The sequence below is a fragment of the Mixophyes fleayi genome, chromosome 10, assembly GCF_038048845.1.
Source record: "Mixophyes fleayi isolate aMixFle1 chromosome 10, aMixFle1.hap1, whole genome shotgun sequence".
Classification (NCBI taxonomy): Eukaryota; Metazoa; Chordata; class Amphibia; order Anura; family Limnodynastidae; genus Mixophyes; species Mixophyes fleayi.
The window spans coordinates 16241598-16385776 of NC_134411.1; the positions used below are offsets into that span (position 1 = coordinate 16241598).

The following is a 144179-nucleotide window of genomic DNA, read 5'->3' on the forward strand; positions in this document are numbered from 1 at the left end:
GCCTCTGTGTCAGTAAGTATCTTGGTAGAGCAATGTCACAGTGTCTCTGTGTCAGTAAGTATCTTGGTAGAGCAATGTCACAGTGTCTCTGTGTCAGTAAGTATCTTGGTAGAACAATGTCACAGTGTCTCAGTGTCAGTAAGTATCTTGGTAGAACAATGTCACAGTGTCTCTGTGTCAGTAAGTATCTTGGTAGAGCAATGTCACAGTGTCTCTGTGTCAGTAAGTATCTTGGTAGAGCAATGTCACAGTGTCTCTGTGTCAGTAAGTATCTTGGTAGAGCAATGTTACAGTGTCTCTGTGTCAGTAAGTATCTTGGTAGAACAATGTTACAGTGTCTCTGTGTCAGTAAGTATCTTGGTAGAGCAATGTCACAGTGTCTCTGTGTCAGTAAGTATCTTGGTAGAGCAATGTTACAGTGTCTCTGTGTCAGTAACTATCTTGGTAGAGCAATGTCACAGTGTCTCAGTGTCAGTAAGTATCTTGGTAGAGCAATGTCACAGTGTCTCTGTGTCAGTAAGTATCTTGGTAGAACAATGTCACAGTGTCTCTGTGTCAGTAAGTATCTTGGTAGAGCAATGTCACAGTGTCTCAGTGTCAGTAAGTATCTTGGTAGAGCAATGTTACAGTGTCTCTGTGTCAGTAAGTATCTTGGTAGAGCAATGTTACAGTGTCTCTGTGTCAGTAACTATCTTGGTAGAGCAATGTCACAGTGTCTCTGTGTCAGTAAGTATCTTGGTAGAGCAATGTCACAGTGTCTCAGTGTCAGTAAGTATCTTGGTAGAGCAATGTTACAGTGTCTCTGTGTCAGTAAGTATCTTGGTAGAGCAATGTTACAGTGTCTCTGTGTCAGTAACTATCTTGGTAGAGCAATGTCACAGTGTCTCAGTGTCAGTAAGTATCTTGGTAGAGCAATATCACAGTGCCTCTGTGTCAGTAAGTATCTTGGTAGAGCAATGTTACAGTGTCTCTGTGTCAGTAAGTATCTTGGTAGAGCAATGTTACAGTGTCTCTGTGTCAGTAACTATCTTGGTAGAGCAATGTCACAGTGTCTCAGTGTCAGTAAGTATCTTGGTAGAGCAATGTCACAGTGCCTCTGTGTCAGTAAGTATCTTGGTAGAGCAATGTCACAGTGTCTCTGTGTCAGTAAGTATCTTGGTAGAGCAATGTCACAGTGTCTCTGTGTCAGTAAGTATCTTGGTAGAACAATGTCACAGTGTCTCAGTGTCAGTAAGTATCTTGGTAGAACAATGTCACAGTGTCTCTGTGTCAGTAAGTATCTTGGTAGAGCAATGTCTCAGTGTCTCAGTGTCAGTAAGTATCTTGGTAGAGCAATATCACAGTGCCTCTGTGTCAGTAAGTATCTTGGTAGAGCAATGTCACAGTGTCTCTGTGTCAGTAAGTATCTTGGTAGAGCAATGTCACAGTGCCTAGGTGTCAGTAAGTATCTTGGTAGAGCAATGTCACAGTGCCTATGTGTCAGTAAGTATCTTGGTAGAGCAATGTCACAGTGCCTATGTGTCAGTAACTATCTTGGTAGAGCAATGTCACAGTGTCTCAGTGTCAGTAAGTATCTTGGTAGAGCAATGTCACAGTGTCTCTGTGTCAGTAAGTATCTTGGTAGAGCAATGTCACAGTGTCTCTGTGTCAGTAAGTATCTTGGTAGAGCAATGTCACAGTGTCTCTGTGTCAGTAAGTATCTTGGTAGAGCAATGTCACAGTGTCTCAGTGTCAGTAACTATCTTGGTAGAGCAATGTCACAGTGTCTCTGTGTCAGTAAGTATCTTGGTAGAGCAATGTCACAGTGTCTCAGTGTCAGTAAGTATCTTGGTAGAGCAATGTCACAGTGTCTCAGTGTCAGTAAGTATCTTGGTTCAGTGTAGTGTCTGCGCCTAGTTATAATTTAGTGTCTGATATTAATGCAATATCTGAGTGTAACTCAGTGTATTTTAGTGTCTGGGTGTAGTGGATGAGTATAGCATAGTATCTGCATGTAATGCAGTGCTGAGTTTCTGCGCATGTCTGTAGACTCTTGCTGCAGAGTCAGTGTTTCTCTGAGTCAGAGGGTCTGTGTCTATATACTTTACCTCTGTGCTGTCAGCGTTGGCGGCTTCTTCCTCCCATTATAAATTCTCCCTTCTTTTCCAGAAGTTAGAAGGAGTATGCAGGACACCCTCATCCAAAATGGGATCATGCTGTGTACTCGAACCATTCCCAAATCCAATGACCAATAGTGAGTGGGATCTCCCTACGCTGTCTCTCCTCTCTTTCGCTTCTCTTGTCGCTGTCACTTTTACTGCCAAAGTTTTTAAAAATAATGCTTCCTTTTCCTTTGCCCTTCTTTATCCAGCTCTCTTAATGCATTTCTTCTTTTCTCTCAAGCTGTATTTACTACCCCTTCCTAGTCCTCTAATTGTCTGTGTCCCCACTCTGTCACTCTCTCACCCGCCTTGTCTCCCTGCTATCTCTAATTTGCTGCTTGTTTTCCTCCTGTCTCCTGCTCTTTATCCTAACTTATTTATCTGTGTCCTTAGCAGCATGCCATCCCAGGCTATCACCTTCTAAAACAATCCATCCTCCCTGGTTAGCTCTCTTTCCTTTGACTCACTTTCTCCCTCTCTGCTCTACTGATGAATTTGATGGGATAGGAGCCCCTCACATTATAGTAAGAAGGAAGTGGCCCCACAGTGACATCTGGGAACGGATAGAAAGCTTTGCCAGATGCAGATCTTTCTATCCGCTCCCAGATGTCACACTCTCTGATGTGCCAAGATTGCGTGTGTCTCTATCTGTTCTGTGCGACTGTGTGCTTGTAACCAGTGTTAGCTAGGCGCTTGCATGTGTGTGACTATGTAGATCTGCACACAAAGCTACAGTACTTGTGCTGTAAACTTTCTGCTACAAAACAGAGTTGATGTAAACAAGTAACGTGTAACGCTCTAACTTTATGAATTTTCTTCACACAAAAGAAAAATCACCAAAATGAAGCAGTAACACTAAAGCAGCGAAAACTCCTGACTGAGAAGCTTACACTCTAATTGCTACATGAGCAGACTTATTTAAAAGGCTAAGGTGAGTTTAAGGTCAGCTGTTGTGCGTAAAAGAAAAAAAAAATAACTGAGTGAGCTGAGGTCATCCGGATCTACTTCAATCTTTAATTTATTTGGTCCCTGAGGTTTATTGCAGCTCAGAATGCAGATAGAAAATGAATTGCTGTATTGGTTTTATTGGTCACCCACTATCACATAGTGCACTGATGTTTTACAATGTCTCAGGGGTAGGGCCACTATCTGCACTTGGCTGTAAGGTTTGTTATAGTAAAGAGAAAAGTCATACCCTCCCCCGTAGCTCAGACATCTCTCTGCACTGACTTCCATAATCACTTTTTACTATTTGTTTGCTTGGGAACACATCTGGAAGGAATCAGCAGTCCGTTGCTTTAGGCACTATCCTTTGTACTTGTTGCAGACCCCATAACTTCCACACTGAACTGGTAAATGAACTCCAGCCCAGTCCTTGCTCTCAGTGTGTGGATCACGCAGTGTCCACACAAGAGGCTTTTAACTAAACCTATTTTCAGGTTTCCGGGATTGTACCCCCCTTCCCCTCCACTCTATTCACATACAATACAAGACCCCATTTGTTTTGTAGTATCCATATAGAGAGATAAAATTTGGTGTTATTCGTCTGTGGAACTATGCTGAGAATTTTTTACAGATGACTTTAGGATCAAGCACTAAATAGGCATCATTATCTAAGACTGAGAAAGAAACACTAAAGCTATATAAACAGAAACAGAAGAGTCTGTTATATATTTGGGGATTATTACTAATAAACACATCAGTAATAATTTTACAGATTTGCCATGAAATTCTGGAAACATATGCAATGCACATGATGCCTGGCTTCAGTGTAATTAGTTCACATGCATGCTGCATGCCTGCAAATAAGCAGCAATAAATATCGATCCATATTGCCAGATCATCATCATCATCATCATTTATTTATATAGCGCCACCAATTCCGCAGATAATGGTGCCTATTGGTATAAGAGTCAATAGAAAGCAGTTCAGCATTCAGAGACAAATATATTTTAGAGGGAGGGGCTAATCCAGGATAGCATGGACCTTATCTGGGTCCATCTGTAAGCCGGAGCCCGACACGATGAATCCCAAGAAGGTTATCTGAGCAGTCTCAAAAGAGCATTTCTCGAGCTTGCAAAACAGTTGGTTTCTTTGTAAACGGATAAGTACCTCAGCTACCTGGTGTTGGTGAGTAGTTAGATCTTGAGAAAAAAATCAAAATATTGTTCAGGTACACTACTACACAAGAATAAAGTAAATCTCTAAAGATCTCGTTCACAAAGCTCTGAAATACTATTGGGGCGTTCCACAGCCGTAAGGGCATCACTAAGCACTTGTAGTGGCCGTCCCTTGTATTAAAAGCGGTCTTCCATTCGCCCCCCTCACGAATGCAAATTAAATTGTAGACTCCTCAGAGATCTAGCCTCATGAAAATCTGTGCCCCTTTTATGTGGTTGAAGAGTTCGGTCACGAGTGGAATAGGGTACCGATTCTTGACCGTGATAGCATTTAAGCCTCTATAATCAATGCAAAGATGCAGGGTCCCGTCCTTCTTTTTCACAAAGTAAAATCCTGCGCTGGGGAAGTTGAGGGTCGGATGAAGCCGTGCTAGAGGTTTTCTCTAATGTACTCGGCCATGGCTTGGGTCTCTGGTAAATATAACGGGTACACCCGACCTCTGGGAGGTGTTTTACCCAGTTGGAGATCAATAGGACAATCCCAAGCACAATGAGGAGGTAGGGTCTCGGAACGAACTTTACCGAAGACATCGGAGAAGGGTTTAAGATGAGGAGGCAGGAGCGCCTCAGAAACGGCAGGATGAGCAGATGAGGCTAATAAGGGTTTGACTTGGACAAGACAGCGGGAATGGCAAGAGGCTCCCCAAGCCAAGATCTGAGAGGAAGACTATCTATACGAGGAGAGTGTCGTTGGAGTCAGGGAAGGCCCAGAATAATTGGACTAGTGACCTGAGAGAGAAAAAGGAAAGAGATTGTCTCAAAATGTAAGGCTCCTACTTGGAGAGCATTATGCTTGATCTGACGGAGAATGGTTCCGTTAGCAATTTGGTAGACCATTACTGCTATTGATGGCAGAGGCAAAAGTTCAGTGGGTAGCGAAAGATCTTTTACAGTGATGAAATTCCCTGCTGCCCCTGAATACAAAAGAGCACAGGAATTGAATGCGGCAGAGGGCCCACGGATGGTCAAAGGAATGAAACGCACAGAAGCCTTATGGAAAATTAGAGAAGATTTTGATGTCCCTAGCCTGACCTCCCCCGAGATGGTTAGGGCCTGGCATTTCCCTGTAGTTTAGGACATGAGGCTATGAGATTATTATTATTTTTTAATTTTTATTTATAGGGCGCAACTAGGTGTCTGTCGCGCCGTACAGGGACAAACGAAAGATGACCAGACTCGCCACAGTAGATACAGAGATTATTGGAGATTCTTCTCTGTCTCTCTTCTGGAGAAAGTCTGGAGCGGCCCAATTGCATAGGCTCCTAAAGAGGACTGAGTGGCTGGAGCCAGGGAGTTTGATTGCAGACGTTCAAGTGGTGTCTTTCTCAAAGGATCTCTCTCGAAAGCGGGTGTCCACTCGGTGACAGAGAGAAATTAGGGTATCAAGAGAGGTAGGTAATTCTTGGAAAGTGAGGACATCCTTTATACGATCAGAAAGACCCTGCCAGAAGGCAGCGATCAGGGCTTCATTGTTTCATTGAAGTTCCGAAGAAAGAATATGGAACTGTATTACATACTGAGAGACAGAATGAGAACTGTGGCAAAGTCTGAGGATGCTTGAGGCTGCTGAAGAAACTCGGCTAGACTCAACAAAGATTTTCCGGAAGGTCGAGATAAAGGCTTTGCTATCCCGAATAATGGGGTCATCTTTTACCCAGAGAGGAGAGGCCCAAGCCAATGCCTGTCCAGACAGCAGGGAAATTATATAAGTCACTTTTGCGCGTTTTGAGGGAAAATTTTGTGGATGTAGCTCAATGTGGATGGAACACTGATTGAGGAACCCTCGACAATTCTTCAGATCGCCATCAAACTTTTGAAGGGCCGGCAGTCTCAAGGAAGAAGCGGGTGCTGCCGCTGGAACGGAGGCCGCTTCTTGTGAAGGAGTGGGGAGAGCGGCTTGCAAGTTATCCACACAGGCAAATAAGGCTTGAAGACATTGGAGAAGTTGAATCTGAACGGCATCTTGCTACTCAACTCTTCCCACTAAGTGCTGCAGCATGTTTTTTGCAAATGGTTCTTGGTCGGGATCCATTTAGGGCCAGATCTTACTGTCACATCCACTAGGGTCAGAGGAATGCCCGTATAATCTGCTCAAATTGGTACTACCTCCTAACAGGCGCGGAGTCTAACAGAGAGGGGGTTTTCACCAGAGGCTCCCGCAAGGGACTCTGGACTTCGCAATTCCCAGTCCGCAGATCAAGGTTCTCTTAGGAGGTAATGAGCGAGACTGTGATAAGACCCAAGACTATAACTATGGATATCACGAATAAGTATAATCAGAATGGCTGAAACCCTAGGAGGTTGTTTCATTAGGGACCGTGGAGTAAATACACTGGGTGTAATAGTCTGTAGAGCCGTATGCTGAATACTCAGGTATCGATGATCTGCAGAGCGTTTACCACAAGGATAATGGAGAAGACAGAGAGGCTGTGAGGGTCTGGGGATCAATATGCTGGAGACTCAAGAGACAAATAGCGATCAGGAGCCAGGGTACAGGACGTCTGAACAGGAGGAGAGACCTGAAGATGTGGCAACACAGGTAAGAGGTATGTTTAAATAGTGAACTCAGACATTGAATTGGCTGGAAAGAATGAATGGGGAGACATGCCAGTTAGCACATGCGCAGTTCACCTGACAAGATGCCGCCGCCAAGAGAGCTGCAGCATCTGTCCCGGAGGAGTACAGCCACCGGGAATAAGGTGAGTAACAGCGGGGAGCCCGTCGATCAGCGGGTCTGATGTGTAACAGATAAGAAATTAATTTCCATTGCTATTTATTAAAATTCCTCAGCTGGGACAGTCGTTACAATAAGGGCCTGACCCAGTAATGAAAGTGCTCAGAAAACAATTAGCAAAAGGAAGGAGGGGGGGGGAACAAAGCCTACTGGAGAGGGATCCAAAGAACTCGCTGTCCCATCTAACCAAACTTATCCCCAACCTCCAATCTTTCAAACGCTTCTTCAAAACTCAACTTTTCATGTTGCCTACCTCTTCCTCCTCATGCCCCACCTGCCGATTCCACTCATTTCCCACCACCCCCATTGTTTCCAAGCAGGGCCTGCTCTGCTTTCTTTCTCTTGTAAAGGAATGAAGGAGAGAGTGAAGTCAATGGTCATATACAGGAAGTGGACATGAGGAACAAATGAGATTGTGGTGTTGTCCACTGTGAGAGAGGTCTGGGTAGGTTTGGAGAATGTAGATGACAGAACACTGAAAGGAGTGGTTCAAGTTTGAAAGAAAAGAGTGCTGGGTCAAAAGCATCACGATGACACTGTGTGTGCATGGATTTGGGTGATAAGCTAGACAGGGCTGTAACTAGGGCTGTGCGACAGGGGCGACCGCCCAGAGTGCAACGCTGAAGGGGGGGCGCAATTTAGGAATATTTTAGGCTCATTTGGTTAAATTTGAGGGCTAGGGGGGCGGCATTTGTCTTTCTCACCCCGGGCGCTAGAATTCTAAGTTATGGCTCTGAAGCTAGGTGCAGTAGGTGGTGAGAGACTAAAGAAAAGAAGGTTGTGGTCAGTGAGTGAGAAGGGTGAGTTAGAAATTTGTGATACAGGAGTGGATGAGATCAAGGGAGTAAATATTGCAGTGGGTAGGAGAAGAAGTCCAATGGGAAATGCCAAAGGAAAAAGAGAGGGAGAGAAATTTAGTGGTTGCAGAGTTGATGGTTTCATTAAAACAGATAATGAGATCGCTCCAGATCAGGTGGAGGGGTCTGATGATAAGGCTGATGGGTCAAGCAGCTGAGCACAGAGGCAGTAAACATGCAGAAACTCATGGAGCAGAATGTGGTGCACTGAGCAGTAATAAGGAGATGAGAATGATACAAATTAAAAAGTGGCAGCCATAAAAAAAATTAATGGAAGAGAGCAGAAGTTAGGGGTGTGACATTAAAACATGGGGTAAGTATAAAATAGTCAATAGAACAATAAGTATATGAACAATTAAGCATTACATAGGTAAGGCAGAGTGTGTAGGAATAAAAAAGCAAGCAAGTGAATTCTTTTAATGAGGATTTTTTAGGTTTGCCAAGACCGGGAATGCCAAACGAAGATTCCAAAGATGCCAGCCTTAATCCATGGATTTAGTGTTGAGAAACTGCGGGTTTGAAAAAGTGGTGATGTTGCCTATAGCAACCAATCAGATTCTAGCTATCATTTATTTAGTACTTTCTACAGAATAACAGCTAGAAGCTGATTGGCTGCTATAGGCAACATCTCCAGTTTTTCAAACCCGCAGTTTAGTAAATATATAACCCCTATTGTTATTTGAGTGATTACACTGGAGAGACTGCAGGTGGAGCTGTTCTCAAATGTGTTACTGTGTTGTCATTCTGTGTTAAAGTCATGTTCTTTGTTATACATTGAATGTTCTAGTTTATTGTTCTCATGTTGGACCGAAATGCAAGATATCTTATGTCTGTATGCTGCATAAACTACACAGTTAAATATAAAAGTTATTCCACAAAAAGCTGCCAGTGCCTGCCTATTGACAGAGTGGAATCAGTGGAATCTGCAATAGGTTATGGGCTCAGACACAAGCACCAGAAGCCCAGTTACAATACAAAAAAGGGGACAACAATGGCAAATAGCACAGATTTTAGACTAGCAATAACCAAGCTGTCTAATGATAACTATCAACTGTGGAAATTCAAAGTTGAAATGCTGCTGTCTAAAGATGACCTGTGTATAATCACGGACAGACCAGAGATTAATAATCAAGGATGGGACAAGAAAAACAGAGAGACGTCTACAACCATAAGCTTATTAGTGAAAGATGATCAGTTAATTCATATAAGCAATGAGAACACAACAGAAACTACATGAAAGATCCTGTTTAAACAGCAAATTATTCCTGCAAAAAAAACTGTACCAAATGAGACTTGGCAAAGGAAAGATTTTACACGTTCATATAAATCATACTTGCATACTGTCCCGGAATTTCGGGGAATCCTCCCGGACTACCAAAAGAGTAAGTCACCCTCCCGAAATCTAAAAAACGCAAAGACATCGCCACACCCTCTCCTACCTCTGTCACAAAGTAGGCAATTATGATATAAATAGCCTGCTGGAAATTGTACCACAGCTCAGATCTATACAAGACATAAAATGCAACCACATAGTAGCCATACTCCCGTGCAGTTTACCTGACACACAGAGTGCTCTGATAAATGCTCTGGAAACAAGGCCTAAATTAGAACTGACACTAGATTTTGCGACAACCAGACTCATAGATGAATATCAGCACATAAAAGAAATGACACAAAATAACATGGAAAGTGACACAGAAGGAGCCCTTAAAGTTACAGATATCCAATTGCATAATAGGGAAACAAGAGCATGCTTTAGATGTAAGAAAATTGGACATTTAAAGAAAAACTACTCAATATGAAACCGGAACAGCAGAAACTATTTTCGAAAGGGTCCAAGCAGAGAGTTAAAACTACACTCACAGACATATGCACAAATAAACGGAGTGGAACTTTTAAAATGACAGTAAATCATCTGACCCATAGTTGGTATATAGATTCAGGAGGGACAAGTCACATGACAAGTGACAAATATTTCTTCATTAAACTTGACATGAATCATAAAGAAGCAATCTATATCACTGAGAACTCACTCACATCAGTCCCTGCCCCCATTGAAGCGTACAGTCTAAATTCCCTAACACACACACATAGACCAAGGGAGACTAATGTCAATTTAATATAATCTAATTAGCCTACCATTATGTTACAATCTGCTCATGTGCTCCAATACAAACGTCAGTAATTTACCAATACTGATAAAAGATGTATTGTACAATTGTCTGTAAAGTACATGGCAGCTATACAAGGACTTACTATCAAATTCCAAGATAACATGCATTATCCAGAATGGAAGAAAAACTATTAGCAACAGCCAGAGCAGAAGAACACCTGTATTATCTTGACACTTCAAAATAACAGGTGAGATTAAGCACACACAGACACAATGACTGTATTCACGTGTGGCACAGATAACTAGGACACAGGCAACCAGAACTGCAAATGAGAAACCTGACAAACAGTATCAGACTGTTCAACAAACATGAGGTGTGAATGCTGTATAAAAGCAAAAAAAAAGAATAATCTTTCTAATATTTGCGAAGACAATGAGGAAATTATCCCCTTCAAATTATAGACAGATTAAATCCCTGGGCGCTAGGAAATTAATTCACTATAATTAATGATGCTAATTTGTCATGGATTCAATAAGCAGCTGTCTTCCGAGGTTTGTGCAAAACCTCCCATAAATGTAAAGGCATGTGTTGTGGTTATGAAGAGTGCGCTGGTAATATCTGTGATTGCAAATAGCAACTATAGATAGGGGCTAGATTTACTAAGCTGCGGGTTTGACAAAGTGGGGATGTTGCGCAAAGCAACCAATCAGATTCTAGCTTTCATTTATTTAGTACTTTCTACAAAATGACGCCTAGAATCTGATTGGCTGCTATAGGCAACATCTCCACTTTTTCAAACCCGCAGCTTAGTAAATCTATCCCTAGATGTTATATCAAATAGTAATAATTAGTAATAAATAGTATTTAACATATAATTGCCCCTACTCCTTTGGAAAACAAAAAATACATCAATTTTATTATAAGCAATTTTTGAATAATAATAACAGATAACATACATAAAGTACATGGGCCTGATTCATCAAGGAAAGTAAGGTAATAAAAGGAGTAAGTTTTCTCCTGGACAAACCATGTTACAGTGCAAAGGGTGCAAATTAGTTTATTATTTTGCACATAAGTTAACAACTGGCTGTTTTTTCATGCAGCACACAAATACTTGATAGCTTTATTTTTACAATGAAATTTAAAGTTGATCTAGGACGTGCCCTTCCCCAACTATAAATCTGCCGTCACATTTTTAAAATTTACCATCCCCTCCAATGCAATATGGTGTTGTCAAGGTGCAAAGTTTCTCCCTTTTTTGCTTTATTTTCCTTAATAAATCAGGCCCATGATGACTTTCACTGGTGACTATTCCAGATACACAGTCACTTACCTGATACAAAGCAAACATGAAATACTGGACAATTTACATGATTATGTCATAATGGCTAGAAATATATTTCAAAGAAACCCATTTGCATTTCTTGGCAACAATGAAGGTGAATTCACAGGACACAAAATAAAGCACTTCCTAAGACAACTCAGCATAGAGCGCCACAAGACAGTACCCTACACATCAACGAAAATGGGGTAGCCAAAAGAAAGAACAGAACCCGGACCGAAACGATCAGATACATGTTAACAAAATTGGGACTATCAGAATAACATTGGGGTGAAGTCGTAATAACAGCCACTTGTTTATAGAACAGATTGTTCTCAAGAACAGCGGAGAAATCTCCACATGAACTATGGCATGGCAAGAAACCTAGTATAAAACATATTAGAGTTTTCTGCTGTAAAGCAGTTGTCTACATTCCCGCAGGAAACTGCAGAACCAGGCAGTGGAAGGGATTCTTGTTGGGTACAGAGAATGTTACAATGGATACAAAATCTTAAATCCAGTAAGAGAAAAAGTAACTATAAGCAACAGTGTGACATTTGTTGAGGAACTGAGAAATAAAATGATGACCCCAACAGCTTCAGATAAAGGAGAAAACACTAAACCCAAGGACAAAAGCAATACAGCCACTGAACAAGAGATTAAAAATCAGCGGGAAACCAGATACCAAAGATGAAGACACACGGGAGTGCACAGTAGATGCAATAAGGCGCTCAACCAGAGAAAACAAAGGCAAAGCACCTGTGCGTCTCTCATATAGAGCTAACATAATCAATATATGTGAAACCGCGTCCTGGGAAGAAATAGCTGACCTACCAGGAATGGAAACTGACAAGTACCTGCGGAAGTGGCTGCTGGGAGAAGGGGTGCAGGCTGCGCCCAGACATAGTGTAAGCTCCTGGAGAAGAGCAGTGGAATGTGGGGGGCAATAGGGCAGTAACACAGGTGCATTGATCTGGAGGGGAGACGCAGTAACGCAGTGTGGAAGGAACCACTTTACAGAAATGATGGAATGGAAACTGCTGGTGGTGGAAGCTGGAGGTGTCAGAAAAAATGCCTTAACAATACTACTCATGCAGAATCATTTTGTAAATGAATATGATCCTGCAATAGAGGACTTGAGTATGGATATTTTCACCAAGCCCTTAGCTAAAGAAAGACAACATTGACTATCTAGAAAGATGGAGCAAATGGATTAAGCCTCATCTGTTGAGAAGGGTTGTTGAGATATTGCAACAGATATAGACTTAGGGCTAGATTTACTAAGCTGCGGGTTTGAAAAAGTGGGGATGTTGCCTATAGCAACCAATCAGATTCTAGCTTTCATTTATTTAGTACCTTCTACAAAATGACAGCTAGAATTTGATTGGTTGCTATAGGCAACATCCCCACTTTTTCAAACCTGCAGCTTAGTAAATCTAGCCCTTAATGTTGTTTGAGTGATTACATTGGAGGGACTGCAGGTGGTGCTTCTCAAATGTGCAATTGTGTTGTCACTCTGTTCTATTAATGTAATTTGTTGTACAATGAATGTTCAAGTCCATTGTTCTCATGTTGGACTTAAATGCAAGATGTGTTATGTCTGTATGCTGACACACAGTTTAATATAAAAGTTATTCCTTAAAGATCTTTCCAGTGTGGGGTTATTTACAGAACGAAAGAAGCAACATGGTGTGCTACAGGTCCTGGCATTGCCTAGTGATGGGATTGGCACTTTCAGGGGGCTGCTCACTTTTTTTTAAATGTATTTATTTTTTCCATCTGGAACAAGATGCACTTAAAGTGAAATTTACACTTTAAGCTTATCTTGCTCAAATATTACTCAAATATACGCAATTAAGATACCTGCAACTCTGCATACTACACAAGCTTCATAGTTTTCACAGACGTAATTTAAATTTTTGCCATAAATTGTGTCCAACACTGCATAGGCCCCTTAATGCACGCCATAAAACTCCTTGGTTTTGCACCAGTGCACTTGGGTGGACTGCCGACCACACATCAAAGAGCATACCTACTCTATGTTATTGGAAAATGCCTGTACAAACTAGAAGTGCTTCTATATTTTTGGTTATTTGGAAAACTTGTTACCTCCTACCACTTTAGAACCACCCCTTTCATTAAAATAAACTTTTCCGCTTCACTCCTAAAATATTGCCTTATTTTTGGAACATTTTTTTTTAATTACGTGTTGCCCTTTATATTACATTGCTCAGTATAGGACAAGACCCGAAAGCCACCAGCTCTGTGCTAGTGCAAGAAATTCTTTTACAAAGTAAAAAGGTCTGTGCACCCCTCCAAACAGCAAAAATCCCCCTAAAAATGTGTTCTCTCCAGACCTTTATTTTACTTCAATAATCACTTCCACCTCAACGTGTAAAAATACAGTTGTTTTTTTCCAGGCTAAGAAGGTCATTGCTGTCCATCCTTGACCAGTTTGTCATATGTCTAGAGCATTGACTGGCCACATTCTACTGACTTTGGTGGAAGGAAAAACCAACCATAGATGGAGGGGGGTTGGGAGGGAGGGGTGTAACTCCTGAACAACAGGGTCTTGGGCATTGAATTCATGTTATACATGCTATACGGTTTAATTTGAAAAAAATTATGTGAAAAAAATGTTGTTTTAATATGTTGTGTTTAGTTCCAGTTGTGAGTGCTTGAAATTTCTCTTTAAATATCAACTTGCTGGACTCCCCGAGGACTGCACTGGGTACATTTATCATGTTCTTTAATTAGTGTGTACTTTCAAGCATTGTTCTGATTCTCTGTTTAATGTCCTGTTGCAAATCATAACAAAACATGATCAGGATGCAGTGAGCTCATGATATATTAGGCATGTACTATAAACATGTAAAAAAGGATATTTCTCTCTCCACTCCCTTATCTACATTGTGTCCAGTATCTACTGAATGTTACTATTGGCAGCTAATCCTTCAACAAAGATGAGGTACCAAAGAGGGGACAATGAGCTCAGCTATGAAATGGCAAATTTAAATATATAGGTTACCATGCCAACATGAACTTTACAAAATGATGAGAGCCTATGAAGTTTGTAGTATTAATGTTACAAAGTCCTGAATTAGCGACTAATAACTCCTATAAAATAACAGGCATGGTGTATGGTATTACAACCCCTTAACCTAATCCATACCTGAACTGCACTTTTTAGCCATGTTGTTATCAGGAAGTATCAGTGATGTAACTATAACATCTCCTTGGAAAAGTACTTCAGGGGCTAAAATCCACCTCCACAGGGAACACTCAGGAGTTAAGTGAATTAAGCTACCATTGTTTTTTCTGTTTGCTCCCTATTGTCCATTAGTGAACTCTACAGCCAGCCAGGAGCCTGACCCAGCAGGGGTCACCTGAGGGAAGACACCTGGGAAGGTAGGGAAGGGGGCTGGATAGTGTAAGCAGCACACCAATCGAGACCTTTTGCAACTCCCATGGACAGGCGGGATTAGGAGGTGATAAAAGAGGCTACTCTGGGAGCTGGACAGAGGTGTGACTAACACTTGGCCAAGAGGTGATGCTCTGCCAGGGATGCGCTGTGGAACATATCTCACTGGATTTATTTGAACTGATTTCCTCATTTGTTGGACCTGCTATGGTTACGGGGCCGTGCTGTATTTAATACTGTTCTGCAGAATAAATCATTCTTTTATTTCTACCCTAATACCGTGTCCGAGTGAGTTGGGAACCACGTATCTTCACAACCCATATACAGAACCTATGTTGTGGGATGTTTTTCAATACTAGCAGCCGCCTTTCACAAAGCCACACTGTTCAACGGTACTCGGATGCCCCCTGAATGTGATCCCAGACATGAGTGAGGTAGAGTCAGGGAAACTTGCAGCTATGAAGCAACATGTAGAGAAAACAAAACAGACAAGACACAAAAGAGGATAGTCAACTGGCAAGCTGGGTCAGAGGGCAGGAGAGGTACTCAAGGACAAAAAACAGGCAGAGAATTCAAAGGCAGGCAGAGATCCAGCAGCATGGTCCAGTAAATGTAGCCAAAGTCAAACACACTGAATCCAGCTGCAGAAGATATACCAATCTATATAGGACAAAGCTACAGCAACTAGCCTAGGTAAACCTAACACCAGCAAGGCAAATATGGCAATGAGTGTTTTTATGCAGCTCCCGGCCAATCAGCTGCTGAGTAGAAATCATGTGAGCAGTAAGTGTTGACAGATCCGCTGCTGGGTAGAAATTATGGGAGCAGAAAGTGTTGACTGATCGATCACCTGCTAGAAAGTGAGCAGTGATGAATCTTGCAAGAGCTGATAAATCAGGTGCAATGTAGAATCCCTGTTAGCATCTCAGGAAGCAGGGTGAGTATGGTTGCTTAGCAACTTCCAGCACACAAAAACACAACAACTCTGACATTCAGCAAAATCTGACAACAGAGCAGCAAAAACATAACATTATCAACCGCACCACCCCTTGAGGAGGAGTCCCGAAGCCTCAACAGGATGGCTTAAGTGGATTATTCTTATTGAACAGCTTTTTTAACCTCTCGTTATGGAGATTTTTCAATGGCATAATGGCATCCAGGATCTTTCATTCTGGGCCGTAACCCTTCCAGTGGATAATATATTGGAGCTAGTTTCAAAGTGGGTGTGATTCTAAAATATATTCTATCTGGAATTCAGCATGCCCATCAATACTATCAGCAGGAGGCTTGGGAGTAGGTTTCTTATAAAAAGTTCTGGACCGGAATTCGGGTTTCAGCAATGAGATATGGTAGACTCTGGGGATTCTCATGGAGAGGGGCAAGTCCAGTTTGTATGCTACTGGATTGATCATCCTGACTACAGTAGAAGGGCCAATATATCTAGGACCAAATTTTCTGGATGGCTATCAATGTCGAAAAGATTTTTTATGGCTAGCCAAATTCTGTCTCCTACCTTAAATTACTTGCAATGACGGTCTGCTGCTGTCCTTGCCTTGGTTTGGACTATAGATAAAGTTTCTTGAACCTTATCTCTAACTTTCTGCAACCTGGAGACTTTATTCCCTAAGTTATCTGCCTCGCATGTTGAAGGATGAAGGCCAGTAGTGCAAAAGAAGAAAGACATCTTGTATGCTGAATTCGGGGAATTATTGTAGATGAACTCCGCCAATAGGATGTAGTCAGTCCAATTGTTATGAAATTGGGAAATATATCAGCGGAGGTACTGATCCAATATTTTATTGATCTGTTTAGTCTGGCCATTTGACTCTAGGTTGTATGCTGACAAGAATGAAAGTTTAGCTCCTAAGGTTTTACAGAAGGCTTTCCACAAGGTTAATACAAACTGTGTACTTCTATCCAACACTATATTGAACATAGACCCATGTAGTCTGAAGACATGAGAGATAAATAACTTAGACAATTTTTGACTGAAGGAAGTCCTAGAAAAATAAAATGGTCCATATTACTAAACATGAACAATGGGAGATCAACAATAAAGTATATGGTGATATGAGTCTATGAAATTTTGGGGATAGGTAGGGGTTATAGCAGAACCAGCAGGGCCATCTTTTCCATTGGGCACGATGGGCAGGTGCCTGGGGGCCCCACAGGCAAGGGGGCCCCATAGGCAAGGCTTAAGAATAAATAATCCTGCAAAAAAAAAATCCTGCAAAAGAAAAACTACAAGGGTCACTGACCGAGTACATTTAAAAAAAGCAGTGCATCGGGGCCTATATATATATATATATATATATATATATATATATGAGGATATATATGGTAAAGGGCGGCGCCTTCAGGTGTATACAGTATATATAAACATATAAGCACAGGTGTACACAAAATAGTCCAGAGGAGTTAAACAGAATGGTGTCTGAATAGATGCACCGCAGGTAACTCATAAACACTATAAAGCAGGATAAAGATGATCTACGATTGATCGTGCAGATTAATAGAAGTGGTGTGCGTACCAGATATATAAAATCAAACCGCTTATCTGTATAGTAGCTCCTTAGGAATCCCGGAGTATGATCTGCAACCAATTCTCCTTAACGATGGATAAAATGTATGTTCTAAAACAACCGCGACACCAAACTTATCCGCTCATCATAAAAGGAAGTATATAAAAAGCCATATGGTGTAGTATTTTATATAAACATTTTATTCAAGTATAGCATTTAGAGTGCAAACTCACAATATATATGCTTTAAATAGGCTTATCTGTAAGTGACTGGTCTGCAGTCTCGTCCCTTAAGATGATAGAAGTCTCTCAGCAGGCTCCACACAGAAGCTCAATGCAGGATATTCTAATAGTATGTGTCTACCATATATATCCTCCTATGTTTATCGGACTAACCATCCGCTATTAAGGTTTGGCTACCACACGCACGTTGTGGAGGTGTTACTTTTACTACTATATTTATATAATCAATTATTATATCGGCATATACCTTATTTATTACACACGCAATTTTGCATCTGTGTTACCATCCATATATTGGGTAAGCGCCACCTGTAGATATCTGGTTTGTTTTTTCTACCCATATATATATATATATATATATATATATATATATATTATAGGGGCCCCGATACACTGCTTTGCCCGGGGGCCCGTAATGTTGTTAAGATGGCCCTGAGAACCAGGGGTGCTTTTCTTGGAAACCTCACTTGTGCACAGACTGGACATTACTGGACAAAAGCTTTGAACATCTTTGCAGAGTTGTGGCCACTAAAGGGATTGGGGCACCAATTTAAGGGATTTGCTAGTTCCAGGTTGGCCTGATTTATTTATCTTGAAGAACTTAGGATCTCATGAATTAATTACATAGCAGCCTGACATACTGACCCTGTGTCCTTTAGGTAGCATGACCCAAGTAACTATAAACAGAAATATATATTTAGCATTGTTGACATAAGCAGTACAACTCATGCACAGTACATCATAACATTAACAAGCACAGCAATTACAAATATATGTTATGAGAAGGAAAGTAACATGTGCAAAGTCAAAACATCTATGTCAAGTTTTATATTGCTGTAATATATTACTCCAGATGCAGGCAGGCCTCCCTAGCAGCTATCTTCGCTTCCAGTCAGTCACTCGGGTCTCTAGTGAATTTGCTATCACAGGACTGCTTAAAGTCCTGAGTGGCTCCTAAGCCTTATATTAGAGATGGATAATCCCTGCTGTGATCACATGATCACATCATGTGAGGAAACACAAAATAATATTTTATTTACCTTATCACTTATATATTTTGCTGCTTTTAATTTAGAAGAATTTTAATTGTGACTATTAATAAAGGTTATATTTTATTTCAATTTTGGGCTACATGCAAAACAAAGAGTAACATATTTGAGCAAAGACTGTTTGTGCAACAGATTTAAAATCAGCTTCTTTCTCTTTTCTCTTCTCTGTTGATATTAAAATTGCTGATTGGTAGCATCTTTTTTTGATACCTGTAGAAATATAAATATTAAATTAAATTTAATATTGATTTGGTATTAAAGAGTAAACAGTCTTATCTATTAAACTAGTGCAAAAATACCTCTATTTGTTAATATGCAAATAGCCAAGTTGTCCTACTTTGAAAATGAGTGGCAACAGTCTGCCAATGTAGAGGAATGAGGTATCATTGATATGCCACCATCAGAGTAATTGAGTACAGAATTACAAATACAACCATACATCCGGTAAAATACTTAGGCATTTATATCTATATCTTAGGAAATATATTGGTTATGAAGCCATTTAGAGTATAAATAATACCTGGTAAGATTACCAGAGCAAGCAAAGTGTATGTTAGTCTCCTTCACACTACCTGACTCCAAAAATAAGGGCAGATTAGGTAGAGGTAGGATGGAGAATATATAGGGCCTGATTTATTAAGGAAAGTAAAGAGGAAAAAAAAGGAGTAATTTTGCACCTTGGCAAAACCATGTTGCATCGGAGGGGGAGGTCATGGGGAAGGGCACGTCCTAGATCAACCTTAAATTTCAGTGTACAAATAAAGCTATCAAGTATCTGTGTGCTGCATGAAAATGCAGCCAGTATTTAACTTATGTGCAAAATAATAAACTAATATGCACCCCTTGAATTGTAACATGGTTTTGTCCAAGAGAAAAGTTACTCATTTTTTTGCCTTACTCTCCTTGATGAATCAGGCCCATAGTGTTGAAATGTGCCTATTGCTGAAAACACATTTCCTACCCATTTATCAGAGCCAATAAAAAGTAGATTCCTGATGTCAATCCTACAATGTACAAATGGCCAATTGGGATGATGATACTTCTTGCTCCTGGTGATGGAGTCTTGTCTGGGTGAAGGACTGTGTTATTTAACAGCGTGGGCCCAAGTGTTGCACCCCTGTAGCTTGACTGCTGTGTGTGATGTCAGAAGCATTTGCTATTTGACCAATCCACCTTGAGTTTAGGGAACATTCTCTTTGATACATTCTGATGTACGCTCAGTCTCCAGGCTCTATGGACAGACACAGCTAATCAGATTCCTTTTTTTGAGTTACAAAGACCTGGGAGTGGGAAAACATGACACGTTTGATTAGAGCCTTGCAATAGTCCAGAGACCAATGTATTGGAAATTATGTATCTTATAGGTCTCATTAATATTTCATAAATGTTTAGTCCAGTCTTTCTGTAAGTGAATTATATCATGCTCATTTGGGTAATTTACAATGCACCAGGCCATTTCAACCCTGTTTCTGTACATATCTTAGTAACATTATTTATTTAAAACACCATTTAGTATGTCTGCCTGTCATAAATATTGAGCATAATATGGATAATCATATTACTTGTCCAGTAAAAGGTTTACCCTTATCTGAAATTATCCCTAATGGTATCTTAAATAAAGTCATTGAGGAGAGTAACCTTATTGCTTACTGTGGTGGTGTCTGATTTAGCTCACGTGTGGGCCTCAACACATCCTGACTATATACAGACAATTACCAAAACACATTCCATTACAAAATTTTCACATCTGGATTAAATCAATTTGTAGATTCACAAATGGGCCCTGGGTGGGGTATTGTAGCCGGTTGTGTCTTTTAAGGATTACCAACATAGTAAGTTGACATATTCGTAGTTTGACAATATTGCTGTGCAACAGATGTAAATCCTAAAAAAATAATCCTGATTTTCAACAGAAAAATCTTCCTGATTTTCAGCATAAATCATTCCTCCTTTGCTGATGTGCTCCATCTCATGGTATATGTATGTAAACTGCGGGAGCAAGACCCATGCAGCCACCGGACATCTATCTGGAGACTTCCAAAGATTGCCAGTTTGCAAAACACAGGCAAAGAACCTTAATGTAGACTTTCAGACTCTGGGCTAGATTTACTAAGCTGCGGGTTTGAAAAAGTGGGGATGTTGCCTATAGCAACCAATCAGATTCTAGCTTTCATTTATTTAGTGCTTTCTACAAAATGACAGCTAGAATCTAATCGGTTGCTATAGGCAACATCCCCACTTTTTCAAACCCGCGGCTTAGTAAATCTAGCCCTCTGTCTTGAAGTGCAGCAATATACTCTAAAGTGGCAAGAACTGAGTTCTATTGCAAAGTATGTGTGTTATTTTGAGCAACCTCAGAAAAGGCCTTTGTCCTAGCGCCATTGTCTGCTAATGCATTTCTTGGTGAGATATCATCAGCAAGAGAGATGTGAACTGCAAATTTTGGTGACATCAGAGGGTGTGATAAGATGGCCACTGTGTTCTACTTTACTTACTCAGCACCAGCCTCCTTCTTTGGCACCTGGACTGCTCACACTTCTTGGGTAACATTTAGCTGCTACAGCACCTCTTCCGACTGAATACTTCCTGACAGGTTACTATGTGGGGTAGCTGTAAGAGTGCTGATGCAGGAACAATGGACTCAACACAGGGAAGCCAGGGGATGGATTAAAATGTGTGTGCTTTAAGTTAACCTGTTTGTTACAGGAAGACTGCAGGGCCTTAATAGTAATAGTGTTTATTGAATTCAATAGTTCTTAGAAAAGCTGTTCCATACAGTGCATACATGTACCAGATGAATGTAGTGCTTAGACATTTTACATGGGCCACTAGTCCTTCTTTTATATAGTTTTGAATTTGACTTCAGGAAGTTTAGCAAGATCCCAGGGGCAGAGCCTGGAGTCACCAGCAGCTGAAGCTCACTTGGCTACTCTGCAGTACATATTGCCTCTTGGGACTTCCAAAAGGCAACATCCCTCCTTGGTTCATCACGGGCATTCTACGGCACTCTTCTCCCTGGACTTGGGAACAGGGGTATTGTAGTCTAATATCACTGGATCCTTCGAAGTGGTAAACCAGCTACATAATAACTATTTGTGACTTGTAAACTTCCAAATGTAAGGTAGCCTTATTGTTTCCAGAGCTGTCCATGGTCATAAACAACATCAAAGGCATAGTTAGAATACTTACTTTCTTTTTTTTCCAAGCAACCCTGCACTGAATAGATAGAGGATAAATAATCAAATACTGCATGTTGTAAAAAGATAGAATGTCTTCACATGGTACTAAAAAGAACCAACATACAAAACAAAATTAGAAGTTTGCATTGCTATGTTGTTAAGTTCTATCCTTGGTGCAGTAAGGTGTCATGCGACTTGAATATAACAATACTTTACCTACTCAGTTAAGAGTGAAGATTAAGCACATAGAGATAGACATGAGTAAAAGCTTGTACTCAGTAAGCCACACTGTTGAAGTGTTACATTTTAATTTTGAGAATAAGCTCAAATACAACATGAGTTACAGCTATAATCGCTGATTGCAAATACTGGGATGAACAGGGATTTTATTGTCCAGGTAGTATTGGTTGGATCCCAGCGGCTGGTAGACAGACAAACATGTAGTCTGATGAGGTACAGGGAACCTTGGAGTCTGGTCACAGGCTGAGGATGCAGCACAGTGCTGTGGTGGCTGCAGTGCAAGGCGGGACCTGGGACTTGGGAAACAGGCCACAGGCTGAAGATGCAGCATAGTGCTGTGGTGGCTGCAGTAGACTATGGGAACTGGCCATAAGGCTAAAGGTGGAGAAGAGTACTGCAGAGGCTGCAGAACAGGCAGAGACTGAGAGAACTGTGGTTACAGACTTGAATGTCAGTGCGGTGCTGTGGAAGCTGTAGTGCAGCCTGAGATGCAGTGGACAGCAGAAGCTGGTCACAGGTGGAGGCACAGCGGTGTGCTGCTGTAGCTGTAATGCAGGAGACAGCAGAAGTTGGTTACAGACTTGAGGTGCAGAAGAGTGCTGTGATGGCTCCAGTACAGATAGAGACTGTGTATGGTCTTCACCGCTAACTCTACATAGATTGCGGTCCCATACCAGTGGCGGATCCAGGCGATCGCCCCCCCTAGCAGGGGCTTGCTGCTGACGGCTGCACACTGTGCAGGTCCGTTCAGAGTTGACAGTATGCTGCCCGGCTGCTCTGATTGTGTTTTAAACACAATCAGAGCAGCGGGACAGCACACTGCCAATGCTGAACGGACCTGCACATATTTTGCAGCTGTCAGCAGCTTTAGAAATTAGAAAGGGGGCGTGGCCTAAATCGCCCCCCCCTAAAATCGCCCCGGGTAGAGCAGTTGCCTAGATCCGCCCCTGTCCCATACAAGCACAAGACGTGGCCGACAGGTAAGTATAAGGTACCAAAGAACTGTATAAGTACTGCAGAAGCACTCATTCTCATTATGTATAAGATGGTAGAAGTAGCGGTGAAGAACAAGGACATTGGAGCTAGATCATAGGTAAGTATTCAGTAAGTAATCACTGGAGCTGGAATACTGATAAGTATTCAGGAATCACTGATGCAGGATTGAGATAAGATTACAAGAGTCACTGAAATCCTAAGGTATTGAAATAGCAGTGCTAGATAGACAAGAAGATCTGGCACTATATAGGTGCCCTGAGAAGACTTATATAGTCTACATTAAAGTAGAAGGCGGGGCAGGGCCAGGACTACGTCATGTGTCTAAGCCCTTAAGGCTCGGGAGTACACATCCGCCCCGGTAAAGTAATGCAGGCCGCTTCGGTATCCAGAGCAGGCATTGCCCGGGAGCAGCCTGCCTGGCCTGGTGGCACATGTGAAGCGGCTTCAGACAGCATGCGGAACCCCAGTATGTATACCGTATGGTCTGTCATGTGACAGTGATGAAGATACTTTCTGGCAAAATCCCTTGCCTACTATAACATTTTCTCCATCAGTCTCCTATAAAGATATAAAATAAGTGTTTTCCCTATTGAAACAAAGCAACCAAGTTAACACCAAAAATTGTGCTAGTGATTCCGCAGTGATTCCCGGTGAATCGCTGCGTTTTCGACCTAATTCTGCCCACTTCCGGGCAGATCAGGGAGATTGCCACACTCTCCCGGGAGTCTGGGAGACTCCCGCGAAATGCGGGAGTCTCCTGGACATTCCGGGAGAGTTGTCAAGTATGATCTATGCACAATATTTTAGGTTGAGCATATCTTGAGATCCATGCAACTAAAACTACATCTGGGGGGGGAGGGTTAATATGCAAAGACTAATTTAGAGTTGGGAGGCAGGGGAAGCCCTAATTCAAAATTAAGGCTGCCCAGTTTCTGTACTGCATGCAAAAGCAGTCTATAGTTCCCCTGCATGTAAAAATAAAATTGGATCTGCACTCCTTGCTTTGCAACATGATTAGTCCAGGTACGCAGTTGTACCGTTTAACTGGATTTACTAACACTAAATTAAACCCACAAGGCACATCTTTGCATCCATCTATAAATGAGTCACACTGCCTGACTCCAAAAATAAGGGCAGATTAGGTAGAGGTAGGATGGGGAACATATATGGCCTGATTTATTAAGGAGAATGAAGCAAAAAAAGGAGTAACTTCGCACCTTGGCAACACCATGTTGCATTGGAGGGGGAGGTCAATTTAAAATGTGAGGACAGATTTATAGTTGGGGTAGGGCATGTCCTAGATCAACTTTAAATATCAGTGTAAACAAAAATCTATCAAGTATTTGTATGATACATGAAAAACCAGCCAATATGTCTCTTATGTGCAAAATAATAAACTAATTTGCACCCCTTGCATTGTAACATGGTTTTGTCCCAGGTCAAATTTGCTCATTTTCTTGCCTTGCCCTAAATGACTCAGGCCCTTAGTGTGTAAAAAGAATCATGTTCACAAGAAGAAAATTTAAAATGATCTAGAAAAAATGGCTGGAACAGGTACAAAATTTGCACAACTCCCTGGCACCAAAAAGGTTAACATGATGCCCGTACTTTGTATTTTTGTTCAGTCCGACTCAACCGTTACTCAAAACAGACCTGTCAATGGCTTTTTGGGAATTTTCTGAGATGTTGGTTTGGGACACCTAGAGGAAGGGCATGAAGCTGAGAAGGACCACTCTGCAAGAAATCTGCATAAAGAAGAGAAAACTGTAGTAAGTAATCATGAGGATAAACGAGTGAGTCATCCAAAGTATCATATTATGCCACACAGTAGTGCCCCCAATTCCTATTATGCCACAATAGTACCTCCAGTTCATACTATGCTTCAACATAGTGCCCCAGGTTCACACTATGCTCCACAGTAGTGCCCCAAGTTCACATTATGATCTACAGTAGTGCTCCAAGTTCATATTATGCCACAGTAATGCCCCCAGTTCAAAATTATGCCACACAACAGTGCTCCAAGTTCATATTATGCCACAGTAATGCCTGCAGTTCAAAATTATGCCACACAGTAGTGCCCCACGTGTTATATGCTGTCACAGGCAAAGTGGATAGGGCAGAGAACGGATTTGTATGATCCATGACCCCACGCTGTATGCAGGCTGGTTCCGGTTGTTACATTCTCGGGCCACAGGGGGAGGGAGAGGGGTTCCGGGCAGCTGGAACCCCCCCAGGTGTGCGCCTTAACTGGAAAATGGGGTTCCCATTGGAATTGTGAAAGATGTTGTTAGAGCATGGTACCTGCTTTGTTTGTACACACATAGAGCCTCATTTAGAGTTAGCAGCAAAATCAGCTAAAGTGTGCAGGTTTGTACCTGGACAAACCCAGTTATGATGCAAGAGGTGCAAATTGTCTTTTTTTCTGCATGCAGGTAAAATATTGCCAGTTCTTGCATGTAGCACACAAATACCGGGCAGCTTTATGTTTACATTGTAATATAGAGTTGAACATGGATGCGCCCCTCTAACAACTCTAAGGGCTAGATTTACTAACAGGCGTGTTTGTAAACCCGCCGACTTTCGGCGGGTTTGGCGGCGGTTTAGCCATCGCCGGATTTACTAAGGCTAAACCCGCCGTCCAAACGGCCAGAAATGATGTTTTCAAACCCGCCTCTGTATAAAGCGCCATGACGGTTTCAACAATGTTCAACATACAAACAGCCGAATTTACTATTAGGGGGTTTATAAAGCCGCCGGAAAACCGCCATTCAATAGACCAAAATGAAAGCGCTGCTTGTGAGCAGCGAGATTGTTCAAACAGTGTGCTGTTTCAGATATTTGGTCAATCAGAACATAAGAGAAAGCACCTTTGATATTTTAATCATTTGGAAAATCATTATTTATTGCTAAAGGGACAAAATAAATGTAATAATAATTTATGAAAGAATTTTTTTTTATATTTTTTTTTTTAAAGGGACACTGTTATAGCATTATATTTTGTAGAAAATGTGAATATATAATATTATTAACTGATTGTTAATGGTGGATATAATTATTTATGTTGCACAATTTGTCATGACATATTGTCCAAATAATGTAATAATTAAATAATTTTATCCCCTTTATATAATGAAAATTTTTTATTCCCTCATAAGATAATATTTTATTCATTTTGCCCCTTAATCAATAAATAATGATTGCCAACATAATTTAAATGTCAATGGTACTTTCTCTAATGTTCTGAATGGCAAAATAGTTCAAACAGCATATTTAAGCTATCAAGCTATTCTGAAGAAGGTATTAAAACTGTCCTGTCCTGTCTTTTGGCTGGCGGTTTTGTGGCGGTTTCCTCCAAACCGCCGGCGGTTTAGCTTTTTCAATCCGCCACACATCGCCAGTCATTTTAAATTGAAGCCTCAAGTCGCCCTATAGTAAATGCGGCGGTTTGAACCACTAAACCGCCGGCGATGAGTGGCGGTTTCAAACCGCCACCAAACACGATTCTTAGTAAATCTAGCCCTAAATCTGTATGCGCATTTGAAATTTGCCCTCCCTGCAATGCAACATGGTTTTGCTGTGGTGCAAAATCCAAAATTAGCTGAATTTACCCCGTCTCTAAACTGAGGCCCATAATATTGAGCTCCAGTCCATTTAAAGGCCCTATCAAGGTTGCCCATGTATAGAGAGGATAAGATCTGACATGTTTTATGAATTTGTGGGAGGAGGGAAGAGCCAAGAAGCTGTGTATGGATCCATTTCATGTCCTACTTTTTCTGTTTATGGCTAATTGAGCCATCTTTTAGCAGTACTTCTCTAATTACAGCTTTGTGAACTGCCAATAAAGTACCATGCAATGTCTCCATAGTGAGAAGTAAGAAAAATTCTTCTAGTTGGAGACTTCAGAGGTAGCTATTGCTATAATTATAATTATATCCGGAGGATTATCTCTTATGTCAGGAGAGCAAATTTATGGCTGGAATGATCGCTGAAGTGAAAGGGGAAACACAGCAAAGTCCTGTACTGAATGGTGCTCAACAATAGTGTTTATGAGCCCCGCATCTATACCAAAAACTACGGTGGCCGATGTAAAGCACACTATGTAACAGGGCTACGAAAGACCGAGAAAGAACTACTGATTTAAGTGCAATTTAAGTACAGCCAGTTTGCAATCTGTGCAACCTTGCATGATGCATGTTGTATAGATATCAGAGATGCATGAGATGAAGAGATATGACAAAAGGGTGCTTAGAACTTATTAAAACACACCTTAAACTACAACCTAAACTTAACTGTATGTGGCCACCAGTAAGTGATCTGCATCTCCATCATGTGGCAAACTTCTGGTACTGCAGATCAACTGCCTTTTTTGATATATATATATATATGTATATATATATATATATATATATATATATATATATATATATATACATATATATATATATATATATATATATATATATATATATATATATATATATATATATACATATATACAGTGTATACATACAGGTGATTGTTTTTATATATTTTTTCAGTCAACATTTTACACATTGTACCTCTGTACAATTGATAGTGATTTGAAGTCTTAAAAACTGCTCCGCTCATCAAAGTGAAACATATTTTCTTTGCATGCCGTATTTTGTCATACATCTGTGGATCATTGAATATTTATTTCTTATTCTCTTAAACAGATCAAAGATTTAATTTAAAAAAAAATACTTCAATAGGTAATAGACCATATTATGTCCAAGCTATAATAATCAAAGCTGGGGCTTTCTTCATGGAAAAAATAAACATATCATAGTTATATTCTGCAAACACTAGTAAATTGATTTTTTATTTTATTGTCCAGAGTTATGTAGATGAGAAAGATCTAACATTTTGGTCTATACAGAAATTGAACAATTCAGTCATATGAAAAAAAAAACTATTTTGTAAGTTTTTCTCTCCACAGCAGTGTGACTTTGATCTGCTACAGCTACACCAACCCTGGCAACCAGTATTAAGCTGCATACATTTTTATGTATGTTTAAAGCCGCACTGTCATCTAGGAAAATATTTTCATAAGGGGTCCTCCATTTCTCTCACAGTCCTGTCTGGTTTGTGGATCTGCGCTTGTGATTGGTGCCCAGGGTCGGATTAACTCGAGGTCTAAATGGGCTACAGCCCAGGGGCCTCGGGCATCCAGGGGGCCATTGACAGTGCTCAGCGGGGGGCGCCCCCGGTCCGATCAATGCTGCTGAGCACTGTCACTGTAGTCCTTCCGCAACGCTCAGTAATCTCCTTACTGAGGAGATCTCGTGAGTCTCACTCTCACAAGATCTCCTCAGTAAGGAGCTTACAGAGTGAAGCGGAAGGACTACAGTGACAGGACAACAGAAAGAGGTAAGCGCTTGTGGTGGGGGGCGATGGGCTGCTTACCGGGGGCCTCACAAGGGTTAGGCGGCTCACAGGGGGGGCCTCATGAGGGAATGGAGGCCCCCTTAGCCCAGGGGCCCCCTAAGTGCGCATCTGCATAGATTTATTCAAGGAGTGTAAATAAAACATTGGAGTACAGAAACTGCTCTTATGAATTATATTCAGTCATTACAAGTGCCTAAAACATGATACACTTTAAGCGGGGGATTTACTTAGTAGAGAAGTCCTGTTGGAGCCTTGTGTGAAGATGCTCTGCAGGATGTTTAGTACCCAAAACCTCATTAACCTTTCCTCGCACCTTATAGAGGTCAAAGCAAAAATCTACAATGTTCCAGGTACCGTAATGCTTGAAGTGCGTGCAGCCACACATTTCCTGAACTACTACGGGACCTCACAGTGAAATAAATGTACCCCATAGACTGAATATAATTCATAGAAACAGACAGTGCTTCTGTGTGTAAAAAGTGTAAAAAGATTGCAGAGCTGGAAAGATGTAGTTGTATACTTTCACTTTCTGAGCATGCTCAGTGCAAAAAATATGAACAGATATGCTACGCACAAGGGTATGTGTCTCACTCTGAATTAGGCCCATTGTATCCAGGGAGCATACTCTTTGTTTCACTGATCAAAAATGATTATTCACAAATTGTGCACAGTACTTTTCTATCAATACTCAAGTGATTTACAGCAGGAGTGACTGGCTGTAAACACATGTACTTAACCTATACAATAGTGTCTGAGCATTCTTTATACAAGGTTACAGATCCTAGAAATGGTGGTAAAGGTTAAGTAATATCATTTACGAAGAAAATAAAAGTTATTTTATAGCATTGCACGTTGTTAGGACACAGTTTATAATGTACTGCACTGTGAATGAACAGTTAAAGTTAAGTGCACGTTATGTGGCATAAATAGATAGCAGATATGCTTTTTAGGAGGCTATCTGTTCCGACTCCAAAAGTCCTAGGGGTATATTTACTAAACTGCAGGTTTGAAAAAGTGAAGATGTTGCCTATAGCAACCAATCAGATTCTAGCTGTCATTTATTTAGTGCATTCTACAAAATGACAGCTAGAATCTGATTGGTTGCTATAGGCAACATCTCCACTTTTTCAGTTTAGTCAAAATACCCCAGCATGTACTACACAGAGGGAGTACTAAAATAGGATTAGTTTACCCCAAAGCACGGTCTAGTCAGATTTTGCGTAATAAATCCTAATATTTGTAGGTTAAAAATACTTTGCTTTTTTAGCCCCCTCAACCATACATAGTCCAAATGATAATGGGTATTAAAAGGCCACTTTTTCAAACCTGCAGTTTAGTAAATATACCCCCTAGTGTAAAGACAAATGCTGATGATGACCATTACCATGTACATTCTCTCTTTTCAAAATTATTAATTGAATAAAATAGTTTTTAAAGCCACTTTCCCCCATCAAGGTAAGTAACCAGCAGCAATGCTATAGTTAGGTTACCATAAAAACAGGGTGACAACAAGTGTGGGCTCCCCACTGCAAAAGCAGCAATTAGCACTAAACTATGCCAGACTAGGCTATTCACAATATAATGTCGATGTGAAACCAGACCCAGCTCGGTCATTATGGGGCTGGTTTCCCTAGAGGACTCAGGCCTTCCAAAAGTGATCTAAGCACATGCTCACTTTGTGGGCTTGTTTCCACTAATGTAGAAGGACAAACAGCATAGGATTCCACTGCAAAAGCCACAACCAGCACCAGGCTAAGACCAGCTGGGCTGATCACACTATAATAACAGGGAAACCCGCAGCGTGTGGTCCCCCTGTCATAGTGGGACACAACCCCAGCCTGTTGAGCATGGAGCTGAATTATCTAGGAGAATCAGGCTGCAAAAATACACAGGCCTACCCCTCCTAGGAAAAGGCAGTACCGTGTTGAAAGCACTGATGCTCCTCCCAACACTCCTGTGCAGTGCGTGCTGGGGTAATAAAGTCAGAAAACCATGATTTTATATGTTGCGCTACTTGCCCAAGCAAGCCCAGGCAGCCATAAACAGCTTGTAGAACTACAGATATCAGCATGCCCTGGCCCACATATTTTTCTCAGTTAACTTCATTGAAGCAATGAAGTTCACTGATACATTTTATTAATGAACCTCATTGCTACAGTGAAGTTCATTAAAACCACACGTGGGGTCTAGCCGTAGCTATCAGAGCAGCTTTTCATGCTCTGACCTGACCAATCAGAGAGAAGCTGCACTGGATTGGTTAGACCGGTAAAGGATCCCTTTAGAATTAGGAGTGCAATATTTTGTGAAATAGGGATTGGGGAAGTATTTATTTTAAATAAAGAATTTTTTCTACAGCGTGTGGTTGTTTTACAGTATTTTTCTATGTGGCTCTAAAGGTTCCTCAAGCACCAGTGTGGTTTAGCAGCCATGGAAATACTCACACTTGTAATTCTATAAGCGCCAGCATACCCAAGCAGTTTGTACCTGCCAGTGCTTGCTGGGACCAGTAGTTCCTCCTATAAAAAAAAATCTGAATTTAGCACTTTATTACCCCAACACTCACTGCCCAGGTGATTTCTCCAACATTTTTACAGGCCTGATTTAGGGTTAGTAGCGGGTCGGTAACCAGCACTGATGCTTGGCTCACTATTTTTTTTTTTTGGGGGGGGGGGGGGGCGCACGTTATTTTTATTAATTTATTTCTTTACATCTTTTTTTTTTATATTGCAAATGTCTGTGGTATTGATCATTATAATCAGTATAGATCTTTGCTCAGGGACAGAGCATATGCAACAGATATGACTCCTGACAGGTTTATGTTTGTCCACCTTTAACTATGTAGCAATAATGTGAACATGTCCTTTACTATACTTAGCCTATGATTACATACCCCTCCCCCGTTATGCATCTCGAGCCATAAGGAGATGGAAGTCAGGTATGTTAATATGGAGGTACGTAATAACATTTGTGGCGTGCATGCGCAGTACGTGTGCATTTTACTCAAAATGAGCCTCACTGGCAGACAAGAGACACTGCTCTCCCCGTCTGAATCTCCTTGCTGCCCACCAGGGAAAGATACAATTATTTTTGGTTATTTAGTGATGCTTAATTAAACAGTGTGTCACTATTGTCATATTGAATACAATAGTCTATTGTCTCAAACTTCCTAAGGTAAAAAGACAGCTGCTGGTCCATTTCTGAATCCATATATATATTCGTGCTATGGAGCCAATCTCGCAAACAGCAAAGCAGTGAGGCTTTGTTGTATTTATAAACATCTGCGAATTGTACGCCCTCATTGACCCTGTGTTTGCTGCAGGATTACTAAACTTAGCCTGGATCTCCTGTCGCCGTATAAAATATCTAAATGCTAAATTGTTATTGGAAAAGGGGGTAGGCTTTGTATGACTTTAAACTGTTTCAGGAACGCCACAGTTTTTATTCTACCTATGCTCTGCCAGGAGCTTAGGTCCAGTTGATTATGTTCTTTGTCTATATTTAAACTTTACTTTAAATTGCTTTTTTTTATGAATAATGAATAAATACCATCAGATATGTAAATGCTTCCTCTGCCCATGAAAAAAGGAATGTTGCCTACCATGTAGGTCTCTGCATAGGTTAGAGATACTGTATTAGACAAAGGTCTTTTCAAAGTTTATGGAGAGTGCCGTCATTGCACGTGTGATTGTTGAGATAATGGGTGGTAGACTGTTTACTGCACTTGCAGATATAGGGGCTCATTTAGTGTTGGATGTACAGTATATCTGTTTTTTTTGCGTAAGATATGCATATTCGTACTGGTCATGCGCACCAAAAATGTGTACTCATATGGACCAACAGCGTGGGGAATCCTGCAAAAGCTGCATTCAGCAGCAGACCATGACAGGATGGGTTGGCCACACCGTAACCCATAGCTTGGGGTCCTCACATCATAGCTGTTTATCCCTAGGGGGTGCCGAACAGACTAGGGGCTAGATTTACTAAACTGCGGGTTTGAAAAAGTGGAGATGTTGCCTATAGCAACCAATCAGATTCTAGCTATCATTTTGCAGAATGTACTAAATAAATGACAGCTAGAATCTGATTGGTTGCTATAGGCAACATCCCCACTTTTTCAAACCCGCAGTTTAGTAAATCTAGCCCCTAGTCTGTTCGGCACCCCCTAGGGATAAACAGCCCGTGCTGATAGCACTGGGGCCATTGGTAGGCTTGACTGGGAGGCAACTGCCCCCAGGCTGTTCCCCTAGTGGGTTACCTTGGGCTAGGTCACTGGGCTACCTGCATTTTTTTCCCTTTAAAATGTTCCTAATAGGCTGCTGAATCCAGTCTTGTTCCCCGGACTAAAATTTGCCAGCCCTCCCCTGACTGGGGCTCATCCCAACACTCCTGGGATGTGAGTGCTGGCGTAATTATTGTAAAAAGAAAAAAATAGCATTTTTATAGCATCATCATTTATTTATTTATTTATATAGCACCACTAATACTGCAATGCTGTACAGAGAACTCTCAGCACTGGGGTCATGAGTTCAATTCCCGACCATGGCATTATCTGTGAGCAGGGCCGCCATCAGTGGGTACAGGGGGTACCCGTGTACCGGGCCCGGGCTCACCAGGGGGCCCGGCGGCACACTCTAACCAGGGGGCCCACTATCTTCAGCCTGGCTGTCACTGTGACAGCCAGACTAAAGACAGCAGCAAAAAAACGCTTCAGCAGTGGAAATCATCCACCAACAGGAAGTTCCAAATGCCGAACTTCCGGTTGGTGGAACACATATGCGTTCTACCGCGGGAGTTAAGGTCAGAAGTATCTCTCTCCCTCCCCTCTGCCCTAATACTAATATATATATATATATATATATATATATATATATATTATATATAATATATATTTTATGTAAAAAAAAAGTGATTTTATATATATATGTATATATATATACATATATATATACATATAATTAGGTCCCCCCCTTAACTTACCTTTCAATCACCTAAGTCTGACCCCATTCATGGAAGAGAGGACCAGGGAGGGAGCTGGATCGTGACCACAAAAGGTAATTTTTGTTTTTGTTTTTTTTCTACAGGATTTTTTTTTTCATTGCCTTGGGCCCCCTTTCCCCCTGGGCCCCCAGGCACCTGTCCATCGTGCCCAGTCGGAAAGATGGCCATGGTTCATGGTTGGGGGGGGGTCATCGAGCAGGGTCATGGGGGGAGTGGGTCAATGGGGGGGGGGGGGCACCCTGCCTGTTTCATTGTACTGGGCCCCACGATTTCTGATGGCGGCCCTGTCAGTGTGGAGTTTGTATGTTCTCCCCGTGTTTGCGTGGGTTTCCTCCAGGTACTCCGGTTTCCTCCCACACTCCAAAAACATACTGGTAGGTTAATTGTCTGCTATCAAATTGACCCTAGTCTGTGTGTGTGTCTGTGTGTGTGTTAGGGAATAGGGAATTTAGACTGTAAGCTCCATTGAGTCAGTTGCTAATGTGAATGAGTTCTCTGTACAGCGCTGTGGAATTAGTGGCGCTATATAAATAAATGGTAATGATGATGTTGGTCAGTCCCTGCCCCAATAAAGCTTAAAGTCTAAATTCCCTAACAAACAGGCTAGGGTCAATCTGTTAGCAGCCAATTAACCTACCAGTATGTTTTTGGAGTGTGGGAGGAAACCGGAGCGCCCGGAGGAAACCCACGCAAGCATGGGGAGAACATACAAAAAATATGTGGCACTACTGCCCTGATAGCCATAAATTACTTGGGTATACTGGTGCTTGTAGGAAAACAAATATCATCATGCCCTGGTATCTAGAGTCTGCTGGGATCTGTAGTGTCACATAGTAATTTACTAACCAAAACAAAATACCCACACTTTATTAAAATGTAAATACACTGCCCCAATTCCTTATTCTCCACTATATTATACCCCTAACTCCCAAGGGATGTTCTTTTTTCTATGGCAATCCAATGGTTAAAAAATAAAAAAAATTGCACCTTGAAGAAACGCGATAACAGGCATGGGACCTGTCCGATTATAGCTATCAAGAGCAGCTTCATTCTGATTGGTTAGTGTGTGAGTAAGCCACTTTGATTGGCTATGTGCACATAAGACTCCACATGGGGTATCAATGAACTAAATTGCATCAATGAGGTTCATTCATAAAATGTGACAAACGATTGGTTAGCAAACAGATAATAACCTAACTTTCTGATTTCCACCCATTAATATTTTACTAAGTGCAAACAGTAAAATACAATGACATCTCTCAGTGTTGTTATGTCACACTGCAACTGACAATCTCTTGAAGTTGTCTTCCTCTCCAAAGATTTACAGTTTCAATCCGCCCATTAAACTGTAAGCTGAAGTTATTTCCCTATTTACTCGCCAAATATAAGGCAGCTTTAATATAAATAAATGTTACAGATACTTATGTATGTCATTCTAATAATATAGAAACATCTGAAAATTGCTTAAAACATATTTTCAGGGCCAGAAAATGGTGCAGAGATAGTGGAACTTGAACTCACACTTGTTATATCATGGTTTACCATGACAACAGACCACAAACTTAAAAGGTAACCAGGCAACAGTAGACCACTAACAATGACCTAATAAGATTAGTTAGCAACCATATAAACAAACTGTTACCGTAAACAGCATATTGCAGTGGTCTTTAATCCCACTACAGGAAACTGCAACTATCAAAATATTAACTGATATTATTTAACACAGTTAGTTTGCAGGATTTAATATTTAGTTTAGCAGGGTAATATCTGATCATGGATGTTTGTAATACCATCAATAAATGTAGCTATAGTATGTGAGAAGATGATTATGTGGGAGGAACATCACAAAGCTGATCTAAAGTGCAGCCATCTCTAACGACTGTCCGCATGCTGTTTGGCTACACTGACTGCAGATTAGAACCTGCAACTTTGTTGTTTTTTTTATTTAAAAAAATAAACATTTTAAGTCAAAGGGTTGCCAAAATTACTGGCAGTATTTGTTGGGGTATACCAAAAGTTATATAATTAGCAGCATTTTGAGGAAATTGATGTTTCTGGAATAAAGGGAAGCTTTTACCCACATATCTACACATTCTCCCTGGTGTTTTACCGTACACAATGCTGGAAGCCTGGGACACATACCTCTGTCATTTAGCCTCCCTCCGGTGACTTTGTCACATATTATATATATATATATATATATATATATACCACTTTTTACATGTGCTCACTCAGCGTCCCTTCAACTAGAGAATCAAATCCCCCTTAACTTACCTTTCAAACGCCTTGTTCTCCGAGCTTAATCCCCTTCTCTTCTTTTTTCTGAGTCCTCGTTGACTCGATGTTATTGTTCTCCGTTCTGCGCTCCTCCGTGCTGTGCTCGCAGTGAATGTCAGGCATGATGATGTCATCACGCCTGACATTCACTATGAGCACAGCACGGAAGAGGGGACAAGGGAGGGAGCCGCATCGCCACCTGACCTGAATGGTCAGGTGACCGCAAAAGGTACTTTTTGTTTTGTTTTGTTTTTTTACAAGATTTTTATTTTCATTGAGAGTCCTGCTTGGGGCCCCCCTGCCCGCTGGGCCCCCGGGCACCTGCCCATCATGCCCAGTGGGAAAGACGGCACTGATCATATTATATTTGTTTTTAAGGAACTATTCTATGGTACTCATCCTACTTATCAAACTGCTCATTCAGTTTCTTGCTCTGAATCCACTTAATCTCCAGTTCCTGTAACAGTTGGAGTACGACAATGGCTCAGTCTTATGTTCTCTCTCTATACCACTTCTCTCGTCAAAATAACACACTTTGGTTTTCAGTATCTCCTATTTGCAGATGACACCCAAATATATATATGCTTTCTGGATTTTTTTCCCACCTGTGCTGATCCGTGTTACTCAATGTATTTCTACAATTTCAAATTAACTGTCCTCTGACCACATCCAACGTTAAAAAACTGAAACTGAGCTTATAATCTTTTGACAACTCAAAAGAAGTTGCTTACCTGATATCCAGATAGTAAACCCTACCCTTCAAGTTTGCTGCATAAGTGTCATCCTTGACTCAGAACTGTCCTTTGTCTCCAGATCCAATCTGTGTTCAAATCCTGTTATATGCATCTAAGAAACTTCTCCAAAATACCGCACAGAAGACACTACAAAAACTTGCTCTTATAATCTCCTTCAGCGACTATTACAATTCCCTCCATACTGTTCTTGCCCTAACCAGACTTTCACCTCTTCATCTATTTTGAATACAGCGGCTAGACTTGCAGAACATTCTTCTACTGCTGTTCTGCACTTTCGGTCCCTACATTGGTTGTCTGTACCTTATCTAATCCATTATAAAATACATCTACTACTATACAGACGTAGACAAAATTGGACAAATATGTGTCACTTCATATGTCTCAAAATATCTCTCGTCTTGACCTTTCCTCTCTTTCCAATTTCTCAGCTCTTCATCCATGTTGAAAACTTGCGCCCATTGCTGACTGCAGAAATGTTGCTGGTTGCACCAATTCTGTGGAATTCTCTCACTCCCACACTTAGGGCTAGATTTACTAAGCTGCGGGTTTGAAAAAGTGGGGATGTTGCCTATAGCAACCAATCAGATTCTAGCTGTCATTTTGTAGAAGGTACTAAATAAATGAAAGCTAGAATCTGATTGGTTGCTATAGGCAACATCCCCACTTTTTCAAACCCGCAGCTTAGTAAATCTAGCCCTTAGACTTTCCCCTCAGCCTCCAAACTTTCAAGTGTTCCCTGAAAACTCACTTTTTCGGCAAGCTTGTCAAAATAGTCAAATTCCCGATCTATTGTCTTAACCTCCATAGCCTAATTTTCCTGATTATCACTCCTCTAAACAGTTCACACAGAACTTTTATATTCTTTCTATACTTATACAACCTACTAACACCCACACTAAAATAGCTGTATGACTGAATCATATAGCCCTACAAACAACTTTTTCCATTACAATCTGGCTGGAACAAAATGCAATATATGACACCCAAACTAATATTATGATATATATTTTAAGTTTTCTCGCAGTTTGCTAGCATGGTTCTGTTACTTCTTTATCTGTTTGTTAATACCCAGTCTTGTTTTAGTACTGTGTTTGTTCCCAATAGGAAAAAAAAACCAATAGCAAAAAAAAAGATATTAGAAGTCAATTGGGAGTTTCATGGCCTGTATAAATGAGGACTCATAATATCTTTTTTTTCTATTGAAAGCCATTATGTTTTATAATACAGGAGTTTCAATTTGAAACTACAAAGAGCTGTTTTTATCAGGACTGCTTGATCCCTGCTGTGTTATTGTATGTTGTGTTAGGGAGTGTTACGTAATTACATTAAGGTGCACATTTTAATTTAAATTTGTTGATTGGTTGCTATGGCTGAGTGGTAATTTGCAACTAAATGAAATGTAAATATTTCTCAGTATTGTGTTAACCATTGTTAGCAGCTTCTAGTATCATGAATAATAACTAAAACCCCAATCTTATGTCCAGGATAGAAAGGCAGTTATCTGAGGAATAGATGGGCTATATATCATTGATTTGTACAACGCCACAGTGCTCTGCAACGCCGAATAGTAGAGGTATTAAATCACACATTAATTAGGGACATACAACTCAGGCAAACTAAATGCAGACATGAATACAATGGGTGCGGTGGGTCTTGCTTATGGGTCAGTCTACCACCTAGTGGGAAAAGACAGAGCTATGATCAAAGAAGTGAGTCTGACTCAGACTAGAGATTGGCATAGTACAGAGGGTCTTCCAAGGTCAGTAGTATAGGCAGGAGTAGGGTAGGCTCCAGTAGAGTGGTGGGTTTTCAATATGCTGTGGGAGCAGCACGGAAGAAGTCTATTAGACATTAGTGAGAGCTTGTTATTAGAGTGCAGGCGAGGCACCGGTCAGAGGAAGTTCTAAGTGGGCATGAGGGAGAGTATTTGGAGATGAGGTTTGAGATATATAAATGGGCAATGTTGTTGATGTATTTTTAAGTAAGGATGAGTCATTTTAATTGTATTCTGGAGGATATGTTGAGCCAGTGTAGTGAATAATACAGTGGTGCAGCAGATGTGGAGCAGCAAGAGAGGAATATAATTCTTGTTGGCACGTATAGGATAGATTGAAGTGGGACAGAAGGGTGAGGGGAATCCCTGATAGAAGGAGGAAATGACGAAAGAATGGACAGAGTGTTTGTCACACACCGGCCCCGCGAGCAGGTACTGGCAGTCTTACCTTTCTCCTGCAGGCAGGGATCCCGGCGGTATCGGCCGCATCCGTCTGATGGTGGGCACCATCTGCTGTCAAGGCTGTGCATGCGCAGACCCACTACTCCTCCTAAAACCTCCCACTCGCTCCTCATTGGTTACTACCTTTTGGAGGGCTATTTAAAGCTCCTGATTCACCTGTCAGGTGCCTGTTCTTGTGCTCAGTTCCTGCAAGCAGTGAATAAATGGTGATGATGATGATATGGCCAACTGAGGACTAAGTCAAACAAACGTATTACATGAACATTAAAGACCATGGGGTAAATGTATCATACCCCATTTTTTTAAACTCGCGGGAGTTCGGCGTCTTCGCAGCTTAAATTTAAAGCGGCGCTGCCTTGTAAAGGGGAGTTTCCCTTTACAAGGCAGCGCTGCTTTAAATGTAAGCTGTGAAGACGCCAAACTCCCGCGCGTTGAAAAAAACGGGGTATGATACATTTACCCCCATATAGCAATTATGCGGTCATTTCTGGTGATATACCGGTAATTAATAGACTGAAGAATAAAATTGCATAATTATAAACCATTTTGAAAATTTTGACATTGTATAAGTACATTAGATCACACTGCCTTATAACAAAGTGGCCAACAAAAGGTCAGGATGCAACTAGTAAATAAAAACAAGCATGTGGCTGTAGGAAGTTGGCAGTGAAATATTAAGCCACAGCAGGAGCACAATGATGATATTTAGAGAGGTTTCCAAATGTTTGGGTTTGGAACAAGGCAAAAATATCTGTATAATAGGGAGCATATGTTTTGGCATGTATGTTATGTCTAAACTACATGCAGGCAGATAGGAAGGACTATGAGACTTCTTCTAGCTAGCTGGCCCTTCTGCATTTAAATACCCACAACATACTATACGCGCATAAAACAGAATACAAATATAAATATATATTCAAAAAATGTATCACATGGGTCCATATTTATATTCAGATTGATAACATACATTAATAGCACGTGCTTGTAATGTAATTATGTCAAACCAACAAGTAGAGTCCAAGGTACGGCTCTCCTATTATAGTCGGCTTCACTAGTATGATGTCTCTTATAGGCTTGTTGAAGAAATTTCACCAGTGGTTTCAATCTTATCAATTATATAAGAACCATTAAGCCTCAACTCAGTCAGATGAAGAAACTGGTTCTTCCACATCAGTAGTTTTATTACAAAATAGCCCAAGTGCACAATATTTTGGGGGTTCACCCCTTCCTTGGGTATTTACAAGTGCAGTCTTTAAATACTGAAAGATACAGGTGTAGACAAATGATAAATCAAGAATACAATACTATAAACATAGACAAACATTTAATATATTCATTTAATTCCAATTTTATTGTGAAAAAAATATATTAAAAAGAATGAATTCATATATGGAACCAGAAAGTTTCACATAATAATTTAATTTCTGCAGCTTTAATCAAACAACAATAATTATAATATATATTAAAGTTCTATATAAACATGCATGCAGGTCCACCATCACAGGGGTACAGAAGGTACCAGCATATGGACTGACCAGGGTGCTCACTGTCCAAAGCCTGTTTTTTATTTTACAAAAATAATCTGTTGAGGCCCTCACTCATTCTGAGTGTGGCCCCAGGTTTGAATAAGGGGGGCTGTGCAGCACTATTGGGGTCAGCACTGTCCTAAAGAGGGCAGGCCCCATCATTGTTGTGCTTCTTGGTAGCTGGATCATACCCCGGGACCAGAGGCGGAACTACCAATGGTGCAGCAAGTGGGAGCATCGGGGGTCCATGGAGATAATGGGGAACTAGTAAGTTGTTGGCCCCGGTTCCCTCCTCCCCACTTCCCTGCAGCGGGGCCCATAGCTCGCTAGTTCCGCCTCTGCCTGGGACCAAACACCAATGAGCGCATTTGTTTCTAGTCCCACACCCTCCCCTCTGTCTCCCGTACTCCACATTTCTTCTCCTGTGCCAGTCATTCCTTCTCCTCCTACTTCCCCTCCTCTAGCCGATCTGCTCCACACCTCCCCTCTCTACATGTGGCTGACTCCTCTCTTTGGAAGATAGATAAGTGAATGGGGTGATTAGGTCTGATGTTATAGCTCTGTTTTCACATGTTTTTTGGGGACAAAGTATGAATGTGTACACTAGGGGGTAAATGTATCAAGCTGACAGTTTTCTGGCAGGTTTGAAAAGTGGAGATGTTGCCTATAGCAACCAATCAGATTCTAGCCATCATTTTGTAGAAAGTACTAAATAAATGATAGCTAGAATCTGATTGGTTTTTCAAACCCGCTGGAAAACTCTCAGCTTGATACATTTAACCCCAGATGCCTTCTTTGCAGTCCAAACAATTTGAACTTGTAAAATGCCTCTTTGTTGCCTTCCAATATCCATAGTATAATGTTCTTCCCTGCTGCTTGCAAATCTGTTTAGGGTGAAGTGCAGCTGTAATGCACAAAACACCTTTAAAAAGAGCTATAACATTGGTTTTACACTTTACATACATGTATATATATCACTTTCATATATGCATGTTAACAGTGATACCTTATATTTACATTCATGAAAATTACATGCTAATTACATTTCTGACCTAATATAGGTCTTGACATTATCAGGATTGAAGTCCTTGATATTACTTCTATGTTCAGCAATCCCCACAATGATTTGCCACCTGCCACCATGAAGCACATTTCTCTTTTGTCTCTTTTCTTACTCATTTCTACACTCTATAATTTTCCCTTCAGCTATTTTTTTCTCCTTAGCACTCTCTCTCTTAACTCTTTCCACCTCCATGTCCCAGCCCTCTCTTATCTCCCAGCTCTCTTTTTTATCTATTTTATTTTCTTCTCCCATTGCTTAGTGTTCATTTCCCCTGCACTGTTTTTCCCTCCAGTTCTCTTTTCTCCTCTCAACTAACTACCCAATCCCTCCCCATCAGCTCCCTCTTTTTCTCCATTAGTCCCATCTCACTTTTATATTAGATTGCTTTCTCATCATAGCTAATCTTCTCCTTTGCTTTCTTTTCCAATCCACCTTTCGTTCACCCCACTTTCTTACCTAATGGCAGGTAGCAGTAAGCTCCTCCTCTACGCAATGTACCACATCTTCACGGCCCTGTGCCGATCAATCAGAGAACATTCTGTGTGTTTTACAATTGGCCAACATGGTGCATTGGGCACCCAGTAATAGTACCTGTCTGCAGTGGCGGATCCAGGGGGGGGGGCGATCGGGGCGATCGCCCCCCCTACCAGGGGCTTGCTGCCGACAGCTGCACACTGTGTAGGTCCGTTCAGCAGGGACAGTATGCTGCCCGGCTGCTCTGATTGTGTTTTAAACACAATCAGAGCAGCGGGACAGCACACTTTCACTGCTGAACGGACCTGCACATACTGTGCAGCCGCCGGCAGCCTTAGAACACAGAAAGGGGGCGGGGCCTAAATCGCCCCCCTAAAATCGCCCCAGGTAGGGCAAATGTCTGGGTCCGCCCCTGCCTGTCTGTTACAGGCAGGTCACACCGGAGCGTATCTGTTAAAGACAGGCACCTTCCTGATGGCAAAATAAGATAGAAGGAAAAAAAACGAATGTCTGATCACTCTGTGCCGGAGACAAATGCCTTGCTTTACCCACCCTCTCCTTCAGACTGAACTTTTCTTAGGTTGTTTTTAATACATTTACAAAAGCGGACCCGTATCATGAGCCTATGAAGCAGCTGAAGTTTTTTTCTAATGTTCTTCAGCTGGCTTTGTATATCAGGCAGGGGCGGGCTGGGCCGGGGGGCAGGGGGGCATCGGTCCCCCGGGCCGCTCAGAGTGGCCGCTGTTCGGGCCGCACAGGCGGCCGCATCAAATGACACGCGATGCGGACGCGTTATCACGCGGCCGCATCGCGTGTCATGTGATGCGGCCGCCTGTGCGCCCCCCCGGGCTGCATGTTGTCAGCCCGCGCCTGATATCAGGATAGAGATTTTGAATTTTACAGAGGTGTAGGAAGGGGTGGGGGGGGGGGCTTTCCCTCTTCTGTACTGGTGGCTCTTGGACATTGGCAGGTGAGGGTAACAGACAATGTTGGACTTTAGTACTTGCTGATGCTCAGCTTTCTAGTTGAAGTTAAGAGTCTCTCCATAGATTGACTCGGAGCAGGCGTGGAGCAGTGTATCGCTGGGCACCATAGCAAAATTTTGGTAGGTGCCCGGTGATGGCATTCTTGGCTCCCCATCTGGCCATGTGTGGTTCAGCGCATGAGCCTAATGAGCATACGCCGCACGGATGAGGTCCCCACTCTGCTCTTTTTGCATTACTGGGCCCTCCTCACCTCTGGGTCGCACCCCATGCCCCCCCTTACTCAGAGACTATCTCCTCAATATTCTCCAAGGTCATTGGAAAAATAGTATTTACCAATTGATCAGTGGCAAATGTTGCAAAACATGTATTTTTTAAAATTATATAATAGAAGAACTAATATACACATTTAAGGAACAGCAATTCACTGGAGCATGTGTACATTCTAATTCTATCTGCACCTTTGCAGTTTCCAGATAGTCCTAAGTATGTGCTCCAAAAAGTAATAAATATATAATACTAAATAAAATAATAAAGGGAAAACATAATACTGCATTTTCTTTAGTTCACGTTAATATTAGGCATTTAAGTAGACATATGTAGGCATTACATTTAAATCTTTGCTATTTGTAATCTGTAATTTTGTATCTGCTATTACATGTAGTAATATATTGTGGAATAATCTGCATGTTATTCAATTTATATGTATTTGTAATATATTGAAATATTTATAACATCTTCAGGATCATAGTTGGCTTACATATCTATGACTAGGCCCATAAACTTAATGTTATGCTAATGAATATAATACAGCCGCAAGGTCTATTTATACTCTATGGCAGTGGATTCCAAACTTTTTCAGTTCAAGGCAGCCTTAGGGTCTCCAACATTTTTTCAAGGCACCCCTAAGCCAAAATAATTACCAAGTAGTCCACCTCATTGCTTACCACTGGCCCTGGCTGAGGCACCCCTGTGAGACCTCCAAGGCACCCCAGGGAGCCTAGGCACACAGTTTGGGAACCACTGCTCTATGGGGATTTCCCATGCTGTCATGGGTATTCCCCATAGAGTATACATTTGCTGACAAAAGAAGAAGACATCTTATTGGTTAGTATATTGGGATTTATTATTTTTAATAAATTAATGTAGTAAGAAAGAGGTTGTGTTATGTTTTTATTGTTTGTTTTTTTTTAATTTTAATTAAATTTCTGTGGTATCAATGAGAGTGTGTTCGTTTTTTTTTTAACATTTTATTTTTTGGAACTACAAGTGTCAGCCATGGGTGTCAGGCCATGTTGGCACTTGTGGTTCTCCAAGTTCCAGCATGACCTGGCTGCCATGGGTATGCTGGTGCTTGTAGTTATACAAGCATCAGCTTGCCCAGACTGTTTAGGGCAGTCCGGGCTGGCTGGGACTTGTAGTTTCACAAAACAAAATGTTGTCCGTTTTTTTTTATTACATTAATCACCATTATTACCCCACACCCACCGCCCAGGGGTGTAGGAAGAGCCCTAGTGCTTTCAGCAATGGCTGGTTATTCCTAGAGGGGGGGGGGGGCGCATGTTTTTGTTTTGCGGACCCCACTCCCTAGGAAATCCAGCCCAGTGCTGAACAGCCTGAGGTTGGTGTATCATTATGGCAGGGGGACCCATGCCGCGTGTCCCGCTGCTATAGTGTCAACCACTCTGGCTGGTTTGCCTAGTGCTGGTTGCTGGTGGGACCCCACGCAAATTTTCCCGCTTTTCCCGCAACCAGTAGTAGTCTGGCAGCACTAGGGTTAATAATGCTCGGACAGAGGGACCCCACGCATTTTTTTTTCAACATTTATCTGTTTTTTACTTTTGACAGCTGCCGGGACCTACAGCTATATAGGCAGGGCAGTGTAACAGTGATGTGTTTACTAATCTTGCAGCTCGGAAGCAGCGTGTTGTATCTAGCGATAAGGGAGGCTATGCCTACCTGTTGGCATCCTGCAGGAAGAAACAAACCCTTTTGCTGAAATAATAAAATAAAAACGCACAGGCTGGTGTTGGTGTAAATACCGGTCACAGTTTTATTTAAAAATTAACAACAAATGCAGGGAGAGCAGTGCGCAAGGTTCTTTTTCCTTTTTCCAATTCCTCCACCTTTTGGGGTGCGTGTTCTGCCCACCATGTGGGCACCGCAAGCATGCCCCCTGGAATTGTTGGGGCGTGTTCTGCCCACCATTTGGGCACCGCAAGCACGCCCCCTGGAGCCTGCATCATGTGCCCACACACCCTCTTTTCCCTTGGCACGCCCCAGTAGAGGCCCAACCGTTGAAGCTGAAGCCTGGCAGACAGCCGCCTTTCCAGGGTGATTATGCACCGATGCTAGCTCCCCCATAGCTATACCTTGTGCGCCGCTTGCCCCCGCCATACCACTGCAACAGAATAAATGAATAGTCAATATTAACATAAACAAAAACGTGGAGCAGTGAGAGAGTACAGCAATGCAGGGGCGCAGGACCAGAACTCTAGGGAGTATATTTACTAAACTGTGGGTTTAAAAAAGTGGAGGTGTTGCCTATAGCAACCAGAATCTACTTTGCATTTATTACATTCTACAAAATAACAGCTAGAATCTGATTGGTTGCTATAGGCAACACCTCCACTTTAATTTCTACCTAATTAACCTAATCCCGGATATTACCCCAAACTCTTATTGCCAAGTTGCCAGAAAAATTTACTTTTTTCAAGATTTTAGGTCACACAGCAAAGGCATGGTTTTTAATTATTTTTTACTTTTTTCTCTTCAATTTTATACACTCTCCAAGACTAGGGGGAATCGGTAAGGACTATCGCCAGTGGTAGCTTTCGCAGGGGTCCTCCAGCAAAGTTTCTACTTGAAAAGCATGCGGAAGCCTGTTTAACAATGAAAGTCACTGTTCTTTCACTGTTGCCATTTCAGGATGGAAATCTCCAGGGTCAACAATGAAAAAAAATACTTTATTATTAAAATAAAACATGTCTCCTTTTTATCTGACACTAGAAGCCCAAGTTTGGACTTCCAGTTCCAGCCCGCATGTGCGAGTTGGCAAGCCAGTTTGCGCTAGCTCCAATTGACACTAGTCTGGCCTGGCATGAGGTCAGACTACTCTTACTGCTGAGAGCCAGTATCACAGGGGAGCTGAGTATTACACAGCTGTGCCGTTGACCTTTTATTGATAAATTGTGTAGCCAATGTTTTTCTATTGCTGCAAACATTGAAATATTTGTAGACGTTATTTTGGTCCAAAAGAGGTGAAGGTATTATATATATTAATATTATAAATGCATGTGGTTTGTGGTACAAGGTCCAAATCTATAAATACTCTTGGAACACCAACCTTTTTAATAGAACCTATCCTACTCCCACCTATTCTACTAACTCTGCTACACCTTCATACTTCCCAACAATTAAAATGCCTCATTGTCACAATAGGGGCACGAAACCTTTCTGAAGAGCTAGGCCGCCTCCAACTCCCCCCTAAACACCCATTGATTTGCCACATACACCAGAGATCAGGGTAGCTAGAGACGTACTTCCCGAATTCCTTACTTACCATGGGACAGTCCCCTCAAATTGGGATTGTCCTGCTGAAATTGGGACAGATGGGAGGTATGCACCTTTGATACTGTACCAATATTCACTCTAAGCTGCACTTATTCTTTTTGTCTTAGCTCTGCCCATTTCACACTAGATTGTAAGTTATCACAAAAACAGGACCCTCCATGCCGTATTCATGTCTGCATTTAGTTTGTCTAACTTGTATGTCCCTATTTTATGTATTCTCTATTTTCTCCATTGTCCGCTGCTGTAGAGCACTGGGGCACCTTACAAATCAACAGCAATACCAATAGTTGGCAACTCTCCCTATTTTTCAAGGACCAAACCCAAGGAGGTTTTAAAGATTTGTCCCTTGAAAAGTCCCTATTTTTCAATATTGACCAACTGTGCCATGTCACCCCTACGCACGTTAGATGCATTACTTACCATCTATCTCTAGTCTCTGTGCTTTATAGGGTAGTCATTCTAGAATAGAGGTGCTTCAAATCCCAAAAATATATAAGCAAATTGACATGTTGGGAATTGTAGTGCTCCAGAGTCCAGAGACATTTTTCTTAGTGATGTGCAAGCTCCTGTAGGGGGCCGAGTACATGCTAAGCAGAGCCTAACTCAACATTTTGGCGCCTGGTGCGGGAAAGAAAAATGCCACCCCCTATAGCCGTTAATTTTAACCAAATGAACCTAAAATATTCATAAACTGCGGCACCCTGCCGTGTTGCACACTGGGCGGTCGCCCTTGTCGCACAGCCCTAGTTACAGCCCTGATGCTAAGTGAAGCCCCTATCAGTGGCACACGCAGGGGGGGTTTCTGGGTCTCCAGAAACCCCCCCCCCCTTCCGCTAACTAAGTGCCCACCATAGCGGCACTGTACTATGTATATACAGCACCGCCGGCGGACGCTTCTTTGACAGCGCCTGCGGCTGCTGCATAGGACAGCGCTGCCGAAACGGAGATGCTGCACATGCGCGGGAGCATGTGCAGCAGCTCTCTCGCGTGTTTTGTTTTTTGGGGCAGGGGGGGTTCCTGACAATCCTGCGTGCGCCCCTGCCTATGGGCTCCCCCATAGTGCTGCGTTAATTACGATCACTGCTCTTTTCTGTTCAGTGCCAGGAAAAAAAATATTTTTCAGTGCAGGCGGGATGGACCACATCTTCCCACAGGTGCCACACTTTTGACACTGCAGCCCCAATAGCAACTAACCAGATACATCATAATACAGTTGTATTGTATTTTAAAGACACTGCTATACACTTCAGTATATAGTAGATTTGCACTGCACTGAATAAGAAAATACACTATAAAAAAAAAAAAAAAAAAGACACATCCAGTCTGCAAGATGATAGGAGAAACTGTACAGCTGGGCTGGGGATCTAAGAATATAGTGTTACCAAAAATTGCATCAGCATACGAGTATTAATCAGGGAACAAATGGGAAAGGCCTAACAATTAACAAGAAGTAATTAAAAAAATATTTTGACAAATAAAAAGTATTTGGAGAATGCGGGCATCGATCCCGCTACCTCTCGCATGCTAAGCGAGCGCTCTACCATTTGAGCTAATTCCCCTTCGATAAGAACATATCAGAACTTCCATTCAAGATCCTTTTTTTAACCCCCAACTACGCACTTTCCAACAGCGTTATGCACAATAACATTTTAATACTATTAATCAACATGTCTGTATTTTGTTTATTAATACGCATGTTTTTAATTTAAACTGCGCCAAGTATGATTGTACAAAGCACAGCTCGGCCGTGTAACACAATTGTATAGTAACACGATAAGCGCAAGAAGACTTTATCATTGTGACTACTGAGGCGGCAGGGAACCGACTCGTATCATCCCCCTTCACTTCTGCCCCGAAACAGTGTAACAACAGCCCGCCCTAGTAGCTCCGCTATTCGTTTACATTTACAGTCGGCCGCCCGATTCCATTGGCGAGGTGGGTAAAGATACCATCTAGCGATTGGTCCTGTGAGCTATCTATCTTCATGATGTCACGTTGTTACTAAGGCCTGGGAGGCTGTAGCCGGGCCACTTATACCGGGCCATTGGCAGAGTTAAAGTTTGACTCCATTGAACATCGACCAATCACGTCCTGGTTACATGTGTAACGCAATTTTAATGATTGATGGCAACAGCGACCAATCCACGGCCGTTTTCAATGCACAATAAGGCGGGTGTTGCTGATAGACAGCGGTCTACACCAGTCACCGCTGTCCTTTGTAAGAAGAACCTCTGCTTCCTCACCTGATTGGCTGTAGGCATCTCCTGAAGGAGGATGGGGAGGGTTGGAAGAGTTGATATGTCCACCATCTTGAAAAGTCGCCTATAGTGCTGAGCAATTTTCCCGCCTGACTGGATTAGGTTGTTTTCCCACTCAAGGTAACTATTTGTAGCTGTACTTTTTAATGTCGACGTACGGGTTTTCGGGAGCCGTCGGCGCCTCTCAGGGGACGTGTCCGGCGTCGCCCGGGTAACTTGTCCTCTGAGGGGCGCAGGGCACCTTTGGATAGTGGTGCAGGGTATGGAGGAGAAGGAAGGGAGGGGAGTGCTTCCTCTAACGCAGCTAGAGAGGAGCCATTACCTCCTGGTCCCTTTACAGTGGGATCTGCGCAAGGCCTCGGTCCACTCCACCAGGGTTGTTCTGGTAGCCACCCCTGGTAGGTCACAGGTCATGTAGGTCTGCCCACAACGCTCAGGCTCTCCCTGCCTGGCCTGACAAACTTTTTACTTTTACTTTGAGTGGATGAGGCCCACCTCTGTCAGCACGACCTGTTGTATAGTGTGGTGTTTACAAGTAGTCCTGGGGCTGCAGTCATGTGTCGGGGTTGTGCTGGAGTTTACTTGTGTATGATCAGATTTCTTAGGGTGATCCCTTTAATGTTGGGCGTGTACTTAGTGAGCTGGCATGTGGTTTAAACCCTATTTTTATTTGATGCCAAGCCACTGTTAAGTTTCCTGGGATATATATATATGTGTGTGTATATATATATATATATATATATATATATATGTGTGTGTGTATATGTGTGTATATATATATATATATACACACATATATACACACATATAATGTGTGTGTGTGTGTGTATATATGTGTATGTGTGTGTATATATATATATATATATATATATATATATACACACACATATAATGTGTGTGTGTATGTATATATATGTATATATATATATATATATATATATATATATTAGTATTGAAATAGCTCAATACTGTGCAGTTTCTTTTAGCATTAATTTATGTAAGTTGTAGATAATCCCTTTAGTGTGGCCTTAATGAATCTTTTTCTATTGAATATAACATGTTAGCGTTGCTTAATACTTCATGCTCTGTGGCGAGGAGACAGATCAAGCAGATATTCTGATGGTTAAATAGAGACCCAGTTTTGTTTTATGGTTTTCCCAATTGTAAAGCACTATGGAATATGATGCTGCTTTATAAATAAAAGATGATGATCATGGAACTGGGGCTTTAGGGAACAATTTTATTATTTTTTATTTACAAATAGCTCCTTTGTGTATTCAAAATGGCTAAGGCTACCTCTATATCATTGTTTTAAATATGTTTTCAATTACATGCCTACTTTAGGAGTTATCTAGTAGCTTTCTATTAAAGTAATTCAGAGTCCTTCTGTTTGTGCATAAAATTGCATGTTTTGTAAATATGGTCGCTATAAAACATTTGAATATGTTAAGCTAGCTAAATGTAAAGTATATTTGCACTACAACCAAAGGAGTTATGAGGTTACAAAAATCTCCTATACATTTATTATTCCAGGGTTGGTCAAGATTCAAATAGCTAGTGCACCTGACTTTTGACAGTAACTTCTATTGATGCCAGTGAATGCATGTCTACTGTGGCACCTTTAAGATATCCCTCCGTCCCCTGGGGTTGATAGACTGACCTAAAACTAAACTCTAAACTGGTTTGTCAAACCTTGTACCTGATGGGCCAAATTTAAATATTTTTCATTTTTTTATTTGTTTGTGAATGATTTGTCTTCAGAATATCCTTTTAACTTTACATACTCTTGTTTCCACGGAAGCTATTGTCCAGTTTGACTACAAAAATTGTTAGGGCCAGTATGTATTTCCAAAATATTGAAAAACCAGCTCTCAAATTGCGAAATTATAAAAATGATTTTTATTTAGCAAAATTTGATACATTGCTAAACAATTGTTTCATTCCGTAACGCAGGATCTTTGTCTTAGTCTAGAACGTGCATTCTCTCTATATTTCTACGGGAGAGATTCAGATCCCCGCGTTCTTTAGAACAACGCTGGGTGCGCATCATTACTGTTAGTATGGTCATTTTAACACTTATTTCTGCTCGCGCCTCAGGGAGCTGCAAGCAAAAATCAGCTTTGAAATTTCCGTACTAACAGTAATAACGTGCATCATTTACCATAGTAACAGTAATAATACACACCCTGCTTTGTTCAAAAGAACAATGTGGCACCCTGATTTGTTCTAACGAACAGCTTGGGAAATTGAATCCCCCCTATGTGTTTGAATTGCATGATCTGCATGATAATTGTATATATGCTAATTAGCCATAACATTAAACCACCTGCCAAAAGGCCCCATGTGCCGCCAAAACAGCTGACCCGTTGAAGCATGGATTCCACAAGATCAGTTATGGTGTCCTGTAGCAGATCTTTTAAGTCCTGTAATTTGTGAGGTGGGGCCTCCATGGCTTGGACTTGTTTTCCCAGCACTTTCCACAGATGCTAAATCAGATTGAGATCTGCTTTGCCATATTCCTCAAACCACCTGCTGAAGGATGCCACTGCAATCAGGGAATACCATTGTCATGAATGATGCCATCATATACTTGGTCTGCAACAATGTTTAGGTAGCTGGTATGTATGAAAATAACATCCACGTGAATGCCAGGACCCAAGGTTTCCCAGCAGAACATTTCCCAGAGCATCACACTGCCTCCGCAGGCCTACCTTCTTTCCATAGTGCATCCAGGTGCCATCTCTGCCCAAGGTAAACAACGCACCTGGCTGTCACATGATGTAAAAGAAAATGTGATTCATCCCACGGAGCCACCTTCTTCCATTGATCCGTGATACAGTTCTGGTGCTTACATGCCCATTGTAGACTCTTTTGTTGATTAACAGGGGTCAACATGGGCACTTTAACCGGTCTGCGGCTATGCAGCCTCATACGCTGCAATGCACGGTGTTCAGACCGCTTTCTATCATAGCCAGCATCAACTCTTTCAGCAAATTGTGCTGCAGTAGCTCTTCAGTGGGATTGGACCAGACATGCTAGCCTTCACATTCCATGCGCATCAATGAGCCTTGGGCACCAATGACCTTGTCGCCGGTTATCCTTCTTTGGACCACTTTTTGTAGGTGCTAATTCCTGCATGCTGTGAACATCCCACAAGACCTACCATTTTGTAGATTCTCTGACCTGGTCATCTAGCCATCAGAATTTGGCCCTTGTCAAAGTCGTTAAGAGCTTTGCGCTTGCCCATTTTTTCCTGCTGCTAACATATCAACTTCAGGAACTGACTTAAGAAGTGAGGGATATATTAACCTGCAACTTAACAAGTGCTATTGTAACGAGATAATGTTATTCACTTCACTTGTCAGTGGTTTTAATGTTGTGCCTGATCAGTCTATATCCTACAAATGATTACGTGTTTACAGTACTGTTGTTGCAAGTTGTCACATGTATTCTCTATAGGTATAAATGCAAATAATCACATGAACAGATCACATACCAATGAAGGGTAAAAAAAAGTTTGAAAATGGTGCCAAATTCTTATCATATGACTACAAATGGTAACTTGTATATAATCACATGGGTCAAAATGCCGTTTCGAGAAACCAGTAAAAATTACAATACCAAATTATCCATAAAAGATTAGTGTTAAAACTTTTGAATATGTGGCGTTCAATTAGTGGATTCAGTACACCTTATCTTATGGTACTTGTTAATTATACAGAAGCAACTAACTCACCAATACTGCTTCCATTTGAAATTGTCCAAGTAAGGATCCAGAAAGTTTGTCTGTTGATTTGAAGTAGCTGTTCAAGTGGTTATTGGTGCATGTAAAAGCTAATGAGATTGGAAAACAGCATTGCCAATCTCCTGCTGTCTGGCTGATGTGATATTTTCAGAGAGTTGAGTTTAGTGGGAGGCTCAAGTTGTCCAAGTGGAAGTGATGCTGGCGTGTGAGGAGCTCCTGTATAATTAAGTTGTACCTGTCTATTACCTGCTTTATGGTGACTTGATGTGAACATAACTCATAAAATGTGTATTTAATTGCCGTGCTACATGCTTTCAAACACACATGAACAGGTGCGTTCCAAGTATGCACATGTGTTTCCTATAGAACCTAACACATAGGTTTAGATATTACGGGTCTAAACAAACTCTTACAGGTAGTTGGACAAATATGAACCATGGCTGAAAATACTAAAATTGTTGTTGGAGATTAGATGACAGCCAGATAAAGTTGCTGCCACTTGATCCAATACATGTGGATGGCCAAATTACATTGGATGGTGGGATTACGTCTATCTTCTATGTGACTTATTTGAGCACTTGGAGTGGGACCATATACACATACTAATAGAAATTGCCTCCTACTGCATATTCAGCATTGCAACGTTTTAAGGCTGCAATCTGCAGTGTAGGGAAGTCTTGCAGCATTTATGGAATGTTAAGTGGGGGATACAAACTTTGACAGGTACCACTGAGGTCCACCACAAAGACTGCAAACACTGAAGTGCTTATCAGAGGTCAGATTGTGAAAGGCATGTTTGCACCCTAACTGGGGAAAGTTGTTGGTAATGGCACCAGTAGATACGTATAGTAGCATGTGCTCTCAAACAGAAACTGGCAGCATATAATACTGATCTACTGCTATTAAAGCATAACATGTAATAGTGAATTTTAAAGTTAATAAATTGGAAAAAAATTGCTTGAAGCTTGCTGTGTAATATTAGATTATAAATTTATACAAAGAGTCGAAAAGCACCTTGTATTCACATCAGTTCTATTCCTTACCCCAATGTAATATAAATATTTTCTTAATACCTCCACAGAATTAAAAATGACTAAATATACGCTAAACAAGCTTAAGGCAAAGATATATCAAAGTAAAGCACTATAGAACAAAATGTGCTAATACTTTGCATATATCTTTGTTTTCAAGCATGTGTTTCAAACGAAAATTCAAATTTGTTTTATTGAGCAGCCAAAAAGCTATTTTTAAGGCTGTATAATTTATAATATAATTTAGAACTGTGCTCTGACAATTATAACACTGTCCTCCTGAGCTAGTTATCTAGCTTGAGTTATTGCTGAACTTCAAGAAATGGAAAAGTGAAGGGACTAACTTTTTATAGTGTAAGAGCGGGATGCTGCTTTCAGATGCAGGCAGCCCTCTTTACAGAAGTGGTTGCAGCTGTCAAATATACACCATGGATGAGAAATTTCGTCCATCTCTAGGCAATCATACATTTTGCTGACCTGAAGTCTTGTGCAAATAGTCTTTTTAAAGTGGCTGTTCACTAGACACTTTAATGCACTGCAGATAGGGTCGTTATTGGGTAGTATGCCAGTCTTTTGGGTTCTGGGTATATGCACTTCATACTTTAAAACAAATGGCTTACTAATTCTGTACATTTGTTTCCTTTGTTTTTAGGCAGAAGATTGCTCTAGGAAAGATTCCATACAAAGTTAATTTTAATGTAGTCAGGATACCCTGTAATGGGCCAGAATTTGAAGAAGCTAAGAGTTGTTTTATTTTCTTAACACTTTATACTCATTTTAACAGGTATGTACCATTTACTTATCTTTCAATGTTACATTTTAATTTTTTGTGCAGTGTAAAAAAAAACCACTAACTTGTTGTATTTCTTTGTAAACTACGTATTGTTGTTTTTTGCAGCCCGGTGTGGTATTTCTTATTGCACCAACCAGTAATCTAATTTTCTGTCAAGTTGTATTTGATTACTAACCATGGAAATACAAAGGCATAACACACATGAAATATTCAGTGGCCATGTTAACCTTTCATCAGTTTAATACTAAAACCTAAACCATCCATTAACTACTTCATTTTCTACAGTATAATATCTAAATATTAATCACACTTACGTTTTACATTGTTCTCTAAATGTACTGGCTCTATGCAATGTAGTTTCACTTCATTCTTTTTTGTTAAATCTAAACAATGACAACCACATGTCGTCAGTCATGTTTATGTTCTTTTATGTTTTCCGTGCAACTCATAGCTATTATCAGTGCTATGATGGGTGCCCAATATTCAGCACTAGTCTTGTAGGCCACTTACAAAATTCTCATACAATTTCATCGTGACACTTTTCACAATCTTTTTTCCTTATTCCAAGGGCCCCTGCTTTCTGTTGGAATTTGATGGACTAATCTTTGCCTTCACCTGCCCCCGTTGAATGAGAACCCCCTAATGTCATCTTGCATCGGAGAAACATTCTGACATTTCACAGTAACATGTTTGCAGCAGTACGAGTCTTTTATTTCACAATTTTCATTTTGTCCTTTTATTTTTTATTTATCTTTCATTTTGTAAAAATTATGCCTCAAAATTTAGAAATGAACTGTTACACTTTACTCTTTAACCCGCAGGTGTATTATATTGAAAACTGGATGACTAACTTATTTCCTTTACATGTATTGAACATTTTAACCTCTGTCCATATTACATATCATACGTTTTCATTTGTGTTTAATATTCATTCACAAGCCCCTGAATCATATGACCTTTACTGCCTTTATGGTCCCTTGTTTTTACAATGAATATATCCACAATTATGTTTCATTCTATGCAACATTTACAGAAAAATCAGAACATTGCTTCACTTTTTACTTGCCTTTGAGGGGATCCAAGTCTATCCATATCCACATTTACAAATCTTTATTTGCTGGCTCCTGGCTTTAGGTCACTTGGAAATTCGCCTTATAATATTTATAAATGTGTGTAAAAATTGAGGGTTTTTGTTTTTGTTTGTTTTTTTGTTTTTAGGACAGTCTTTAATCATTTTTCTGTTGATTGATTTAGAACAGATTTGTAGAGCTTAAGGCTCTCACATCAGCTAGGTTTTGTTGTTGGAACCTTTTTCGGGCAATAAACTTGCAACAAGGGACTACAAGGAAACATCTACTATATTTAAATAGTTGAAACCTTTAATTGCTTATTGAAATGTTGAAGCGGTGCCACCGTGTATTGTTACGCAAAGAATATATATCTAAAATGCTACTGCATTGTGGCAGTGATCATTGATCGCAATGCACATGTGTGCTGTTCGCACGGAAATTAATTGCTTTCATTTATAGTCTGTGTATTTTAGGTAAATGTTGTTTAGTGTATATATAATGGTGATATAATTGGCTAATTGGTGACCAGTCATTGGTCTGCAGCATGGAAAAAGTCAGTTGTTGTGAGGGGTAGTTAAATGGTAGTGGTAACTGCAGCACCACTGTTCACTAATATTCCAACAATAAAGCAGTAAGCAATATCTTAATAGAATTATCTTTAGAGAATATGCACTTTATATTAGTCCCACTGTCCCTATGGATCAGTATATAGATTACCAACCAAATAAACACACGTCTATTTTTGTCAGCAGCCAGTTAACTTACCTGTGTGGTTTTGGAGTATGGTAGGAAACCAGAGCACCAGGAGAAAACGCACGCAAGCATGGGGAGAACATACAAACGTCATACAGATGGTGCCCTTGTTGGCATCTGGCCCATGGCTCTAGCACAGCAAAGGGAGAGTGTGTTGTACACTTATTGTCATACTTATGTTACTGTGATTTTAGAAAAAGAAAATGCACCAGCTACTAAACTTAAAATTTGGCAAGAGTTTGACCAACATCAGGGATGCACTACCAAATCATTTTGAGGCATACAGGGTAACATACAATTATCGAGGCCTTTGTGTAGAAATGTATACACTCAATATAAAGGAAAAGTGTAGGAAGCTGGCATGCAGCCAGAAAATCTTCCTTGACAGAAGTTGTAAAAGTATGAAATGTTTCCATGCCAGTATCTTACACATCCACTGTTCCTTATAAAACATCACCAAGTTGAACAGTTTGTAGTTCCTTCCCCGACAATTACTCATTTCTTTAAGCCAGTGAAGGTTCCTATAGCTATAGTAGGTAAACGTTGAGCATCTGTCCCTGTTTTGCATTTCTAGAAGTAGGGTAAGATGTTTAACTTAGGAGCCACACAATATTTGTTGTATCCTTTATTTACTATTTGGTGCTATATAAAATAATCATTATACAGCACTGTACAGAGAATATGTAGTCATTCACATCAGTCCGTACCCCCATTGGAGCTTAAAATCTAAATTCCATACACCACACACGCTAGGGTCCATTTTGTCATAAACTGTTTTTTGGGCTGTGGGAGGAAAGCGGGGCACAGGGAGGAAAGCCATGTGGTGAAAATACAAATGTCGCGCAGAAAGGGCCGTGGTTGTGATCAAGCTTATAACCCCCAGTGCTACGAGACAGCAAAGCTAACCATGTTGTCACTATACAAGGTTTCTTCTGGTAATGGTTACATGCATACCCTGCAAGAACCTTTATAAGCACCCTATAGTAAGTCTACGTCATGCACTTACTCATAGCTGGCAGCTTTGGGCTGCAGAAGTTTGTGGGCTACAGAGAATATGTTCAGTAAAATAAAGCTCATTGTCTGTGCTCTACCTCCAATGGGGATGTAGGATTTCGGAGTTAGGTTTGCTATTGGAACTTGGCAATGTCTTTTTGACTTAAATAGGGACTTCCTCCTGTAAAGAGACACCATAACCTCAGAGAGATGGTTAGACTGGGATCACTTCATAAGTAGTTCCAAAAAATATATAAGTATTGCTCGTGGCTCTCCAGCTTGCACGAGAAGTGTCACCCACTGAGTGATATGACTCATTTTGTATGTGTTTTGCACACAAGGGAGTGTAGCCCAAATAAAAGTTACCTGAACTCCTAAAAGAACCAACACCCCAATATTTTGTTTGCCCACCCCTGACCCTGTCGTTTTCCTCACAGTAAAGTGTGTACCACATGGGTGCTTATCTGAAACCTGGGGTTGTACTAAACTTGGGCTTTCATTAACTTCAAGAAAGTAACTATAGAAAGAATTGAGGAAGTCTATGGTTCCTTCCTCCCAGTTCGCCTATTACTGTTTATGTAAATGAGAGATTTACATTGCCATGAAAAGCTTTGCCCCCCTCAAAATAAAAATAAACCAGTGGACTATAGAACTAGTTATGACTGGTGAAATATAGTTTGACATTAAGGTATACAATTCTCCTGGCCATGAAGAAGTTTAAACATGAATGCTATCTGCTTGTATGAGTTTATTTTCCCTCTTTAAATGGCACCACTCTTCCTTAATCATCCCCAGAAAAACACTGTTTATTGCTGGAAATGTGGGAAAACCCTACACTTCTAAAATATATGGGCAACTCGTGCATTTGAAAGAGATGCATTGTATTCCTGATGCATGACTAGGTGCTTCCATAATGTCTTAAATATGTGAGCTTAAAAACATAACATCTGAGGCAGCACATAATAGCATTTTACACACCAGTTAATTTTAAGTGTTTAAATGCATGCTCTTAAAGCCTTAACATTTTGATTCTGATATATGAAAGTATTAGATCTGTTTACCTATTTTGACAAGTATGCACACTTGGATGTCAAATCTATTGCTGTTGGGCAGAATACAATGACATTCTATGGAAACATTTAGACTCTGCCAAGCACAGCGTACAGTTTATTTAGACATTTCATAAATATATATTTTTAGTTCTCAAAGTCATTAGTTCCTTGAACAGACGAAAGGTAAAGAACATGTTTATTGGTAATCCTCCAGTGACCGAAAACCAGCCTAAATGAAAAAAAACCCCCCAAAACACTACTTTTCCCCAAGTCATTTTGGCATATAAATAAGCGAGCATCAACGATGCAACAATCTTAAAACGCTGATGAAAATGCTGCACTAAGTAGTAGCTTTAGCATGTGTTTTTTATGATTTGCTAAGGTTTTGCTATTTAGATGTTTGAGTTATCAAAATCTGGTAGGGGGGGGGGGGGGGTCCTTTAGAGGCTGCAATGGTCCAGCACTCCAGCCCTCTCTACTATTATTTTCCTAATCTAGACAGTGATGTCAATGGCCCTATCATTTTTCACTTATTTGAAAGGGGGATTCACAAAGGAAAATACCACTACTAGTTCAAAATATACCTTACTTAGTAGGAGAGGATAGAAACTGTGGACTACTGGAGCCTTTGAGGGGAGGGGGGGAGATGCCAGATTAGGGTAATGTTGGACTGAAGAACTTCATATTTTTATAAGTTATTAAAATACACTCAAAACAAATTTTAGTTTTGGGCAAAGTTATCACATATTAAAGAAGTCCACATCAATAACATCTCTCATTTACTTGCATACACGTTATATTTCTACTACTGGACTTTAAAATGTCCAAAGCATAGACTTTTGCAAGATCTGTTTATAGAAGTGTGTACCTCTCTCCTGGACTTGCAAGATTTAAGCCTTAGCTCATGTCATTCGTTACTGGTCTAATTATCCTACAACTTGTTTTATGTAAATTTCCTTTGTATGTCTTCAGTGTACAGTAAGTCTCCTAATCTACTGGAGACTTCCAGCTGATGAAAGGTTCTTTTAAAATGGGAAAACGTGGAGGGTAAACATCCAATGAGGTTTAGAGGGACCTGTTCCGTTATTTTATTAGATCAGTTTTTACTCTGTATTTTGCATTGTCTTAAAAATAAAATAGATTTAACTTCCCCTCTGCTTGGGAGAGCATAGAACAGCATGCACTGAATGGCTTGAGTCTGGAAGCATACATTATGTTCGGTCTTGGGCAGCTTCCATCAGGCAGGGCCTCCTTTGAGGCGTGACTTGGTGGGAAAGGTGTTTGGGAGTGAACACAATGTTACCATGTCTAACATAGAGCACATACTCACTCCTGGATGAATGTGTGTTTGGTTTGTTTTTGCAAGTTCTGCGCAACTGTTTTGTAACACAAGTACACTTTTTTATTTATTTTTATTATCTTGCTAGGGTTTGTTACAAATTTTACATCTTGTGGCTTTTTTTAATAGTTTAATTTCTTGCAGACTTCTAATTTTAGACTCCTGTTGAGCAATGCAATGAGGCATCACATCTCCCTTACTTTCACTTAATCGGCTGCATAAACAGTATGCAATGTCCAAATGTTGAAATGTAACTTTTTCTCATCAGACAAGTATGTTTTGGAAGTTCGACCTGCATTCTTCATCTCACATAGACACCCTCTTAGAAAGAGATGAGGTGACCCTAAAGGAACTGATGGATGAGGAGGATATATTGCAGGAATGCAAGGCCCAGAATCGTAAGCTTGTGGAGTTTTTATTAAAATCTGAATGCTTAGAAGACCTAGTGACTTTCATCACTGAGGAACCACCCCAAGATATGGATGAGAAGATTCGTTACAAGTAAGAGCGGTAAATTTGTGATGTCCTCACTGTTTAAAAAAAGAAAAAAAATAACGAATATGTACGATTTCCCTCTTAAGAAGTTAGTGTAACTAGTATGTTTTACGTAAACTTCAGCGGTTGATATGAATAGATGCCATAATTCTTCCTACTATAATAAAACTAGCACCATTCTTAAAATTTATATGGAGCTCAGTAATAGTTTGTGTCTATGCTTGTCATCTCACGTTGAAGGAAGTAAAGACCTTTCAAGTACTTAAAACTGGTGTTTCCATATTTTGCATCACTCTGTAGCGCTACCAAAACCTGACTCTGAATGGCTGGATTGAAGTCTTTAGATGATGGGGTCACACGGTGGCAGAATCATTGATATTACAATAAACATTTGAAGTGCTAAAGCATAGCTTATTCCTCTTGCTGTATGTTAGGTTTGTGTGGGAATGCTTTGACTTATGTTACAGGTAGAGAGAACAAGAAATGCTTTGCCTATACAAATGATGGTTTCTGAATTGTGCTGTAGTTTTTTTATCTGTTCAGAATTGTACCAGTGTCACTGTGTTGGACTCATGATGAGCTTCATGCCTGACAACTTGAACCAAATTGTATATAGGTTTCTGTTGTCTTCATAAATATGGTCAAATTATGTCCACTCTCGACCTCTGTGTGGTCCTTTCCTGATCACCACAGATCCGTCTGGTTTATCTGCCCCCTATTGTCACATTGAAAACCCTGGTGCATGGGCCAGACTGATTTGTCTGTGCAAGGCCAGCACTTAAACTACTTTTAAAATTACATGCTGACAAGAGAAATCAAGCTCACAATTTGACTGTTATGTATTGCTTTGTAGTAGAACTTTTTTGTAAACTCTTGTGCTTCTTTAGTCTTTTCTTGTTTGTTCTCTTGTAAAGTGGATTTGTCTCTACCCCAGGTACCCCAATTTATCGTGTGAGCTACTGACTTCCGATGTCTCGCAGATAAATGATAGACTAGGAGAAGATGAATCTTTACTCAAAAGACTTTACAGCTTTCTTTTAAATGATTCACCATTGAATCCACTGCTTGCCAGTTTCTTCAGCAAAGTGTTGAGCATTTTAATCAGCCGGAAGCCAGAGCAGGTACATGGATAATCTTACTTTTACAGGCTTGTAACTTGGCAGTTTTTTAAATATTTGTTTTTGCTTTTTCAATGCAATTTATTAGTATGGTTGCTTTTATTTTTCTTGTTGAAACAGATCTCTACTATACAACTAATGGCATGACTTGTATCTTAATGTGCAGTTTTGGATTAAGTCTACAAGGCTGTCAGAAATTGCAATATATGTATATCTTCCATGAATGAAGTGTTTGACATTTTCTACATTTTTTAAGTGTACTTAAAACAAGGTTTACTACAATTAATTTGGGCTGAAATGCCAAACTTCTCGCAGAGATTGTGATTTAAACAATAAGAGGCAATAAAGGATTAGGTGCTCTTTGCAAAGTATAAATCTATAGCTCCTTGTGACTGGTGTACTTTAAAGTTGTAATGCTTTACACCAATACCCACCAGAACAAGAGATGACGATTTAACACCTTAAGGTGCAGTCACCCTAGTATAAATGTGTATATACATGTAATAGAGAATGCAGAGCAGGGATGGTAACAAAATAACACAAGCTGACTTCAGATTCCTAATGTGCTGCTTTCAGCACTTGATCTCTTGTGTTTTAATCTTGTACCACAAGTACTATCTGTTGGTCCTCCGTACTGATCTATTCACTATGCTAATTGGCACAGGGCAATGTGCTGTTTCTCAAATGGTAATATTTATGTACCCATTCAGTAGTGGAAACTGACCTCTACAGACTATACATTGAAATGGCTATTCAAAGATAAATGGTATGTTCTCCTTTATTGAAAAAATATATAATTGTTTTCAAAGTACACCCCCTGTCTATCTTTAATGGTTAGATTCTCTAGATCAAAAATGCACCCAAATATGGTCATACAATTGAGTGGTACATGTCCATAACTATGATTATGCACTTCAATTTTTTTTTTTGTGTGTGCTCATGGCAATGCTTATAGCCTGAACAGAAAATAATCTGTTTCCACTTTGGCCTGCTTTGTCATTTTCTGGTTCTGTTTATTTGCCTGTGCCACAAATAACAGAACCTGCCCAAGTGACCTCCAAGCTCATCCTCTGTGGCCCAAGCTGTTATATTATGACTATCTTAAACAAGTACTTGATGGAAGGGCTTTGGAGCAACAGAGCATGTGAAACAATGACTTTCTTAGACATGGTAAACTCTGATAATGAGCAGAATACTTCAAATGTGTTTATTTTGCAGATTGTGGCATTTTTAAAGAAAAAGGATGATTTTGTCGATTTGATAATAAAACACATAGGAACCTCTGCAATTATGGATTTGCTGCTAAGACTTCTCACATGTATTGAGCCACCACAGCTACGACAAGATGTCCTTAATGTAAGTATACTGCTATACAAGTGACAGAGGCTCTTCAAGAGTTTCTCAGCACAAAATGAAGAATTTTATATTGCCTCTGGTCAATACAGAGTAATACACATTTAGTTCTGAACTGTTCTTCATATGCCTCTTTCTCTGCACCTTGTGCTGAAGTCATGTTCAGGTTCGAGCAAAAATGAGTTGCCCTGTCATTAGAACAATGGTGCGCTTAGCTAGGCACAGATTGTTCCAAGCTGTGTACTCAAGCACTACATCAGCATATGACTGGGCATTGCAGGCAGCAGCAGTTCAATACAATCATTTTACTATGTGCTGGCAAGGGTTTCTTCACATCGCCACGCTATTTAAACCGGTTATTAAAATCGAATGGTCAAAATGACAGATATAATGTATTCAATTGGTGATTTATTTATACACCATAGTTTTGTTAAAAAATAAAGGCACCATAGGGTACAGTGTGTTTCTTCACAAGTGGAAGAAAAAAATATTGGCTTTAGAGCCCTCAGACATCTGGCCTAAGAATGTAATATACTTTTTGAGGAAGTTGACGACATTGCTGTGCTCATGTTTTAATGTGTTATCTTCTTTTGTTTTTATAGTGGCTAAATGAAGAGAAGATAATCCAGAGACTTGTGGAGTTAGTTCACCCCTCTCAGGATGAAGATGTAAGTGCCATAAAAGTACTACCTATCTCAGTGCTTAGTAGTCCTGGCAAGATGTTGTTTACATTCATGTTTATCATTGAGCACTTGTAAATGCTTCTGTGGCATGTTTTATCTTACTCTTCACCCTGTCCGATGTTTATTCCACCTTCCATAGAGCAAAGCCAAGTTCAAGAAAATTGTTTTCTAATCTATTCTCTTAGCTCAGATTGAAGTAGCAGGTTGCAAGCTATGTTGTCTTTACTGTTACATCTAAGCCCAGTAAGTTTGTATTTTAAAACGGTTCTTTAGCTTGCAGCTTTATACGGTAGTTTGCTTTACAACACTTCACAGCATTGTTGCCTTGTTCCACATAATGCCTATTACACCATCTATTGCAATGCCTTTTTAATGTCTATATATGACCTGTAGCTTTTTAAAAATATTTATGTATTTAGAACTTAAAACTTCTCTTTTCTGTATTCACAGAGACATTCAAATGCATCACAGTCCCTTTGTGAGATCATACGTCTAAGCAGGGATCAGATGTTACAAGTTCAGAACAGCTCAGAACCAGACCCGCTACTAGCTACACTAGAAAAGTAGGTCTTTGTTCAGTGTTGCAATTTAATCATATTATAGCTGCTTGTGCAGTGAGTGAATCCCCACTGTGCTCTGGAGTGTCAGAACTCAGGAATGCTCTGTATTAGAAGGTAGTTTATTTTACTGATCATCTTAAAAGGGAATCATTGCTGTTAAATGTTTAATAAAGTTACAGATAAACAAGTGTAAACAGTTTCCGACCTAAATGAACCATGATAGCTGAAGTTTCTTAATGACTTTATACGTATGCAAGTAATTAGAGCATTTTATAGTATATTGGTGTTAATATTACAACTTTGACTTGGTTCGTTTGAAATGGACTCACAGCTACTAAACAGTATAGGGATTTCTAAATATAAACTTTTTTTTTTTAAATTCTGAAATGGATTCCCCCATCTGCAGAGAAAGCATACTTTTTTTTCCAACCTTGTGTCAAGCAATAACAAACATTACAATATGTACACTGACTAATTATGCCTACAGTGTTCAGTCACACTGCATAAATCCAATAAAAACACAAAGCACACCATGCATATCTACCCACAATCCATTGCTGCAAATTTGTTGGTTGTGTGTATAAATGCTGGTCTTGTGGGCACTAGCTTGGGAAATCCACTTTCAGTTAACATTTGTATGGTTTTATAAAGTAAAATCTCTTAACCATGGTAAAATTGACTGTAACTGTAAACAAAGGCATACATTCCCATGGCATATATTTATTTTTCAATCTTATGATTTGATGCATATTCCATGTAACCTTGTGATTTTTAAATAACCTGACTGATTATAGTAGCAGCCCATGCCACCCCGTGTTTGTTCTTAGTGAGTAATGCCTTTTATTATATTGTTTTACTTAAATTAAAGCCTACACATTACCATATGTTTCTGAAAACTGTTGCAATGGTTGTTACACTCTAACATGTTAGATGTTTAGTAGTACTTTTATTTTGAACTTGATATACTATAATATTTCTAGAAGTTTTATTTCGTGTAACTTTTTTAATATTTTATCTATCTTTAGGAAAGATATTTTAGACCAGCTGTTATCAAATATATTTTTGAAAGAGAAGAATGAATCTGCAATTGTCAGTGCAATCCAAATACTGCTTACTCTACTAGAAACCAGACGACCAGCGTAAGTGAAAATTTAAATGTAGCTTGTGACATTTAAGGCTGCCCCTGTGAGTCTCAAACATGTTTAAAAGGCTATTTTCCGAAAGTATAAAAATCCCATTTTCTCCATGTATTGCTCCCAAGTTTAAAGGTCCTAATTTTCGGTCGACCCTGGGTTGAGGGCAGCATAGGCGGAAAGACTGGGTTGATCAGCTAAAAGAAAAGTCCACCTTCCAAAGCTTCAAACAAAAATTGGCATGAAATGGAGTCAACTTCTTTTTAGCGATTTAATGGTTCAGTTCCACATCAGGTGCCTGGGTGAGAAGACTCAGACCGGGGATGAATCATAGATCTTCTGAAAGATCTTGATCATATGGGTGAATCCTCATCTTCCAGAAATTCAACTTGGACAGCAGAGCTTATTTTTGCTAGAAGAAAAGATTTCAGTGCAGAGACTCTCTCAGTGCTCAGACAGATCTGTTCGATTTTGCGTTAGTATTGGGGGATTTTGTCTTGACCTTTGAGGTGGTACAATTTGTTCCATGCCACAAAGTTCCAGATCACTCTTATTAAAATAGAGCAAGTCAAACCTTCATTTGTCTAGTCCATCATGTTATCTCCTAAAGTCTGTCAGTTGCTCCATTGGTTGCTGAGGGTCAACAATTTCAACAGTGGTGATCCCTTCATTTCGGAATGGACAATGGTGACGATGGATGCCTGTCTTCATGGTTGGGGGGGACTGTTGCTCAAGAAGTGTCATTGTTCAACACCGCAATTGTTGAATGCTCTAATAGTGACACAGCCTCCTCAGGCAATATCACTGCGGTAGCATATATCAACCATCAGGGTGGCACCAAGACGCTAATGGACTGGGTGAAACTAAAGGTTTCGGCAATCCTCGTTTTCTTCGTATTAAGTGTGTACAATTGAGAAGCGGATTTTCTCAGCAGATATGTACTGCACTCCAGGGAATGGTCCCTTCATCTGTCAAGGTTTCTACAGATCGTTGGCAAGTGGGGTCATTTTGAATGTAGTCTTGGTGGCATCTCTGTTGAACCATAAAGTCTGAATAAGTTTCTGGTTGATGAAATTTTGGTTCCATTAGTTTGTGTTCCCTCCTATAATGCTTCCAAATGTTTTTAAACTGGTATTAAATAAAATAAATAGAAAAAAAGGGATATTCAGGGGATTCTTTTGGTGCTGTATTTGCCAAGAAGATTGTGGTACACAGAGGTTTTCAAAATGGCAGCTAGCTTGTATTGACGGCTACCTATACGATGGGACCTGTTAAGTCAGGGACTGTTCAATCATCGAGATTTAGCTCAGTTGGCTTCAACGGTGTGGCTGTTGAAGCCATAAGCTTTCAGGCTAAATATTTTTCAGAAGGCATGGTGTCTGCTAGAAATGACCATAGATCTACTACCTTTAAATTAGACGTATTACTTCTGTTTTTGCAGAAGTGTCTGAACACTTTTCTGGAAAGTTGCGCAGTTCCTTAAAGGTTCATATTTCTGCCCTGTAGGTCAGTACAGACTTTTTTTGTTGGGAGTGCTGCATGTGCAACATTTATATAGTACTTCAATAAGTCTGTAGGACCTAAACTTAATGAAAGGATTGCAGTACCCTCCTTTGGAGCTATATGATTTGGTAGAGTTTCCTTACGTGGAAGAATGTAGTGTTGGTGACCTCTACAGTGAGATGCAATTTTAATTTTTTGCGGTTATGCTGATCTGCAAGACAAGAGTTCCTAGCTCATTTGTCATGAATATAGGGTTCTGCAAATAAAACCCTGATTTCAGCCTAAGTTAGTTTTGGATAAGAAATGACCTTTTGGTCCTGTATGTGATGTACAAGAAATGAATAATGTGTTTGCATCCAAAGATTCTCGTATTGCAGATAGCAACTTCCTGTACGGAAGTCCTCCAATTGGCTGTATGAGGAAAAAGTGAGTTTTATATTTACTTAAACCCTTTTCTCGAAATCCATTACGGGATAGTGGATGCACTCCCTTTCATGTTCTGGTTCTTCCCTTAAATTGTATGTTGTGGGAGGACATAGTCTTCCTTTCTCTCTTGCATCTCTCTCTCCTGCTCTGTGGGGCTTTGGTTAGAAAAATAACAGGTGCCGAACATGCTGGGGATAGAGGGGGAAGAGCTCAGACTTTCTGAGATTTCCTAAAGTGCTCAATCTCCTGCCTGCATCTCTATATTTCATGGTTCCAGGGTCCCCAATTGGATTACAAGAAAAAGGTTTACCATAAAATGAGTTTGTTGTGGGCTACACAAATGTGTTGTATAGTTTTTTCTACTAGTTTACTGATTTTCCAAATACAATTGAAATGAGGTAATCTTGAGCCACCTATTATGCTAGTGTCATAATACAGTTGTTAATTGTAAATGTAATTTCTCTGGTTGCTAATTTTTTTTTCTTTTTTCTTTTTTATTTTTTTTCTCCTCTTTTGTTTCAGATTTGAAGGGCACATAGACCTTTGTCCTCCTGGCATCAACCATTCTGTGTTCTCTGTTAACAAAACTGTTCTGACTGCTATTCAGGAAAAGCTTCCATCCTTTCACCAGCTCCTTCTGGACCCTCCAAAAGTAATTTCTCTTACATTGTAGCTAGAATTTTGACCAGACATCCACAGCTGGCCTCTGTAACTTACAACTGCAGTTTACTAACTTAGATTATTGCCTAACACTCACTGTTGTTGCCAGTTTCACTTCAGTATTGTGCATGGGTCCTACCCAAGCACAGAGCTAACTTGTATATTTGCTCATTTTGCTTTTTTTGTTTTTGTAGACTGATGTCATGAAGACAACATGGGGAATTCTAGATCCACCTGTAGGGAATACTCGGTTAAATGTGATCAGACTAATAGCAAGTCTTCTGCAGACTAATACACACAGTATCAATTTGGAGTTAATAGAGCTGAACACTATAGGAGTTATCTTGGTAAGTGGTGTGTATTGAGCAGAAGCCGTAAGTTGCTCCTTAGTGTTTCTGGTAACCTGTAATGTAATTTCTTAGTAGAAAACATTTAAAAGAATATCTGAAAATAAGTATCCTGCTACTTAACTGAAATATGGAGTCGATTAATGTGAGAACAGACTGCCTCACCTTGTCAAAACTGTTTAATTACCACAACCAGATCTGCTTGGTTACTATTTGTATCTATTGTCCTGTACCCCATTTGCTCAACAAACATCAATTTGTCTCTTGTATCCTGATATTGATGGGAAATTTAACTGCATTGCCAACCATTATTCAAGAGATATTTGTTAGATCTCATTGTGTGTATGTAGGTTTAAGGTTTAGTGGTGGTTTTGCCATCTTTCCAGACTGTTAGTAATATGTACAATTGCTACAGTGTATATTATGTTGCACATGTAACAAGTATTTTCTATATTCTTTTCCGCAGGACATGTTTTTCAAATACACGTGGAACAACTTTCTTCACACGCAAGTAGAAATCTGCATTGCATTGATTCTTGCTAGTCCTGGTGAGAATACAGACGGCACGATTAATGAGCAGAATGCTGGAGATCATATCTTATTAAAACATGTATGTCTCCGTAAAGTCATTTATACCATTTATCCACTTAACTTCTTGAAACACTTTTCTAACTTGTTTGGACCTCTCTTCTAGCTGTTTTTGAAATGTCACTTAATAGACAGAATACTTGAAGCATGGACCTTGAATGAAAAAAGACAGTAAGTATCAACTTATAAGGATTATCATGTTGTGTCTTGGTTCTGTTTTCTGTATATGTAATGTACGGCGCTGCGGACCCTTTGTGGCCCCTTATAAGTCAAAGATAATAATTGTCATTTTACAGCCAGTTGTATACTAAAATGTAGAATATAGTGGAAGTACTAAAGCTCTTGGTGTTCACTTGATTCACTGTATTTCTTTAGCATCCATTGACCGACACTGAGACCATGGGGTATAGTGCAGGAGTTGTAGGCACTTTAAAAAAACAAAAAAAATAAACAGGGATGGGGGGACCGCCCTGTCAGCACCATGGTCTGGAGCTGAAACCCAGGAAGTTATAAAGAATCTCCCTTCAGATAAGGCTCCAGGGCCAGATGGCTATATAAATGGCTTTTATGTGACATTCCAGGAAGAGCTTCTCCCAGTGCTTGAACATTTGTTCAATGAAGGCACATCTCAAGGATCATTTCTACCTGAGATGCTGGAGTCTCGGTTACCATTCTCAAGCCGGGGAAGGACCCTACCTCATGTCTCAATTACAGACCAATAGCCCTCTTAAATTCAGATATCAAAATTAATGCTAAACTAATAGCGAATAGACTAAATGGACTTCTCCCGGAACTCGCTCACCCTGACCAGGTGGGATTTGTGCTGGGGCGTCAAGCCTCAGACAACACTAGAAGGGTGCTCGACATTCTGGAATGGGTGGCGACTTCCCAGTCGGAAGTAATGGCTCTCTTGATGCTGAGAAGGCTTTCGATGGATTACATTGGGGATATATAGAGGGTCCTTCTCCGGTTCAGATTTCATGATAAATTTTTGTCAGCCATCTCTGCATTGTACTCCAATCCTTCAGCTAGAGTGTTTTGTGTCTGATGGTTTCCAGATTTCAAATGGTACAAGACAGGGTTGCCTGTTATCGCCACTGATTTTTGTTTTGGCAATGGAGGGAAAAAAAGTCTAAACTCCTCTCCTCTAAATCCCCTAGCAAGTTTGTTTTTTATAAGTGCCTCAGAAGCAGAGCACTTTTGGTTGTTGTGCTGCCTAGGACAGTGCTAAATGGTTTATTTTAAGTAATTGCTTTCAGTTGCTGCTACAGTTAGTGTTTGTTAGGACCATGGTAGAGGTGGTGAAGAGCAGCTCCTATTGCCGCCACCAGTTCTTGTATTAGCCTCTTAGATGGGACCCAGTCACTACCTGTACGATAGTAACTGGGTCCCATCTCCCCACTATCCACTACTGGGTAGTGACTACCTGTACAGGTAGTGACCATGAGGCAGTGTTGCTTCCAATATGGCAGGTAGTTTTTATTTATTGCATATTTTGCTCTACATAAGACCACAGTCCGGAAGCATGGCTGTTTACTATACCCTTATAGGTGAAAGACTGCACTGTTGAGTTGCAGTCTGCAGTTGGTCACAGAGGCTTACAAACTTGAGTGCAGAGTCTATGCTGCTTGCTAAAGGATCAAGCATTGTCTGTACAGAACAGGAAATGGTTCATTGAATGGTGATGGCTTAATCCATGCTGGGCCTGAAGGGAGAGAGGAGTTTGAATCTCTTCATTGGGCTTTTATACTCTCAGATCACGACTGCTCTTGAGCCGTAGGCATGACAATCATACATTAATTGGACATCCTGCTGATCAAAGCAGAATCCTCTACACATCTCTGAGCCCACACCCAGATGACAGCCCAGATTTTAGAATCTCATGGGTGGTTCATAAATTACCAAAAAATACTCTGGTTCCTTCAGTGGATGAACTTCCTAGGATCTCTGTTCTACACCATACAGAAGAGTATTCTTACCAGAAGACGACCCTCATTACAGAGACTCATAAAGTCTATTCGATGGATTTCTATTGTCTCGTCTGATGGCTCAACAGAGGTTGTCCATTCACAATTTAGGACTGTACTAAATACAGATGCCAGTTTACTGGGCTTGGTGAATTTGTCCCTTCAGGGCTACTTACAAGCTACAGTGCTGTCCAGAATCTAAACCACCAATAAATGTTCTGGAACAAAGAGCAGTCTTAAGCACTGTTGATAAGGTTCAACACCTTCTAAAGGGAAATAAAAACTCAATCTGACAATGCTACAGGGGTGGCATACATCAATCACCAGAGAGGGACCGAGCTCCCTGGCGATGAAAGAAGACATGCACTTAATGTTTCAGCAGTATTCATTTATGGGGTAGTTAATTGGGAATCACTCTCAGCAGGAATACTGTACGTTCCAGAGAATGGTCCCTTCATTTAGAGGTATTCATGTAAGTAGTCGAGGTGGGTTAGTCGACATGGCACCTGGGTTCAACCAGTTTTATTATTCATATCAGTTATGTATATACTGCCATCGTATTATGTTGCACACCACTCAACGCTCACCCAAAGTTCCAGTGTTCTTCAATGGTCTTCGAGAAAAGGATTTAATGGGAGTACAAACAAATCTTGACTGGCCCTAGTAAACTAAGCAGAGGACGAGTGGTCCTGAAGGCCAATCTAATATTGAGGAGGGTGTATCAAATTTTCTTTAAGAGTAGAAAAGCTTTCTTAAATAAGTTTGCACCTTTTTTTCTAGCTGTTTTTGATAGTTCCATGTCCACTCTATGTATTTGCAAAAAATAAATTTCGTTTTGCAGTTTCTATGGAACTGTAATCATGAATTAAATGCGGAATAAAAATATTTTCAAATTCAGTATGTTGCTTTAAGCTCACTGACCTGAAAAGCATTTGCATGGATATTTATTCCAATCTCAGTGCAAAACATGGAAATTGATCTGGACATTGAGGTACAGAACATTTTGGTCACTACAGGGTTAACTTTAAAATGTTTAGAATGTGTGTTTAATATATTTTGTAGATTTATTTTGCTATGTAAAAGAATATTGCCATATTTGAGATGAATTGCTTAAGTTAATAATTTACCATTCAATCAAGCTCTGTATTCTATGACTAAAGGGAATTCTATTGTGAATTTAATGTCAAAAGCTTCTAGACTTTGTTTACAGTTTGATTCTCATGTTTTTGTATTTAATTCATTGGATGCATCCACTAGAGGGCACTTTTGCCTGCATTCAAACAGCCAAAATATGGATAGTTGCAGAAACATGACTTTAATGTTGTTTTGTGTATCCCAAAATGAAGTTTTGCTTGCTTGGTTGACAGTGTTCCCACCCTCAAAGGGCTGCATTTGAAAGTTCCCATGGTAGCAGGTGCCCCAGATTGGATGAAAGAGGATTTTTAGACTTATGATCTGTTTCAATGATTTCCTCTGAGGGACACTGCGTTCAATCCCTTTCCACTCTTCTGCTGTTACTTGGTTGCATTTTGCTTTTGGTCCCCTTCTTTGGGGCTTTTTAATTACACTGAGGAGCTAGGGTTGCAGAGGGGAGGAGGACTGTCAATTTACATTAAACAATTAGTTAGCTGCTTAAATGCCAGCTCTTGTCTCCTCATACAACTCATGGTAGTACTGTCCCCCATATGGAATTGGAAAAACATATTTATCATAAGTATAAAAATCCTATTTGATTTGAGAATACAAATGAGAAAAATTAGTCTCTACCATACAGTATGTTATGGTATGGTTCCTTTTGTATGTGACAGATATTTAAGTCTTCAAAATGTGTGTGTGTGTGTATATATGTGTATATATATATGTATATGTGTATATGTATATATATATGTGTGTATATATATATATATATATATATATGTGTGTGTGTGTGTGTGTGTGTGTGTGTGTGTGTGTATATATATATATATATATATATATGTGTGTGTGTATATATATGTGTGTGTGTATATATATGTGTGTGTGTATATATATGTGTGTGTGTATATATATGTGTGTGTGTATATATATGTGTGTGTGTATATATATGTGTGTGTGTATATATATGTGTGTGTGTATATATATGTGTGTGTGTATATATATGTGTGTGTGTATATATATGTGTGTGTGTATATATATGTGTGTGTGTATATATATGTGTGTGTGTATATATATGTGTGTGTGTATATATATGTGTGTGTATATATATGTGTGTGTGTATATATGTATGTGTATATATGTATGTGTATATATATATATTTATTATATTTATTATATTTATTATATTATATTATATTAATTTATTTACTTTGGAAGAATGGCAACGTTTTGGGATTTCCTGTATGTCCGATCTTTGTTACATGTTCAGATGTATTGTAGGTCTGAAGGAGGACAGCGGTACGGATACATGGGACACTTAACGAGAATCGCAAACTGTATAGTCCACAGCATTGAAAAGGGGCCAAACAGTACACTAGCACATCAACTTATTAAAGGTATATTAACTTTGTTTATTACATTATATGTGAGGGCAGTGTTTGTATTTTAAGTGGGTCCTGCTCTTATCCTATGTGGTCATTGTGCCTCACCTTTCAGTAGCAGTTACTACTACTTGAATAAAAAATGACACTTCCACCCCAAACTATATATATTTGTATGTTCCCTGAGGTTTGTTCTGAGATGCTAGGGGACAGTTTAAAGCTTATGTGGTGAATTTTAAACCCCTATTGCCTCCCCCTAAAGTAGAATAAATTACACATTAAATATTAAAATAAGCTGGAGAAATAGGGGAAGGGCAGGTTCCTAGTGGTGCACTAATTGAAAATCATGAATGTAAAGGTGTAGGTTTTGTTTAAGCATATAAAGTTAATGGCTGGTCATTAATTGGTTAAAATACCTCTACACCTAAAACCTGTGTAAGCTTGTCATCTACTTTATTTTTTATTTTATTTTCTTTTTCTTTTAATGTAAGCTATTCTTTAAGGACTTCTATACACTCGCTCACTACACGGTCAATTCCTCAAACACTGCATTAACACATTGTGCATTGGGGCCATAACTGTACACACCAGTGTTTTATAGTGAACTTTGATATATGGGTGCAAGAAACTAATGGACAGTTTAGTGAAAGTTAACACATACAAAGTCTGTCTTCATTAATAAGAGGCGTTATACTGCATTCACTTGCATGGGGACACAAAGTCAAAGTAACCCACCACGGGTAGATTGAAGGGGCCACTAAACCGCCAAAATTGAAATTTTCAGATTTGAACCATGGATAATGTACATGAATATAATATTGGACATACAAGTGGGGATTGTTTTTTTTTGTGGTAATATGTCCCTTTGTTTTGAACTACAGAACTGCCAACCGAAGCTCAGGAAAAATGGGAGACCTTCTGCACAAGTTCCTTAGGCGAAACAAACAAGAGGAACACAGTAGATCTAGTAGGTTACTGTACCGTATGTATGGTTACTCACAGTCGCCTTTAAGCCTCGGACACATCTGCACATTTTAAACAAAATTTCTTACATAATGTATGTCTCAAATGGAACTCTGCTGTTGACTTTTAAATTGTGTGCCATATCTACTCAATCTAAGTGTAGGGATTTAATTTTATTTTTCTGAAATCATCAAATCCTTCACTGTTCAGAATTTAATAAAGCATTAAACTATTAATTAAAATGGATTAAAATTGTATCGCTAATCTTGGAAACCTATTTTTTGTAGGTGTTTTTCCTCTTAATTAAAATGTTGTGCACATCCCTCCGGGACAATTGGTGCTTTTAATCTTTCAGTCTTATTGAGGCCATGTACAGTCGTTGAAACTTCACCTTCAGCTGTAGAAGGTTAGAGGACACAGTGGGTTATGTGTCATCTCTAGAAGACAGGACTTCAATGGACTCCTGTTCCTCATTTCTTTCCAATGCCCTCTGGGCACAAGCTTTTTCTCATAACTTAAATCCCTGTAAAAAAATATCGGTGTGAAGCCTCATCTGTGGTCATCTGCCTTGTTCCCGATCGGCACGCGGGTCAGCGTTTTTAAATCTAATCCCTGCCTGGTGTCCAAGAGGTGTGGTTCTTTCTGGACTTTCTTTCAAGGGAATGATTCAAGATGGAGTCTGTCAGTGACACGGGCAATTGGGGAAAGGGGGAGTTTTGGGTGTTCCTGGATATAAAGGATGCTTATGTTCATATCCACATATGAGAGGACCAGCAGAACTTTTTCAGCTTCATTTTCCTGTGCGCTCCATTTCAAGCAATCCCTTCTGGCCTTATAACTCAGTGCACCTTCACCAAGTCATGGACTTGTGGTGGCTTTCCTGCATTATCATGTTTGCTACGTATCTGAGTGATATTATAAATGTCCAATCAATAGAGCTTATCATTCATCAATTCTTACCCCTGCTATCCAGCTCCCTTAGTCATACAGCTGAATTGTAAATGGACCAAGTTGCTGCTGACTTGGTGTGCCTTGGCTCCTGCTTTTATACAGGGCTTCAGAGTGTTACTTCTCCAGAAGAAGATTCACCCCATCTAGAAGCGAATATCTCCACTTCTGACCAACACTGGCACTATGATACATAAAGATGGTTGGGCAGTGTTCTCCCTGTAAAACTTTGCCACCCTGGTGGCAATAATTAGTGGTCGGGTAGTCCCTTTATTTAAAGCAGGTACAATGTCCTTCCTGTGGTATGTCCCTACTTTCTTTTTCCCCTGTTGCAGTTCTAGCCATAGCGCTCCTGGTTCCTCCCTCTTTCCCAACTCTTCTCTCCTGTCATTTTTTACTCTTTTTTTTTTTGTTTTGTTTTTTTCTTTCCCCTATGTTAAAAATGTGGCCGCTTAAAGAAGGCTGATCAGCCTGACAATAATACTGACAATTATTCTTCTGATTTTGTAGTCACCTGAGATGTCTTCTGTGCAATGTTGTGCTGAGATTTTTTTCTTCTATATTGTCATGACTATTTATAAATAAATATTTACCCAAAAAAAGTCGAGGAGGCAATGTAATATTTTAATAAAATGAAGAAAAGCTGGAGGTTATTTCCCACACTTTTTTATTATTTATATAGACTCCAAGAGTCAGGTGGCAAGTAAAAACAGCTGGGATGGAGCACCTGCGAAATAGGTTCTGGGGCGAACAGTCAGTGATAAAATAGCGACCCTGGAACCAGTGACATTTATGCTATGCCATGTACAGGCCATTGAAAATGCTCTTCTGATTTTGTGAAACAAGTCTTTGTCTTAAGGTCCTTTTTTGTTTATTATTTTTAGTTAATTTTTTCTATCTAACAAGGTAGGTGCCTCCCTGAGATGATAGATGGGCGTCTCGCATATGGTGGCAGAAAAACCCTTTCTAATTCTAGTGTCTTGTAGTTGCTTCTCCTGGGCCCCCAGGCAATGGTATGCATCTGGATGGGGCTTTGTATACAGGCTATTTTAGCAATCTACATTCAGGGTGGTGGACAACTGACCGGTGAGCTCCTGAGCCATCAGCATCTGGACAACAAATCACTGGTCCCTCTCTCCTTATGGTAGTTTTTCAAGTCATAAATTACAAACTCCTTCTCAATGACTCTGGTACCCGCTGATGCATCATTAATGCACTTGCTGTTCTGTGACCATTCCAGTTTGTCTACCTGTTCTCCCCCTACCTGATTTACAAATTCCTTGGATCCTATAGAAAGTCGCAAGGAGGGGTAAAGCATTTTACTACTTTCTAGTTCATCTCCAGGTCATTTAACCTTGGTGTCCCCTTTTGGCCTACTTTCTGTCTCAGACCCTTTCAAAGGAAGATACTTAATGGCACGAAGCCATGATTCTTAAGCCAAAGGGTGTTGCAGAACCAGCTCTTCAGACTCTTGTTCGATAACAGGCCCTTTTCCTTCCATGTTGTCTAGCAGAAGATTTGGAAAGCCAACCTTGCTTGTCTGATGTATTTAATACCTCTCATTTTGCTGCTTTTCCTATAGGGGAAAGAATGAAAAAAATGTAATCTGCATTGTGCTACTGTTTCTTAAATGCCACATAGGGAAGTTGAGTTTTTTTTATTCCATACTTTATGTAATTGTTAAAGAAAATCCAGGGTGCAAATAAGTCAGCGAATAGATGTAATGACCAATGTCTGTTCTGTAAGCAGAATGAGTGCTAGGATAGCAAGTTGGAGTAAATATAGAATTTTTTTTTATTATATAAGGACTTTAAATGCAAAATGTGTCCATCCAATAAGTGTGCAAAAATTATAAAATGCATTTAAATACACTATTAGAAAATATATAATCAATCTATTCATGCATGTCTAGTAAAGGGCTTTGTTTCTGTCGCTTCCTCTAGATTTCTGATTTCTCTCGGGGTGCATGTTTCTGATCTCGGTGCCAGTTGGCACTGCTTCCTGGGGGGTAAATTTACTCCTTTCTAAGGGGTCTGTCTATCCAGAGATATATGGCATTTTACCTGTAATTAACTACCATGGTAATTTGGCTTATAATGATCACAACTGGAGTGGTGTGTTTGTTTATTTTAGAGCTATTTGTACCCATAGACCCTTAAAAAGAAAGGTCTTGAAAATGCGGAAGGCCTTTAAATCTTGTAGGAAGATATATCCAGAGAGGACATTGGTTATCCCAAAATAGCTTCGCTTATCCTGAGCCATCTTAACCCAATTACACCTAAGTAAAGTTTAGCAAATTGTTCCAGTGATAAATGTTAGTCTCAGTAGTCAAAAACCTATTTCAGATATGAAGATTGACCTATTACAAAGAAACCATTTTTATTTTAGTTTGAACCATTTACTAAAGGATTTATAGGTACCGAGATGGTTGGGGATTACTTTGGGGGGAAACATTATTTAAATTGTCTGTGTTAAAGTCCATGTACCCCTATCATTATTTACAAATGAGAGGTATGCTAATATCCCATACCACTTACAGGGGGCGCACACTATCTTTGCTCTCTGTACCCAGAAGCCCCTGTTACTAGTTACATCCTGGTTGAAATGACTGGAGTGTAAGCAGTGGAACATGTTTTTGTCACTATTCCTATTCTGACCTTTCTCCTGTCACAACTGGATGACCCTACCACCTGGCGCAAACATCTCGCACACAGTACTTTCCTCTAGGCATGAATGAAAACTGTTCTCAGTGTAATCCATGTTCAGAAACATTCATATTGTTATGGGAGCCCTGTGTGTGTTTTGATCTTCTCTCTGTACACTTGTTTTAGGCATTTACCAAGGCATGGTAATGGGAGCTCCTTCATATTCCGTGGTCCTCGGCAGTTAACTATCAATAATGTCACATGAAGTATAACTGTTAGCAATGCTCTGTTTCCCCCTGGTTTTAGTTATCCTCCAGCAAATCAGTCTTGCGTTAACACAAGAGTAATCTGAATTGTCAGGATGTGCAAAGCATCATGGACGCCTCTGTGTATAACGTTATCTCTGAGTAGGAAGGTCCTCCAGGCAGCTCTTTGTTCTTGGAGTTTGCTTTGGAATATCCTGCTGTCTGTATCCCACCTATTACAGAATTGGATTTTTATACTTTCCGCTAAATTCCCGTCTCTTGGGCTGTAGCATGACGCAGGTAATGTGTGCCTGCTTTACAGTCTCCTTGGTGTCTGAATTGTAAACACAGGAGGAACAGTAATAGAGAGGAGAATGAGTCCCCACACCTAGTGTATATTTCCGATGGATGCAATGTAAACTTAGTGTTTCTATAGACACTTCATAATGTTGGCTATTCTGAGTAGATTAATGGATGATTCATATTCACATTTTGTACAGGTATTTCTAGTTTGCCAATCCCAAACAATTTGTAGAGCTTAGTGTCAGATGCATCCTATTGATTTACTGATGCTTACTATCTACTGTATGGATGGTAGAATGTGTTAGAAAAGGTCTGCAGAACACAATGTTAATATGGGCACCAGCGCGGTGGCTTGGTGATTACCACTTCTGCCTTGGCACTGGGTTCATGAGTTCAATTCCCGATCATGGCCTTATCTGTGCAGAGTTTGTATGTTCTCCCTGTGTTTGTGTGGGGTTTCCTCCGGGTGCTTCGTTTTCCTCCCACACTCCAAAAACATACTAGTAAGTTAATTGGCTGCTATCAAATTGACCCTAGCTTGTCTGTATGTATGTTGGGGAATTTAGAATGTAAGCCCAAGTGGGGAGGGGCTGATGTGAGCGAGTACTCTGTACAGCGCTGCGGAATTGGTGGTGCTATATAAATAGATGATGATGATATGGGAGATTTGTTATGGTTTTTACCCCAACTTTACAAAGAAAAACGTTTTATACCAGGACCATTAATCTTTATTAATGTGTATTGTAATATTGTTGGGATCCTAGTAAAACAGAATATATTTGCTACAAAATTGTGATCATATGGGAGACTTTTCTGCAGTCTTCTATCCATAATCCACTGATGGACACTAGACCACCATGTTTAGCCTTCCATTTTCTTGCAGTAAATAACTGATAAGGGTGCACTAGTTTGCATAGCTCAATATCTGTCTGGTATTGATAGTTATGCATGTCTATATTCATGGTGCTCCTAATATAAGAGAACTTTTTTAGGCTTTACCTTTTTAGGTTTGGTCCTTGAAATAACGAACTCATTTGCTACAGTAGTCATTTCAAACATGATGTAACCAAAAAATACCGTACTTGCCCAGTTAAAACATCCATATTTTCTTGTATACGTGTGGATTTGTGTAACTTTGGCTGGTTTTCATTCTTTGACTTGCTTTGTGTGGCAGGACCAAACTAACCTGTAACCAATCATTTGTGTGATTTATTGAGTTCAGGGCTTACTGTGGCAGTAGCTACAAGTTATGGCAAATTAACAAAAGCATGAAGCCATTGACAGGAAGCTAGAGGAAGGAGCAGAGTTAAACAGCAATGGTTAATGATGTGGTGATAAACTGTTGCTGGAAGATATTGGGTGTCAAATGTGCCTTTTATGAGGTTGTTAAAATAGTGTTAAAATATTCCTCTCGTGCCTGCTGTCTGTTTCTTCTCCCTTTTATTATGTAAGCTCTTATGAGCAGGGACCTCTTCCCTTCTGTCCCACTTTCATTTCTTCTATTCCTACACCGCTATACTTGCTATGCTATACTCGTTTTAATCTCTACTGTTGTACCCTGGTATACTGTCTATATTGTATTTTTATGTTTTGTACGGCTCTGCGGATACTTGTGGCGCTATTTAAATAATATAGTGATCTTATAGTGCTGGCTACAACATAGAACATGGATGGATTAGGTACGGATGATGCAGATATTTTGCATGGGGCTTTGCTCTTTTTAATAGATTTTGTCCGGATTTGCAGGGGGTAGTTCCACCCCCTGCCCTTTTTCAGTCAGTTCACTTTTTTTTCCCACTTTATGTGCCTGGCCGTGGGTTCACACTTAACGTTACGTTTGCCTCTGTTCCCCACCCCTCCAAGCACTGCCAGAATGAGGGAGCTCAGCATCTGGGAGATCTTGTCCCAGCCACAGTTACATGTGTACAGTTATAAAACACTAAGGTTTTATTTTTATGCAGTTTTTTGCTGTTATCCATTCTATACTACTATTTGAGAACTCCATAGTCTTTTTCATAATTGCCTTTCTCATTTGTTTACATATGGAAGACATAGATAATGTGTAAGCCTGGCATCTAAAGGGTTAGAAGCTATGCAAATGAAAAACTGGCTGCTTTGTAGTCTATACCCCTAAGGTGGTGGTTGGCAACCTTCTATCAGTGCCGGCTAAAATCTAGTCAAGCCAAGGTGTGCCAGTTGGGTGTATGTTCACATTTATAGTAATGGGACCAGCAAATAAACGTTCATGTTATGTCACACAGTAGTGTCCCTCAGTTTTTATAGTGCTACTCTTACCTTTGGAGACATGTCTTCCATTCCAGAAACCTGGGAGCTGCCTTAGTAAAGTAGCAGATGATGGCCGAATGGATGCGCAGAAGCTCTGTTTCAGCCGCCATCGGCTGCTTTACTGAAGCGGCTGCAGCGCCAGTGTGCCAGACAGAAGTGGTCCACTTGCCTTGTCTGACATGTGTTGGAAGTTGCCAATCCCTGCCCTACAGTATGACAGTGATCCATCTTATCAGTTTATGGTTGAATATCCCAAATATAGCCTTGTCTACAAAGCTTATTTACCTGAGCACCTGCTGCTCTCTAGCTTTACCCTGCACTCTCCCAGTGCATTGTTTGATAACAATCTGCCTCTCTGGGGTAGGAAGGAAGATAGGCCTAGGAATGAAGAATGGCAGACAATCAGCATATTGCTCATCAACAGGCTGCCAGCAGAGGCAAGCTGAGCACTGGCAGACAAACGTCAAATGTTAGGGCGTGCCAGAATGGTGTCCTTTTTGGACTGTTTTACTTGGCATATTACACCCTAAATTCTTAAGATGACTGTGTGCCATGTGATGCAACGGATCAATAACTGTGTGGAGGGAGAAGCTGTATACAAAGGCAGCTGCTTTCCAGATCCGATCTATTGCTAGGAAAATAGCACTTGTCCTTTTGAACCAGTCACATGTCCAGTACTGAGAACTCCTCCTTTTCTTATCAACATTAACACCCATGTTTCATGGCAATCGTTGATCTTGCATATGTTCGTGATATTATACAGTATGTATGTGTGTGTGTATAATATATATATATATATATATATATATATATATATATATATATATATATTATACACACACACACACACACACACACACACACACACACACACACACGACTAAAAATACTGTTAGTGACTAAATAAAAACTATTTAAAAGAACCTTTACCATAAATAGTGTTCTCACCTGTTTGTATATGTGCAGCGCTTCTGTTTCGTGTGATATAATAGTGCAGTGTATGGAACATGCTTTTGTAATATGTTAAGGTAATATTAACAAAGTGACCATTATCCTGTTCAGGTAAGAGGGAATTTCACCTTGTTTTTTATTTGTTGGAGGTGGGGTTATTTTGCATTCTGGCTTCCGTTGTGAATACTTAATTCTTCTCAGCACTTGGTGCATTCCAAATGCAATGGAGTGGACACCTGTGAGGAGGGGGGTGTAAAAATATAAACACAATTGCTTTTATCTGTGAACAACATTTGGTAGGCATCCAATTGTCTGAGATCATAAGTTTAGAACATGATCAGATATGCAAACAGTTTAACAGTAACAACCAGTTTTTGAAGTAGTTTTTGACAAATGACATTTGATTGGAAGCTGGAATATAGCTAGGATCACATGCCTCTGTAGCGCCCATTCTCAAGTCATGTTGAAAATGCAGTGGCAGCAATGTCCTTATTCAGCTGCCCTGAATCATCAAATTGTAGCATATATTGTAAGTGCAGATTCTTGCTGGTGGCTTCTACACATTTCGAGTCTCGTGGAATCCAGTATAGAAGCATATGTATGAGCAAGGCCCCTAAAATAGATCTATACACCCCAGTCTCGCCAAAAACAGGAATTCTTTGTTTTTTTGAAGTTGTTTAAAAATCAAATTCCATATTTATCTGGTGCAGGACATAATTTTCATGTGCAGTTTGAAATCCTCAGACATTGTTGTATTGTAGAAACATTTGTATAGCAGCACATCCCACTACTCTCTTTCTGACCAAGTAGGTTAGAACATTGTTTGGATTGCAAGCTGTGTATAACAATTCCCCCACTAGCCCCCCCCCCCCCCCCCTTTTGAGTACTTTGGTCTATTTCCCTCCTGTCTGGGAAACCCATTGTTTGTTTGCTCTACACAGCAGAGCCCGAGACTTGTGCTCATGTCCCATCTTCTAATCAGGATTTAGCTGGAATTTCAAGGTGCTACATGGGATGGGAAATGCTTCAAATGTCTCCAAAACATTGGTGATCTTAACACCTAGACAAGTGTCCATATATATTATATAGACATTCAGTCTGCTTATGCAGAAATAAAGCAGGGTGTTTGGTTTCACTAGGACTTATTTTGGTGTAAGTGTATTCTCCACAAGCACTAAAGCTAAGTGTTCATACGTGTACAAAACTTCCCTGTTAAAATGTTTTACTTCAATACATTTCTAATAAATCGCCCTCACTAATTTTAATAGGGTCCAGGCACTTGCATGCATCCTGGACCTCTGACCATTAGTAGCTCTAACACAGTGGCTGTAAATAAAAGCATATTGAAGGAGTGCTTATTTGCCCATGCAACCCATTGATTTTATGCAACATGCAGAAAAGTGTTTAACAGCTTCCAGGAGCTAAGTATGCACCTAACAAAATTAAAAAAGTAAAAATAAGTAAATCACCTACTGTATTTTGGAGGTCAGTCCACTTCCCATGTTACGTTTGGGAGCTCATTTCTCTGTCCTAGCTGCTTTCTTGAAATGAGGTGATAAGTGTTATTTGACCTGGCCTTTGCTTCTGACTTTTCCCATGCAAGCCTATTGGTTTATATTTGCATGTGTTTTTAGCTGTCTGCAGTTAATTTGATTAGTGATACTACAGCTCTAAGGACATTTGCTGTGTGATTACAACCCCCCTCCAGCTGTTTGCATGTCCCTCTTGGGCTTGGAATGTTTACACTTGTGGATTTTTTTCTTTTCTTTCTTTTTTGCTCAGAGGATGAGTCATAGAATGTTTATCACTGTTTATAGAAGGTGAATCTATTTACAGTTCTCTACATGTGATTTCATCCACAGCAGCAAAATACTCTAAAGATGGGTATACACATGGGTGACTTTGAAAAACGTATCTGCCTCATTTACTTGAGGCTGTTTCTTTATCCCTAATTTTATTGTCTGTGGACATTGTGCTCAACATGAATTAGGTCTCAATCACTTGCAGAAAATATTTACCCCAATGTATACTCTCTGCTTTCCAATTAACCAGGATGAATGTATTCTTGTGTGCACTAGCCCTGAAATACCTTTCTTCATCATTTATTTATATAGCGCCACTAATTCCGCAGTGTGATTTGGTGTGATTATCTTGTGTGTTTTGTGGATGAGCACGTGTAACCTTCCCCCTAGAGTTGTGATTTTGCCATCGAGTCATATGACCCATTGAACACTTACAAATGTTCATTCTATAGTTCTCTAAAATAGGCATTATATTGACACTATATGCAGTGCAACCGGTCTAATTGACATACTACTAATTATTGTACTACATGATGGCTTTCAGCATTCATAAGCCCTACGCTCTCCCTGACATGCACACAAAACATCATGAAATTAATCCTTAATTAGAACCTTCTCAAATATCTTTAGTTTAGTTTTCTGAAACGTTTATAACTTTTTTGGTGCCTTTTTTTATTTGCATTTAAAACATGTCCTAAACTTAAAGTACATCTAAATACCTTTTCTTTGGTTGTTTTTGTAAATGTATCCCTCAAATACTAACGCACCTCTCCTCCCGCCCCCCCCTTACTGGTTTGCTTGTAATTAGAATGCTTATTGTAGTATTAGTACTACATTGTTTAATCCAGAGGGATCCGTATGTATTTAGAATTACTTTGTTTTAATGAATGTTCAGGAGTTTTCTTTGCACTTTAAGCAGAAAATGTCTTTGGACTATATAATTGTTTCAATACTTGTCCATGTAGTAAACGAATGAACAAACTGACTGTCGAGTATCGGTGTCATCGTGATTTATTTTCTCCACAGCTAACAACGCGACATATCCACTCCTCCAGCGATGATGAGATAGAGTTCAAAGAGCCAGGCTTCTCACAAGATTCTTCCATACAGCAGGTTAGGCATAAATATTCTACGTAAATGCTATTATAGTTTACATATACATGTATAAGGCGGTGCACAAAGAGGTGGGTTTCTTGGCATTGTTGTACAAATGCCCTACTAATTTGCGCATCTATATTTTCTTCACAACTTTAACAAGTGTGATTGAGTGTACATTATACTATTCAAACTCAATGTGTACACTTTAAAATTGTTACAAATTAACATTCATGCTTTTGCATAAAAAGCTTGGCTTATGGACAACCTTATATAATCACATTTTGGTGCATTCCCAAATTAGTATATATGAACCTGTAGCAAATGCATTTTAAGGAAAACTTTGCTAAAATATCTAACTCAACGTCTACAGCACAATTCTATCGGTGCAGTTATCTGCTTTTATTATTTAAATCCTCTACCAGACTAAAACTATTAAGCTACTACACACCTAAGTAATTATCGTGCAGATCACACAATTCACAACCGTTTGTTCAGATATTGCAAGATTGTGCACACTTTCACCATAATGTTTAATGGTAACAAAACGCAGCATCTATAGACTTTGCTTTCTAAAATTCCTAAAAATCACAATCGGTGATGGAGCGATGTTTGTTTGGCAAATGTGGAAGTGTGTCCGCATTCATGACCAGCACCAAATATCTGAGTGTACAGTCACAATCTTTTCAGCAGGTGGTTTAGAGGACCATCTCAGATATGAAGGTATACAGTGTTTGTGTGTACGCGTGAATCGACATGCTCACTGACACTTTCAATCGTGGGTGAAATTTAGACACTCTGCATACGAAGTATGATTGCATAGGTGTGTACCCAGCTTTATAGACTCCTAAACGAACTGTATGACACTGCACTTGTGCTTTGCAAGGATGTTTCCTTAAAATGCATCAAATATTAATCGCACGCCAGAGAAATTATTTTCATATGACATGTAATTCAGAAGTTGTCGCTTTCAATTGCACTTTGCCGTGAAACACCTCTAATTGTACTTGTTTTTTTTATTTTTTATTTTTTTTAAAATATTTTACTTCAAGTGTTTGTTCTTTTTTTAGAGCTTCCAAATTACGATAGAATGTTTTTTTATATGCACAAACATGATAAATAGCTTATTCCAGGAGCAGTTTAGAATATATGTTATACCACTTTCGTTGGTCCTGGGGTTGCCAGGCCTTTTCTGATTATCAGATGCAACAAATGACGTCCAATTTTATTGACCAGTTTGGCTTCAACGATGAGAAGTTTGCTGACCAGGATGACATTGGGAAGTGAGTATGAATTTTTATTGTGGTTTTAAACTTTGGTTTTGGTGTCTGCTGCTAATTATTCTAAACCTAACAAGCTCATTTGCTTCTGTATGGATTTCCACCTGTGATTAAAAGAGCACATCTACTAATAAGCTTGTGGTTATAGTCTGTTTAAGGCTTCAACACATGGCTTAATTGTAACACAATACATGTGTCTCTTCTGATGGGCTAAAAAGTGCACAGCTCTTAACTGTCACCTACACTAATGGGTGTGTTAGCTATGAAACTTGCTGCATTTCTTTTCTGTGTAATCCAATCCATTAATTTCTGGATGTAAATGATGGTGGTTGGTCAGAGTTAAGTGAGCCAGTCTTATGTGCTAACATGGGCTTTTGAATAACTGGGTATTAAACAATCCACCTTGGTGAACTTGCATGCTTTTCTATCTTCACTACTGTCGTATAACATGTCTACAAAAGAAGCAGCCTTTAGTGGTACTCTTTGCAGGATTTGACACTACATATGTATCAATCTCCTAAAGAGTTAAGCAACTAGTTAATCACATCCAATGGGATAATTCCGAACACACGGTTTGATATGGTTGTCATCCCCCCCTCCCCAATAGAGACAAATTGTTAACGTTTTTAAGTGTTGTGAGGCACTTTATCAGTTATTAAACAATGGTAAATGGATTTACATTCCAAAGTAAACATAAAAGCATTGTAAAAACAAATGTTTTGTGTGTAAAATAAAAGGTTACTTTCCGTTGCAGAAGGGTGCACAAGTTTCATGCGTCCCCCCACACTGGGCAGCTTATGGGAAGATGAAGCAAATAAAACCGGGTCTTCTATACTGTGGCCTGCTGTAGAGGAAAGATTGACAGAAGACCCGCTTGTGTAAAGTGGGCACATCACTCCTTTTAATGGGCATATCTGTCACCAACTACCTTGGCCTCGTAGTACTTTTTGCCTCTTGACGCATATGTGCTGCAGAATTGTTTGGGTATTTTTTGTTGGGGAGTACCTTGGGTCTTACAAGGTGTTGGCGATACCTGTATGTGTGTTAACTTGTACTCTGTGATAGACTGTATACTAATTTAAGTATTAAAGGCTGCTCCATTTGTAGATTATTTTTAAATGAAACTACAGAACTAGCATTTCTGCCAATCTTATACACTTGTATATTTAACATGTGCTTGTTCAGTCTTTACTGCATACAACTCTTCTATCATTTTACAGCGTCTCATTTGACCGTGTTTCAGACATTAACTTCTCTCTCAATGCAAATGAGAGCGTGAGTATAGTTTTGTCTCCTTATTACCAGAGCTACACAATCTGCTGTAAATATAGTTCATTTGCCTATATGTAGTACATTTTTATATGGTCCAAGTAACTCCTACTTTGAGACTGTCTAAAGTGTAGTCAGATTCTAGGGAATGTAGCACTCTGTTCACAATAAAGTCTTTGACAATAACTAGCCGATGCTACAAGTTTGTCAGAATAGAAAGTGGCACAAGGTTCAACTCTGAAATGATTACCACCAGGTGCTTAGTGATCATCACAGGCACTAGTGACAGACCCATAAAGCCATATTTTTCTTTTTGGCCTTTAATATTCCTGCAGATGTGTTAATATCAGCAGTTGCCACTGGAGGGCACAATTCAAACTAAAATTCAACTCCCTCAAGTTACTTGACAAACTACTCACTACCTTTTAGGGTTTTTTTTGTTTTGTTTTTTTATTTAAAGTTCTGCGTAGGTGGACAGAGACCCTTTCAGTGCTGGAGACTTTGATAAAAAAAAAAAGCACTCTAGCCAGGCCAATTGTAAAGACTCTGATATACATTGGTTTAAGCCCCATTTCTGTGATAACACAAATGCTAGCTAATTGAGACTGCATTCATGTGAATGTTAGTTCAGCCAACAAACAAATGCCTGCAGCATTTGTGGGCTACAAGTGTTTTTGTGATTTCTAATTCCTACCTATATTCATTTAAATCCCTGAATTGGAAAATAAAAATTATTAGTAGACTGTTGTACTAGGTAAGATCAGTAGGATTTAAGATCTGTGTACACTTCCCATGGACAAGTGGCATTACCACTATGTCATTCTTTGTTGGAAAGCTATTTGTTGCTCATTTAGAAGTGCCCTGTGTCAAGGTAACTTGTTCATTTTGGGCAATATTTCAATTAAGCATAAGCAAGATATTTATCCCCAAAATTTAGCTAAAGGAACGCTTGTTGCAAGATGTAAAGTGTCCTCTCAATTATATACATATTGACTTGTGTATTTAAAGGACTCTGAATTTTTTTTGACTGTGCTGATATTTACTCTGTGGTTAAAAGGAGTAACTGCTTTCCTTTGTTAATATAGGAGTCTTCATATTTTCTTTCTAGGCTAACATAGCTTTGTTTGAAGCATGCTGTAAGGAAAGAATACAGCAGTTTGATGATGGTGGGTCAGATGAGGAAGATATCTGGGAGGAGAAAAATCTCGCCTTCACACAGGATACGCAAAGAAGATCCAGGTATATATATAGTTTTTCTGTCATGACGCATCTGGCTGATCATTCTAGTGTATTGCAAAGCTGCATTCATAATTGAGTACTCCTCTTATGGATGTCTATTAGACAAGTGGCTGTAAATTACACATTTGGAATTTACTTAAGAGAACACCCCTGTCCATAACTAACAGAACTTTCAGCGCAGGAGAATTTGCTTTAGTCAGTGATTCGGCAACTTCGCTTCACTGCAGAAAGTTGTTGCCACACGGACTCATTCCCCATAAATAGGGTTTAATGAGCTGGCACCAGCTAATTTAATGTGCCCCACCCCATATGTTTACATGGCAACCCCACTGTGGCTAAAAAAAAGTTATAGCGCTGTCTGAAGTGAGTTTGCCTTAAAGCAGAAACACAGGCGGCCATACTTGGTGGTAGCCCCTGATAGAAAACCTTGTATCCAATTTGACCATACATGTGGTTTGCAGCTTTGGGCTATATTTGAGGCATGACGCAGGTCAATATGAGTAGCTTTCAGACTGCATTTTCAGTCATGCTCAATAATGATCCTATAGATTGTTGGCAACTACTAGTTTTTTGGTTTTTTTGTGGTGGTTCTCTTTTCTGCGCGCCTTTGTTTCCATTCTCATTATAACCGCTGTTCCTATAGCTCAGGAAGCACAGACAGTGAAGAGAGCACAGATTCTGAGGAGGAGGACTCTGTCAAACAGGGTTTATTTGAATCGAGCACAGTCAACCAAGAAGACAAAATGGAGGTGGATGCCAATGAAGGCAAGTCTATAAATATTGACATTGGCACCCAATACAAAGTTATATTTCATTTGCTCAATGTTTTAAAACAGAGGTAGATAACCTGTAGCTCTCTGGCTGTAGTGGATAATGCTAGGGCATGCAGTTCATCTACCGCTGGGGAATCGCTGGTTTTCATAACCCGCTGTATTGGGTTACTTGTGCAGAAGGTAAAATAAAAATGTTCAATGTTGCTTTTAAGCCTTTACTTTGGACTTGGCTGTACTGTTACATGTGAGAACAATCAGGCAAATTAAGCCAACAATCTGCTACAGCTATTATTTGATCAGGTTCCTTTTCCTTTTCAGCAAGTAATTGGCCAGCAAGCTTTGAAATCCCAATGGAAACTGCACATGTAGCCAACATGGATTCTGTGGGATCTGATGTGTGGAGCACAGAAGAGCCACTGTTGGCAAAAGAAACTGGCTGGGCTTCGTTTACAGAAATCACATCCTCTATCAGGTGGAGGCATTTGATGGCTCTCATTTCATTTTACCTCTTGCAATACACCTTAAAATACATCTGCATAATGGCAATGTTTTTTCCACAGTGCAAAGGAAACTGCAAGGAGTAACTCTCCTGTTGAAATGGAAACCAGCACAGAGCCGATGGACCCCCTGAGTGTTAATGCATCTGCACAAACTGAAAGTAAATACACAGCATTTTAGTTTCAACCCTTTGCATGCATTAATTGTCTGTTTTTTTGTATTTTACAGAATTGCACATGTAGAAACTCCAAAGACTAAGTGTTTCCACTTATGTTAACTAGATTATGGTGTATGTGAATCGGAGCTATATTTAGCAATTTTGTTAAGAGTAAGGTTATCCAAAACATGGTGCATCAGGGTGGGATATAAACATTTTCCTCAGCCTCCTATTCCCGCTAACCTATGATTTGCTGTGATTCCACCCTCTGTTTTACTCCTCACATCTAGTCGCAGTTTTGTCACCTATTTCAAAATATTGCAAGAATACACCCTTACCCAAATGCGACCAATAGCCTTATCTATTCACTTGTCTCCTGCCTTTAGAATTGTGGCTTTCTCCTATCTGGCATCCCTCACCTATCTGTCTGATTTAATCCAACCTAACTTCTTCAAAAAGGCTGATCTTTCTCTCACCATTCTGTATCTGCCACTCTGCGAATCCCTAAACTGAATACCCAGAATCCAAATCAAATGACTTGTTCTCACCTGCAAAGCCCTCAACACCCCTTTATACATCCCAAACCACTAAACCCTCTTAGATTTGCCTCTAATCTGCATCTGGTCTTCCCAGACAACCTCTCATTTCTGTCTTACCTATTCTCTAGAGTAACACTTCTATTTTATCCTAAATCAGATCCCCTTTTGTGCACTCATGATAAGGCTGGTGGCTTGGATTGTGATAATTGGGGCAGGGTTGTAGGAAACTCTATTGAACTCTACTTTTAAGCATGGCAATAGTGGGAAATCTTACCAAGGCAGAACAAAACCTATTGACTTCATGCTTCATATATGAAAACTATAATTATTTAGCTTTCTTGCCATGGCTTATATAGGTGGTCATTTCTTGAATTCTTTAAAAAGCCATGGCTGAAAATTCACATGTTGGTGCAAGCAAAGGTTTACCTCTGTATTGTCAGCATACTTTTGAGCATTGTTGCTTTTAATTGTGAAAACATTGATGTTTGTTTTATTGCCAGTTACTGTTGCAATGGATGCCAGCTCTGATGGAGAAGAGGAAGTGGAGAATTCCGATCAGATGACGGAGACTGTGATGAATGGCAGTATGAAGGAAACACTCAGCCTTACCGTAGATGCAAAAACAGAGACTGCAGTTTTTAAAAGGTGAACTGACTTACATGAGATTTGTCTATTCGCACAATTGTCAATCGAATCCCATCTCTTTAGTGTATTGTAATGAATTCCTTCTATTGTAAATAAGCATGATGAAACTGATATAGAGGTCACAGTAGTAGTTTTATGGACTTGTTCACAGTATTTCTTGAGACTGCTTGTGTCCTAGTGGATTATGCATGAAAATATAGTTAGATTTTCTTAATGAGCTCACATGTATTACACACTTTACAGATTTGTTCTGCAAATGACATATTTGGGGAAATTAGGTGGTACTGGCTAAAGGTTTTGAATGCAAACTTCCTGACTAATGGGCCCACACAACTGCTTTAGTCAGTTTCCCCACATAATTAGATTTAAGATGGTATTTAATGACACCTGTAGATTCTTCTTCCTTTTTTTTTTTTTTTTTGTAAAGTTGGGCTGCTTTCTGGACACTTATTAAGTATCTAATCCCTTAAGTGATCCCAGGTCTGTCTTCAAGTGCTGATATCACCCACTTTATAACCTCAAGATTCACATGTAATTCTAAGCTTTGCTTTGTTGTTGCCCCCATATAAACCACTTTTGACCACTAGACAAAAAAAATAAAAGTTGCTTAATTTGATAGCACTGCAACAAATCTACAGCTAATTTCAGCAAGCTATTGGTAACTTGGGGTAGCTCTCTGCAACACAGTATTTCAAAGTATTTAATTTATTTTTATTTTAAAGGATGTCTACATTTTTTTTTTAATGAACCTAAACTCATTACAATTTTAAATAATAGCATTTAAAGATAGACCTGGGCCAAAAGCACACAGCAGATCGTATGAATTTCCTTACAGGTGAATAGATTTTTTTTGACTAGGTCACAGATGGAAATCCTCAAAGATCTTTTTGCTTTTATTATTTTTAAGCAAATGTTGCTCCACGTCCCTACAGATCTCCCTGGCTCCAAGCTTCCCATTGTGTGCTTTATAAAATAAGGAATAAATGAAAGTAGTTGCTTGTATAAGTAATAAAACATAATTTAATTGCTAATAAAGGTTGAAGCAAGGTGCATAGTGTAATTCTGTTCTAGGCCTTGGCCTATGGGGCTATTCTGTTTCTGAGCCTGGGTGCTTATTAGGACTGTAGTTGAGGCTGTGGTCTAGTTCAATACTGGGGTTGGTTAACATTACTGTTAGATTGTGTTGCATTCTCACACGATGGGGGGAATTCAATTAGCTGCGATGCTCCTCAACATCGCGGCAGCAGGATTTTTACACATCTGCTTAGATTTTACAGTGGTAACAGTAAAAATGCGATGTTCTCAGGAACATAGCAATTGAATTCCCCATATATACGCTTTGATACATGTCTTTGTGTGCTTGCTTGTTCTGTTGCGTGGAAGTGGCCAATTTGTAGACTGGTCACAACTTAATTTAGACCAGTCCTTCAAACTTCGTCATTAAAACGTTTTGTCTCCTTCACCTTACTATGTAAAAAATTTTAACTTGTCAATTCACTAGCCACTGGGATATGTGGTACTGTGAGATCCATTCCTTAGTGATGTCTGCCTATTAATATGATGTATTCTCTAGGACAAAATTGACTTCCCTTACTGTTCAGAGATCTTCCACCCTCTATTTTGATGCAATGCCAGCTGCCCTCAAGATACTCAAAGCAGGAAGCAGGATATTGCTTAAATATGACAAATATAATACATATATAAATATGCAGCAAATACAGAGAACAAATTTAATAAAATACACACATAAAATTGCATCTAATTCATTTAATATAAAATATGCAATTAAACATTTTATTTAATGCAAAATTGGAAAAAATATATGAAATTAAACCAGTTAATGAACTTGCTATACTGACACAGGCTAGGGACATATTTGGGTTCCATCATTTGCTTTCCAAAGAATGTGAGGAAGCTGTGTTCCTGATTGGCTTACCCTCCCAATGCTTGATGTGGCTGCAATAAAGGGGGTGAGCATGGTCCTGTGGTCTACCACCTGGATGCCCTGCAAACTACCTTTTTAGTCACTCTGCTCTATTGGTCCTCAAGAACCGAACACACCCGAACTTAGGGGATCAGAGTAACGAGCCGGCTCGGCCTCTGATTTGAAAACGAGGCAAAACGTCATCGCGACATCGTCGGATCTCACGAATTTTGAGTTCCTTTTAAACATCCAACATCACTTGTGGGAGGGAGGTCGCACCCCCATTTATCTTTTCTGCCACTGCTGTGTGCCAATATGTCCTAGATGTGCTAGGAACTGCCATGTGTTTGTGTCATTGCTCTGTCACTTACCATCCAGCCAGGTGGCTGCAGTATTTGTCTGAAAGTGTATGAAAATAATATTGTGACCTGTGAGGTGGTCTAAATTGATTGCAAATGACTTTAAATTAGTGTTGAGGTTAATAATGTAGGAGCAAAAAAAGCAAAATTATGTGATTTTAGCATATTTTGGGATTTTTTTTAAAAAAAAAAAACTAAACACAAAGCTAATCCAGATCCAAAACCAGTTCACGGGGGTCAGTGAGCATCTCTACTAAGTACCGACAATCTATACTTTTATACTCTAATATACCCTTATTTTTATTAATGTGATGCAAGTAGCATAATATGTTATATCCTACTTACACCACCTATCTCTCTTCACATTTAGCTTGTTACAAGATACAACTTTTGACTGTTATAGATTAGTTAGTATACTTGTAACTATATCAAGCCTATATCTTGTGTGACTGTATTTCTATTGCTTATTGTGTTTTTCCCATTCAGAATATGTCTAATGGAAAAGGCACCACATGCAAAATATTTCACTTATTCAAAGTGTAATGTTAAGCTGCCAATTGGACAACAGGACCCAGGGGAGATTTTGTACTGACTGACACGGGGGCAATGTACTACTACTACCCGAGGAACTGGCATGGGCATCTGCTCTGGCACAGTTAGTTGCTACACTGGTCCAACTGTTTACTAAGACTACAGAGCTAACATTGGTTTCCGCAATTATCCCCTCCACTGCAGTAGAAACTACCCCCCTGTGACAGTAGGAATACCAGTGACCGCCGAGACAGCTGAATTTGCATAGGCTTGTCCATCATCCTCTCGCTAACCCAGACCCTCCTTCTGGAGAACCGGCCTGGTCCTCATCCTTGGTCAGAGGCCTAGATAGATTAAACTGTTTTCTGGACTCGCCAAGACCTATACTGTCTAGAAATAAACGGCTTCAGTCCACTAATACTCTTGTATTTCGAGAGATCATCAGAAGAGGGTGAACCTATTTTCGACTCTGATTCTGTGCAGGTCACAGACCTGGAAGAATCTCCTACATATCAGGGCGTTGATGACCTGGTATTGGCAGCAAGACCAGCCCTGGACTATACGGATTTGGACGAACCCAAATCTTCGGATCAGTGTCTTTTTTTTAAAAAAAAAAAAAAAATTAGAAGACTTGCTATCCTTTTTCCACAGTCAGTGATTACAGAAGCAGCTTGCAGTCAGCCGGACTGAAAGTTTACGATTTCACTGAGATTCCTTGCCCTGTTCCCTTTAGATTAAGAGGAACTGGCCTGCTGGGAACAGATCCCAAAGGTCGACATCCCAGTAGGACGCTTAGCTCGACACACTACACTTCCGGTGCGAGGAACAGCTGCCCTGAAGGATGCCACCGACCGCAAAGTAGAGGGATATTTAAAATCCATCTATGTAGCGGCAGGCACCTCCTTCAGACCCATGTTTTCATTGGCATGGGTTGCTAGAGCAATGGAAGCATAGCCTGAACAGTTGGCGGAGGTACAGCAAGACTCAGATTTGCTCCCCCCTTGCCCTGCACCGCTTCTCTTTCTGCAGGAGTCATCTGCCCGTTGCTGGACAGCTAGAAAAGACAAGATTTCTACGCCAACCTTTTTTCTGGTCCCGAAGCTGGATGGTTTATTTCAACCCATTCTAAATTTAAAAATGTTGAATCTACACCTACGGGTGGACAGATTGGAGGCAGACGAATTTTTTGCGTCAATAAATATCAGACGCCTACCTTCACGTCCCCATTTGGGAGGGACTTCAGTCTCTCCACAGATTTACGGTTGGCTTACTACCAATTTCAGGCACTCCCCTTTTGGCCTATCCACGGTACCAAGAGTGGTCACAAAAATCATGTCTGTAATGGCAGCATGTCTTCGTTCCATAGGGGTAAAAATACCATATTTGGATGACCACCTTATCAAGGCCACATCAGCCAATCTGTTACAACACCTGACTCTTGCCATCAAAATCCTGGAGCACCATGGCGGTTAATAAACCTGCATAAATCACAATTGATCCCCTGCCAGCAGATCTTCCTGGGGTTCATCATGGACACCAGAAAACAAAAAGTATTACTTCCGGAGGGCAAGGCCCGATCATTACAGGATGTAACTACACGGATCCTGGCCTGTCCCAGACCATCTATCCACTTATGTATGCGCCTCCTAAGGAAAATTGTGTCGACCTTCGAGACAATTCCTTACGGTCGATTCCATTCCCACTGCTTTCAGTAGGACCTTTTAACAAAGTGGTTCGTTTCCCACCTGCAGTTGGAATGCCAGTGGATCCGCTTGTCTTCCAAGCAAGGGTGTCTGTTCAGTGGTGGTTGGTCCAAGATCACCTGGTAGGCAAATCCTTTGCACTGTGGTACTGGATCATAGTGACCACAGATGCCAACTTGCGGGGGTGAGGGACTGTGGCCCTTGACTTACGACTTCAAGGCCTTTGGTCGTTTCAGGAGTCTTTACTCTATCAAGATTCTGGAATTTAAGGCCATGCTAATGGTCCTTCATAGCGCCCAGACCATGCTTCAGGGATTCCCGGTCAGGTTGCTTTCCAACAATGCCACGACAGTGGCTTATGTCAGGGCGGAACCAGAAGTGTTGGAGCAATGTCAGTGGCAGTGCAGATCTTGGCCTGGGCAGAACATGTTCCCTCAATCTCGGCAGTGTTCATCCCAGGCATCCAGAACTGGGAGGTAGATTATCTAAGCCAACATGCGGTAATGCCGGGGGAGTGGTCACTCCATCCGGAGGTCTTCCAGTCGCTGGTCCTAAGATGAGGTCCAGGTCCGGGAGACCCCATGACGTCAAGGCACAACAGGAAGTTATCCAGATTCTACGCAAGGGCGAAATACCCCCTGTCAGTAGCCGTCGACGTCATGAAAATGCCTTGTTTCTTCCGTTTGGGGTATTTCCCCCAATACCCATGATTCACCGCATTCTCAGATTGGTAGGGCAAGGCGGACTACCAGTGAATACTGGTGGCTCCTGCCTGGCCGCGTCAAGTATGGTATGCAGACATTATCTTGATAGCAGTAGGTCATGGGGTTTGTCTATCACTTCGAGACAACCTCTTACACCAAGGCCCATTCCAATATCAGGACTTGCCTTGGCTGACTTTAACGGCATGGCTGTTGAAGCCAGCCTTTTGCGGTCTAGAGGATTCTTTCCTAGAGTTGTGAACATGCTCTTGTGAGTTCGTTAACCAGTTTTGGCTCATATCTACCACCGCATCTGGCACGCCTACATTAGATGGTGTGAAAATGGACTCTGCCATACATTGTCTTTGTCTACCACGCTTTCTGGCATTCCTTTAGGTTGGCGTCTGCACTCTTAAAAAGTACAAGTCTCGGCCCTTTCGGTATTTCACGTTCGATTGGCAGACATGCCGAATATAAGGACATTTTTGCAGGGAGTTCTGCATATCCACCCTCCGTATGTCCAGCCCACGGCACCCTGGGATCTCAACCTAGTACTTGATATGCTTAAGGGGCCTCCATTTGAACCATTGCATTCTGCAGAATTAAGGTCCTTAACGTTGAAAGTGCGAGCCGATGGAATTGCCAGAAGTAACACTAGAGTATCAGTTAGGAGCCCTTTTTTGTTGTGAGCCCTATTTTGGTATTTCACGAGGACAGAGCAGTTCTCCGTGCAATCTCCATTTGTTCCGAAGGTGCTTTCGACTTTTCATATCAACCAAGCAATTGTGGTTCCAATGTTCAAAGCGGGAGGCCCTTTCTCCGGACAAAATTATATGGAATGCCTCTGTTTTCAGGGCTCTCCGAATTTATGTGAGGACTTCCCACGTTCGCTGCACAGATTATTTATACTTTTTGATTCCCATAATCGAGGATGGCCAGCCTCAAAACAGTCCATTGCTAGATGATTACTGCAACCATTTAAGCAGGCTTATGTCAGTGCTAACCGACCTGTGCCTGACACAAATTTTGGCCGTAGTGCTATCTGTGCCGGACTGTCAGAGCGGTCCCACCCTTAGGTTGGCTGATTTACTACGTTCCTATGGTAGCAGTGTCCCCCAGATCACATGAAAGAGAGAAAGGGTTTTTTATACTTGTGATAAATCTATTTCTCTGATTCCATCTTGGGGACACTGCATTCCCTCCCTTCTGCTCTTCAGCTGTATGGTCTTTGGTTGTTTGGCCTGTCTTCCTTGGGGCTTTATAATTAAACTGAGGAGCTACAAGGGGTTGCAGGGTGGTGGGGTCTTTCAGCATTTATACATTTAACAAGTTAACTAGTTAAGTGCCAACTCCACTCTCCCCTAATACAACCCATGGTAGCAGAGTCCCCCAGATGGAATCGGAGAAACGGATTTATGGTTAGTATAAAAGTCCCTTTTTTTTTTTTCTTTCATAACTAGCCCCTCAAGTTGGTGTCTTTCTGCCTTATTTTGAGGGTCCCCTAACTAGTGCTTTCAATTTTAAAAAAGAAAAATAGAAGTTAAAGCAGCAAAGTATTGATACTGCATAAGCAGAACCAGATGGTACAGGCTACCTGACAAAGGATTAGAGCTCTGCTCTTTCAGCGCACCCATTGTAAATTCTGACAATCTACCTGTGGGTTATTACTTAGTCTTGCTGCAGATAAATTTTAAAGCCATTGTTGTGTCTTAGGATTGTTTGTCAAACAGTCCATAGTATTTGGGGTGCGACAGCTACTTGCTGACATGCTGCACTGTACTTGGGTACAGGTATCCAAGGGCCCCACATGCTGTTTTTTAGTCTAAAACTTGTCAATCAGTTTGGTCTGCATCAGCAACAAAGTGCATGTGAAATGGGTAGATTTGAAATTGTCATCACCATTTGCTTTTCTATCCAGAAATGTGCGTTCATTAAAGTGATCTAATTCTCCAAATAAAGACACTTGAAGTTGCTCTTTGGGTACAGCTCTGCTGAAAGGTCATTAGTATAGTATCAAAAGGCTATTCTGCTTGCCTAATCTCATTTGATTAATCAAAACCAGAGCAAAGTTCAATACCCAGATTGTATATTGAATTATTTTCAGTCTTTGATAACTTTCTTGACTTGTCAAACTTTTAATAGCAAAAGTTGCAGAACTTTCTTCCACCTCAGGCAACCTCTGTTCATCAATTTGTTTTTTTGTTTAAGAAACACGGAGTCTCCTTTATGACCATGACTAAATTTTGGGTCTTCACACTTGCTGAAACTAAAGGAAGTCTGTCAAGCTTTTAGGTCTTCTAGAAAATAATCCAGGGCCATGAGGTACAAATTCATACAGTGGTATACATAAACACTTAGAAGACTGATCAGCAAGGAAGATCTGGCACCACCCTTTTATCCTTTAATTTATCCCTGAACAATACTTAACTTTCACACATTATCAGCCGTTTTCCCTTTATAGTCTGCAAAACTATTTGGTTCCCTATTTCAACCGAAATGGCCTCCTGCAGTAAAGTGGTCTCTAAAGCAAACCTTCAAATAATCACAGCATAATTGTGGGTCTGGATATGCCAGTGATTTTTCCTGATTGCCTCTTGGGTCTGTCAATACCACTTTATGGGGGGAATTCACAGCTCAAAAAGCTGTGAGCAAAAACCGGCGTTGAAACTACGGTGACGCATTACACTCTACAGTAACGTGGCCAATTGAATTCCCCCAATTAGAGAAAAATACCCATAGACAATTCTCAAGCAGTTGATGTCATAACTGGAACTCAGCATACAGGTTTCCTTACCATTGATAATGCTGCCAAGAGTGATCCAGAACATATCATACAAAGGAGTATTGTGATCCTTGTAGCTCAGTTTTGGCGTAGGCAGGCATTGTTCACAGATATATTGCATCTATTCAGCCACTGTTCAGGCTTCCTCAGATCGAATTGACTGTTCATCAGGTCTGGGAAAGTGGTTATGCCAATTTCCTAAAAATGACAAAAACGGAGGCTTTGTGTTTTTAAATGTTACAATATTCAAACTTCTCTACCTGAAAAGATCCCAGCACCCTAAAGTCCATAAATTTGGTTATTTGTTTGTCTGCTCTGAACAGAGGACACCTGGTGGTTTCAATAAGATATTTGCCAGATGGTTATAGCAGATTCGAGAAGGGATGTTTCCACATCACAAGTCGAGGTAATAGGCTTCTATAGACCAGTTTTGCAGTACACCAACTTGGAGTTTGCCTTGGTTTTCCAAGTGGTAGCATATTCCGGCCCATCTTTGATATGTAAGGTGTGCTGCTGAAGGGACATTAAGGAAATATATTTTTATTAACCTGACAATTCCCTTTCTTCTAATCCTGTGGAACAGCACACTTACCTCCAATCTTTTGAATGTTTGACTGTAGGTTGGAGAAGTTATATTTCAAATGTGCCCCTTCATGGCTTCAAGTTAATACATTTACTAGAACATGAATATCATTGTTCATTTAGTAAATTATGTATGTTATATACAATGTTATGACATTTCGTTAAAAAAAAAGTCTAATGTTATGAACCAGACTCTTTTTTATATAAAGGACTACCCAACTAAAGTACTCTAGTGACCTCATGAAGAGGCAGAATGCCTGACTTTTCAGAATTAAAATATAGAAATGTTCAGCTAATATGGTAGGTGCATGGAATATGCTAATACAGTAGACTATATAACTTGTACACCTGCTCTGTCATTTTTCACTTTATTTTGTGTTGATCAATGGCAAGTATTCACAAATGATATCAATCTGGGTTCCATTATGAAAATGCTGTCAAATAACAAACAATTCTAAAGCTTTTTCTTTAATTGCAAATTAAAATTGATTACATAGGTATCGGTCTTCTGTACTAAAATACTTGATGAAAGATCCAATTTGGCTGCATTTACAGCGGAGGATATTTGGGGATGTCCTATACTAGCTTTGCATGCCTGGGCAGTGCAGGTTCCATCCAATCTTTGTGCTACTTGTTAAGGTCCATTAAAACATACTTTGGCTGCTTCATTCCAGGACATTTTCTGTTTATTGTATTTTTAAGCCACTCCAGTGTGTCTTTTCTGCTTTGGGTCCTGCTGGAACTGTTCTCCTGAGTCTTGGGTGTCTCAGTCTACAGCATGTTTTCATCCAAGATTTCTGTCTTGTGCCTTTTATTGTTACCTCTTTTGGCTACGTTTTCCAGTCCCTAAAGGAGATGCATTCCCATAACTGCATATTTCCTTCACAATGCTTCACGTTAAAAATCATTTGATCTTCTATGAATGGTTTTCTTTTTGCCACCTTTGCATACACTTATGACATGTCCCATGGGCATTTTTGCCTTTTCTACCATGAGTCACACATTGTCTGTCGGTTACCATGTGGCCTTCTCGCACAGATATTGAACAATGGCTGGTTTGATCAAATAGTACAACTGAACTTGGCTACATCTTTTTGTGATTGCCTTGACAGTGCTCCAGGAAATACAAAGTATTTGAAGTCTTATGTGCTACCCTTTTTTTGGTGCTTTGAATAACTTTTTCTTGGATTTGCTTTTAATACTTGATCTTAACGAAGACTCTTGTTTTGCAATGCACTATAATCTGCCAAGTGGAACTCTGGCAATTGAACGCCATTGAAACGCTTTGATGGCACTGTTTGTAATGGGTTTCGGTACTCTTGTAATTATTTTATTTGTATGTGAGAAACTTTATTCTTAATGACAAATACAAAAGCAGCACTACTTTTTGTGTTGAGTATTTCTGAATCAGTTTTGATGCCATGATGTAAGAAAAATGTGAATAAAGTTTATATAAATACCATACGCAGTTGCATACTATCCTCTACCTCTCCTCGCCGCCATGTGTTTGGGTTTTTTTTGTGACTTCTATGTTTCAGACTCCAAACATGACAGTAATTTAATGTTACAAGGTCAAGGAGTTGAACATAAATGGTTATTCTTAACTAATGAAACCCCCAGTGAGTGACTGGGTGGGGTTTGTGCGGTGATTACATGGCTGTGAGGATTAGCTCTCCTGAACAGTGTAGGTCTCTGGCACAATATCCCTATAGTTCAGACAAAGTTGGGAGTAGAAAAGTATTTTTAGGTGGGATTATCCTTTTATGCAACTTCTGCCTCTGTATTATGTGTGTTTCACAGCCCTGTGTGTCTTTGAATCAAAAGAATAACACCCCGAACAGGTGAAGGTATTAGCAGTGTACTCAGACTTGACAATGTCTTTATGGCTAGCAACTGTAGTTACACAATGAATGAACAATGTGTTTTATTTATGCAGCTCTGTCTACACCACACAATACTACTAAGTAGCCTTCTTTTTATGCCTGCTTCTCCTCCTTTCCCTCTCCATTGCACACTAATGGCTTCAGAGTGTTGAAATCCTATTGGTATGTATCTTTAAACTTAAGGATCTCGTCTATACAGGTTTTCCGTACATTTCCCTGTATGCCCAAATTTCCTTTGTCATATTTTTTTTTTTTTTTGTCATTTTGTTGTGCACATGCTGCAATGTTCGGAAAGTGTAACTGTTCTCATCCCCGATTCCTACCATTGGCACCCATTGCATGAATTCATTATTGTGGTTAATGGTAATTCAGAGAAGTGTTCAATTTAATGTCCTACTTTAATGTCTCTTGTTTTCTGTACAGTGAGGAAGGGAAACTGTCTACCTCTAATGACTCTGCCTGTAAATATGTTGTGGAGAACTGCGATTCTGCCATGGAAAATCCTCCAGTTTTACAGCCAAACAGTAGCAGCCAAGAACAGAAGTAAGTAGACTATAGTTTCAGGTCGTCTTTTACCTGAAGGCAAACTTTTCTCATGCACTACATACATTAAGATTGTTCTCTAATTTGACTTTTGTCTTTACTTGGCTATTGTCAGTGCTTAACACTCTATACAGCATGCTAGGGACGGTGGTTATGGTGTCTTCTTATATGATCCACTTCTGACATGGACGCCTTTCACCGAACTGTTTCTTACTCCCTCTGGGGTGTAACATGAAGCTGGCAGGCAACCACAGGCGAGTGTGTACCTGATCAGGCAGAGATCCTTTAGTTTTGTCACCCTCTGAGGCAACTGCTTGTAGTCTCTAGTAAATGTTTGACTCTTTTGTAATACCACTTGTGTGGTGTTTGGGATGAGCATGTGTTGAATACTACTTATAGTGAGATCTAGATATGAACAGTACAGTAGTGTGTTCCTCAGTGATTCTTTCCTTCCCTGGTCACTTGTATCCATTTGTTTAACCTTAATAGTGCTCATAGGGGCATATTCAATTGTTGAATATCCCCGCGGCGTTAAAACTATTACTGTTACGGTAATAGTAAGCTGGATTTCAGCTTGCGGCTCAGGGAGCTGCGAGCTGTAATCCAGCGAGAAAACTACCGTAATAACGCTAATAGTGCGCGGAGCGCTAGATTTTTGTCGTTTTCGCCAACAATTGAATATGCCCCATAGTAACTATCTTTTGCAATAAGTTTAAATTTTGTTTTTTCTATCAATGCATGTAGCATTGAAGCTCGTGATCTTCTAGCACAGGCCTGGATAACCTGTAGCTCTCCAGGTGTTGTGAAACTACAAGTCCCAGTATACATTGCCAGCTATCTGTAGGATGTCTAGGGTTTGTAGTGTCAACAACTGGTGTGCCAGGCCTGTTCTGGCGCTTGTGTCAACCCTGGTGCTTTTTTCTCGAACAGAATGGGTCCTTATTAGTAGATATTTGCAGCCTGGTTCTTTCAGGATCTAGTGTTTCAATTAATGCATTATGCTTTTTGTGGTATGTGGTTGTTTACAGCTTGATGTACACTCACTTGTGACCTTTTTTGGGTACCTGTTCTGAATAATGCCTTTTCAGTTTCTTACTCCATTGTGTCCGTCCCATAGATTTTGTAAATGAACTGATGGTGGTTCTCTGAACATTTTTTTGAATAAAAGCTATTCAAGTGATTAGATTCCTTTAATTTTCTAAGATCAAACAAGGTCTTTTCACGTGCAAAGAGCAAATTTTGCAGGAAATTGTTCAGTCACAGGACTTTGAGTTTTTTGTTTTTTTATTGAGGGGTGGGAGTCCTTTTTGTATTTTTCCTCCTAACTATGCTATTTGTCAGGAAACCAACGCGTTTTGTCTGTCTGTATATAAGCTCCGCTTAACATAATAATTTATTTTTTGTTTGTTTGTTTTAGACCGTCAGAGCAGATCGTGTCGGACGGAGCTTCTGCAAATGGCCCAGTATGATGTGTGAGGCCTACTGTTAGTTGAAGATCGCAGACTGATATCCATTGGGATTTTAAGTGGTGTTACTTGAGGTTTCGGGCTAAAGCCCGTCGACGCCAGTCACTGCTGCACTAACTTTGCAAGGGATCAGGACCAGCAACATTTTATTTTATTTTTTCTTAGATTTTAAGGTGTTGTACAGACTTGAAAGTGTAAAAATATTGCACATTGAGAAATAAGACTTTGTGTATGTTTATATTGTATTGTATTCTAAACAAAACTGGTGCCCTAAGACATAAGAACTCACCACTTCAGTAATAGTAATACTATGGTTAAAATGGTTGTAAAAATAGTTTTTATAAAGTGTATACACAAAAATCTAATGTATTTGAAAGCATAACTATTTGACAATTAGTGTGACCAAAGTATTTACAAGTTCATGCATTTTTCCACTTTGTACAATAGTCTTTTTTTTTTTTGGGTTTTTTTCTTTTTTCAAACAGAACTATTCTTTGATAAAACTTCCTGTAAATGTTCTAATTGTATTTAGGTTACCAAAAGTGATTCAGACAATATTTTTGTTCCAGTGTTCCTACTTTTTGCAGCAAGTTTCTCATTTCTGTTGCTGTATTTTTTTATTTTTTTTTCCAATTCAAATCAAATGTCTATTGGTAGAGATTTAAGTATTTATTACTACAGTTCTGGCAAATTTTTAATGTAAAGCCATACACTCTGGTCTTGTTTTGCTTAAGTAACAGGTGAGAAACCTTAATATTGAGAATTACTCACCTGCAAGTTTTTACCCATTTAGAAGTTTATTTAAATGCACATTAGAATTTTTTCTTTAAGTGTAAAGTAAAATGCTTGCCCTTTCTGATGACAACGGGGCAGGCATTCTATGACAAATTTTGTACTTTTTAATATCCAGATCCATTTTAAATTTGCATGTCAGCTCTTTCTGTGCCGATCTGTGAATTATTTTTATATACAAGTTCAAAACCAGCTTTGATTTTTGTTTTTGTTTTTTTGTCTACAACTGGTTTGTACATAGGTAGTGATTATGAAAGCTAATTCTATGTAATTTATAATGTTTCTATATTCCTGTAAACTCCAGTCCGCCTTCTTGAAGCAGGAAAAAGCAATGTTCTGTTGCCAGTCTGATACAAGGGTTGTCCATCTCTTACACACCTTTTTTGTAGATGTAAAGCTGTCTAATTCCACAAATAGATTATGGTTTGTGAGACCTTTCCTAGACAGGTATTTTGAGAGCAAAATGAATCTTTAGACTGAGCCCAACAGTGTTTAGGCGTAGTCTCCCATGCAACGTGCCTAAGCATTACATTGCATACTACAATAAAAAGGAAAATACATGTATGGCTTCATTTTACCTCATTTACACTATTTGTGGTGCATGATTTTGAAGTTCTTTAGGTTTTTTTTGTTTCGTGAAGTGCAAACTATACAGCACAGTTTTTATGTGGTCTGTTTAATCTATGCCAACATTTAAGTGCAATCTGAAGCAGAGGGTATGGAGTCCTGCAACTGAGTGCTAGAATGCGGCATGATACACAATTAGCAGTGGGTTTATAAAACACACTTCAATAGTACACAGTATGTACAGCAATACTAAACACACTTTATCTTTCATCCAGTCTGGGGGACACTGCTTACCATGGGGTTGTGGAGGGAGCTTGGGGGAGTTGGCACCTAACTAGTTAACTTTTAGTACTGCCGACAGACCCCTCCCCTCTACAATCCCCCTGGACTCTTCAGTTTTTTTCAGGTGCCCTGGAGTTGGGCAGCGTTTTTTATAGCTAGTGTAATCTTAAAAAATTTTATTTCTTTCTTTTACTTTTTATTATCTTTCTTACTGGTGACAGTGCTGGAGTGTGTTCTATGAGAGAGAACACACTCACAGCCAGCAGCGCAGGCATTCTCCTGTCAGATGGGAGCCACAGGCTCTCACTGACAGGGAAACTTTCTAAAAGGGTGCCTAAATTGAGGAGTGACAAGCGGTCTCATGGACCGCTGCACTCCTCCAGCCTCCCCGATAACCGGCGCTGCCATGACAGGCATAGAGTGTCGGTTATCGGATCTGCAAGTAGCGGCGGCCATCTTGGATTTCGGGCCAGCAGTGCTACGGAGAAGAGGAGGAAGGGGGCTATACCACGGTTCCCCCCTCATGCATAGGAGGAGGGCGCCGGGTATGTCGCTGCGGAGACCTCTGTAAAGGGGTCTCCATTACCTGTCACGCTCCATTTTTTTATTTTTTTCAACGATTGGAGCTATTGAAGGGGGGGGGGGAGCTAATACATAGTTCCCCCCTCCTTCCACAGAGAGATGGTATATCCCAGTCTTCTGGCGCCAAAGGAAGCCCGGGAAGAGAGATCAGAGCTGAGGGAGCAGACACTGGACAGACTGCCGTGGACTTCTCTCCTTTATGGCCCTGGGCTAAGTATATTGCCTTTAAACACACACATTGTTTATTTTCTGTGGAAAAAAAGTAGGCTGTAAGGTTTACATTATAGCCTCCTGCTTGCCTACAAAACAATTGGTGTTTATTGCAAGTACAACTTTTATTATACAGATTAGTTGTTTCTTGTTATACAATTTGTTTTCTGCATACATATCTCTCTCTATTCTCTCTGTTACACAGCTAGATTAACCCTTTAATCTGTGTGTTTGGTGTGCCTTCCTTTATAAAAAATGACAGATAAGGGAAAGGGCCCTATTGCAAAATATTTTACTTGCTCAAAATGTCAAGTTAAATTACCGTGTGGGCAGGGGGACCCTAAATTGGCCCTCTGTTCTGCCTGTGATGCAGGGGCTTCCACTGTGCGGACTCATCAGCCCACAGCCCCTCTGACGGAGGAGCCGGCCTGGGTGGCCTCCCTGACACAGTCGGTTTCCTCCTTAGCTCAGATGGTATTGCAATCTAACCAATTGCTATCTAATATGGCTACTTCGGTGGCTTCTAGTAATAGCACTCAGCTGGGCCTCCCTGTTACTACAGGGTCTATTGGAGCGTCCTTACCAGGACCTTCCTCTTCTTTTTCTGACCAAAACACTATCTCCACAGAAGCGACATGGTCCACAGCTTTCCTTAAAGGTTTAAATAAGCTTAACTTGTTGCTTGAGTCCCCAAACATCCCGTACGCTAAAAGGAAGAGACCTAGATCGAATAACCCTATCATGGTCCTTTCAGATTCTGAGGAATCTTCTGAGGATGAGGGGGCAGTGTATTCCGATTCTGACCAAGTTCAGTCTTCGGAACAGGAGGATAGTTCTAGAAACCAATTTGTTAATGATTTGGTTTTTGCAGTTAGACAAGCGTTAGACCTCCCAGAACCGGAGGATCCTACGCCTAGAGACAGAATTCTGTTCAAGAAAGCCAAAAGAAAGGCTTGCCGTTTTCCCCCTTCTAGGGAACTCGTAGATATTGCTGAAGCAGCATGGAAACAACCTGAGAAGAGGTTCTCAGTTCCCAAAAGATTCTCCTCCTTGTACCCCTTACAGGAGGAGGAAATTCGTTGGGAAAGTATCCCAAAAGTAGATGTGCCTATTGCACGTTTAGCAAAACACACCTTACTTCCAGCTCCTGGTTCAGCATCCCTTCCGGATGCCAATGACCGGAAGGTTGAATCCCAACTGAAGTCTATCTTTGCGGCTGCAGGTTCGTCCTTTAGACCCACATTCGCTTCAGCTTGGGTGGCTAGAGCCATGGAAGTATGGGCAGACCAGCTGGCAGAGGCCTTACAGGGTTCTGAATTACTCCCCTTGGCCTTACACTTAAAAGAGGCATCGGGGTACATTTATGAGGCGGCTCAAAAATCAGCGGCTGTCTCCTCCTCTATACAGGCTGCATCCGTTTCAGCTAGAAGAACTCTATGGCTGAAATTGTGGGAAGGAGATGCAGAATCAAAAAAATCTGTTGAAATCATTCCTTTTTCAGCAGCAGGTTTGTTTGGACCGGAATTAGATACCTTAATATCCCAGGCTACGGGGGGCAAGAGTACTTCCTTGCCGGTTTTCCCAGGTAGAAGCAAAAAACCCCGATTCAGCTCCTTCCGTCAGCGCTTTCGAGGATCCTCCTTGTCCAGAGGACAGTCGTTTAGGGGTAAACAGCCAAATGCCCGAGGCTCCTCTAGAGGAAGATCCTCTTTTTCGGCCAGGCGCCAGGACTCAGGAGAAGCCTGCGTCCTGACGACCACTTGGTTCCCCGAGGGGAAAACCCAGTGGGAGGTTGTCTGTCTCTTTTTCTTCAACAGTGGACAGAGTCCTCCCAGGACCCCTGGATTCGAGGCATTATATCAGGGGGATACAGGATAGACCTGCTGGGTCCCAGACCCCATCGGTTCTTCGTAACCCCCCCTACCCCGAGATCCATCCAGAAGACAAGCAATACAGGATTGTGTCGCTTCTCTTCTCTCTCAGAAGGTTATCTGCAGGGTTCCAGAATTCCAAAAGACACAGGGTTTTTATTCAAACCTGTTCCTTGTGAAGAAGCCGGACGGCTCCTTCCGACCCATTTTAAACCTAAAGTCACTCAATGTACACCTAAGGGTAGACAGATTTTGGATGGAATCTCTGAGGTCGGTCATAAACGGATTGGAGAAGGATCAATTTATGGCTTCCATAGACATAAAAGATGCATACCTCCACATTCCCTTTTGGAAGGGCCATCAGTCCCTCCTCAGATTCACTGTAGGACCCTCCCATTATCAGTTCCGGGCCCTCCCCTTCGGCCTCTCCACAGCACCGAGGGTTTTCACAAAAGTCATGTCGGTTATGGCAGCTCGTCTGCACCTTCTGGGCATTCAGGTCGTGCCTTATCTAGACGACCTGCTCTTCAAGTCCTCCTCAGAGAGTTGTTTGCGTTATCACTTATCCCTTGCCTTGGCGATTCTCAGGAGCCACGGATGGCTCATCAACTTGAAGAAATCTCAGATGGTCCCGTGTCAGCGCATGGTTTTCTTGGGCCTCATCATGGACACCAGCCAACAAAAGGTGTTCCTGCCTGTCGAAAAGGCCACCTCAATTCAGAGTATAACCTACCAGGTCTTGTCCTCTCCCAGACCCTCAATCCATTTGTGCATGCGGTTGCTGGGAAAGATGGTGGCCTCCTTCGAGACCATTCCCTTTGCTCGAGCCCGCTCTCGCTGTTTTCAGTGGGATCTGTTAATAAAGTGGTCAGGATCCCACCTACGTCTGGACCTACAGAAGATCTCTCTATCCCCGAGGTCCAGGGAATCCCTCCAGTGGTGGCTGATTCAGGATCACTTAACAGTGGGCAGATCCTTCTCTCCGGGGGCGTGGGTCATAGCAACGACAGACGCCAGCCTGAAAGTTTGGGGGGGCGGTAATCCTTCACCTCCGGCTTCAAGGCCTTTGGTTGGTTCAGGAATCATCCCTATCCATAAATGTGTTGGAACTGAAGGCTATTCTCCTAGCCCTCAAAGGAGGACAATTCCTCCTCCAGGGCCACCCTGTCAGAATTCAATCCGACAATGCCACGGCTGTAGCATATGTCAACAGACAGGGAGGAACCAGGAGTGCAGTAGCAATGAAAATTGCAGCCCAGATTTTCTCTTGGGCAGAACTTCATGTTCCGGCAATATCGGCTGTATTCATTCCAGGAATATGCAACTGGGAAGCAGACTATCTCGGTCGCAACCAGATGATGCCGGGGGAGTGGTCTCTGCATCCGGTAGTGTTTCAGTCCCTGGTTCAGAGGTGGGGCCTTCCGGACATAGATCTCATGGCCTCCAGACACAACAGGAAGGTTCCCAGGTTTTGCGCAAGGTCAAGAGACCCCTTAGCCGTGGCAATAGACGTCATGACCATGCCATGGGAGTTCAGGATGGGGTACCTATTTCCTCCTATCTCCATGCTTCCTCGCATCCTCAGACGGGTCAGGCAGGGGGGGTCTACCAGTAATTCTAGTAGCTCCCTCATGGCCGCGCCGAGTCTGGTACGCGGAAATAATCTCCATGGAAGAAGGACCAGGGTTCCGTCTTCCATCTCGAGACGACCTTCTCCTTCAGGGTCCATTCCTACACCAGAATTTACCTCAGCTCAGTTTAACGGCATGGCTGTTAAAGCCAGCCTCTGGAGAGCTAGAAGTTTCTCTCCAGATGTGGTGAACACCCTCATGCGAGCCAGAAAACCAGTTTCAGCTCGCATCTATCACAGGATTTGGAAAGCTTATATTAGATGGTGCGAAAGTAGGATTTGCCACTCATCCTCCTTTCGCCTCACTCGCTTGTTAGCATTCCTTCAGGATGGCCTGGAGGCAGGTCTCAGGTTAGGTTCCTTAAAGGTCCAGGTATCGGCACTTTCGTTTTTTTTCCATAAGAAATTAGCCGACTTACCGGATATCAGGACTTTTCTCCAGGGAGTACTGCATATTCAGCCTCCCTATGTTCCGCCGACAGCACCATGGGATCTCAATCTGGTACTGGAAATGCTTAAAGAGTTTTGGAATTAGGAGCCTTGTCCTGTCGGGAACCATATTTGGTTTTCCACGAGGACAGAGCGGTCCTAAGAACCCTTCCTTCCTTCGTTCCGAAGGTAGTTTCGGCTTTTCACCTTAACCAAGACATTGTAGTCCCGGCCTTTTCATCCTCTTCCCAATCTGATCTCCAGACTATGGAAAAGTTGGATGTGGTTAGGGCTCTGCGCATCTATGTAAAAAGAACTTCACAAATTAGACGTACAGATTCTTTGTTTGTCCTCTATGATGCTAATAAGAGAGGCTGGCCAGCCTCAAAACAGTCCATCGCTAGATGGATTACGGCAACGATTAGACATGCTTACATAAAGGCTAACCGTCCTGTGCCAGAGACTTACGGCCCATTCCACCAGATCGGTAGGGGCGTCATGGGCAGCGAGAAATAGGGCTTCTGCGGACAAGCTTTGCAGAGCAGCCACCTGGTCCTCTGTCCACACGTTTACAAAATTTTACCAATTTAATGTATTTGCATCTACGGATGCAGATTTCGCTCGTAATGCTTTGCGAGCGGGATTCTCAGAGTAGTCCCACCCTTAAGGGGCTGCTTTAGAACGTCCCCATGGTAAGCAGTGTCCCCCAGACTGGATGAAAGAAAAAAGAGGATTTATGTACTTACGTTAAATCCGTTTCTCTGATTCCGTCTGGGGGACACTGCGATCCCTCCCTTCTTCTGTTCTTCTGTGTGCTCTTGTTTGACTGGCCTTACTCCTAGGGCTTTTTAATAAACTGAAGAGTCCAGGGGGATTGTAGAGGGGAGGGGTCTGTCGGCAGTACTAAAAGTTAACTAGTTAGGTGCCAACTCCCCCAAGCTCCCTCCACAACCCCATGGTAAGCAGTGTCCCCCAGACGGAATCAGAGAAACGGATTTAACGTAAGTACATAAATCCTCTTTTCTTAGCATGTATAGTGTTAGTGCCATACCCACTAACCTACTAATGACCAACATGTACCAGCAATTCCCAGCACAGTCTGATGGTGTAAACTTGAACTTGTAACAAGCAGTGCAGAGCCCCTATAATGTTTGCAAAAGGCCAGTGGGAGGGGGTGGTTCCAAATTGTCCATCTGAAGCACCCACCACTGTGCGTGCCTGAAGATAAAGCAGCCAGTAGGGCACAAGTCCTGACAGGGTGCACATTCTCTCAGGCTGGATCTTGACGCATCCAAGGGTGATACTTCTCTCCCTCACTCATATGGTCTCCTCACTTCTGTTTTGGAGAGGGGAGTAAATTGGTAACGGTCTTTAAAGGGTGGGCCGGTGCACTAATCAGCATATTTTCCCAGTGGAGCGGGTGTGTTAATGTGTACAAGCCTGACTGCAGCATCCATACTAGGTTGAAGTTGTAGCCATGGATATGTCAGGGTTTAAGAAGACAAAATGTAAGAAAACAAATATTTTACCAACATGTAAGAAAACTGTATTTTACTGATGTTACATAGAACTTTAATTATAAATGTGTATTGATGTGGTTTTTTTATACTTCATTTATGCAGTAGAACAGTACAAAGTCCACACTCTAACAAGTAAATTTAATGGGCGCAAACTAAGCCAGGCTTTGAAGCGAGTCCATTGCAGTAGACCTCCACATTACTTTTATCGCAACCTAAAGTCTTATTAACAAAGACCATCTCTAGCACATGTCCATACTGGCTGCTGTTAAAAGATGCTTTTTAGAATATTTTAATTGTAAATAGTATGAACATGAAATAAAGTATAGGTTTCCAGAAGTTCAGTATGCAAGGAGGGGATTTTTAGACTTTGCTAATCTATGAATCCCATCTCTATGAATGCTTGAAAACCTATGTTTACATATGTCAAGCAATGACTTTCACACTATTTATTTTTGTATTAAGTATTATAGCGAACACACCACACTTTTAACCACCTATTTAGGTTGAAATTTCCATCTCAATAAAATTTAATTTATTCACTGCTATACTGTACATATTGATTATATATGTATGTTGGGTTCCTCATTCCCCCCGCTTGCATGGGGGGAAAAAAAGTGAAAATTTCTCAGTCAAGCAGTGATGGTCAACAGGTGGCCCTATAAGCTCTTACATGTGGCACCCAGCGCCTTCATTTATTGTCAGTTTGTTATAGTTTGTGAAACTTGTTTAAAATGTCAGCTGATATGTTATTACAGATAGGTGTCTTTCTTTGATTAAATGTACTGTATTATCTTATTATTGAAATTAGAGCAATGTGTGGCCATTTTGAATGTTAGAGGGCCGACCATGTGGCCCTTGAAGTGTATCAGACTGGAAAAAGAGGAACTATGTTGGAAGAAAGGGGGATATTGCATATGGACACACAGGTAACCAAGCTGAGATGACGTCTATAGAAATTAACATTTTGCTATAGCCTCATCTGAGTTGAGATGCCACTCATTTTGTAACAAATCCCTATACATCATTATTGCTTTAAATTCTAGTCACAGGTACCAAAGAACAAATACCTTGGGTATTAATGTTTGGGGTTTTTTTTTTTTCTATAAACAATTTGAGGGAAAGTGACAATTGAGCCCTTTATGTAAGGTTAAATTCAAATGCATTAGGTCTGGTAAAATATTCAACCACCTTGTGTGCTTTGGTCAGTAGGTCCTGGGTTTATCTAATTGCTGAAAGGTATCTTTATGATCAGACTTCGTGTGATAACAGAGGGAAGGAGAAAAATAATCAATATATGATGGAAAACAGACAACGTGGGGGTAAAATGAGTAGGTGGTTTTTTGGTCCCCTTTTTTTTTTTTTTTTTTTTTTTTTTTTTTTTAAAAGGCTGTGAAAAGGTTGAATTGCTTACAACACCAATCATTCATAGGGTGAGGTCTTCTTCCCACCCACCGCTCATGTAAGGTGATTACAGTTGGCAGTGAGGCTCCTTCTCAAACATGTAGCACAAACTGCTCCTTTGAACTGTAACAAACAGAATAAGTATTTAAGTGGTCTAGTAATCTGTTTTAATGGTGAGAGAATTAATGACAGGCAAAGAGTCCCAGGTGCCAAGTGCTATATTTTTTATATTTGTGCACAAAAGAAGCACCCATAATCTCTGGAGGACATGCTAAGGTTTTTCTAAAGCAATCTACAAGTTCCCCATGGTTTTAGTCCAGAAACATGTTTGTGGCAATACCAAAAATTATATTTTGAATTTAGATGCGTAAAAACACATACTAAAGGTGATATCATAGCTTGATGTGTATTAAACCTAATTAATATGGATCTCTGTTTTCTAAAGTACGCTGGAGATGGAAAGGACTGGCAAGAGAGTCTCCTAGGAAGTATATCAATTTTGAGTGCCAGAACTTGTCCCAATTATGCAAGTGTGGGATTATCTCTGGCTATTAAGTGGCACCTGAAAATTAAGAGGATAAATCTTTTTCAGTGTTGTGATTATAAATGATTGTGGTTACTTTGTATGGGAATTATCCCTTTGCCATTTTAGGGAGATATTCTGTTCCTTTGACTTCCACATCAAATGATGAATTTTGATAAAGATCTAAACGTGTCAGCTGATCTCAGCCAAGACACAGGGATTGTTGATTTGTTCTTTATAGAACAGAAGATCGTAGGCATTGACATTTTGGGTTCTCTCTGCCCCGTTTCAGTCTCGTATACATCTATGCATGAGCAGATCACACTTGGTATGCTTTGATTAATAAAGACTACTGATGCTGAAAAAGCTATTCACGCTAAAATGTGCTGAAGGATTATTGTACAGGGTGGTTACCCATTGCAACATACACAAAACAAAAGTATTTGGCCACAACTGTTAATTATTAGATTGAGGTTTTTCCATTCAGACCTGTTGCCAGAGGTGTATAAAATCAAGCACCTAGCTTGCAGTTTCCATATGCAAATGTTTGTCATACGAAATGAGTCGTTCTGAAGAGCTCAGTGACGTCAAGCATGGTATTATAATAGGATACCATCTTTGCATCTGTAAGTGATATAGAAAGTGTAAGCGTTTAGCAAGAACAGCAACTCTGCCATGAAGCAGAAGACCACGTAAAATCACAGAACTGGGTCAATGACTGCTTCGGTGCATGGTGTGTAAAAGTAACCAACACTCGGCTGAGTCCATAGCTGAAGAATTCCGAATTTCCACTGGCATTAATGCTGCAGAAGTTTAGTGCAATGGGTTTTCATGGCCGAGCAGCTGTATACAAGCCTCACATCAAAGACCAATGCCAAGTGACGGCTGGAGTGGTGTAAAGCACATTGACTCTGGACTGTAGCTCTGTGGACATGTGTTCTGAGGAGTGATAAATCGTGCTTCCCTGGCAGTCAAGACGGTAGAGTCTGAGTTTGGCGGATGAGTGGAGAACCGTTACCTGCCTGACTGCATTATGCCAACTGTGAAGTTTTGTGGAGGTATGATTGTATGGGGCTGTTTTTCAGGGTTTGTGTAAGGCCCCTTATCTCCAATAAAGGGCAATCTTAATGCCTCAGCATACAAATTCGTTTTTGACAATGCTATGCTTCCACTTTTGTAGCAACAGTTTGGGGAAAGCCCTTTTTCTATTCCAACATGACTGTGCCACAGTCCACAAAGAAAGTACTACAAGGACCAGGTTTGAGTTCGGTGTGGAAGAACTTGACTGGCTTACACAGAGCCTTGACCTCAACACCATCGAACATCGTTGGGATGAATTGGAACCGAGATTGTAAGCCAGGTCTTCTTGTCCAACATCAGTACCTGTCATCATAAATGCTCTACTGAATAAGTGGGCACAAATTCCCACAGAAAGCCTTCCAAGAAGAGTGGAAGCTGTTAATGCTGGAAAAGGGACAACGCCTTATTAAAGTATATGTATTTGAATACAGTGTCATTACAGTGCCTGTTGGTGTAATAGTCAAGCATCCGAATACTTTGTCCATATAGTGTAGGTTGTCCAAGGCCCAATGAGCTTAGGAAGCAAGATATAAACAGCCAAGACCTCTGCATCCCTGGACAATAACCTCTGAGATTTTTGATGGTTGCTGCTTGATGCATTCACTTTAACCTGTTGTGCAGTGCATTGGCATATTTTTTTAAATTTGCAGTGAATTTGTAATGCGTAAGCCCCAAAGGTTTTTGACCTCTTTTGAAAGGATTGTTATATGTGGAAATAGCTTCCCTTTGAACACAACAGGTACTATATGAGTGCTACAGCCAGCAGTGTGTGTTAGACTACTGGCACCAGTCTGACCAGTCCTGGCAGGTGTAGGCAGCAAATCTCATTTTTCATTATTGCAAAGTATTACCACTGCCCCTACCCATTTGGCATAATTTTCTGGGGAGAACACTGTAGTGCTTAGTAGCTTTTTCAAATTCTTAAGTAATCTGTTCTTTACATAGGTCCACTGTAGACTGAAGTGAAGGGTCCCTTTAACTGATTGCAGCAAAGAGGACATTTCTGAAAACATTCTAATGCCACTAGCTTTACTATCCTATTACCCAAGTGATTGTTTTTTTTAAGGTGACAGCTATAGAAGACAGTGCACCCCTTTATCACACTCTTGCCTCACAGAGTCAAGTAACTGGTGGTATAGCGGGGATATTTTTGTTCAAATAGTCTGGGATTGTTTTCCATATAGAGTTCATTTAATTATTTGCTTTAAGGCATGTTCGTAAAAGGGATATTTGAGCATTGTCGGTCAATTTAGGCTTATTTCAAATATTGCAAAGAAAAGTGTGTAGTGAATAAATAGTCCAACCTAGTGTATGAATTCTAGGTCTGAGGATAATGGCTCTATTTTACATTAGTGTTTTATTTGCCAGTCAACATGCTGTAAATGCTAGCGATTAAGTTCAAACATGTATTAGGGTTTTGAGCCACTTGATACTAATTTTAAGTTAAGTGTCTGTTTTTCTTGTGGCCTGGCACAGTGGTATTGAGGCTAACCATGGTTTCCCCAGACACATTAGTTGGAAATGGTGCTTGGGACCCACATTCTGAAACAGCTACGGAAAACAACTTCTATGATCTTACACCTGCAATGGAGTCTCGGCTAAGGGGAATATTCCCTGATGCACGGGACATTCTGGTCAATAAAAAAATGTGCTTCATAATTTTTATGAACTCATATCCCATGCTGCATTGGACATGTCACAGGAAGTGCACTTAAGTAGCAACAAAGAATATAAACTGAATTTTCAGCAGTCGGCAAGCAATATTTTTAGCTGTAAGTAAACTACTTACAACCTGAATGCAAGAAATGCATTATTGTGGCCTTTACTTGATTTATGCTGACTGTTCGTGACACATTATGGATACTAGCCAGGTAGCACAATAAGGACCATCTGAAGTCTTCAGGTCTCTTGTGTATAGCGAGAACGCAGCCCCTATAGTTAAGGGCTCGAAATACCCAGTTGTTGCTGACCAAAGATTTTCCAGTGTTGGGGAGCCACCATGAGGAAATAAAGGGCAGACACCCAATTCCTATGCCTTGCTCAACAAGTGTCTCTGATCCTGGTATAGGCCGATGGATGCCCAGTTATAAATAGACCCTTGCCAATGTAGCTGCAGTACGTGCTCAAATGTCATTTTGCAACACAAGGTGATGGAGGGCTACGGGAGGATGTTGTATCCTTTTGATATGTGAGCTTTTTTTTCTAAAATAAAAAACCTTACAAATTAAACTGTTTTAAATACCATAGTTTGTGTGTATTAGAGGGAGGAGGCAATGGGGGTTCTGAAGGTATAGTAGAGTTTCTGCATATGGTGGAAGATTTTTTTCTTTGCTCAACTGAAATTATTTTGGCAGAGCACTGTCACATGAGGTTTGGTTTACACTCTTAATGAGCACAGTGAGACATGACTAAAGTGACTGGCTTAAGTCATGGAGCAAAAGGGTTCTGGAATTAAGCCTGTTGAATCTGTTGGGTGATGATCCTTGTTTGAAGTGTAAAAGGGTCAAGAGGAATGAACAATTTTTCGTTTGCAGAATGTCTCTTTGAAATGGTAGTTCAGGCACCAGATTCCAGCCTAGGATGTTGTGACCTTAGGGATAAAGAGGAAGCCCCACCAACAATATATAAGCTAAGCCTTTAAAACATATTACTGGTTGAATCAATCTCCTTCTTTGTAACATGTTTAATGCCAAGTCTGGCATGTCATAGCTGTGTCAGACCGAAGTAGATATGCCCCATGAATTTAGTTTTACCAATGATTTCCTCCTTGATTTTGTATCTGTGAACTCTGCATATCAAATCTCTTTGGAGGTCAGATGTACCATGGGGATGTAGGGCACTATAAGCTTTATCACGTTCTTAGAGATTGTGCCACAGAATCATGTTCAATATGCCTTGTAAGGTGTAAGTGTTCATCATGTGACTCTACATTGTGTGTCTGCAGTTTTCAACATCTTTAATGTGCCCTGATAAGTCCCTTAATGATCTAGTATTAGTTACTGGTATCTCAGGCAAAAGTGCAGATCTTGCTTTTTTAGATTTGAGCAATCTTTAGGATCAAGCTGATATGGTTGACACACTCAAGTGTGGAGCTTTTATTTCCTCCTTGGTGGGAAATTCACTGAGTGCATTCTGGTAAGGTGACCCACTTCCTCTGATACATCCTTCCACAGTGCCTGGTAGTGATGCCATTTCAAAAACTGTCTTTCTTTCCCAGCATGTGTGACCCAGCCTCAACAATTTTTTGAATTACATAGAATTATTTGCATCGGTCAGGAAGCCTTTTGCCTTGTCTACCTTTGTGTTTTTCCTTAGTTATAGTAAACCTTTTTTTTTTTTTTTTTTTTTTTTGTTCAGTTTATTAGAACTCCAAACTCACGCAGCCAACTTGCGTCAGAGCCAGACCAAATTCCCCAGGTCTGCATTTACTATATACAAATATCCTTCAACTTCCACTAATTTTACCAGTATAAAGTGTGCCTGTGGATCTGAATGCACCATAGAATCTTGAGATATTTATAGATATTTATAGGAACGAAGGTTCCTCTAGTACACGGCAGACGATACCTCAGGTGCAAGTTAGTGGATACCAAAATACTTTATGGTAAAAATAACTTTTTAGGCTTTAGCCACAGGCAAGAAATGCATAATAACTTGCACAACTTAAATCCCTAACAAGCCTATGTATGAGTTACTTTACGCTCTTCCCCGATCATATTTGCCTCTTTAATCAGAACACCATAACTAAAATGCACTCATCACTACACATAAGACGTTAGGTGCAAGCTCTGCTGGTCAGGCACAAAGTGATTTAATTGAATGCATAAATAATTCAAAAAATGTAAGGGTAAAATTGAATACAGCAAGTGTATGCTAGGCATTCAGATATTATCTCATAAAATATTATAGTAAGTATCTTAACATCCGTATACCAGTAGAAGAGTGCTGGAACAGGCTGAGTTATTTTGAGTAATCTGTACAAGGTTGTTTTGAAATAGATCTTGCATCATATTTTAGGAACAGTGGCATTGTTACACTCAATGTCCACATCTGTGATTTCTTAAAATGTTAAATGTTCAACTTTTGAAGAATCGCACATCCTAATGATCTCCCTTGCACCAAATATAGTTGGTGCTGCTTCTCCCAGTGGCACATCATAGTACCCTTATTTGTAATTCTTGTGAATAACTGACATGCATTACTGTTATTAGACCAGCAAAGTCAGTCAGTGCCTGACTCAGGGTTCAGGCCGCCCTAGGCTAATATGTTTGTAGTGCCCCCTCACCTTCCACCCCAGGCTAATATGTGGCAAGCGAAAACAAACTTGTCCTTATTTAAAGATCTGGCTTCCTTCCGCCCCTTGACTCCACCAATATTTGTGTTCCCGTGTATTAAAGTAATTATATTGTTTTCAAATAAGCATTGCATAAGCGATTGTATTGTGTTTCCAAAGCACAAAGTAATTTATTTTAGCAGATGAAAATTTAGCAGTTCAATACATAATTATAATACAGTACAGCCAATACCAAAAGATAAATACATGCCGCTCTCCCACTGGCACCTGTGCACAGTACTTCACTCCAGAATACTGTGGTCAGATCAGACTGAGGCCAGTGCCAGTGAGAGCTGTTATTATATACACTCAGTGTTATAGCGAGAACAATGCAGATGGTGTGGCTTGCTTCTATTGGTCCAGGTATCAGGAAGGTCCAGAGTGCTGCAGGTCATAGGCCAGTTCAAACCAAAATATCCAATGGTGGGGGTCATCTCTCCAGGGGTTGTACTCTGACTTTTCCCGCCAAGACTCCAGTTTCAACTAGTCTATTAGCATTTTATAGTCAGTATCACTTTAGTTAGTGATGTTAGGGAATAAATACTTAGAGTATGCAATCGACGAATGAACCGGACAACTGCTGATAGGGGATTAAAATGATACCAGACATGACACATTTCCTGTAACTTGAACCTTAAATAACACTAAAGTGTATATAATCATAATATATAAACTAAATACTATCTGCTCATAAATCACTGTGGAATGGAATCAATATAAATATGAAATATATATAAATAACTAAATGTTGTAGTGCAAGTGTGTGCGTGCGTATTTTACCGTGCGATCGCAGTATGCCACGTGTTATGAGGCTTACTGATCGCAATCGCACGTCAAAACAATATTAACCAATATACTTTCGTTCATCCAATTATACGACTTCGACACCTGCTTTAAAAACTCAGCTCCACTTAGCTTTCTAAAAGAGTCCTGGCAATATTTCTCATTTTGCTTTCATTAAAGTCATAAGTCTCTAACAGAATGTAGGCATGAATGCGCTCTGCGGAGGATGAAATGGACTGTCACACCAGCACCTGTCATCCATGTGTGTCCTACATGTTTATCCTCAAGCGCCCACCCAAAGATGACTCATTGACCTCAGCCTTTACATTAGGAATGTGTCAATGTTAAAAACCTTACTACATTTTTTATGTTATTTTACTTTGGAGAACTATTTTAAACTGAATTTCAGTTTAGAACAGCCCCCGTCAAAAATTTGCGTCCCTTGATGCCAGGGCCGGGGTTAGGGTCCATGGCGCCCTAGGCACTGACACTAGTGAGTGGAGGGGAGGAGACGGAGCAGAGAGGCGGCGGTGGTGAGCAATAGCCTCTTCCCCCCCCTCTTATTTACGCACTTTTCATTAAATAAAACTGGGTTCAATTAATTTTCATATAAGAAGTCTTTAACATCAATTAATTGAACTTGGATTAATTCCGTTTCATGCTGGAAAAGGCATTGTTCGTCACCAAACTGTTCTTTGATAGATGGGAGAAGTTGCTCTTGGAGGATGTTTTGGTACCATTCTTTTTTCATGGCATTGGTTTACGCAAAATTGTGAATGAGCCCACTCCTTTGGCTGAAAAGCAGCCCCACACATGAATGGTCTCAGGATGCTTTACTGTTTGCATGCCATCATCATCTATTTATATCTTTTTTTATATATAATCGGCGCCCTCCTCCCCCCTCACCCCGTCCTTTCTTACCTTGTCTCACCACCGCTGCCTCTCTGCTCCGTCTCCTCCCCTCTACTCACTGACACTAGTGAGTGGAGGGGAGGAGACGGAGCAGAGAGGCGGCGGTGGTGAGCAATAGCCTCTTCCCCCCCCCCCCTCCCCATGCACCTGAATGCTGTGCGGCGGCCGCACAGTTTTAAAATTAATTTTCAGTTCTGTGGCGCCCTCCAGAGCCCGGCGCGCTAGGCAAGTGCCTAACCTTGCCTAATGGGAGCGCCGGGCCTGCTTGATGCCTAGCACCCTAGTCAGCCTATTGGATAATCTGGCCCTGTGCAGAGTGGGTAGACAAATAGCGTTCACATTCCAGAGAAGTCTGAATATGTACTTCACACTTCAGTTGAGACAATTAGTGTGTGCTGTAAGTTTAAAACACACTTGCATAGAGCCCTTAACCCAATCCATTTCAGCCGGGAGATGTTTATCCTCTTATTTACGCACTTTTCATTAAATAAAACTGGGTTCAATTAATTTTCATATAAGAAGTCTTTAACATCAATTAATTGAACTTGGATTAATTCCGTTAGAAGGTCACTGATGAAAATAATAGCAAACAAATAGTCTTGGAAGGACTACTGAAAATAAACATTTAAATTTTCATGAAACATGGAAGTCAAATGTAATTGTACATGGCCAAAAGTTTTGAGAATGACACAAGTATTGGTTTTCACAAAGTTTGCTGCTTCAGTGTTTTTAGACCTTATTTGTTAGATGGTGTTATGGTATACTGAAGTAAAATTACAAGCATTTCATAAGTGTCAGAGGCTTTCATTGACAATTACATTACGTTTTTGCAAAGAGTCAATATTTGCTGTGTTGACTCTTCTTTTTGAAGACACCTGCAATTCACGCTGGCATGCTGTCAATCAACTTCTGGGCCACATACTGACTGATGGCAGCAAAAGGTAAAATTGAATACAGCAAGTGTATGCTAGGCATTCAGATATTATCTCATAAAATATTATAGTAAGTATCTTAACATATCCGTATACCAGTAGAAGAGAGTGCTGGAACAGACTGAGGTATTTTGAGGTAATCTGTACAAGGTTGTTTTGAAATAGATCTTGCATCATATATTAGGAACAGTGTAATTGTTACACTCAATGTCCACATCTCCGTGGTTTCTCATTGATTAAGACTATTCTTGCTTAATCAATGCTTGGAGTTTGTCAGAATTTTTGGGTTTTTTTTTGTCCACCTGTTTCTTGAGGATCCACAACAAATTCTCAATGGGATTAAGGTCTGGGGAGTTTCCTGACCATGTACCCAAAATTTTAATGTTTTGATCCTCGAGTCACCTGGAGCACCTTGCCATAATACAAAAGTGATAACTATCATGCTGGAAAAGGCATTGTTCGTCACCAAACTGTTCTTTGATGGATGGGAGAAGTTGCTCTTGGAGGATGTTTTGGTACCATTCTTTTTTCATGGCATTGGTTTACGCAAAATTGTGAATGAGCCCACTCCTTTGGCTGAAAAGCAGCCCCACACATGAATGGTCTCAGGATGCTATACTCTTGGCATGCCATCATCATCTATTTATATAGCGCCACTAACTTTGCAGTGCTGTACAGAGAACACACTCATATCAGTCCCTGCCCCATCGGACCCCAATTCCCTAACATATACACACATACAGAGAGAAATACTAGGGTAAATTTGATAGCAGACAATGACACAGGACTGATGGTAGCGCTCACCTTTCCTTCTCCGGACAAGTGTTTTTTTCCAGATGCCCCAAACAATCTGAAAGGGAATTTATCAGAGAAAATAACTTTACCCCAGTCCTCAGCAGTCAAATCCCTGTACCCTTTGCAGAATATCAGTCTGTCCCTGATGTTTTTCCTGGAGAGAAGTGGCTTCTTTGCTTGCTTTCTTGACACCAGGCCATCCTCCAAAAGTCTTCGCCTCACTGTGCTTGCAGATGCACTCAAATCTGCCAGCTGCCATTGCTGAGCAAGCTCTGCACTGATGGTGCCCCGATCCCGCAGCTCAATCAACTTTAGGAGATGGTTCTGGCGCTTGCTGGACGTTCTTGGGCACCCTGAAGCCTTATTCACATCTATTGAACCTCTCTCCTTGAAGTTCTTGATGATTTGATAAATGGTTGATTTAGGTGCAATCTTACTAGCAGCAATATCCTTGCCTGTGGAGCTTTTTTTGTGCAAAGCAATGATAACGGCACGTGTTTCCTTGCTGATAACCATGGTTAACAGAGGAAGAACAATGATTTCAAGCACCACCCTCCTTTTAAAGTTTCCAGTCTGTTGCTCTAACTCCAATTAGGGAGTAATCTCCAGCCTTGTCCTCGACAACACTCTCGCCTGTGTTAACGAGAGAATCACTGATCTGATGTCAGCTGGTCCTTTTGTGGCAGGACTGAAATGCAGTTGAATTTTTTTTTGTGATAAAGTTCTTTGTCATGGCAAAGAGGGACTTTGAAATTAATTGCAATTTATCTGACCACTTTCATGACATTCTGTTGTGTATGCAAATTGCCGTTATAAAAACTGAGGCAGCAAACTTTGTGAAAAATATTTGTGTCATTCTCAAAACTTTTGCCCATGACTGTGCAGTCCTACCTGGGCATTCAAAGACCTGAACAGTGGTGATATATGAAAAAAACTGAAATAAGTTGGGAATTGTCAGTTGAGTTTTCTTCCAAACAATTTACAGTCTTTACACATCTTTTGTGTTATTTAGGAAATGACGAGCCAATAACTCGGACTATGGAATCTGCACTACAATGGTTGTGGTAAGATGCAGAAGACCGTACTAAATTAAGTGCTTTCTGCAAGTGAGGACACTGCTAAATCTAGCCAGCATGCATAAACATTATTCAAGCTGTATTTTTTGGCATCCATAACAAACACTGTTTTTCTACAGTAACCACTCTGGTTGACTTATGGTAGTGTTCTGTTTTCCTTATTTTTTCTTCAAGATATTAATTTTACAGTTTGCCAATTGTCCTTTTACTGCCATGGCCAACTTACTCACATAAAATATGTCGTAAGCAGAATGGCTTTGGCATGCCTTTCTTTCTACTGCTTACTCTGCCATTATGTATATGTAGTGCAAACCTGACTCGGAGATCAAGTGATCCTTTTCTCGGGAACAAGCTTGAGTGCTAAAATGCAAATGTGTTCCAACTTAAGAGACACTTGTAGTAGAGGCCATATCAGTCTCTAATAGAGAGATTTTGCAAAGGGATGAACAATCTAGGAGGACAACCAGGAATAATTACTATAACCTTCATGTTGCACAGGTACAAAATATGCCACTGTAATATTGAATGGTGACTTTGTTTGCTGTTTTAAGAACCTTCCTGCTGCTGTTCTTGACTTTATTTGTGCGCATATTGTATATCAACAAAATACTTGAATGTTGTCACTTTTTCTTTAATTAAACTTTTTCTTTTTTACTGAAGTATTGATAGGTTGCACCTTTATAATGTCTTAATTTAGTCTTCATAATAGGACATCAAGACCCTTTTTATTACATGTCACGATCATACATTTGGATGTTCTTATTGAAGGGAAACTTTAGGGACACTTGGTAAAACTCATTTGTGGAGATGAAAAGGTGTAACAGAAGTTACTTCATGCTATTTCCCCACATGTTTGAATTCTCCTACTCATACATACAACTGCTGCGGACTGTACATCCATTCATAGCTGAGCCAGACAGGGCTGGCTTGACAATGGGGCTGCAGCAGTCACTGCGGCGTTCACCACAGGTGACTACTTTCATGTTGCTTTGTGGACAGAGGCTACATCCTGGATCTCTTAGAAACGCCACCTCTGCATTTTCTTTCCACTCCCCTTCCTTGAGACAAGACCAGGAGAGTGGCCCTTCAGGGGGCCATACAGTCCCTGTTGTACTCAGGCGTGATTGTTCCCATGCCAAAAGAGAAGAGGCACTCAAACCTCTTTTTGCTTCAGAAACCGGATCACTCCTTTGGTCCCATTTTAAATCTCTAATCCCTCAACTTTCTTTTGCAGGTCCCCAGTTTCAGGATGGAGTTAGATTGCTCAGTGACAAATTCCATGTGACGGAACGAATTCTAGCATCCTTGGAGATCAAGGATGCATACCTTCATATACCAATCTGGGAGAGTCACCACAGCCTCCTCAGGTTTGCGGTGGGGCTGGATCACTTTCATTTCAGAGCTCTCCCTTTTGGTCTGGCCACAGCACCAAGGATGCTTATGAAGGTGATGGCCTCTATCTTACATCACAAGTGGGTCATGGTGATTCCATACTTTGATGATCTCTTGATAAAGGCAAGTTTTGATCCTCTCCTATCGTATCTGCGTCGAACAGCTGAAACGCTGCAGTTGCATGGTTGGATCATAAACTTCAAAACATCCAGCCTTGTCCCAACTCAGAACATGGTGTTTTTGGGTCTCCGGTTCGACAACAAGTTTAAATGTATTCAGGAGCGATTATTGCAAGTTGCCGATATTCGGCGACTTTAAAGACAAATCTTGCCATTTTAAATTTATCTGTCAGTTGCCAAATATCGTAGATTTGCAAAAATCGCTCCTTAATACATTTACCTCCCAGGTGTCAGAGGGTGTTTCTGTCACAGGTCAAGGTCCTGGCTATTCAAAAACAGGTAAAAGCCCTGTTAGTCCTCAAACAGGTGTCCATTCTTCAGTGCATGAAGCTGATGGGTCGAATGGTATCTTGTTCCGAAATTGCTCAGTTTGCTCGTTTCCATTCGCAACTATTAGAGCTCAAGATTCTGGCCAGATGGTCCAGGTCCAACCCCTGGTTTGAACGACAATTCTTCTGGCTGTTTCAGGCAACACTTCTCGCCTTAGTGTGATTGCTGCACTCGAGGAATCTGTCAGGGACGTCACTTCTCGGTGTGGGTTTGGACCATAGTAACCACGGATGTCAGCCTGCTAGGCTAAGGGGGGGTGGTGAGTACCCATCAATGTACTCATCAATGTACTCTAGTTAAGGGCTGTTTTCAATGCCCTGGTTCTGGTGCAGAGTTACCTGCGAAACAGACCAACAACGCCACAGCAGTGGGATACATCAACCACCAGACGGCTGGCCATGAGGGAGGTGACCAGGATCATGCGTGTGGTGGAACATCAGGTGCCAACCATCTCAGCAGTATTTATCCCAAGAGTGGACAATTTGGAGGCCGACTACTTGAGTCACCATACCATTAATCATGAAGTCGACAGGTGAGGTCTACCAGAGGTCAAAATGATGCTCTTGGTTGAACCACAAGGTGAACCGCTATTGTGTCAGGACCTGAGATCCTCTGCAATGTCTTTTTGATGCCATGGCTGTGTTCCCTAGGATTACTAACTGGTATATGTATTTGCTCGTATTCCCATGTTGCCTCAGTTGCTACAAAAAAAGAAAAAAGGTAAAGCAGGAAGAGATCCTGGTAGTCTTGATGGCTCCAGATTGGCTACAAAGGTCCTGGTATGCAGATCTGCAGAGCATACCGGTTGAACCACCCTGGAGACTTCTGTGCAGAACAAATCTTCTTAGCCATAGGGCCATTCTTCCATCCAAACTTGGCACAACTGGCTTTGATGGCCTGGGGGCTGAGACCCTGATCCTGCGCAGAACAGGTTTCTCAGACAGTCATTCAGACAATGATCAGGGCTACGAAACCGGCATCCTCTAAATATTATCACCAAATCTGGAAGGCCTGGTGAGAGACAAGCGGTTCCCACCTCCTTGTTTCGGTTGGTGAGGTTCCTGTCGTTCCTACAGTCTGGTCTGGACAAAGGGTTGAGTTTGGCCTCGCTGAAGGTTCAGGTCTCTGCCTTGTCTATATTCTTCCAGAGACATTAGGCTCTTTTACTGGAGTCTCAGTCTTTTCTTCAACTTACTCTGCCATCATGTACTTTTTTCATTGTGCACTAATTTGCTAATTTTTCCTCCAATACCACCTCTACGCTGTTGACACCCAAATCTATCTCTCTTCTCCTGACCTCTTTCCTTCTGTACTATCTCATGTGACCAACTGTCTTTCTGCTATCTACACATGGATGTCCCAACCAGGGCCGGATTTCCCGCTAGGCAACGTAGGCAACTGCCTAGGGCCTAGCGGTCCCCAGAGGGCCCAGTCAGGACTGGCGGTGAGCGGGGTAGGCAAGGCGGAGAAGTGTTCCCCTCCGCCTGCCATCCCTCTCTGTCCGCCGACATAGTAAAAGAGACTGCGGACGGAAACAGACTTAACAAAAAAAAAAACAGTCACGTGATCGCATGACAGGTCCCGGCAGTCTCTCCTCCTCATTCAGGGGAAACAGAGAGGAGAAGAGACTGGCGGGACCTTTCATGCGATCACGTGACTGGTATTTTTTTAAGTCTGTTTCCGGCCACAGTGTGAGGACTAACCGAGGAGCTGCGCGGTGGAGAAAAAAGAAGACAGGAAGACAAGAAGACCAGAAGACAGAAAAGTGGAATACAAAAGAGAAAAAGACAGGTAAGTAAAACGGAGGCACATAGGGTGAGGTGATAATGAAGGGGCACAGAGGTGACACAGTGAAGGGGCACAGAGGTGACACAGTGAGGGGGCACAGAGGTGACACAGTGAGGGGGCACAGAGGTGACACAGTGAAGGGGCACAGAGGTGACACAGTGAGAGGGCACATAGGGGGCACAGAGGTGACACAGTGAAGGGGCACAGAGGTGACACAGTGAGGGGGCACAGAGGTGACACAGTGAGGGGGCACAGAGGTGACACAGTGAAGGGGCACAGAGGTGACACAGTGAGAGGGCACATAGGGGGCACAGAGGTGACACAGTGAAGGGGCACAGAGGTGACACAGTGAGAGGGCACAGAGGTGACACAGTGAAGGGGCACAGAGGTGACACAGTGAGGGCACAGAGGTGACACAGTGAGAGGGCACAGAGGTGACACAGTGAGGGGGCACAGAGGTGATATTGTGAAGGGACAAAAGTGGCAATAAATGGGCACAGTGTGATGATTGAGGGACAAAAGTGACAAGGGCACATCCTTGGATTAATGCGTATTATTTTTGCAAACAACTTAATTTAATATTAATATTTAATATTTCTGTCCTGACTTAAATACTTATTAGGTTGTTTTGACCCAACTACTTAAAAAAACAGGACTGCTTGGTAATTATTTAGGGGTGCCTTTTTCTGCAGCAGGGTGGCCTTGCTCTTTTCACATGTTAGGTACGCCCCCAAAGAGGCAAGCCACACCCCCACCTCCTTTGGCATGTAAGGATGTGTGGGGAGGAGGTGGAGAAGCTTCATAAGAAGTACAGCTGGGGGGACCCTTACACGTCAGTATCATGTATGTGATTAATAATGGGAGGATCTGGACACTATCTGAGATGAGGTGGATTTGGCTATTTACTGACCATTGTTCCAGGACAGTACAAGCCAGACTTGATGGCAGGAAAACAGCAAGGGAGCAAGTGCTGAGAACATTCTAGCTCCACCCTTGTTACCTCCTAGACCAATAAGGAGGGATCTGGACCTTTATGGGGTTTAGAGAGGGAAGGCTGTGGGGTTTTGGAGGAGGTTGAAGAGGGGGACCAGGAGTCCTCTAGGACAGAATGGGTACCTGTCTTACCATCGCTCCAATGGGAGAGACTCGTCGATTCTGGGGAATTGGTGCACCTACAAGAGTAGGGAGACTGGTACCCAGAGTCCCACCAAGCTGGTGGAGAGTTGGCGAGGCATCTGGGATCCAAAAGATACAAAGACCCACCAACCAGATTGCAACCCGCAGGACCATTTTGTTTTTCAACTGGGACCTTGTTGTCGGGAGTTTTGTAACTGCTGGAACTCTGTACAATCCCCAACAAAGTCCCCAGCAGGATACCTCAAATAACACACTGGGTGGATGCGGACATTGGTTATTTGAAGGTGGGGAAAGACTTTTCTCCTTGGGGAGCACAGCTGTAATTATTGTTGACGTGCACATTCTGATAAATAAAGGGATCATTATCTCTTTTCCGTCTCCTTACCTCCGTGATCTGTGAACCTATAGGACTGGGTACCAAGAGAACTATGGTTCCAACCCCGCTGTCCTCACATACATTCCACGGGAGCTCTTGTGCTGATGTTGGCAAATAAAAAAAAACCAAAAACCTTTTCAAACTCAGAAAATATCCCCAGTTGATTTGAGCTGTCATTTCTTGTAAAATATCTTGAACATGAGCAAAGGGTTCTCAGTACAGAAATAATAAGCGACTTTTCCCATGTTTAATAAGTTCCATGACTCACTACTTTGCTGGAAAGTGGTTTCATCTCTCTCATCTGTTTTCGAAAGAACGTACCTTGATAAAGATCTATGTTTAGATCGAAACGCGTTGGTTATTGTTTGGTATATATTGAACTGCCTTCTGATCACCAATACCCTGGAGCCACTATGCAAGCAAGATTGGATCTAGAAAATTTTGGATTATTTTGTTATATGCCGCTGAAGGGAGAGATTCTGGTAGGAACATTGGCTGTTATCAATAGTACCTTTTTTATGGGATGTATTGTGTTTTTAAAGTTTTTTTTAAAAAATATTTTGCAATAAAGTTTTTAAAAGGGTAATCCACCTAGATTCGACCTTTTTTGTTCTCTTTTGTCTCCTATTCCATGAGTGAATATTTGGGAGTGAGAAGAAAGAGGATACAAGACCAGAAAGGATGTAAAGACCCTTTATTGAAGTTAGCCACATTATCCTGAATAAACCTAATCTTGACCAATCTTTGAAGCTAAGCAGGACTGGGTGTGGTCAATACTTGAATGGGAGACCTTCTGGAAATATGACATAGAGATGAGGTTGATTTATCAATATAAGAAGAAAGAGGTTACAAAAGAACATAATGACCCTTTATTGAAGTTGTCACCTGCCTGTTGATGTAAGCATAACACCTAAGGGGGTTCATAAGACACTATTTGGATATATGACACTGGAGTGCTTTAAAGATTTTATGGTACTACTTTAATTTACTTCATTATATATGTTACATATGCTTATGGGGAATTTTCCTATATGTTTTTCTGACATTTAGTTTGCACCTTGTATGACAAATTACTGGGCCCCATTGTATAAACCATTGTATGTTCGAATTGATTTAGTGGTGTTCCATTCAGTTTCTTCAAGGCTGCTGTGGTTGTTGAAGTGTCCTAGATCTAATTTTTGTTTTGCTGTTTCTGCAAGAAGTCCAGTCAGATTGCACTGCATAAATATGACCAGCATCACAGCAACCATATTAGAGTTAGTGTTTTGTTAAGGGTGAACTTGATGAAAATTTGAACCACACTAATTGATCCAGTGATAAACATAGTGAACCACAGCTAGGCAGAAAACAATTTAAGGATGTAAAAATTCCTTTCTCTTGCTTAGGCACTTATACTGTCAGCTATGTGCAGACAAAGTGGGGCTAATGTAGAGTTGGGCGTACATATGTTTTATTTGCATAAAAACAACTTTAAGTACTGTGTATGTGCTTCAAAAATGTGCATTAATGCATCTGTATGCAGATTTTTTTCCTCATCTTACACTTACTAGAACCTCCATGGTGTTGGCTACTCCTACACACAACTGGCAACTCCCACACATCACTGGCCACACTTCCAGTGTGGCGGCACTTCTTACACTAGGCCAGGGTTTCCCAAACCCAGTCCTCAGGGCTCCCCAACAGTGCAGGTTTTCCATATCTCCTTGCTGGAGGACAGGTGTATTCATTACTGACTGATACATTGTAACAGATCCACAGGTGATCCTAATTATGTCACATGTGATCCAGAAAACCTGCACTGTTGGGGAGCCCTGAGGGTTTGGGAAACCCTGCACTAGGCACTTAATAGTTTTCAGCCTCAGGCCCATGCCCGAGACTATACAGGCATTAAGAGGTATCAATACCCTGTCTTAGTACTAAATCCGGCTGATACAAACATTCTGTCTCCTGTGTTATTATCAAACTGGGTGAGGGCAAGTTTGTTCCTCTTATCAATTTAACAAGTCTATTTTACCATATAAATAGAAACTACTTTGAGTGCTAATTAATTCACATTCTTTGTCTAACTTGGTATCAGTCCCCTGAACAAATATTTTCTATTTCTGAAAACTGATTTACTTTGTGAGTGATTGCAGCAGGGTCACTGTAATGTCAGTTTTTGAAGGTAGATTCAGCAAGAGTAATTTGCTTTTGCAGCATTGAAGCATCATTGTTAGTTGCTCAACTAAATCATCCGTAATCAGGGGAGGGCTGGCAAAATTTAGCCCTGGGGGCAAGACTCGACTCAGCAGCTTGTTAGGAATATTATAAAGGAAACAAATGCCCTGACACAGCCCTGCCTGCCCCTGTCTGTGATTACATGGATGTAGGAGGAGGCAATACACCATAATTGCCTACTCTCCAGGAATGTCCGGGAGACTCCCGAATTTTTGGGAATTCTCCCGGACTCCCGAGAAAGCAGGCAAACATCCCGGATCTAGCCATCTCCGTTGTTGAAGTGGATGGGGCTAAATGGGCCATAGTGGCCCCGCCCTCTGCTGCGATTGGCCAAAATTGTCTGAGCTTGACAGGGACGGGGCCTAACAGTGCACCACATGTGGCCCCGTCCCCTTGATGGACCCCCTCCTGGACAGCTGCTTTCAAAAGTAGGCAAGTATGCAATACACAAATTTCCAATGCCATCAGATAGAGGTGTCTGCATGAAGATTTTTTTTTTTACTGCAAATTAAGGAACATTTCCCATTCTTACCTCTATATTGAACCTGTTTCCTAAATTAATATTTGTGTGGATATATGTATCACTACACATATTTAAATTATCATGAGGCAGACACTGATCATATATCAGCAGCCTATTAGCTCCCTCCAGAGGGGCTATGAAACGATAGTTGAGGAACACATACCACCTGCTGTAATTGATAGTCTACCTTACCCTGGGTTTTTGGGAATTACTAATATTATTGCTGCTATTTATCTAGAGTTATTGCGATTGAATAAAATATTTATTTCACTGACTTTCATTATCTTCTCACTATATTGTACTTGTTTTAGAAATATTTTGCCAAATACTGGAGTTACTTACACATTTTCTCAATAATTTTTATTAGAAATTTGTATTTCAGGGGTGAGGGATACAGAGAAAAGAAAAAGAGGGGGGGGGGAGGGTTACAGATTCAGGAGCAGACATAACAATATATACCTAACCACATATCATTAAGCAAAGCACATAATGACAGTATCTAACTAGTTTGGGGGGGGGGGGGGGGGGGGTCAAAAGTTAGCACAGCAGGAAGAACTCAACTAGAAACCAGGAGTATATCAACTGGAGTGGGAGCAAGGGGTTACTTACACATTTTAATGAATTATATAATAAATAATATTTTTAGTTTAAATTTTCAATGTCCAAATTGTGCACCAATCGAAAGCAACGACATTCCTTTAAGCAAGACTCTTCAAGCACTGATTGGTCACTACAACACAGATGCAAATTACACTTTTAAGAACTCTGATTTACATCTTGATTGGGTGAGTGCTTTGACACCTCATTTCAAAATAGCAAAAATTTTTGAACAGTGTACACAAATGTTTTATTTCTTTTTTTCTTGTTCGATCCATCTAAGATTTATCACTGGCACCAAAGGAAGAACATGATATTGAGGTCTATACACAATTTTGAGCACTACATTTTGATTAATAGACTATATTTGTTTCTGCTACCTTTGCAGTACACGCTATTTATTTTTAGATACATTTTGGGACCTTCTCTGGATTGGAGATCTGTTGTTGCATTTGGGTCAACCAGGGAGGTGACCCCCCCACCAAACGTGTGTCCATAAAGTATAGATCGATAACCTCTTACAATTTCTGTACTTTAAATCCCAGTGTGATCTTATCTCTACTGTGGAGACCTGATACTGAACAGATTGTCCGAAACTTTTCCATAAGGTCCATAAATGTATTATATATCATACCCTCCATTAAAAATCTCTTTTCTAGTGTAAAAACACATTACACTGGCCTTCATGCATGCTCAGTAATGATCTATTTTCTATTTGTCTTTTACTGCCTTTTACTTTGCAGCTCATTTTAGTTTATCTTTTGACCTTTACACCGTTTCACAATTATCTTTGTCTGATCTGGTAGCCAGGAATCTGCAACTTAAATAACAGATTGAGATAATTTGGCAGTGCTAGAAGTTTAAAGCGCTAAAATGAAATACGTCAGGAGAGCAAAATAACTGTTACATATTTAGTTCCTCCTTCTTTTACTGTTCTGTATAACAGTTCTTTGTTCCGCAGCTCCGCAGACAATATCACCCAAATCAATCCATCAGCTTTCCTCTCTTGAAATATGATAACTATCAATAATGACGTTTCTCCTCAGCAAGTCACAGAGACATTTCCAAAAGCAGCCCTTTATTGCACCAGCAATGAATATGATGAAACACTAAAGGTAGAGATGACACCATTACAGGACACTACTATTCTAGGTGACTCAACTGTGGTGACTATAACGCCTGATCAGCCGCTTTTAAGAGATCATATAATCTGGTCCATGCTTAACACCTTTTACATGAATTTCTGCTGTCTGGGACTTATTGCATTCGTCTTCTCAGTCAAGGTGAGAGTGGGCAACCAACGTGTTTTTATAAATTTTGACGGCTACCAACAGGACAGTCTATGAGATTAAAATCTGTGTTTATTGGGCAGCATGGAAAATATGGTCAGCTAATGATCATCAGCGTGAGTATGTTGGTCACTTGTTAGCTAAACTTTGCAGTTTGGTAGTTTGAATGTGTGTGGTCAAAGTGGCACCACAGATCTGGTTGTTAATTGTGCCAAATAACAATACCTGCCCATGTTTGTGCAGCTTTAGGCTCTGACGTTCTCACAATTATTCCAAATCGCCAAAATTCCAAAGCAGGACTAAAGAAAGGAAGATAATTATTAAGGAAAAGTGTAAAAATTCAGCCTGCAGTAAGTTTTGATGTCATGTGCATGTTTGTGTGCATTACAAGAAGCCTGTGGAGTTTGCATGTCACATATGTGGGGTGCAATATTTTACATATGCTGCTGGAAGAAGTTAGGCAGGCTGGGGCATTCGTTCATCTCATTTTATGCCCACATGCAAAAATAAGATTTCATTTTACATGACAATATATCTATTGGGGTTGGAGAACTGGGGCATACGCAGGGGAGGAACATGGCATTGCTGGTCCCATTTAAAAATTTAGGGGAGGACTTGGTGATGCCCCATTTGTGACTTTATTTTGCATGCACCAGAGTCTGCTCATATTCAGAAGAGCAGAGAGCGGTGGCCTTGGGAGGGTGAACCAGCATTGTCGGGCACCCCTCACATCCAGGCCTCATTATGGGCACACCACCTGTAGTATTGGTAGTTCCTCCTCTGGGCATGACCTAGTTGGTTGCATAACACTTTTTTTTTATCATGCAAATGGATATGGTTTTTACATGTTCTTCTAGGTGGTGGAAACCAGGCCTTGACCTAAGTTTGGGGAGCCTTTTGCACCTACTACAGCAGTGGATCCTAAAATTTCTCATTTCGAGGCACCCTTAGGATCTCCCTAATTTTTTCCAAAGCACCCCTAAGCCAAAATAATTACCAAGGAGTCCTCCTCTTTCCTTACCACTGCTCCTAGTTGCGGCACCCCTGTGAGATCAACACAGCACCCAGTGTGGGAACCACTGTACTACAGGTGCCCTTTATATGGGAAAGTACATTTCTAGTTGCATAACATTCAAATATAATAATGTAATAAATACAGTCCTTGTGTTTCTTCATTATCTATTTAAGGCATGAATGAGGCTAAACCAAGCAATATTTTAGGGTGGAAAATTTAGGTAAATGTTGAAATGAATGGAGTGTTCCTAAATTGTTGCAAGTGTTTCCACTATGTGCAAAAATAGGAGCAGACTGATTTTATGGAGGCAATTCCATAAACCAGAATGTTGGCTTCTTTACACACAAGGCAAAATGTTTTGCACTCCTAAACATTATGCTGTTTGTAAATAACCTTTAAGGTGTTCATTTGTTACTATTTCAAATGGCACACGCTTTTACCAAGATTTATGAAAGGGCCAAAAAGTGATAGGTCATTATTTGCTTCACCCATAAATGTAGCTGATGATGACCCCCAACAAAGTATATCCGTGTTCTGCTGGAGAACGCCTCCCCATGCTCTTTGCATGTTGGAGTCTATTTATCAGTTATCGTGGCAGCAACAGAATGAGAAGATTGAACAAAATGATTGATTGAAATGAAGGAATGGAAAATATTTATATTCTGGGGCAATTCGTGTTAGATATAACACAAACTGCCCCAGAATATAAATATTTTCCATTCCTTTATTTCAATCATTTTTTCAATCTTCTCATTCTGTTGATGCATTGTATAAATATAATATTTTTAGACAGAATTGGTTTAAAAGGAAAAAGCTATTATATAAAAAAATTTTTTTTATATATGTATATATATATATATATATATATATTAGTTCATACTTGCCAACTTTTCCTAGTTGGCTTCAGGGAGATCCCGGCGGAGGTGGACGTGGGGGGGCGGGGCTTGACGAATCGCATCATTTTGGCCAATTACAGCAGGGTGCGGGGCTAAGATGACGTGATATTTGCATCATTAAGCCCCGCTCTCGCCACTTATCTATTGCAGGGGGCGACAACTGGAAGGTTGCCCTGCTCGCCTGGGAGGTCTCCCAGAAATGGACATTCCGGGAGAGTGGGCAACTATGCGTTAAAGAAAAGCAGCTAATGAATCTCTGGAGACTGAAGTGTCTTTTACATTTCTGTCTCCATTACTGAAGTCATGTTGACTTACCTGTCAGTCTTTGATTAAATCTTGGTCTCCATGAAAATGGCCACCTCCATAGGCATCAATACATGGACATAGGATACAATTTCTGAACTGTGTCATCATGCCACAGATGGTGAAGCCAACCATGTCTTGTACTGGCTCAGCATCAGGGAGAATGCCAGACTATTCAGGTAGTGAGGGAGATCCCCATAGCCGGATTAAGGGGGGGCACGTGCCCCGGGCCCCCCTCTCTCCGAGGGCCCCCCACCGCCGCGCGCATAACTTCTACTGATTTTATTTTTCTTCTTTTTTTTTTTAATGGTGGCGGCGGGGGGCGGGGGGCTCGGGGCTCCCTTCGTTGGTGGGGGGAGCCGGGTAGTAAAAAAAAAAAAAAAGATACACTACTTACCTCACTGCGGTGCTGGCGTCCCTCCTCCTCCCTCCTCTCTGCCCTGTCAACACTGAATGACAGGCGTGACATCATCAAGTCACGCCTGTCATTCAGTGAGGAGCAGCGTGGAGAGGACCAAGAAAGAAACAAGAAGACAGAAGAGAAGAAAGAAGCTAAAAGAAAGGTAAGTAAAAAAAAAAAAAAGGGAATAACGCAGAAAGGCACAGTATGGAGGAACAGTGGGGAGAAGAGAGGCACAGTATGGAGGAAAAAGGGGGAGAAGAGAGGAACAGTATTGAGGAAAAAGGGGGAGAAAAGAGGGACAGTATGGAGGAAAAAGGGGGAGAAGAGAGGGACAGTATGTAGGTAAAAGGGGGAGAAGAGAGGGACAGTATGGAGGAAAAAGGGGGAGAAGAGAGGGACAGTATGGAGGAAAAAGGGAGAGAAGAGAGGGACAGTATGGAGGTAAAGGGAGAAGAGAGGGACAGTATGGAGGAAAAAGGGGGAGAAGAGAGGGACAGTATGGAGGAAAAAGGGGGAGAAGAGAGACACAGTATGGAGGTAAAAGGGGGAGAAGAGAGGCACAGTATGGAGGTAAAAGGGGGAGAAGAGAGGCACAGTATGGAGGTAAAAGGGGGAGAAGAGAGGCACAGTATGGAGGTAAAAGGGGGAGATGAGAGGCACAGTATGAAGGAAAAAGGGGGAGAAGAGAGGCACAGTATGGAGGAAAAAGGGGGAGAAGAGAGGCACAGTGAGGAAAAAGGGGGAGAGGCACAGCATGAGAAAAAAGGGGGGAGAAAGGCACAGTATAAGAAAAAAGGGTGAGAGACACAGCATGAGGAAAAAGGGGGGGGAGACACAATAGTGGGGACAATTAATTTAAGATGGGGTGGTTTGGGGAGAATGAGGTCCCTTTATTAAATGTGCCTATGAATTATTTAATGGCAGTGACGGTTGCGGGAAATAGGTATATTTCTGAAATGTAAATACTATTAATTTATTGCTGGGGCTGTTTGTAGGGAGGGAAATAGGTTTATTTATTAAATGTGAATACTATTATTTTAATGTTGGGGCTGGCGAAAGGCCTAATTATTAATCATGGGTGGTACTGATTTAACGCCAGGGGTGGCTGTAATTTTCTAAATGTACCCATTTTTTTTTTCCAAATAGGGCCCCTAACATTCCAGGATCCAGACAACCCGCAACTAAAGAAACCTGCAGCACAGGTGGTGAAAGTGAGAAGAACAGGTAGGAGAGAGCAGCAAAGTCTGTGAAATGTTGTGATTCTAGTGGGACAATCCCAATTTTTGGTGACTGTTCAATGGTTTACACAACAATGCAGTATTTTTGTCTGTAGGAGGGTGGCGGTATCATTGCTAGTTTTAATGTGCATTATAAATTTTATTATTTTTAATGTGTGATATCATTGCTAGTTTTAATGTGTGGTGTCAATACCCATTTTAATGTGGTGTTTTGATGATTGTTTTAATGTACAGTATTTTAGTTTGTGGAAGCAATGATTTTTCTTATGCAGACAACCTAAGCGAGCCTTCTGGGAGAGCTGTAAGTGTCATACTGTGGGCTGTAGGTGATGTAATGCAGGATGTGTCACTATGCCCTTAATTTTAGATTTTAGGGGCCCCCCTGTCTTAAGTGCCCCGGGCCCCCCGAAGCCTTAATCCAGCTCTGGAGATCCCCCTTATTTCAGGGAGTCTAGTTGGCAAATATGTTTTAGTTGTAGCGCTAAAACGGGAAGCTGAAACCGAGCCAAACTGGAATATACAGTAATAAGTATCTGAATAATGTTCTTGGTGCGCATGCCAATTTTGCTTTAATAAATAGACCCCATAACCTTAACACTGTGGTGTTTTATGTGAGCCTCATCTTGTATTATATTACATGGCACAGTTTTACCTTAAAAGGCAATTATCTCCAAATTACACTTTTTTTTTAACCAGAACTTTATTGATTTTTCTTTGTAAAGGGTAATAGAAGGATACAGAGTGAAAACAGGGAGGAGGGAGGAAAAAACAAACAGAAGTGAATCATTTGTCTATTTGGTCTTTCAACAATTTCCAAGGACAGGTTGTTGCTGAGCTTATCTAGGCACATCACATGCAATACAGACTCAGCTGACCTTAGAGCCCTACAGTCCTTGTGTCATCTTTACCGAAATTTATTTGAATGTGTTTTTTGCATTTCAAGTACTCCTGAGTGGACATTAGTTATTTCCAGTTTCACAGTCATTGTGTGACACATTCTGAAAATCAGGAACAAATGACATCTTTGTATGTACATTCCAAATATTAATTTTGCTCTTTGAATCTAACGCATACTTGCCAACTCTCCCGGAATGTCCGGGAGACTCCCGAAATCTGGGTAGGTCTCCCGGACTCCCGTGAGAGCAGGCAAGTCTCCCGCATCCCTCAAGCTGTTAGTCAAAATAACGCGATTTGCGGTGAATCGTGTCATTTTGACCCCGCAACAAAATGACGCGATTGGCCTTGCCCTGCTCCCTCCCGCCCTCCAGTCACGCCCCCAACACCAGGAAGCAAGTTTCCGGGAGTTGGCAAGTATGATTTAATATGTTATTTTGCACATATGCGCTCTATGTATCCTCCAGTGTCTTCTGTCTATCTGCATAAGTTCCATATAGCCAGAGCCTCCTTCTATTCATATTCAAATGGAAACGTTTCCTGAGATCCGCTTTTTTTTTTGAGATTCGCTTGTTCTTGCATACGGCATAGATGTGTGCGATTTCCATCCGATTTAAAAAATAAAATAAAATGCAAATTGCGTTCACTTTGTGTTCCAAGGTGAATCAGGCTCATTATCTATAAAAGACACATTTCTCCACGCTGAGTGATTTCCTTCAATCATCTCAATTTCTTTCCAAAAATTATGGCAGTTTAATAAACACAACAGTGAGCAAAGACCAAAATGACCTTGAGCAGAAACGCTGGGATGTTTTATGTCCTATTACTCATTCTGGCATCTGAGTGCGGTATTAAGAGTTGTAGGATGGTATCTAGCAAGGGCCAGGACAGTATTACTTGCATTCAAGTGACCATTAAACCAGCAAAGCTGTTAAGTGTTGTGCTCACTTCATGAGACTGTTTCCCTCAATCATCAAGCAACTTGCGATGGTAAAAATTTAGATCATGGTGACAGCCAATACTGGATAACAAATGTTCCTACCAGAGAACTTGGAACACAGTCCATTTCAGAGACGTCGACCAGACCCATTTCATCCAGACGTTATTTGTCTCTTCCTGAACTTAGCACCAACTTTCTGACTGAATTCACTTGGGCTCAATTCATTTTATATAAAAAAATGTTTTAGATGAATTAATTATTTGAGCCCAGGTTATTGTAGTCAGTAAGTCAATTCTACCAAGATTACTATTGTCATGCAATTTAGTGTACAAGTTCAGCATGAGCGTTTTACTTAGATATTCATATACAGTAGATGGCAGTAGACTCTATTCACTAAAATTACTTTGGAAATGGCCACTTTGGCATTCAATAATAAAGCATTAATTACTTCTTGTTCTTTTACCCTGCAGTCCCGGGATCAAAAGCTGATTGGAAATCGAAGCAGAGCCAAATATTATGGTTCCACTGCCCGCTCTTTAAATATCTCCTCTACAGTATTGACCATGCTGGTGTATTTAATCTCGATGGCCATCATTTATGTTAATTTCGTTTACCTGGCTGCTGCTGCCAGGAACTGGTTCGGAATTTAGAGAAGCTGACACAGCCTCAGTCGCAACTCCTTTTAAGACTCCATTTCTATTCTTAAGTTCTTAATTTTATAAATGGCATATTACTATTTTCCTTGTTTATGAAGTGCTGTTGCACAAAGCTGTACATGGAGCAGATAATGACACAAGAAAATTACACACAATGATATGAAATAAAAGGTGAAGATGGTCTTGCCCAAAAGACCTTACAACTTAAGAGGTGTTGGGAACACACGTTTTACATAAGGTAGCAGAATAATACATGTAGCTGCTGGTGGAGAATTGTGTGACTAATATGGGGAAGAATCATTAGCAGCCGCCAATAATAAAGCAGTTATTGGCAACTGGCATTCTGTCCAAGTAATGTGGTAATGGAATTAGGAGAGACAATGCAAGGTGGAGATATAAAAGATGAACTAGGGCCTGATTCATTAAGGATCTTAACTTGAGAAACTTCTTATTTCAGTCTCCTGGACAAAACCATGTTACAATACAAGGGGTGCAAATTAGTATTCTGTTTTGCACATAAGTTAGATACTGAATGTTTTTTCATGTAGCACACAAATATCAACTTTAAATTTCAGTGTACAAATAAGCTACCAAGTATTTGTGTGCTACATGAAAAAACAGTCAGTATTTAACTTATGTGCAAAACAGAACACTCATTTGCACCCCTTGTATTGTAACATGGTTTTGTCCAGGAGACTGAAATAAGAAGTTTATTCAAGTTAAGATCCTTAATGAATCAGGCCCCTAGTGATTGTAGAAATCTTTAAACAGTCAGCAACTGACAACTATAACTGTACTCCACTATTTATCACTTGCTTTTGTGCTGCACAGTCACTCATGTGGTTATCCACTAGTTTAGAGTAGCTGTGCAAAGCCTGACCGCTTTACTTTAAGTGTTAATAAACATTATAAATAACTGCAAGACCACCTATGCACACTACAGCGTGACATTAGCCACCACAGCAAATATGCTTTTGTTCATTCAAATATTTCTTCTTTGTATTTGGAAAACTAAGGTCAGCCTGTATGGTCAAATCACTTTTTTACTTACAAACAATCTTGGGAGGTTTCTCGCTACGTAATATAGAAAAATATCACATCCTTGGTAATCTTGAGTATGGTCCTTATCCCCAGGTAGGAATACAACGGCTGATATGGAGCACAATTGTTGCCTCACTTTTATTATAACTGATCGCCACTGGCTCCCATGAGTTGATATCCACCAGCTTTTTCCTCTTTATCTATAGAGGCTTCTATTTTGGCATGGGACAAAGTCATTAAGACTATACAAATAGTGTAGTCTTAATGGCTCAACTCCCTCCAACTTTAAATAGTAGAACTGAGCTCTAAAGATGGCTCATGACTCTGAGCCAAATATTTTCTAAATCCTGTCTACTGGCTTTTTTCCCCGAATGCGATCTCCATTGAAGATCCCATCCCATTACTTTTACAAATATCTTCAGGTATTTTACTGGCTACTCTCAACCCCTTCCTCTATCCTAAACCAATTAACATCCAATAGAAAACAATGGAGGCATAACATTTTGGTACCCATTCTTAATCCCCCCCAAAATCTCAAACTAAATCCTTGGCCATAACACAAAGGGAATTAAAATATTTTAGATAATGTATATTGTAACAAATATATTATTACCACAAAGCATTTAGACCACTCTGTTCCAAGCCCCCTCCTCTATTTATAAAATAGATAAATATCTAAATGAGTACATATGTATGGTGTCCAGAGAAATGATCTCACAAGCCTGTTGAGCTCTTGTCACCAAGCCCACCACCCCCATGGCCAAAATTAAAGCCAAAACACAGACGCGTTATGAGTTGTAGACCCTTAACTTCAAAGACAAAATGGGCCACTTAGCAGAGCTTCACTTCTCATCGGACTCCCAGCTTGACTGTTACGCATATATAATCCTGTTCTAGAATTGTTCTTCATGTATATATTTGCTTAGTTGAAGCTGTATACAAATACCACTATGTAATTACAATGTAAGACCTGCTCCGTATCACCTTCTTTTCTCCCAATTATTTTTTATGTACCCCTTTCATCCCACATAACACAATAAAAATGAATGATGAAAAATAAATAAGACATGCTATTTGTATGATGTTTTCTCTTGTAGTTTTTAAGTTGGGCAAATATGTTGAAAACCAAAAATATTTTTACATGATACATTCAGGCGCTAGTTTCTTATACAGGACCAATACGTAATCATATTTTTCTATATCTTCAAAAAAAGAAAAGTCACCTTATGCAGCTGTTCTGTAAGACAATTGCTAGGTCTTCCAAAAATATCCACACTATTAAAATATAAAAGAAGAACTGCGCTGGGAGCCCATCCGATAATTCAGTATATCTGTTATTTATATGGGTGGGGTACGTTTTCCTATTCTTGTTATACAAACAACTAATATATAGACTAAAAAAATCTGATGACTATAAAAGTGGCATTGTTTAAATGAAGACTTACAATAAAACAGACATGAGACATTTCCTAAGACGCTCACATGCAGACTGGTAGAAATAGCGAACATACTGCATCCCGGCACTTGACTTTGACGTCAGAACACAGAATGACATTGAGATTTCTGAATTTAAAGTGGCAATGGCAGGACCTGGCACTTAACCTTAACCCTAACCCTTAGATTAAATTGTCTTGTTGCCAGGTCCTGCCATTGTCGCTTTTAATTCAGAAATCTTAATGTTGCTCTGTTTTCTAACGTCAAAGTGAACTTAAATGTGTAAAAAAAATGACCAAAGTGGGGGAGTATTATTATAGCCACTGTATGGAACAAACCGTACACAGTATTTAGATTGACAGAAGGATAAAGCTTTGGATCTACATTCTGTTTTAATAGATTATACTGAAGTTTGGGTTCCATAGCCATCATATTTTATACCTGGTATCCAAAGAGACCTATTAAAACTGGCTACTGCATTGTGGAGAACAATAAAGGGAAAAGATACATAGTAACTTCCTCTTATTTCCAAAGACCATCCCTGATTTCAAAGATGTTTAAAGATGTTTAGCTTAAGAGCTCGTTCCAACCATGTAAAAAGTAATGATTGCCCTTCTGTCATTGAGAAAACCTCTACTGAGACTAAATGAGAACATGAGATGGAGGTGACTTGGCAGAAGACAAATGGGTTGCTACATGTCAGATCTTGTCTAAAAGCTTTATTTGTGCGAAGATGAAAGAAAATATTTATAAACTATACTACAGGTGGCACCTGGTGCCCTACAGGATATTTGCCTTTGTCCCATCCACTTTGGGGTTATGTTAGCGGCAATGCTCTCAAATCTGCATTGTTGCGCACACTCGGTGGAACTGCCCCAGTTGGAAAAGCTTGATCCAACGTTAGAAGACTAATCCATTCTATCTCTGATGTTAGTATTACCCAGTTGTCAGAGTTTTTCCTGTTGCTTCTTCTCATTTTAGGGATTCAGAAATATCTTAATACATTAATTTGTCACATTTGCAATGCCACCACTAACCAAACAGCAGCATCATGTCGGAGAGAGGGAAAGGGTCAGTTAATATAGGACTTTGCCACAACTTCTGTATTATACCAAACACAACTCACAATAACAAGAATATTACCCCATAATCATATGTTATTTCTAAAACCATTGAGCTTGTGTCTTTACACCTTTTTATGGTCATGAAAATCCTTTGTAACATGTAATATCCTAATAATGTAATGTAATATACATTAACAATTACATTGTGACATATAGGATTTGCTAATATACCAGACATTACTAAACAGACTATAGATCTCATGTGTTACAATATGGAAATGCAAGTTGGTACAAACCGAAGCTTGATTAAATGCTACATGCCTCATTTGTTTATATATTATTAACACCAGCATATTCCATAGTGCTTTACATTTGGTAACAAATATAGAATATATAGTGTATTAACAGACAGACAAAGAGGTAGCTGCCAGTCTAGATTGGTACTGGCACAATTGGGGGGACAAAATAAATTCAGACCCATCCACTAGGTAGGTTTAACCAGCCCCATGCACTAGGTATATGGTGGGTGTGGGTGAATCATAATAAAATGTACTTAATTGACCATTTTGTCCATGGTGCACTAGCAGTCCCAACATGACTAGGCAACCATTAACTATCTGGACGTGCTGGCGCTTGTAGAACTACAGGCACCAGCTAACCCATGGCTGCCAGAGCATGCTAATATTTGGTGAACCAGAATGCCCTGGCACCCAGGATCCACTGGGACCTGTAGTGCACCAAGGTAAAATGTCAATAATACACAGACACCATTTTAAAAGTACTTATATTTGAAAGAAGAACAACCCCTACAACACCCTCTTTTTGAATTTTTCTGGGGTGGGTGATACATTTTTTTGTAAAACAATTCTCTATTTACTTTTTTTTTTTTTTTTTTGCACTCAACAACTAAGTTTGCACCAGGGGTAAAGTTACCATCACATATATTTCTTAGAGGCATATCTTCGGCAAATTCCACCTCCGCACAGTATGTGAGGAGTATTAATGCTCCCTTACTGTACTATACCCACTCTTGCCCGCACTTTCCCTCCCCCGTTCCGCCTCTCTAAGCATGGAGGAGATACATCTTAATCTGATATCACACTTATTCACATGCGCAATTCTAAAAATAACTTTTTGCGCTGAGTTAGATATCACTACATGATCCCCTGGGTACAGAGTTCAGAGAATCCTCTCACATTTTCCAAGTACAAAGCATGTATTGTTGCAAGACTACTGTTCAGATGCACAGAGCCGTAACTTAGAATTCTAGTGCCCTGGGCGAGAAAGACAAATGCCGCCCCCCTAGCCCTCAATTTTAACCAAATGAACCCAAAATATTCCTAAATTGCGCCCCCCTCCAGCGTTGTGCCCTGGGCGGTCACCCCTGTCGCACAGCCCTAGTTACGGCCCTGCAGATGCAGTTTTGCGTATTTTCCAGTATACACAGACAACAAATAACATTATTCTGTGTGGAGCAAGTGGATGAGGCTGAACTTAGTTATACGTAAGCTGATCAATGGAATTCATGGAAGTGATAGTAGCAGTTATTGTACCAATACTTTCAGCTGTGCGTATTTGTTCTCTAATAAAGCAATATTGCCTATCTCAAATCTGCATCTGTGAAATACAAGAGGTTCCTCAGCTTTCACGACCTTCCTTGGCCAGCTGAGAGTGACCAGATCCTGCATCTCTGGCACTGACAGAAACATGAGCCTGTAAAATACAGAACTATCTAAACATTGCAGAATTATCTAGTGGCTTGACATTCACATCTATTATTTTTATTTGTCTTATTTACGTGCTTTTATTTTTTTCTGTATTGTCTTTATAACTTTATCATTTTAACTTCTTATTTACGTGCTTTTATTTTTTTCTGTATTGTCTTTATAACTTTATCATTTTAACTTCTTATTTACGTGCTTTTATTTTTTTCTGTATTGTCTTTATAACTTTATCATTTTAACTTC

General features: G+C 40.6%; 2 protein-coding genes and 1 non-coding gene across 8 annotated transcripts in view; 1 reads left to right on the plus strand and 2 right to left on the minus strand.

Moving 5' to 3' along the window:
• Positions 1-2619, minus strand: part of VWCE (von Willebrand factor C and EGF domains) — a 69836-nt gene extending 67217 nt beyond the window's left edge. Inside the window, exon 1 of the mRNA XM_075187973.1 lies at positions 2088-2619. Coding sequence (XP_075044074.1) covers positions 2088-2212 — 125 coding nt within the window. The 5' untranslated portion in view covers positions 2213-2619. The remainder of the gene's footprint in view (positions 1-2087) is intronic.
• Positions 2620-47773: 45154 nt separating this feature from the next.
• On the minus strand, positions 47774-47846 carry TRNAA-AGC (transfer RNA alanine (anticodon AGC)). Its single transcript has one exon. It is a non-coding gene; the product is annotated as a tRNA-Ala (tRNA).
• A 714-nt stretch (positions 47847-48560) lies between these two features.
• PPP6R3 (protein phosphatase 6 regulatory subunit 3) lies at positions 48561-104134 on the plus strand. Of its 6 annotated transcripts, none has more exons than XM_075187984.1 (26): positions 48561-48665; positions 53974-54105; positions 54683-54812; positions 59590-59822; positions 60751-60937; positions 62153-62290; positions 62890-62955; positions 63421-63533; positions 64556-64669; positions 67115-67244; positions 67447-67599; positions 68066-68209; positions 68294-68358; positions 72570-72685; positions 73552-73637; positions 83840-83926; positions 85094-85191; positions 86409-86463; positions 87566-87696; positions 88340-88465; positions 88792-88941; positions 89030-89127; positions 90164-90308; positions 100918-100935; positions 101197-101316; positions 102734-104134. In XM_075187984.1, the coding sequence occupies exons 3-26, from the start codon at positions 54801-54803 to the stop codon at positions 102783-102785; spliced, it is 2637 nt and encodes an 878-aa protein (XP_075044085.1). In that variant the 5' UTR covers positions 48561-48665; positions 53974-54105; positions 54683-54800; the 3' UTR covers positions 102786-104134. The 6 variants fall into 6 exon arrangements, with proteins under 6 accessions (XP_075044085.1, XP_075044087.1, XP_075044089.1 ...); XM_075187986.1 differs by having other exon boundaries at positions 85112-85191; XM_075187988.1 differs by having other exon boundaries at positions 85145-85191.
• The last annotated feature ends 40045 nt before the right edge of the window (positions 104135-144179 follow it).

What these genes read in the sequence shown, in the direction of transcription:
- PPP6R3 (XM_075187984.1), top strand. An exon ending in CTAGAAACCAGACGACCAGC is followed by an intron (nt 64,670 to 67,114) that starts GTAAGTGAAAAT and finishes CTTTTGTTTCAG; the next exon opens with ATTTGAAGGGCACATAGACC. An exon ending in GTGGATGCCAATGAAGGCAA is followed by an intron (nt 88,466 to 88,791) that starts GTCTATAAATAT and finishes CTTTTCAGCAAG; the next exon opens with TAATTGGCCAGCAAGCTTTG.